The sequence below is a fragment of the Tachysurus fulvidraco genome, chromosome 25 (assembly GCF_022655615.1).
Source record: "Tachysurus fulvidraco isolate hzauxx_2018 chromosome 25, HZAU_PFXX_2.0, whole genome shotgun sequence".
NCBI classification, from domain to species: Eukaryota; Metazoa; Chordata; class Actinopteri; order Siluriformes; family Bagridae; genus Tachysurus; species Tachysurus fulvidraco.
The window spans coordinates 6282071-6426249 of NC_062542.1; the positions used below are offsets into that span (position 1 = coordinate 6282071).

The window sequence follows — 144179 nt, forward strand, 5'->3', positions numbered from 1 at the left end:
GGGCGTGATGAAACCTATCCGATTTTAACTGCAATTTACATATAAACCGCATATAAAGTCATGAACACATTTGAGTCTTATCATAAAGGTATTCATTTTGTATGTTACTTTTTATGGTAAAAAATCTGATGCTGACTCATTTTCTAGTACTGAAACTGCAGTGTCAAGTGACATGTATTGGCTTTTGGTCCCCCTTTAACAACACACACACACACACACACACACACACACACACACACACACACACACACACACACACACACACACACAGAGAGAGAGAGAGAGAGAGAGAGAGAGAGAGAGAGAGAGAGAGAGAGAGAGAGAGAGAGAGAGAGAGAGAGAGAGAGACGCATGGCGGTTGCCATTGAAAATTATTGGAGGAAAAAGCGAAAATGAGCAAGACACCCTGCATTTCATTTTGCGCACGACGGAACTTCCTGCGGTGTTAGGTAACGACACATCATCCTATGAAAACTGCAAATGCTCGAGCGAACTGCACACTGGAATCTGCATTTTCTTTTCATTTCTTTTTCTTTTTCAGTCATAAATACAAATGAATTCCGGTCTCCCGTAGTTAACGCTTGGATCTGGTCAGAATCAAGATCCAAGAGTTCCCTGCGTCATCAGTTTTGTGAATAAATTTAATCCCAAATTTGCAGCCTGACAAACATTGACTGGTACATCTGGAGAGAGAGAGAGAGAGAGAGAGAGAGAGAGAGAGAGAGAGAGAGAGAGAGAGAGAGAGAGAGAGAGAGAGAAAGAGAGTGAGAGATACAGAGAGAGAGAGAGAGAGAGAGAGAGAGAGAGAGAGAGAGAGAGAGAGAGAGAGAGAGAGAGTTTGTGTGCACCTCAGGGAGGAAGAGGAGACAGAAGCAGAAAAAGAGGAGGAGGAGCAGGAAGAGGAGGAGGAGGAAAAACAAGAGTTCGAGCTCGCATTTGAAATAAAAGTCGCTTCTGTCCCTGCATCACCGAACTCATCTTGGTCTCGTGGACGATACAGTCCTCTAACTGCCCCGTACTATCTAACACTGTTGCTCTGAAGCTCATGGGCGAGAGAGCGGATGGCGTGCTACTACCTGGTGATTAGCTCCACGCACCTCAGCAACGGACACCTCCGGAGTATCAAGGGAGTTTTCCGCGGTCCGCTGTGCGCGAACGGCGGCGCAGAATCTCCGGTAATACTGACCTTACTTCCACACTTAGACACTTACTGCACGCGCGCCTTGCGGTTGCACCTTTATGACTTTCAAGAAAGAGACAACAAACTGTGCATGTAGAGGCACGTGGTATTGTTGGGATCTCATTAGTATTTTTTTCTACTATTTAAGCTTCCTTATGCAAGGTGATTTCTAATAAATATAATTATCCCTAAGCTCCAAATGTGATTATGGGCATAACGGTACCTTTAATGATCAGCAAGTGGCGCATGCCTCCTTCTCTTATTTTACTTTCTCAGCTGTTCTGTGCTGCATTTGTGTAGGTGCTTTGTAGTAAGTAAATCCTCTGAGCGCTTTGATATACAAATCGTTTTCTCTCTGTTTAGACTAAACACAACAACGAAAGGTTCCTAGAAGATCATTTACAAGGTTTATAACCCTTAAACACACACACACACACACACACACACACACACACACACACACACACACACACACACACACACACACACACACACAATGCTTCATAAGTAAACCCTTCCTTGGGGAAGATGCCTAATCAAAGAAGCAATCAAAGACTTCAATAAAACAACCAAAGCATACTAAAAAAACTTATTACTACCCTTTTAGCATTTCTTATTCATTATATAGCTTCATTATATTGTATTATACACAAACAATGAACACTGTGAAATAACTAACAACTGTCTATTTATTGTGTTCTAGCAAATGTTAAATTATATGAATCTTAAAAGTGTCTCTAGGATCTTGGCATGGATTCTTGAAACCCAAATGAATCTTAAATTCTCTGTTAATCATTTCAGTGTGAAATCGCAATATTTTTTGGAGCAGACTGAATTTACGGAGAGTTTTGATACTGTACCTTGTGATGTAATTACCTTGTAATTAATAAGTCATGTCAAGTCTCACACACACATTGATATATGGTGCATGTAATATGAATAGTGTAGCTTGTGTAATATTATGTAGAGGAAGGAATTTAAAAGGAAAAGAAGCAACGGCACAGAGGTACACGGATGATCAATATACAACATATTAAATAATTTACTCCCTGCTGATCCATGCAGGTTAACACTGGTTATCAGTTATACTGCCGTTTTTTCAGTAGTGCAAAATAGATTAGTATCAACACACACAGAAGATGATTTGCTTTGGCTTTAGACTGAAAAGTAAGTGGCAAAGTGCTTGGCTGGAAAATGTAATTGTTAGCAAGGATTGTAACACCAAATGCTGGTGTGTGCAGTCTAAATGTAATAAACAGCAAAAATCGAATGGACCGACATGAACACGGTTTAAAATGTGTTTGTTCTGTATCGATCAAAACTCAATTTTCTGTCTGGGATTAATAAAAAAAAAAAGTAAAATCTGGGATCTAAAATAAGAGGAATGCATTTTGGTAATGACATTTAGAAGCAGTCAGTTCACTGGAAAATATTTTAATAATGAATAAACAAGCACACAAACATTTCTGTGTGTAGTACATCGTTTCCACAATTTCATTATATCTTTGTTTATCCTGATGGTTCGAGGCTGGTTTTTATATCAGCACTGATAACATTAATATGCCACTCTGGTTGAGTCACACTTTACTAGTCTCACTAATTGCACAGATTTTTTGAATATGTCTTAAAGAGTTTTTAAAAAAGTATAATATTTTTATTTTACAGAAGAAATGTTCTTATACCTTTATACGGCATCAGACATTTTTCTATGCATTGCACTCGAACTGTTTAGATCTGGATTATATTCAGTTAGAAACAAACTGAAACCTGACCCCGGTGTAGCTCTTTGTCAATGTGTTGTCTTTGTCATGGACTTGCAAACATCACGAGAGCTAGAAGTAACAGAAAGTGAAGGAATTGTGACAAATCAGGGCTGTGCAGAGACCTGTAGAGGGTTAAGTGCTCAAATATATAAAACATCTTAAAAATCTTTAAAAAAAGGCTCCATTAGATTCATCCTGGGTCTTAAGATTTCCATTACATGATTTCCCAATATAGTGTAACATTAGAGGTGTAAATAAAGCACAGCAACAACAAACAGGTGAAAGGAGAGACGATCAAACAGCTTCGAAATCCGCCACTTAAACTTGCCGTCTCAGACCAGGTATTATCACGGTTAAGATTTCTATTGAACTAGCAGTTAAGGAGAACAAGAAATGATTGACTTATTGTTGCTTCTGTCAATCTGTGACACACACAATTTGTCGGTTGTTGACTTCGTTTTATTTTAGTCATAGATTCATTCAGAGGTAGAAGGGCACAAACAAACAGATAACAAGGCAACAGCTAGCAGCTACTTCACACTTTGGCTTATGGGTGGTAATTTTTTGACTGAGAAATAAATAAATAAATAAACAAATAAATAAATACATATGATGATGATGAGTAATAATAAGGTTGTAAATGACTCATCTACAATTACAGCATTTGGCACGTGTGTGTGTGTGTGTGTGTGTGTGTGTGTGTGTGTGTGTGTGTGTGTGTGTGTGTGTGTGTGTGTGTGTGTGTGTGTGTGTGTGTGTGTGTCTGAGCCATAGAGACCTTCCACAAGGTCCTGCATGGTCCAGGTCTCGCTGTGTGTCTCTGTTTGACTGTCTGCTTTTGTCCCATATTATAAAGTAGGGCATGACCACAGTCACTTGCCATGTCATTGTCTCAGAGGAGAAAAGCATAAAGCAGGAAGAAAAGAGGAGTAAAATATGAAGAGGGTCTACTTTACTCTCTTTTCTTCTTCTAGTACGGGTAGGATATAATTAGCACAATATATCAGTAAACAAACCTCTCCAAAATGTCACGGTTTGAGATTTCGGTGAGACGGAAAAACATTAATAACAGAACGAAGCCGACATGCCATCACCTTGGAGTCGTTACTTGTGAAAGCCTGTAATAGACAGTTGAGAGTCAACAAGACGTAAATCAGCAAGACGTAAATCAGCTTGAATAGTAAAAAAAAAAAAACCACCCCAGAGGGCACCTGTTATAGCACTAAGAGCAATAATAACTGTATAGAGCTAAATGGGGCAAGTGATCAGTTTCTATCTGTTAAACAGCAACGTTAGTCTTTAGTAAGTTAGATAAATAATATTTTAATTGAATTGAAAAGATATGGAGATCAGATTGAAGACTTGATCAAGACATTGTAAATTTTCGATCTATTTTTTATTCTTTAACCAGACATGACCTTATAACGCTAAGGTAGCGATATATACATGAAATTTCTGACATTTAGCTGAATGCTTTTTCTCCTGGCAAATTAAGTATCTCTTGTTCTATATCCTGTACAGTATGTGTGTGTGCGCGTGTGTTTGCCCGTGTACGTGCCTATTACTGAGCAAGTCATTCAGTTCTCACACTGGCGCCGTTTTCGCTTCAGTGGACGCCTTCATCTCTCTCAAATTATACTGTAGCATGTGCTCAGACCGTGCAAATTGCGTTTGTACCTCTCTGCATGTGTGTGAGCATGTGCACTGCTGGCATTTTTTATGTGTATGTGTGTGTGTGTGTTAGTCCCATAGGATTGACAGTCGTAACAGGTTGACTGGGGCGGAGCTGGCCCATCTACTGACAAGTTTGATGGGTAATTTGAGAGCAGCTGTTCTGAAATGTGGGTTTTGCCGCATCCTAAATCAGGGTGTCATGTTCTCTTTGACTCAAACTAACATGAATACACACACACACACACACACACACACACACACACACACACACACACACACACACACACACACACACACACACACACACACACACACACACACACATTAACACCAGCTCTAAGTACTTCCTAAGCAGCTCTGGATTCTAAGTGACATTTTACACACACTCATCTCCTTCCTTCATTAATATTTTTGCATGTTTCTCTGCAGACACTATATCACAAAAAGCCAAGCTAAATCTTTATAAACAGCACTTCAGAAATATCAAGTCATGATATTAAGTTTTCAGTGTGTTATTGTGATGTACTGAAAGCACATGATGAATAAATTGCACATGAGGATATTACTCGAGTGCTGCAAAACTGTTCGTATTGATCCGAAGGCATAATACACACAATAGACCCAGAGGAGCTGATTGTAATATAGACATAGTGCTCTTGGAATTTTCATAGCTTTGTAATTCCTATTGCTGCTCTTTATTCTGTGTCTCTTTATCCACTACATGCATGGATCATGGATCATCAGGTGCTGAACTTCCTCATATGTGCAACAGAGGGTGCACTTTTCAGTATACACTTTATATGTATATGTTGTACAGTATATACACACTCATACATGTGTGTGTGTGTGTGTGTGTGTGTGTGTGTGTGTGTGTGTGTGTGTGTGTGTGTGTGTGTGTGTGTGTGTGCCTGGGTGATAAAAAAGAAACAATGCCATATGTGATAAAAGAACATAATGTGTGAATTTCATGTGTGGAATAAATCGAAACTTTCCTAACATGGGAAACAAACAAGTAAACAAAATAATCAAATAATATTAAAAAAAAATTTATTCAGGTGAAAATTTCCTAATCCTGAATGACGAAGTCGAAATAAGAACATTTTGAAAAATTGTTAAAGTCAAAATCTCATAAACGGTTGAGTTATTAGGTCAAAATAAGGATAAAGTTTCCTATAACAACATATTTATAATGACGAAAATAATAAATAAATAATAAATAATATAATTTAAGTAAAAAAAAAAAAAAAAAACACTTAAATTCACAACCAAAATGCCAGCATGGTGTCGTCTGTGGTCTTGAGCTATTATTTAGGTTCATTCTTTTTTAATGAGCTGGAGATTGAGAGTCTGACTGGCTCACTCTCTTCACATTGTGCTAATTGACGCTAATTGATAAGACTCATCTCCTTGTTTTCAAAAAGTGTCTTAGCAGTAACAGCCTCGCTGAGATCAGCTGTTTTGTATCTGCACTAGAACTGAGCATGAAGCGTTTAATATTCCACTCCAGGCCACGGCTGTCCTCTAAGGTCGCCTGTCTGAAAGTCTTTGTGCTGAGGACCTGACGTTAACATGGTGTCAGAACGCTAAACGTACAAGTAGGCTAATGAATCCCTCTATCTTTTTTTTTTAGATGTACTAATAAATAATAATAAGAAATAACCTAAGCTTTTACTCTGAATTTTGTAATACATTTTAGAAAGAACTAGGAGAGAAAAGGAAAGAAGAGAAAAGAAAAGGAAAGGAAAGGAAAGGAAAAAAGAATAAAGGAAGGGAGAGGAAAAGAAAGTAAGGGAGAGGAAAGGAAAGGAAAGGAAAGGAAAAAAGAATAAAGGAATGGAAAGGAAAGGAAAGGAAAGGAAAGGAAAGGAAAGGGAAGGAAAGGAAAAAGAAAGGAAAGGAAAGAAAAGGAAAAAAGGAAAGGGGAGGAAAGGGCATAACAGGAAAGGAAAGGAAAGAAAAGGAAAGGAAAAGAACAGATATTAAAAAACAGGACAGGTCTGTAAAAATAAATGTGGTTTTCAAAGCTTTTTAGAGAGAGTGGACACCAGTAATTGCCCCCACTTATGCTAATTATGCACTCAGAGAGAGAAAGAATGGGAAAGACAGAATGGCACTGAGTGGAAGAGAGAGTGAAGAGGAAGCTTAGTCAATCTGTTTGTGCCAGTGAACATGAGAAGGTTTTCTTTCTCAGATGTTTAAAAGCAGTTTGTCTGAACTTTCCAAAGCCATTATTATTACGGGAAATGATTGCTAATGGCATCAAAGTGCTGCCAAATGGCACAGAAGAAGAGGATGAGGGTTAAATGGAGTTTAGGTCACTCGCTTATAGTGGGCCAACTTAATTTAGAATGGTCCGAGTGTATGTATCTAAATGCACTATTACTCGTGTGATGTCTCAATCCACACCATGACCTCTGAGGAAATCAGTGAATTTGTGTGTGGAGGACAGTTAAGTGCAGAACATCTACAAAACCAGCATCTACGCTCCCAAACCAGCTAAATTAAGTCAGATCATTTACAGTCCATACTGTCCATAGTGACTTACATGTTGTACAACTGTGCAAATGACAGTTAAGGGCCTTATCTCAGGGGCCCAGCAGTGGCAGCTTGGCAGATATGGGACTCAAATTCACAACCTTCTGAGCAGTGGCCTTAACCACTAGGCTACAACATCCCACAACCGTGGTGGTCACTATGGAAAACGAAGCAGGTCAAAAACTCCACAAAGTCTAATATCCATCCATCCATCTTCTACCGCTTATCCGGGGCCGGGTCATGACCATAGGTGAGGGTAGGAACGTAGATCGACTGGTAAATAGAGAGCTTCGCCTTGCATCTCAGCTCTTTCTTTACCACAACAGACCAGTAAGTCTGATATAGAAACTTACCTAGACTTACAAAAGTCTAATATTTCAACTCAAAATGTAAAATCATTTGCTCCAAGTTTCCTACAAATACACACACACTGATTTAGGACATCTCTGAAACAACATCTGACAGCCAAATAAACTACAATAAATGGGCAGAGCAAAGTTAATGACCTGAAAGTTATAACATCTGAGGTATGGAGAAAAGCATCGCAGAACACACAACATTTTAAACGTCAAGGCAGACGGGCTAAAAAAGAAAGAAGGAAGACAACATCTGACTAGATGAAGAGGAGGAGGTTAAACCTTACCCGGTCTTTGTTCTTATTTCATTTTATGAGCCGAGGTCTGGCTTGCCATTTTTGCTGAAATCAGATCTCCGCATTGTGCATGTACCCAGAAGATGAACGGTCATCTATCATTTTGTCGCACACTTTTTGTGAACGTAGACTAAAGCACATTTTCATTTTCTAATTCCAGTCACAGCAGAGCCATTCCGACAGTTCATAACGGAATAAATATAAAACTAAGCATTCAATTCTCTTGGAAATGACCTGATGTGCTGCTACACAGGATATTCACAAGGCAGATGATTTTATTACTGCCCCTACCACCAACCCCCACCACCCTCACCACCTCAACCCTTTGACCAGACTGATGGGGAAATTCTACAATGTTCTGCTGTCATGTTTAGTTCGTTTCAGGCACACAGACAAAACCCAGGTAAAACATATGATATGTAGCGATGATGTAAGTGCCAGGTTTGATCAGATGATCTGGAAAGTAAGCTTTAAAGGCAGGGCTATGAATAGAAAAGGGAATGCTATGAACATCCAGAAATAGTATAGACTAAAATTGATGAATCTGTATGGACTGGGGAACAGTTATGCAAATTTTATGAACGATGATACGTCCCAAATTACAAACTTATGCACTATAAATACTTCGACTGTGCTCAACGTTCGCAGCTTTGCTTACGTAGCCGCGAGTGAAGTGGGGTGGGGATTCCAGATTCTGACGCCGAATGAGCCACTCCATCTTTCATATGTCTTTTAAACGAACAAACATTGTGTGATGTGTTTTTTTCATCATTATAAAACATTTACCGTATTCTATTAAAGCTAGCGTAGAATTACGTACGGTTGACGGCTTATACGTGCAGAAAGCGTTGCATTTGAGACCAATCTATACACTAGATCAGGGGTATTCAATTAAAATTCAAAAAGGTCCAGTTACTAAAATTTCCTCCCAGCAAAGGTCAGAATCTTATATTGTCACTTAAAATAGTGTACCCTCATGTTAATCAAATCAATAACGCACACATTTCTATATAATTTATTGTTACATTTCAAGTGTTTTCCAAGTCAGAACTTGTATGGCACTTGAATGGAAAACAATCCTGTAGTTGTCTTTACTACATGTCAAGTAACAGACAAAAGACACTGAATTTCTTCTGAATAAAATAAATAAAAAGTGCAAACACAGATTTGAGCAGCCTGAACTTAGGGCCTATATTTCATGTAATGTAAAACATTCAGAATCTTTTGAATAAAATAAAAGTGCTTTTAATCTTAAAGAAAAAAATGAAACAAAAGACTTTTGAGCTGCCCGTTTTTTAAACATTAACTCCATTAATAACACAGGAATCTTAGGTAAAAAAATTTCTCAAGTAAAATAGAACAGGGCAGAATTGAGCTTTGAGCAGCTCCCTTTTTCCTCTCTCCTTTCCACCTCTCCTTCCTCCCTTTCCATCTTCCGCTCCTAGTGAGAGAAATGGACATGTAACTGTCCTTTCAGCAGATTGAATCTTAATTGTCCTGCCAGTGTAATTAGGTGCTTTACTGCCACCTTCTGCTCTGGAGTATGGAACAGAAACAGTCTGTTTTTGGCTTGGCTTTTGATGACGCTCCTGTCGTAACTAGATTAACTGCGCATGGACGAAAGATTTATCTTTTTATTAATATCAAAGAGCTTATAATCTTATAATATTAGATTATAATAAGGAGATGCTTAATATGATAATATTAGAATTTTAACGGGTCTGGATCTGGACCGCGGTCCTCCATTTGGTGATGCCCGCACTAGATGGTAGGGTGCATAGTGCATAGTGTAAGTGGATAGTGGCTAGTATTTGGGACACTGCTTATGAAAATCTATTCTCACAACATGGGAATTGTTTTTGTTAAGTATATACAGTATATTTGTACATGTCTTATCTTGTCTTGACTTGTCACTTTTTTGAAGAAAAATGGGATGGAAATATTCTTTTAGGAGATACAGGCAGCAAAAATTGCCTGTTTTGCAAAGAGAACCGGCGGTACAAGTTATAAAAAAAAATGATCTACTGTTATACTGTACACTGGAAGAAATCATGTTGTGTTTAGTTTTCAAATATTTAAGTATGACAAATAAGTTCTTACAGAAGCATGATTATATTTTGTTGCATACACCCCCCCCCCTCCCTTCCTCCCACACAAGTACAGTAGACTGAAATGGCTTCAGGGATCTGCTGTGCATGACAAACATGAGGAATTAAATTTCCTCTTCCTCTCTTCTCTGCTTCTCAGCACTGTTCTCGAAACTGGTGCCTGAAAGTGTTCACACTACATGATGAATTTCTGAAAATATCAAGCAGGCTAGAAAATATCAGAGCCTCTGGTTTGACATACAAGAGAGAGCGCAGCGAGTAGTTGCCATCCGGAAGCGGGAAATTAGCCGGCGAGTGGGAATTCACATCTTAACATCTTACTCATGCTTGATTTTGGATCGTACTGTTGAGAAGAAAATATCTCTGTGACTGTGGGTTCATTATCAGTCCACAGATGGCAAGGGTTTCAGTCTCCAAGACTGCTCAACAGGCTGTGTTTAAAAGGAACAGTGACTAAAACGACATCTGAATTTAGATCTTTGGGAAAGCCAGGAGTAAATATGGTGTTAGCATGTAAGGAAACAAAAACAGAAGAGCGACTGTTCTTCGGGTGGTTGAGAATACGAATGCAGGACGTGATCAGACTGTAGGAAAGCGAAAGCACAGGTTGTCCACAAACTACATAGAGAGGGATGTTATAGGGTAGGAGTGCATAAAGTGCAGATTTGAGAGTTCGGTCAAGCAAAAATCTGTAAGTCCAAGTTCTGCTGAGATGTGGGAAAATATGTGCGATGTTGATCCTGAGTCATGATGACTCACCTTTCATCATATTTCTAAAAAGTGGGCGAGTGCATGTGTGGCGTAGATCAAAAGAACAGCACAGGGCTCGGTGCTTGACCCACTGAGTGAGAAAGCCCATCGAATTTTGTATGCTGTAGGAGGCATTGATTTTGCTGACGTGATTTGGATACAGTATATGGTTCTCATGGTTTAAAGTCATAGACAAAGCTCGCAACCAGGGTGTGAGTCGAGATTGTTTGACAACGTGTTTAGTGCCATTGCAACCAAACACTACTGACATGACAGCAAAATGTCTTAAAATATCACAAATATGTTGACGGCAATGGCAAATCAAAGGAAAGCTGCAAATGGACTAGCTGAAAAACATTTCAGGATAGGTTACATTACATTTATAGCATTTGACAGACACCTTTATCCAGAGCAACTTACACTTTATCTTATTCAACTGAGCAGTTGAGGGTTAAGGGCCTTGCCCAGGGGTGGCAGTTTGGTTGACCTTGGATTCAAGCTTACAACCTTACATTTGGCAATCCACAACCTTAACTATGAGACTACCATATCATAATCTAACACCTTTGTCTGTATGAGCCTGGCTCAAGCTGTTTGATGAGTACAAAGTTCTCACTAATCAGTACAAAGTTATCAGGATGACTCTGTGCCAATTACTTTGCACAACAGCTCACTGAAAAGCGTGAAAATTATAGCAATTATATATTATGTTCTTCCCAGCCACCAACTCTGCTTTTGTGTATTGTCTTTTGTGTATTGTCTTGTGGTGTTTTGTATCATGTGGTGTTTTTAGTCTAGCACTTGTTGCACCAGGCTGCACAGATGCACTTTATGTGGCTAGGACTAACTCACTTAAGCTCTGTCTTTGTTTTATGTTGCACCGTGGTCCTGGAGATACGTTGTCTCAAATCACTATGTACTGTACTGCGTCGGCTATATATGGTTGAAATTCCAATAAAAACTTCTTGACTTGACATGATTTGATCTCCCAACCTCATGCAGAGTTTAAAGCATCAACGTTCAACACTACCAACATCATCAGCCAAACACCAACTTATGGATTGTTCCATCCGATCAGTACAATTTCGGCTGGTACGTAGCTGTCCAACATCTTACTAAGATGTTGAACTTCTCTTTTAATTGCTCCCCTGTCATCAAGAGCAGGCTTCAGCAGTCCTTAATGAGTGCAGAACACTTTAAATTCACCTAATAAGAAGCAGATGGATCATCAGTGCAGTTAATCAAACACCATTCTGCCTCTGATTTTTGGATGTATTTTCATTTGCTGGTCTCTGTGTAGAGATTTTATGAGCATCAAGGATGGAAACAAGGGCATATCGACTTCTATCTTTGTTGGGGTATGGTTTGTGTCCATGCATGCTCTTTTGTATTAAAGTACTCAAACGGTTTATGGTGGAAAAGCTGCAGATCATCTTTGTGTACGAAGATATATATATATGGAAAAGCTCACAAGCTAATGTGAATCTCCTCCTCAAACATATTTCTGGTGCTTTTAGTGATACTGATGCTAATTTGTTTAGGGCTGTGTATTGCTCCTGATGTTTCTATTGAACATCATCAAAATAAAAATTCCCAATACTCTAGTAGTGCAGATAGTAAATGTAGGACTCAAAAATTTCAGAGTGCATTGAGTTACAGGCTTGGCTAATTAGCACGCTACAAAGTGGTGTAGATAGTGTCAAATCTTATCTAAAGGTTTTTATTCCAATCAAGCCAAGGTCACACTTGATTTCCCTTGTTTTAATCAGTTGACTGTGGCTTTCTCAAGCTTCTGCTTGGTTGGAATGAAAACCTGCACCCACAGCTGTTCTTTCAGGATAAGACTGGACACCCCTGTAGGTATGTACTGTAGACGATGACATCAGGATAAAAGTTGATCTGTGCACATTTGCAATTTAGCAAATGCCCTTATCCTGACAGACTTACAGAAGTGCTTTGATACTGGTTTACTAGGTCACAGATTATGAATATGTTCAGTCACCAAATAAGTTAATTTAGACAACTGGTTTTGGCTATGTTTGGTTTGGGAAGAGATTTAGGCATTTAGACAGTGTATGAATCAGCTGTTCATGCATCTTGGGTCACCAACAAAATGCCAGAACAAAGAAGGCTCAAGATTACAGTATTCTACCCTCAAAAATGATGGAACCAAATGAGAAGCTTGGAGAGAGCGTGGTGCAGAGCGGGATGTGATACGTTCTTTGAGGTTTGAATGGACAGATGAAGAAGTGAGAAAGAAGAAGTAAAACTTTTAAGTTTTAGGACAGATTAAAGAAATAAAGCACTGTTGCATTGCACTCGTTAGATAGAGCTACATTTACAGAGTGACATATTTATTTTGCTTTTACACCTGAGCTAGATATATACATACCCCACATTGGCAGATCAGTAGTGCTGGAATTTGACCTAACATCCTTCCAATTACAATTCCAATGTCTTAACCAGTGATATAACTAGAACTGAATCCATCTGGCATCAGTATAATGATTAGTCTCCTAATTGACGGACTGTATCTGACTGTAGAAAGGACAATATTCATAATAACACTCCAGTATAACAACTTCAGTCACTTCAGTCACCTCAGGCTTGCACATTAGGGATAGATAACACACACACAAACAAAATTTAAATATAAGTGTAATATTAATCTTGAACTTTTGCATAATACTAATCTTTCTATAATATTAAACTTTTTGTATTATGTTTCTGATCTGTAAAGCTGCTTTGAGATAATGCCCTTTGTTAAAAGTGCTACAAATAAAATTGAATTGAACTGAATTGAATTAAGGGGGGGGGGCACGGTGGCTTAGTGGTTAGCACGTTTGCCTCACACCTCTAGGGTTGGGGGTTCAATTCCTGCCTCCGCCTTGTGTGTGTGGAGTTTGCATGTTCTCCGCATGCCTCGGGGGTTTCCTCCGGGTACTCCGGTTTCCTCCCTCGGTCCAAAGACATGCATGGTAGGTTGATTGGCATCTCTGGAAAATTGTCCGTAGTGTGTGAGTGTGTGAGTGAATGAATGTGTGTGTGTGCCCTGCGATGGGTTGGCACTCTGTCCAGGGTGTATCCTGCCTTGATGCCCGATGACGCCTGAGATAGGCACAGGCTCCCCGTGACCCGAGAATAGTTCGGATAAGCGGTAGAAAATGAATGAATGAATGAATTAATTGAATTGAATTGAATTAATGACACTGAGCAAGTTAACAAAACTCAAAAAGGAGTTGGTCCCCAAAAGCAGCTAAATACTGAAAAGGAAGAAGAGGATGAAGGGAAATATATATATATATATATATATATATATATATATATATATATATATATATATATATATATATATATAGTTTAAAATAATCTAATAAAATGAGTTACTTAATATTTCACTTTTAATAAACACCAGGAACAAATGACAAGCTTTGTTTACCTTGACTAAGTTTTGACATTATAGCATATTCGCATGGTTTCTACAAGTGAAGCCTGCCATATCTTTAATATTAAATTCTGTTTACTCAACGGTATTCATCCTGAAGCTGACAAGCAGAACGAGAGATATATGATGAGAAGATAGCAAAAAATAATTACCTGCTTTTTTTTTATGTACTCCTCTCATTATGCTGATCAGATTGGACCCTGAGCGCATACACTCACCCACACGTACACAATCTTTAAACTGTATTCCTGAAAAACAGTTGATGTGTACTGTAATTATAGCCTGCGTAGGTGTGTGTGAGACTGATGAGAGCACACACACACGTGTAAGAGAGTTTGTGAAATGTGCACCGACGGCATCGTCACCTATTATTATAACCATTATCAGTGTAACGGATTTTATTGATTAAACTGAGTTAAAGACATATAATTACATAGCATGACACCAAATGAACGCTGGCATTAGGAGAACGACGCTTTGTATTTGTTTAAAACCACATCCGATAAATATCGATTGACTTTTTTCGTCTGTTTATAAGCTCCGGTTGCTAATTTGACGGGTCACTTAGGGGTAGATCAAGATCAAACTCTTGTTTATGGCTTGTCATACATTCACATTTCCCAATAGGATAATACACAACATTGGCATGGCAGGTAATCATATGAATGAGATGAGGTTTGAATTTTTTACGTATCCTAATTCAGGAAAAAATGCTAATTTTTTTTTTAATTGCAGTTGAATTTCTTTCAAGTCGATTCTTTGTTTTGGTGGTAATTACATCAGACAGCGTGGGTCACACCAACATGAGTGTTCAGTATCAGGCTCTTGCTTTTTAAACACTGTGTATACATTCATATCTTTGATGCTTTATTGGAGCCAACAAAATTTCTCATGCGTTAGTTAATATAGCTCTTTTTTCCCCCATAAACAATTTGTGGTAAGTGATCTTTACCCCCTCGTCACCATAGTAACAGATGGGGTAACGTGTAAATAGACATCCGTATGGTAGGAACCTAATAAGATACCTCACTCTCACTCTCTCACTTATTTTCTACCTCTTTATCCGAACTACCTCGGGTCACGGGGAGCCTGTGCCTATCCCAAGCGTCATCGGGCATCAAGGCAGGATACACCCTGGACGGAGTGCCAACTCATCGCAGGGCACACACACACTCTCATTCACTCACAGACTCACACACTACGGACAATTTTCTAATAAGCTACCTTTTAAATAATAATTGCACATACATAGAAAATGATGCAGGACTTGTGTATAATGTAAAATACTAGGTTTAACCTAACTGATGAGGTGATGTCTTGGAATGGAAGGTGTGTGGTGTTCAGTGTTGTATAAAGTACTAGAAAGCAATACTAAAAGTACAAGTATCGTACTAAAATAAGACTTTGGTAGAAGTGAAAGTTACCTTTTAGAATATTACTCAAGTAAAAGTCTTAAAGTATCTGATATTTACTGTACTTAAGTATCAAAAGTCATTGTCTGATATTTAATGTACTTAAGTATTTGAAGTAAAAGAAAAAAGTAAAATTTCAGTCATTTTCGGAAGGTATAAGAGCTGGGGCGGTTCTAGGGTTTCATCTTTAGGAGTTTTAGCCCTCAGTGAGAATTTAAAACAAGAAGAGTTTTATATTATATATTATATGACTACATAGTAAGCCAAAAGTTATGGTATTATTAAATGGCAAAAGTGGACACCAACATTTTATGCATGATGTAATGATGCCAGTCTTGAATCAAATCAGTTCATGTACGTGTGCATTCTCTACAAACAGTGTGTCCAATGAATGCAGTCATTAATAAACAAATATTCACAAGACAAAGACCAAATCAATAAATGTTATTTTATTTAGTATTGAATGGATTGTTTGCATTAATATTTTGTTTGTGCTGTAACTCTGGTAATAAAAATAGTGACATTTCACCGCTTTTGGTTGCCGTCTTTGCGGCTTTCCGCCGATTAACGTTATAGATAAACACCCCCAGCTCTGACTGCGCGTGTACGCTGTGCGTACCTGAGCTTCTCCGTAGAGCGTGCGGAGCGTAATACAATCTAGGAGCAGTGATACACCAAACCTCCCTTATTGCAGTCGCACACATTTCTTCTGATTTTATTTTTGCAGTAACGAGTAACGAAGATGCTTAGTGGAAATATAACGGAGTAAAAGTATACATTTTATCTAGGAAATGTAGTGGAGTAAAAGTGAAAGTTGACAGAAATTTAAATAGCGAAGTAAAGTACAGATACGTGAAATTTCTACTTAAGTACAGTAACTAAGTATTTGTACTCCGTTACATTACAACCCTGGTGATGGTGTATGGGTTAGCTTGTTTTCATTACACCTCCAGGGATGGAGTTCTGAATGTTTTTTTTCTGGGCTTCAAGGGTTTCTTAGGGGTTCTCCAGTTTCCTTCCCCAGTTCAAAGACATGTGTTGCAGGATGATTGGCATCTCTGAATTGTCTGGAGTGTTGATAATGGATAGATAGATTGATTGGGGGTTCATACAATAAGGAGAAAGATAAGGGATAAGATAAGGGAAAGACACACACACACACACACACACACACACACACACACACACACACACACACACACACACACACACACACACAGAATGAACGTGTATGTGTTTAAATTGTATCACTGAACAAACATGGCACAGGTCTCAGATTTAAGATCTTTGTTGCAAAAGCCAAAAAGATTACACTGAGCAAACTCCTCAAGTCTCCAGTGAGTGGTGTGTGTGTGTGTGTGTCTGTGTACGTGTGTTTGTGTGTTGTTGTATATTATGTGACCAAAGTCTGAAAATCTTCACTTGTGTTCTTCAGCTATTGTTTTGCCTCAGGCAAACTGTTGAACCCAAACCATACAAAGCATATTTTTTATCACAAGGATAACACACACACACACACACACACACACACACACACACACACACACACACACACACACACACACACACACACACACACACACACACACAGTGGACACAGGGTCAGTATTTGTGATTCAGTTTGGATGTGTGGTCAGATTTAGCATTCAGAGTGGACATTATAATTAATAAATTAATTATAAATTGATTTTCTCTTGTTTACAGCCTCGGGCATCTTCTGATGACATCGTCTGAGTGCAAGTGCCTTATCATTTGTGTGTCTGTCCTAATGTTGTTACTTCTGTGAAGTTATCAACTGCTAAACACTTGACTAAACATAAACATGCACAGATTTTCCCAAAGTCCTCATCAAACGAGTCTATCTGGATAAGTACACTGTCATTCTCGAAGCCGCTTTTCCTCAGAAAAGATCACTATGCATGCGTCCCATAGTAACGATGAAGAGATTTTGTCATTTGTTAATGATTCAATCTTTAATAGAAGAGAATGTTTTGATTCATATCGTAGCTTTAAAATGTACTTGTTATCACATTTGAATATCTTAGATTGGGTGGTTGTGGTGTGTGTGTGTGTGTGTGTGTGTGTGTGTGTGTGTGTGTGTGTGTGTGTGTGTGTGTGTGTGTGTGTGTGTGTGTGTGTGTGTGTGTGTGTTTGGTGTGTGTGTGTACTGATTGCATCTCTTCATTCTGAATGCTGAAAATTGGATGGAAAGTTGGTTGTCTGTGCATTACGGTGATCTGTACTTCCAAGAACAATGCTGTTAATTAACTCCTGCAGTATGATCAATGCTAAGAACATGTTTGTGTGTGTAAATGTGACACGAGGTAAGATGAGATAATAAGCGATTGATGACAAAGTACACATTGTTTCACGCTGTCGTCAGAAATATCGGCCCATGTACTGTATACACATCTATACAATTAGCATGATTTAAAGGGTAAAAATAATATAAGTTTGTGATTATAAGTCACCGAACCAGACCACCAGAGGGCGAGCTGGTGGGTGTTTCTGTATCGTATGCTTTGCTTTGTGTTTATTTGGGTGGTGCTACATGACACATGTTTCCCACCCTTGGACCTGATCCTTGTAGACTTTAATTAAATGCCTTATATATGTTCATGCCATTGTTATTGTATTTGTGAGTTATTGTTTGTAGCTGTTACCTTTGTTGTTAGCATGCTTCTATTTTATCTCAGTATGTTTCATGCTATTCATGATATTATAGATAGATTGCCAAAGAATCAGGTTATAGATTACTAAGCTATGTTTATGTCTCTGCTATGTTATGGCAAGTCATTGATTGTCAAGTTATGTCTATGCCTCATTGTAAGCGTGTATTGTTCTGTAGGTTCAGACTTTGTTTAATTAAAAGGTGCTTGCACTGGAATCCCTGCATCTGGGTTTAATTACCTCGGATACCACATTATATTGCTTATGCAGGTAGACAGGATTTAGGGTTAAAACCTTTTAAACGGGTCACTGGAGTTTCAAGTGCTTAAGCCTCTGGGTTGTTGAGGTTTAAGCCCCAGCATGGCCAAGCTGCCAACTCTCTCTGTGCCAAGGGTTCTGTATCATGACTGACCCTGTTCTATCTACCTATTTTGGTCGGTGGGACAATATTGGACACTAAGACATAAATCTGTATATAGATATAATTCTATATTCTACATATTAACATTAACTTATTTTTTTACACACTTTCATTACTTTGTACTTGTTGGCTGGTTGTGATGTTATATGGTCTCACACTTATCTATCATTGTCACTGCCCTTATCCACAAACTTTTGTGTCTGTAACTACATGGATATTTTGATTAATTGGTTAAATACCTAATGGATTGGTTCTATCATGCAATTCAAAATCAATTTATCCATCAAATCAACAATCCATCGATGCATCAATTTGTTTTCTCTTCCTTTTATCCCACACAGAGTCACAGGGAACCTGGAGACTATCACAGAGAACATGACACTCCGAAGTTAATTCAAATATTATTTGGATCTCTACATGAAAAATGACTCGACTATTTTATTTTTACATCTTGTCTCTTGCAAAACCGCTAGCTAAGCTACTGATTCTCACTTTTCAATAGCTTGTACCACTCTAAACTTATGCCTATTCACTTACTCCCATCTGAGCCATTCGTACCATTCTGCCATTCCATCCATTAGCAATGCCACAGCATCTGGCCTGATGAATCACCAAGCAGCCGAACCTGACAGGTCTGGGATTTCTCTAAGCATGGTGAGCCACTGTCATTACCGAGGCTGAAACTACTGAACGTTGTAAATTACATTTTTTTGGTACTTTGTATTAAATTGCATTTCAACTACTTGAGATTTCTGCGAGGAGATGTATATCTCCAAAACATTAATTGAATTATTTAATAAAGGAATCTTAAAGAAGGTGAAAAGGAAAGCAAAATAAATTTTTTTTTTATTAAAAAAAGACACGTTTTTCTAAAATCTAAAATTTAACAACATCGGTTACACCAAATTCAATCAGATTTTTATTTTGTTGTAAGAAAAAATATTTCTGAGTATGCTACTGTACAAACATGTACAAAAGGTAAAGGACATATTTTTAAAACCTGAAAAACTTTTTTAAAAAAAAAAACAGATTTTCACGGGGCTTTGCTGATTTATATCTTATGCTTAGTGGGATGTACCCAGGAAAGTTAGAACAAAATCATTCGTAAATGAAAACCTTCTAACACTACATGTTGTACACGTATTGATGTGGGAGTTCAGTTGATGAACTACAGATCAGAAGGTTGTGAGTTCAAATCCAACACCATCAAGCTGGGCCCTTGGGCACGGCCCTTAACCCTCATGCACACAGATGTATAAATGTGATCAATTTAAGTCACTTTAAATAACGACATCTGCCAAATGCTGTAAATGTAATATACATAATGTAAATGCAGGAATAGCAATGAGGTATTAATATTTCAAGCCCTCGTAAGTTGTATTGGTTTTCTAGATGTGATGAAAACATGATAAATTATTAAACATGAATTATTTTATATTAGGGATAGGTACAGCCAACTAAGTGTGTGTGTGTGTGTGTGTGTGTGTGTGTGTGTGTGTGTGTGTGTGTGTGTGTGTGTGTGTGTGTGTGTGTGTGTGTGTGTGTGTTGATTTGTTTTGATTTGCAACAGTGGATCAATGTGAATAATGAGGACTTTTGTGAGAACTAACTGTGCCAAATGTTCTATTCTTGATATCTGCATTCATTTAAAACAAAAAAATATTAAAATATTCCAACAAGATCACAAAACAGTAAGAGAAGCTGCTGACTCTAAATAAGAAATCTATACATTACTAAAATTGGTCATTAGAAACCACTGTTGGCAAGTAACATGTGTTGGATTTCATTAGTAGGATACATACATTCATTCATTTTCTACCGCTTATCTGAACTTCTCGGGTCACGGGGAGCCTGTGCCTATCTCAGGCGTCTTTGGGCATCAAGGCAGGATACACCCTGGACGGAGTGCCAACCCATCACAGGGCACAAACACACACACACACACACACACACACTCATTTAATCACACACTCAAACACTACGGACAATTTTCCAGAGATGGCAATCAACCCACCATGCATGTCTTTGGACCGGGGGAGGAAACCGGAGTACCCGGAGGAAACCCCCGAGGCACGGGGAGAACATGCAAACTCCGCACACACAAGGCGGAGGCAGGAATCGAACCCCCAACCCTGGAGATGTGAGGAAAACATGCTAACCAATAAGCCACCGTGCCCCCAGTAGGATACATATAAAACTACATTATAACCATCCAGCTACATATGATTAAAAACTATTGCTGTATAATTCATATTTTACTCTCTGTGCTGTTAATCAGTTAGGGCAAAGATCAGAGATAGCATCAATTCTTTATGCAGTTATTGTAAAAAAAAATTGTTAATGAGACTTTTAGCTCAACAGATAACTAAATAAATGCCTAAACCAACAGTGCAAGATGTCATATCCAGACCTCTAAAGGGAAAAATATTGTGCCATCTTTGAGAAAGAAGCTTGACCCAGAAGCATCGTTAAGACAAAGAAATTGCTCGTTTATTGGCAAACACGCATCTCACGCCAACGCAGGCTTGGTGATTAGCCACAGAAGTGTTAGAACTGGTAAAAAGAGACAGAGGGTAAAAAAATCAACTGATATAATCACAGAAAACCTGTGAAGACATCTCATCGTTTACAGCTGACACTCATGCTTATAAAACATTCGGAAGGAATTCAAAATGAAAATAAAATATCATGAGGATGCTAATTAGCACTCGGTTTATAAACGATATAATTGGAAAATAACTAGGAAACGCTACAAAACTAAAAAAGTGAAAGTAGTAATAAATAGAATATTAAAATTAGTCAGTGAAGTGGACTTTTATTTTGTAAATCAGTACAAGACTATTCTACACTAAAGAGAATGAATAGGATATGAGTGGGACATTATTTATACTTATGAATACTTATTTATATTTTTTACACTATTTATAAGCATATTGAGTTAGAAAAAAAAATCTTTTTGATGGTTAACATAAAGGTTTTATACAGGTTTTATTACAGTAAGTCCAGAAAAAATGGCTAATACAACCCCAGATATGCACAGATTATGTTAGAAGAAATAAACATTGATAATCTAGTCATAATGTTATTATCCTTGAGTCGGACATGACGTTTACATATAAGTAAGTGTGAGAACATTTTGTGGCCATGTGGGACTGAAGAAAACAGGAAGTGTCTTTGACAAGACTGTGGAAATAATGATGTCACAGTGTGCCGTGATGAGACATTTTAATCCTATTTGTTGGTCATCTCTGTCAAAGCAAGCACTACCGGTTGCCAAGACATGCTTCGCTCTAATCTGTTCTCCTTCCTTTTCCTGCCACGTTCATGTTCCTGCTGCAGTTGGCATTTCACAGAAGGTTGAATTTTACTTCACTTGATTTCACATTTTTTGGTGTCATGTTGATTTTGCAAGCCAAGATGAATATGTTTAGAAAGGAAACTCGATCTGATGGTGTAAACAAGACCACATACTGTACCAGGAGAGACTTGCTGTTCCAATTGATTTGCTTAAGTTTGATATTTCTCCATAAATCAAAGCCGATATCCATATTAAACCAATTTGTACGATATTTGAAAAACATTATCAGTAAAACCATTTTCATAAATCATAATTCTCTGTAAGTTGGGAATAATTCCTTGGAAGCGTTTTAAGGAACTCGATATACAGTAGAATGATCCTAAAGCTTTGAGGCATTTTTTTTTTTTTTTTTTTACATATGTATAAATAATTATTATCAACTTACAAAGAATTATGAACAGGAAACAGAGATTGTTTCCATTAGCAATTTAGTCTAAAAAACGATCTGTCGGCTGAACCCAAAGGTAGATATTGAGTTGTATAGATTTCCCGGTAAGGATGAAGAAGTCTAATTGTCCGAGTGAAGGCAGCTTTGCTATTTCTTGCTGCCCTTCTGCAAATTTTGAGCAATGCACCACTTCCTGAAGTACTGGATTCTAAACTCATCTTATCATCTCATACAGTACAGTACATCCTCTCAGCTAATTATTGTCAATCAGGTGAATTCGTAAAGCTGGGGAAAATTTTGAGGCATGAAACAGATTGGTGTTGCTTTATACGATACGATGCAGAAAGCCATAAAACTCGTGAAGATGGCAGTGGAAGAGTTTATCTAATCGCTCACATTGGCTATTGAGCTTGCTAGCATATATTCCTTGCTTTAAGGAGGTGCCAGTCAATGGTAATTGTCAATAAATATATACACCGCAGGCTCAAGAGACCCAATTAAGACAACTACACAAATATAGACACACAAGGATTCCAATCAGTGGTGCAGCTACTGGTTTAGATCAAAACTATATATTCAAGGATATTCATATCCTTGTGAAGACAATTGGGTGGTCCCCAAAAAACTCCCTTTCTGAAATTAATTACATCTTTATTTATTTATTTATTTATTTATTTATTTATTTGTAACATTAGATTTCATTCATTCATTCATTCATTTTCTACCACTTATCCGAACTATCTCAGGCGTCATCGGGCATCAAGGCAGGATACACCCTGGACGGAGTGGCAACCCATCACAGAGCACACACACACTCATTCACTCACACACACACACTACGGACAATTTCCAGAGATGCCAAACAACCTACCATACATGTCTTTGGACTGGGGGAGGAAACCGGAGTACCCGGAGGAAACCCCCGAGGCACGGGGAGAACATGCAAACTCCACACACACAAGGTGGAGTTGGGTATCGAACCCCCAACCCTGGAGGTGTGAGGCAAATGTGCTAACCACTAAGCCACCGTGCTCCCCAACATTAGATTTTATTTTACAAAAGTTTTTTATGACTGCTGATGTTAAGGTTCTATCTAGAATTAAGTTTAGCTTAGCATTAATTATCTGCATAAATATTCATCTTTAATGGATAGCCCTTATGCCTGGGAATAACATCCACGTGGTCATTGACATTTTCTCAATCAGACAAACGCAACCTCACACAGACACATACACATCAATAAAGGGCTTTACATCTTCTATCGATTCACGACAGTCAAGTCACAGATACATTTAAACAAGCCAGAAATTTGGCATTTTGCAAAGGACTTTATAATTTTAAAGAAAAAAGTAAAATCCAAAGATTTTTAACAGATTTTTCTTTAGAGAAGCATGTACTGTATAAACAGAGCAAAAGAGAGTCAAAGACAATGCAGAATACACCAGAAAAAGAGATCGAGACTGAGAGCATGAGAAATGTGTCTTTAGTGTGTTTGGTATGAGATGTTCATGACTTTTTTGCATTGTGCTGTGTAATGAGGCGTGATACAACTGTTTGTATTCAGCGTGGGCTTCCAAAAACAAAAAAAAAGTCATAGTTCAATGCCGGAGTCAGTAAACATGCAGGCACTATCGCCATGAGAGGCCGTAATCAAAATAACACATGCAAGACATGAAAAATTTAAAAATAGAACAAGGGAAAAAGAGGCTCAATGAGAATACAATCAATGAGGCTTTGCCATGAGGCAGACACAAGATTATATATAAAAAGAGAGAGAGCTTCAACTCCTACCCCTGTGTGTGGTGTTTGTATTTTCTCCTTGTGCTTCAGGGGTTTCCTGTGGGTACTCTGGTTTCCTAACCCAGAACTAAACCTCTAAAAATGTCTGTAGTGTGTGAGGGGGTGTTTTGAAAATGTGTGCTGTTGTGGACTGATTTAGAACCCCACCCAGTGTGTTTCCAGCCTGGTGCCTTAAATCCCCATGGATAAGCTCCAGGATCTCTAGGATATGAATGTATGGAAAATGAATGGAGAGATGGATAGATGTATGGATGGATGTTTGGATGGATGGATGGATAAAACACACACAAATTATTTATACATGCCATAATATTTAAACCACCTGCATAATATTCTATATGTCCCCCTTGTGCTACCAAGAATACAATGACTGGCCCCTAGTCTGAGATATGGTCTAGATTCACCACTACCTTTTAGTACCTGAGTTAAATCTGTGAACTAATTCAATATCTACTGTATAGTCTCTTGGATTCCTGATAAATTTGCTAGAAATAATATAAACACCAAATTATTCTGTGTTCTACATTAACCTCATACCTCATGAACATGAACATCAGGTCTAAGCTTACAATAAAAAACTTTTCAGCGATTCTGACACTTTTGGTGTCTATTCAATAAAATATACTTTGTGTAGATTCCTGCAAATTGATTCTGAAAGCATGCTGGCTGCCCCATCACTGTGACAGCTACTTGGCATAACCATAAAGATGGGGAAAAATGAAGGGAATGGAAAGAAGCAGAAATCCAGCTATATAAGAATGAAAAATTGACACCCAAGGATTAAAAAAAAAAGACTATAAGACCGTGTTGACATTTTGCCAATCATTCCTCATGGCTATTTGATAAATGTATTTGGGGGCCATTGTCAGGAAGGCTGTTTGTCAGTGATTAGATCTGTTGTTGACTGTCACTTGATTGGTCGAATGGCTTCTTCCAGTGTGCCAAGAAGACAAACATGGCCATGAATCTGGCGTGTCTGTCAGTGTAAAATGGGCTGGTATGGTAACTAGATAAAATTTGTTGATTGTATTTACACACACATACACCCATATACAGACACACACATACATATACATACACATCCATCCACCCATCCATCCCCATCCATGTATATGTATCTATATTTTTTCATTCATTCATTCATTTTCTACCTCTTATCCAAACTACCTCGGGTTACGGGTCAGGCGTCATCGGGCATCGAGGCAGGATACACCCTGGACGGAGTGCCAACCCATCGCAGGGCACACACACTCTCATTCACTCACGCAATCACACACTATAGAGAATTGTTTTCCAGAGATGCCAATCAACCTACCATGCATGTCTTTGGACCGGGGGAGGAAACCGCAGTACCCGGAGGAAACCGCCGAGCATGGGGAGAACATGCAAACTCCACACACACAAGGCGGAGGCGGGAATCGAACCCCCAACCCTGGAGGTGTGAGGCGAAGTCATGATTAATGGTATTATATATCATGAATAAAGACTGAAAATAATTGTGCCTTATCAAGCCCAGATCTTTTGGTAAATAAATATATATACTACATGTATGAACATCATGAAGATCAGTACTCTGTTAGCTCACAAACAAATCTGCACCATGTCACATCGTATCACTGTTTCATTTACCAGTATGATTTTAGAGGATTAATAGATGTAAGGGCAGCTTTCTTATTAACTTAACTTCCTCCAGCTCTGTATGCAAGGATTGCATAATAGAGATCAGTACTGACCCAGATGGCTTGTAAGCGTACAACAACGTAAGATGGTTGAGCAATGTCAAGTCTTGCACTATAAGAAAGAAAACCAAAACTTTTTAGCTGACATCACATTTTAAAACTTGCTGCCTTCATTGTTAAGCTACAGCCAAAGGATCACACAGTCTGTGGTCTGATAACAAGTGTCCATGCTTTTCGGGGGAAAAAAAAACTTATAGAGAAGTTTTTAAAATGAATCTTTTTCTCAAAGCTTTGGAATATCCAAGCAAAGAAAGATAGCTTTGCCACATCAGTTGTATACAGAAGAAAACTAAAAATTCCCTGGCATGATTTGACATCTTCACCCACACTCCTTTTTTTCATTTAGGATTTATTCCTCACATCAAGAATGTGACGGTTTTCAGATGAACCCAAGCAGGACTTCTAATGTGAAAACGCTATTTTTCTAAAGATTTGTTGATTGATCGGCAGGGAAATGTGTCACTTACTGTACTGAGAAAGGCTGAAGATTATGACACATTCAACTTCTGGATAAAAGCTGTGCCTGGAACAGATTTCCCCATGCAAAGTTGGCAGCCTACATCCTGACTGGCTCCTTAGTAGGAAACAGTCCCATCGTCGAAAGACTGTGATTTCACATCTCAAGGATGCCATAGCCATCTGTGGCCAGGAGTCCAAGGGAGCAAAGCTGGCTGTGCTCTATGGGTGGGAATAATGGCATTTCTTCTCTATTCCATAACTCTCATAGAACAGCTCTAACCAGCCATGGCTGATTGCAAGCTTATGTACAGTATGCAGAAAATAGTGTTCTTCTTACTGTCTATATTTTAAGAGGTGGCAATATAGTGATCCAATATAAAGTGTACCTTTTTTAGTAGTTTTAAACATACCTTTGTTTAAGTCTTACTGTTACACTAACTGTCTATGTAGTATCTAAAAATTGTTTCCCATCACCAGCGGGGGCCCGAAGAAGAGCAGCAGGTTTTCTAGTTTTCAGCAAATTTTCCATGTCAAAAACCTGACAAAAGATCTTAAACTATCCGAGAATATTTGTGCTCTGGAAAAAGGAGACATGTTTTCACTCTATTTCTCAGACTTTGCATAAGAAAGGAGTTTGTTACAGTGTATTTGCACTGCACAATCCCTCTGTACATCATAGAAAATCCCTCAATTTAATTTTATTTCTTTGTTATAAAATCGGGGGCATGGTGGCTTAGTAGTTAGCACGTTCGCCTCACACCTCCAGGGTCGGGGTTCGATTCCTGCCTCCGCCCTTGTGTGTGTGGAGTTTGCATGTTCTCCCCGTGCCTTGGGGGTTTCCCCTCTGGAGTACCTTAGAGCATGGTAGGTTGACTGGCATCTCTGGCATCTCTGGAAAATTGTCCGTAGCGTGTGAATGAGAGTGTGTGTGTGTGCCCTGCGATGGGTTGGGACTCCGTCCAGGGTGTATCCTTCCTTGATGCCCAATGACGCCTGAGATAGGCACAGGCTCACCGTTACTCGAGAAGTTCAGATAAGTGGTAGAAAATGAGTGAGTGAGAGAGTGAGTGAGTGTTATAAAATCAGATCTCATTGGCTGCTGAGTATTTTTTTAATCTAACCATTTTTTGGATAAAAAAACACTCCCTTGGCAACCTAATTGTTAACTGTCTTTTTCACTCCTCTTAAGCCACTGAAAATGTTTATAAAGTGTGAGCATGAGTCCGTGTGCTTCCTGCCTCAGAATGCCTCTATTATGGCTCGTTGTGGTCTGGCCACTAGGTACAATAATGACTCTGTGGTACTTTGTCTGATTGTGATTTAAAAAGATGAGGAAATTAGTTAGAGTGTAATACAGTATATGTCTCAAATGAGTGGATTGTTAAATGAATGGATTGTTTAAACACACCACTTGAGACTTTATTTGTGGTGGTGTTTCTCTACGAAGGACATGACCAACTATGATACATGGTTGAGTTAGTCATTGGTGGGTAAACCTGTGCAGCAATGGGAGTTATATTTGTATTAATACTGGATATATGATCTAGGAATTTCTTTCCAAACACATCATTTGCTCACGAGAGAAACGATTCTAGATGACACCAATAATAAAAGACTACCATCATGCAAGCCCCTGGTGAACCCTTTCATGATACCCCTACTATATCTTATTCCATCCTACTGAAATGGAATCTAATTCATCTTTTTCATTAAACCGAGTTTCATATACTTCATGAAAACCTGCCTAAAAGCCCATCTAAGATTTGATTATGACTCTGCCATATCTAATGGCTACCTAGACACAAAATTTTATCTTGGCAAGCATCCAGTATAATTTTCCTGCAATAATCTGAATTCACTAAATGTAATGCTTGAGTGGAAGACTGAAGGTTAAACTGTAGCTAGCATTCTGCGCATCAGAGCTAATCTGAGTTTAATTTGAGGTGGTGCACTGACGGGTTTGGAATAGATTAGTGTCATTATGTATATAAGCATATCATTTCCCACTGATTTTTTAGTCTTTCCTTATTTCCCGAATTTTGGCTCGTGAATTATTTCATAGCTCATAATCATAATGAACGGTTTTTCTCCAGATATGTGTTTTGACTACAGTTTTTCAGGCCTATTGATTCCTGGAATGAAATAGGTTTCTGTCTGACATGTATATTAATCAGACGTGCTTTTCCAGGATTGCTACACATTAAGTAAAAAGTGAGAAAATTGTTTTTAAAGATTTCAGTTTTGACTGAAGCGCAAGAGCATCACAGAAATTTTGACCGTCTTCATCCGATTATAAACGGAATTGATTCGGCTTCTTTATCGTGACAATCGATCGATATATGAATCCACATTTAGCTAGCAAGGGTTTAGCAGACTGTTTTTAACCACAGAATCTAACTGGCTTCTTACCCTGTATAAGTTTGGCTGGAAGACAGCTGAGAGAAGAAAAAAAAAATCCATAATGTTGTGTTGAAATATATCTATCGTTTCTTGGTAATCAAAGAATTTTTTAAGTAGCATGACTCGAGAATTTTGATGACTCAATTTTTTTTACCTTTTTCGGCTAGATTTCAACTCCAGTGACACATGAATGTCTTTACCCAGACACACATTTTTTTGAATTCCATAAAACTTACAAGATCTATTATGTTGGAAAAAAAAGAAAGAAAAAAAAAGATAAAAATAGACTGTCTGTTTGACAGACTTGAAAGGTTTGTTGCAAATATATTCCAATCTCTCAAAAAAATGACGAAAGTCATGTGTGAGTAAATTGACAAAAGAGAAAAAAAGTTTAAACCCCACCCCAGTCTTGGTGATTAATGAAAGGTTTACAAAAGTTGGCTGTTGAATCTTTATCTCTCCCGAATGTGCGAACCCCTCCTGACTTTTTCATTTCCGCTTTGTTCTTGTTTCTTGGAAGCGATAAGAGTTTTAAATTACACACTCAGCCAACCCCACGCAGCCAGATATAAAAGCAACAGGAGGTCTTTTAAAATGCAAACACACACACACACACACACACACACACAAAGTATTGTCAGGTTGAGTTAAGTGATCCAATCTGCTCAGATTGTATGAAGGCAGAGGGTAGTGTTTTTAGGCTATGAAGCATCGTGGGTGTCTGTGCCCGTGTTTCTGTGTAATCTAGTGGACCAGTACATGTAATGGCATAGAAGTAGAATTTGAGAATACAAAATACAGGGAGGTGGTAAAAAAAATTTCCAAAAAAATAACAGTCACGAAGGTATACAGGCAGGATGTTTTAACATATACAGTATATGTCATTTACATCTTTAACCAGTAGTCTATAGATCGGTACATTTTGTTGAAACAATTCGCATAATTTTCTAATCCAAAAAATCCCGGAAATTTAAAATTGCATGAATGAAATGCATCAAATACTAAAAAAGCTAGAAAAGGGCGATAAACAAAGTGGTAAATTTAAAGTATTTTGTCGAAAACATACTCGCTGTTAAAGGGATAAATGACAAGATCATAATACCTTAATTTTGTACTTTAATAAATACTCAAATCTGATTGGTCAGAAGATTTGATTTCTATAACAGCAGCGCTGAAAGTACTCAAAGGAAAAAGTGAGAGTTTCTTTTTATAAATGCACTGCATAATTAAAGACCAAAAAAATTGATCCATTTATGCAGAATAAACCACACCAACACCTGCCACATTATCATATATATATTAACAGCTAATTCACAAAGACTTGTAGGGTGATGAATACAGATATTACAGGTATAAATGTGTTATTTACTCTTTAATCAAGAAAATCATCCTTACATCGTATTAAATGATCATAACATCATTATAAGGATTGAATTTTGTCATTTAGACAAAATGTATTTAGGCAAACAACTGTTTATAGCTGCATAAATAGAATTTAATATAATAGAAGTAGATGTTAAGTAATGAATTCTACATTGTATTGTAATCATTAACATATGAAAGGGATTATTTTGAGGACTTTGCCATTGATGTGTTTTCTCTAACACACATACACACACACACACACACACACACACACACACACACACACACACACACACACACACACACACACACACACACACACACACACCTAATTTTAATCTTTACATATTGCTTCACCTCTAATATGAAACTCTAGTATGATGGATAATAACACAGAAAAAAATGAACGAATTAGGGAAAAGTTTGAAGATGGTGTTAAAGAGATGTTGAAATGGGATCAATTTTAACAAGATTAACCATTTTATGAGTGAGGATATACTGTAAGGAAGCGCGGTGCAGTGAGTGAACATTCACATAGAAATGAGCTTTAAAGCAGGAGTGCAGAGAGGAACATGTATAATGCCTGCAATGGATTCAGGTTAATGGCTAATAAAAGACTCACACATATACAGTAGTTACACACTAGCTTTGAGAAGTTGAGTGTGATGTAAAAGAAAGACATCATTTAACCTGCCAGTATCCATCCATTCATCCATTTCCTTTACAACTTACGTAATGCTACATGGGGTCATCGGGTACCTTGAGGCTATTCCGTGAGACTTGGGGCATAAAGCAGGGCAAAACCGCTCCCACACTTTCCACCTAGTCAACTTTACAACCCATGTCTTTAGACTGAAGAAGGACACCAGAGTAGACGAAGGAACCTCCTGAAGCACTGGGAGAGCAAGCAAGCTCTGATCACACAGGGTGGAGGCAGGAATTACACCCCAAGTGCTGGAGGTACAAGGTAGAGCATTGAGCCAGTATTTAGCCAAGAAGACTTTTCTGTTGATTTCTGTTCTCTTCCTTTTGCATTCAAATTCTAATATGTGAATCACTGAATCATTGTATGTACTGAATTGAGTCTAAGTGAAGAATAGTGGATTGTGAATCAGCAGCTTAACAACATTTGATTTCACCAACATTAATTGGACTTCAAAAAGTATTGGCACTCTATCTATCTATCTATCTATCTATCTATCTATCTATCTATCTATCTATCTATCTATCTATCTATCTATCTATCTATCTATCTATCTATCTATCTATCTATCTATCTAGTTTATTATGACTATGAGACTAAAACTAGAACATGAACTTATTTTAGTGTGTACTTCTTTAGATCTAAAGATTTTTATTCTGCCACTTTACTCGAATTCATAATTTAAGTGCATGATGGTTGTCTAACAAAATCTTACATGTTTAAATTATTATTATTATTATTATTATTATTATTATTATTATTGTTATTATTGTTATTATTGTTATTATTGTTATTATTGTTATTATTATTAGAACTTTTTCTAACTTCCGTAATTGAAAACAGCAGGAGAAATTGCACATAGTAGGTGCTCAATAACTACAATAGCAGTCCTCCATTCATTATGAAAAAAATAACATAAAAAAAAACACATCCTGCTGAATTCTGTGAAATTATTACATATTAAAAGCAAGACGTTGTTCGGAATCGTCACTACTCACATAAAATACATTCTCAGCTGGAACACTACAAATGAGAAGGCTTCTGGGGAAAAAACAGGCCAAGTTGTATTAAACTCCTTTGTTCTATGCTGAGGTGTGTTTTAATTATGACACATCTACTGGACTTTCCACTAGCTGGCAAGAAACTCCAAACTTTCTATCCTAACAAGTTATTAATGAGGCACTCAGAGTAAAACCTTTGCTGTGAGTGGCTCATTCAACTGTTGTAATAGACTTGGGAGACACATGATAATGATAGGTCTAACTGTGTTTTTTTTTTTTTTTTTTTAAAGGACAGTAATTAAATGGAGCTGACTGACTTTTGTGGATTAAATCCCAATTACAGTGTGCACTTTGAGAGAGTAATAAAGGCAGCTCGAGAAAATAATATGCAGCCTTTACACTAAGTGAAATATTGTACAGGAAATTCCCAGGTGTATTAATATCAGAGTTTCATGGTTATGATCTCACAGATGGTGATAACGCATCTGTGAGAAATGTGACTATTCCATTCTGATGGTTTCAGATGGTTGATTTATTTTCTATAACAGCAGCTCCGCCAATAGTTCTGGCTCCAAGTCCGAGGACTTTTTGCGGTCACGTGGTAACAAAACAAGTTGTCTTTTTTCTGTCTTGATTACTTTCAGAGATATGTGGAAAATAAAGTGTTTAGAGATGCTATAACATAAGCGATACAGAATATTAAACACAACCGTAAATGAATTTTTTAAAAAAATTACCCGCATTTATTAAATGAATAAAAACTAAAGTTGTTTTTTGTTAATTTTTTGTAGCATAAGAAGAGACTTTGGGTTGTGCTGTTACTGGAAAGTCGTAATATTTCTCAAGAAGCTTGAATCATAGAATTGAATCACTTAAGTCTATTTAATTGACTCACTGAATCAAATTGATAATAATTAAACAATTACTCCAGTGAATCATGTGAACTGAATCAGTGAATCCTGATTCATATTTATAAGTCAGGACAAAGATTTACCCCTATGCTCTACAAGAAGTAAAAAACACTAAATTAATCAGGGTTTCTTTTTTTCCCACCATTTGATCTGTTTAAATGTTAAGGTTTTAATTTAAATGGTACAAACATACTATGAACACAAAAGCAAAGCATGTTTTCTAAAATCACAACAAGGTTATAGAGCCTCTGTTCCTCTTCTTTTTTTATTCACGATAGAGGTAATTTATAGGCATGCGACCTTCCCTGGTTGCTGTTTATTATTCAGGACTGGTGATAAATACTCCACTGCTCATTGTTTTTTATATAGAAAAGGTGCCCGACATTCTCTCAGAGCTACCAATACCACTAGTTTCAGGTCATTTGTCATACCTTTTCCTCCATATATCATCAAGCTTACATCTTGAAGTGTCATCAAAACAAAGTCTCTAGTACTGACCTGGAAAAGATTCAGTCATCAGATACAAAGTAATTTTCAAATGATGAACTTGTAAACTATATATATACATTTTAACAAAATATTTCATTCATTCATTCATTCATTCATTCATTCATTCATTCATTCATCTATACGTCAAGTCAATTTGGAGGCAGAAAAATGATCAAAATAAAGATAAAAGAGCAGTTCAAATGCATGCAAATAAAAATAGTAAAATAATAATAACAATAACAATAATGACATTTGATTTGAGCAGATAAAGGCTTCACTGTGAACATTAGGCTTTTTTGAAAGCTAGAGAGCAACAATAAGCTTTTAAAGTGGTAATAGGTGAGACATCTATCATCTAAGCTTTCTCCTTAGACTTTAAGTCTACTATCTACTTTAAGTAACTGGCTTGATGACCTGATTCACTTGGGTGCAAAATATGGATGGAGAAGATTAGAGGTATATTCTGCAGCATGATCATTCATTCATTCATTCATTCATTTTCTACCACTTATCCGAACAGCCTCGGGTCTCAGGCGTCACCGGGCATCAAGGCAGGATACATCCTGGACGGAGTGCCAACCCATCGCAGGGCACACACTCTCATTCACTCAGGCAATCACACACTATGGACAATTTTCCGATTGCATTCAGAGATGCCAATCAACCTACCATGCATATCTTTGGACCTGGGGAGGAAACCCCCGAGGCACGGGGAGAACATGCAAACTCCACACACACAAGGCGGAGGCGGGAATCAAACCCCCAACCCTGGAGGTGTAAGGTGAACATGCTAACCACTAAGCCACCATGCCCCCCCTGCAGCATGACCAGTCAATCCTAATTTTCACTGTTAACCACCGGAGAGAAGTAATACATCTACCTGCTTCATACTAAGCCATCTAGAGTTGGGAGAGGATGGACTGAGTCAGTCCGATATATATTAGGGGTTGCAGTAGTCTGAATGTAAACCGATTAAGGCATGAATGACAGTTCCAGGGTCTCTCTGAGACAGGAAATTTTTCACTTTCACAATTTACCTATGCTGAAAGAAACTGGCTTTTACACCTGCACTAATTTGCTTGTCATACTTTCAAGATAATGTAAAAAACCTGGGGTCATATTAGATAGTTTACTGACAGCTACTCAAAATGACCCCACCATGATGTGTAAATTATCTTGGATGCTCGCTGACAAGGGACTCAGCTTTAGTAATGTCACGAAGGATTTACACGGACGGATGCAAGTGCAGGTGGAGAATCTCTAATATCAATAATAATTGCAAACAGTCAGGCAAAATCGTAATCTGAGAACAGACAGAGGTCAAGCAATCAGCAAACAAGGGATATGACAGCAGGCGAGATCAAAGACAGAAAACATGGACTAAAGACTTGATATCGGCAGACCGCATCTATAACTGAACAAATACTTTGCAGAGATTACAAGATACACAAGGACAAAAAGGTTAAATAGACAAACTAATGGAAGCCAACATTCAAAATAAGTGAGAATAATCCTGACACATTAAAGCGTGGTATTTAAAAGGATGTGGTGCTTAAGGTGCTGGATTATCAATCGAAAGGTTGTGAGTTTGATTCCCAAGTCCACCAGGCTGCCAATGCTGGGCCCCTGAGCAAGGCCCTTAACCCTCAGTTGCTCAGTTGTATAAAAAATGAGACGGAATGTAAGTCGCTCTGGATAAGAGCGTCTGCTAAATGCTGGAAATGTAAATATAAAGCAACAGTTAGTGACAAAATGCACTAGACGATTGCCTTTGCTGTATTCATTCAATCATCTTTATAACTGTTTTATCCCAATCAAGGTCAAAGTCATTTAAATGTAAAGTTGTTACAATTCTTCAATAAATAGTTCATCAAAAATATAACAAGCATAAATTATTTTACTGAAGGCAGGCATCGTTCATTGAGTATCTACAGAATACTTGGCTAGGGAAAAGGCAGGAATAAGATTTATTAATACCCATTAAAATATAAGGTTTTTTTATTGGCAAGAAAAGTACTCAAGCAAGAATAAATTTGTCATGTGGTGAAAAACAATACAACGATCTGTTTCAGGTGAATGTGGAGGCTATAGTAGAGATGTCTGGGCACAAAGTCGGATGGAGTGCTAACAATCGCAGGGCACAATCACACGTGCTAACGCGTTACAGCCAATTTAGTGATGCCAATAATGCTACAGTATTTGTTGTTGGACTGGGGGAATAAACAGGAATACCCCGATGAAGAGGTGGGAAATCAAACCCCCCGAACACGAAAGGTTGTGCATTTGTACAATTGAGACATTTGGTGGGTGGAGAAATTGTAGCTAACAGGATTAATAATTAATGAAATTAATTAGGATGAAGAATTAATGAAATATAAAAATAGTACAGATTTAAACTGCAACCAGTCGGTGAAGCAGTGATTGAAGTAGATGTGTCGCAAAAACAATGACTATACATTAGTGCAGGTTTAACAGAGTGAAAAATCTATTCTGTTCCAACGTCATGACAGTTCAGACTGCAAGAACCAGGGCTTTGAGCAGCAACCTAGGAAAAGCTGTAACGAGCCGAGTTCCTTGATGACTAATGAAACGTTTCTAAAGCAGCTTGTTTTTGTCTGTCTTTTGCTAGAGGGAAGGGGTAGAAATACGAGGTGTACTGGGAAAGACGGGCCAGAGGACATGTTTAAAGCTCCTTTCTGGATATTTTTGTTGTATCGGAATTGAAAGGAGATGCACATCAGATTATTTTTGCACACAATCCATCCGAGTTCTGTTCAGTGTGAGAGTCAGTATCGCTGTAACAGACCGTGATGGAGAATTTCAGGATAAAAACCAGGCAGGATTGCTACTTAATACCCTAGGGTGGCATCTGTCCTCAATTCATAACCTGAAACTGAAATCATTCACCACACATTTGGAAATTTGCATCAAATTTACATTTTTCATGCATTTATACAGTAATGGTTTCAGACAAGGCCACATGCTGTGCATATACAGAAGCAAGATGATAACTGAGTGACAGCAAAATATCCCTCTTTTTCACCATCATCTTTCTTTTCTTTACATATTCTGTACTCTTCCTTTGCCTGCTCACCAAAATGTACTTTGAGCTTGTGTCTTTTTCCCCCCTTTGTGGCCACAGGGAAGTAGAGGAACTGGTCCAGAATACAGATCAGTTGGACCTCTGATGTCCCTCTTCTATTTTTTACCCTCTGACACTGTTTACGTTTTCCTACATTCTTATGTTTTATTATTAATCTCATCCATGCAATATTTCTTACCTACACATATTCTGCCATTGATCTTTATCTTTCATGCTCTGTTCTTTACCAAGCTAAACCTGAAATACTGATTTGCTTGGATTTTATTTTTTTTTTTTTTGGCTTCATTAGACAATGTTTTTGCCTAATTTACAAGCTGAAGCATGTATTAAACTCTGAAAGTCACAGCACTGCAGTTTATCATTCTTCTTCCTGCAACACACCTTCTTCAACCGAATTCAATCAGCTAATCCGATAATGAGGTCTTATAAATAAGCTCTAGCCCGCAAGGACTGAAGTTTGTTACCTGTGCTTTAGTGCTTTCGGCGTCTAGCAGTCGAGGGATGCACTGCTTTTCATTAAATTTTATTTCATTATAAATTCATCCTCTCATACCCCTAGTTTGGAGTTGTTAATAATAATAATAATAATAATAATAATAATAATAATAATAATAATAATAATAATAATAATAATAATAATAATAATAATAATGATAAGAAGAAGAAGAAGAAGAAGAAGAATTATAAGAATAATAATAATACCTAGATAAGTAATATTTGTCATGAATAAAATTTGATGTTGATTTCACTATTCCAGTCTGAAACTGTAGTTTTCAGAAAACTGAGTATAGAGATGGGGGTGCCAAATCTTTTAAAGTTCAGTGAATAGACAGCATGTCAATACGTTTTAGAGTTGAGTAGATAGGTAGAACGCCTAAACTTTGATGGTCAGCAGATAAACAGGGTGTCAATACTTTCAGACTGAGCAGATACACAGGGTGCCAACACTTAAAGTCGAATAGATTGATAGGGTGTCTAAGCTTTTAGAGGTAAGCAGATTGACAGGGTGCCAATAGTTTTAGAGTTGTGTAGATTGAAATGGTGCCTAAACTTTTAAAGTTCAGCGTTTAGGCATGCTCAGTACTTTGAGAGTTGAGCAGATAGACAGGGTGCCATTACTTTTAGAGTTGCATAGAGAGATAGTGCTTAAGCCTTTAAAGTTCAGCAGATAGAAAGGGTGGCAATACTTTTAGAGTTGAGCAGATAGAAAGGGTGCCAATAAACAAGGATTTATGCGGTTTCAGTCATGGTTGGCGCACTAGGTGCTGCTTAACTAAGTCTCTCCAGAAATACCTTGAAAAACTCTCAGGCTACGCAAATGCATTACAAGTGCAAAAGTTCTCACTCCTCGCTACCGCCCACATTCTCCAAAATGTTCTTACTAATGGAAAATAAAAAGCGATGGAGTCTACTGAACTGGTATAAATCTACCAGCACAAGCTTCATATATCCTTCAATATGAAGGATAATAACAATAATAATTAAGGATATATTGATAATACTGATATCTAATACTGATCATACAAAATTCTCCAATGCCAAAGACTAATCCCACGTGGTACTTTGCATACATTATCACGCTTGATGCTGCCGATCATGCAAGATAAGTCTGTGAAAAATTCAATCAGAGCATAGCATCCTGCTTGAATAAAACTAACAGGGGAAAAATGTAATGCAGTTGAAGCAGTGTCTTTAACAGAGAATGTGGGGAACACCGGTCTGAGCTTGCAGAGCAGTATTAAAGTTCATAGTCACTAAAATGCCAAAGGCAAAGATTTAGAGCACAGAGAAACTGTGGAACATATGAGCATTTCACATCAGCAAGCACTGAGCAATCCACGTGTTTGGTTATTGCTTGTTTACGGTCTATGCTCACCCAGTGAAGGTGGAATTACTAGCAACGTACAGTCATTTTTTCATCACAATGCTTGTTTAAGTAGGGGTAACATCTTGGATATTGGACCTAGCTCAGAATAAATAAGTCATATCTAATTGGTTAATAAGATGTAGGTTACTATTTTTGGTATCAGTGTCAGGATTGATGAGGACCATATTCACGAGTAACATATTAGTGAGTCTGCTTTGAGCCAAACACAGGTGTAGCTTTGTTACTGTACATATGCTTGTTTATTCCGAATATACAGAACTTCTCCAACATGGAAAATGACATGGTCTTCAACGTAAATCATACTGAATAATAATTGCCATATTAACATACTTGTTTCCATGTTTACGGCATTTAGCAGATGCCCTTATCCATTGTTATATAACTGAGCAATTGAGGGTTAAAGGCCTTGCTCATGGTCCCAGCAGTGGCAGCTTGCTGGACCTGGGATTCAAGCCCACAACCAATTGGAGGTTAACCATTAAACTGCCATGCCTCAAATCACATGTTTTGTAAGGCAGGGGCACATTGAGGCAAGAGTCCACACCCAATATAGGTAAGCTCGTTCACCAAATTCACCACACAGCCTACAGCAGGATTTGAACTTTGGTCACTAGAGTCAGAATCCATTGTGCTAATCATTACACCATGAAAGCTCCCAACATACCGCACTCCCTCATTCTATTTTTAAAGACAAATCTAAGACTAGTTGATGCCAATGGCCCTCTTTTCTTAAGAAAAACCTCAATCGCTTTATATACTGCAATATTAAATACTCATGTGTTTTTTAAATCTTGTACAGTGGAGGTTTGGTGATATGAGAAATATAAAAGATATGATTTCTATGAACATTGGAGTTTTCGGCACTTACCTTCCTCTATCACAGAAACCTCAGTTTCAGTTCCAGGCACATGAGTATTAGAGGCAGGTTCAAAGCTGAAACACCACATGAGCTTCTTCCACCATCTATTATTTCTACATACATTGTTGTACATACATTTGTTAGCATTCACTAAAGAAACCTCTTCTTCATCCAGTTGTATGACTTTGTGTATCATAAACTTATACAATTCCAAGTTCATGAACGTTCTCAAAAATTATAAATATTTATTGCGAACAATTTGTTCTTAGTACATTACTATTTGTTTAATTTGCTGTTTTGCTACGTCCTCTCTAATGTTGTTTTCATCGGGCATTATTACGAACATCTGTCTTTGATGGAGACAACCAAAAACATCTGGAAAGGGGCATACGGCAAATGCTGTAAAAGTATAAAAACATTGTTTCATTTATTTTCACAGTCAAATTGTTGTGTCATACACTTTAATTCACATGATAATCCATAAACAATTAATTATACTTAACTATAAATGTCTGTGTGCTTTGCATAGCTGATGCTACTGCTTATAAAAATAAGGAACTAAGATTTTAGTTCCTTATTTTTAGAAACCAGGATGTTAACAGACATTTGTGCCCTTATTATATTTCTCTCTGAATTACAGCACGGTCCTCACACTGTCCCTTATCCCTTCTGTGCCTTATACTTTCCTTTGAGACCGTATTCTTGGACTTGTTACTAGCTTATGCATTGCAATACTCATACTTTACAAGCTGGTCTATTTTGCAGCACAGCTCATAAACACACAGTGGACAGCTGTTAAACACTTCTGCTCAATTTCCCTCCCTCCTTGTCTGTTTATACAAGTGCCGCATTTGGTAAAGCTGCCTGTTGTGTTGTGGGATTCGCCTCCTCACACTTGCACATGTCCTTCATAATTATCTTTAACACCAGCGTACCTGTCAGTCTCTTTCTCTAAAGCACTCCATCTGCACTATAATAGGCACAGCTTCTGTTGCTTCTCTTCTCTTTTGCTTCTGGGGGAAAAAGCCAACAAAGGCATTTTAAAAAGAACACATGTATTGATAAAATTTTAACCATGATTAGGAGTTGCTGTGCCTACCTTGGTCTGTATTTCAGGAGCAGGAGCAGTATAGCTGTGCACCGAACTCTAGCTGGTACCGTAACTCTGTATTGCCAGTTTGTGTGTTTGGTGATGAAACGCTAGGCATATTATCAGATATGGTGCCAAAATATCTTTGCCAATTTCATCACATCATATCCTGGAAGCCTTTCTACCACCTAGTCATGGATTCATTTTAGTGTTGATGGTTTGCACACTGACACCAACATGACCTACAGTGCAGCCTGTGATTTGTGTGGGAATATATACACACCGATCAGCAATAACGTTAGAGCCACTGACTGGTGAAGTAAATAACATTGATTATCTCATTACCCTGACACCTGTCTATGGGTTAAAAGATATATTAGACAGAAAGTAAACACTCTCAAAGTTGATCTGTTGGAAGCAGGAAAATGGGCAAGTGTAAAGATCTGAGAGACATTGACAAAGGTGAAATTGTGCTGTCTAGAGGACTTGGTCAGAGCATCTCCAAATCACCAGAGACCGTATTCCTGAAAATTCTACTGTAAGAGCAAAGAGTTGCTCCTTGCTCCATGTTTCTAGAAATTTTGAGAAGATTAAAGAGAAGATCACAGTAAAGATCAAAATTATTCACAAAGCATCATAACCCTTAAAAGGGCTCTTAAGGTGAAAAAGTGTAAGGAGTAGACAGGAGGACATTTAAGAGGCTTAATAGTTTTTTTAGCAGAGGAGAAAATGGCCAAAATGTAAAAAGAGAGAGAAGAAATATATTTTATACAACATTTAATAATGATAGTGACTACTGTATATAAGATGCTACAGTTTAGATGGTTTAGGGATTATTTTGTGACCAATCATATTAGAGATAACATCTCAGACACAACATTTATATATATTTTCTGTATATTTAAGGATATATTGAGTTACGTTTTAGAGATTTTTTATAAATGTAATAAATTACACCAACATATGTCACTAAATGACACTACACAACATATCCTTAAATATATATATATATATATATATAATATTTTTTACTTAGACAACAACAGTCTTCAAAAGAATATGTCATAGCTAGTAAGCCCCGCCTTCTCTCTAAGATAAAAATGGTTGTAATTCACTCAGAGTTGCTCTGAGATTGGTCCTGAATCACTCTTTAGCTAATATTACTAGGGAGAAATTTTGAAGCTAAATTAGGCACTTTCTGAGATCATTTTAGAATCTTTATGAATATGGACCCTGGTCTTTTGGGGTGTTCTTGGTTTTTATTGGTTAGTTTCTACCAAAATGCGCCAAGAAAGATCAAGCTGTGAACTGGTAACAGGGTCATGAGCATCCATGGCTCATTAATGCGCATGGTAAATGAAAGCTAGCCCATCTGTTCCGATCCCAAAAAGAGCTGCTTTAGCACAAATCGCTGAAAAAATTAAAAGCTAACTATGACTGAAAGGTTTCAGAAGCTTGCTCTGTATGAAGCTGCATAACCACAGACCAGTCAGAGTGACCATTCTGGCCCCTGTCCACCACCCAAAGCATAAAGGGGAACTACATGATTATAAGACACGTGATTTCAATAGGCTTTTAATCAGCGATCAGTCGCAAATGTATAGTCATCACTTTTTTGCCAACAACTGGTCTCAGTTCTTAATTTGAATAATCAACAACCAGTCAGAAAATCTACCTCAGCACCCGATCAAGCCTTTTCTGAATACACAAAACCTTGCTTATTTAAATATTGACATATCTTTTGAACTTAATAACAGACTCAGACATGATTGATGAATACTAATGATCTCATTTGCATGTGTAATGTATTCAAAACGAATCCATTATTAGATGTTATGCAAATCATCTTAAAAGGTAATCATCTGGAAATCATCTCACTCTCTCTGTCTCTTTCACTCCATCTCTTCCTTTCATTTTCAAATTAATTTACAAAAAGTACAGTACAGTATGTATAAAATAAGTGCTTATATCTTGCCCAGAGACACAAAAGAACAGAATTACCCACATACAATATATGTATCAGGGCCAAATCACATTGTTTCATCAAATATTATCACAAGCCGTAAGCTTTTATTCGTATAGACGTCCCAAGTAGTCAACTTAGTCTTAATAACAAACTAAGTGTGTTTTAAAAGCAAATGCAAGCCATAGGTTGCAAAATTTAAGCTTGATTTTTTTTTATTTAATAGAAAGCGAAGGCAGCTGCATCTTTGGAAATGTGCTGGCTGAGTCTGTAAGATATGATACTGAATACATATTGAATCCTGTCAGAGATTCAACAAATGGAAATCTATTTACTGAAAACACCAGAAAGAGCACATGTACACAGAAGTGAATGTGTGTGTGTGTGTGTGTGTGTGTGTGTGTGTGTGTGTGTGTGTGTGTGTGTGTGTGTGTGTGTGTGTGTGTGGGCGGTAAAGAAGTAAATTAACAATAGGGCTAATAAATAATGTTATAATCACAAAATGAACCATAAAGGCTCTCAGTATATAGAAATGAATAAGTTGGTGCCATAAGCTTAGAAAATATATCAATATTTGCAGACTGTGCTACTTGCTGGTGCTTACATTGATATTCGTTGTCGTCTTTTTATATTAGTAAAATGACCTTCATGGTTGCCAGATTTTTCTTAAGTGGAGCTGTAAGAGTTGAGGTCTTTAAGTGTCTAGATTCAGTGCCAAATTAGATTAGATTAGAATGCCAAATGCTAGATTAGAAGGCAAAGACTTGAGAAAAAATAAGCAAAAGAAAATACAAACTGACAAAGCAGGACAATTTATTCAAATATGGTGAAAATAAATCTTAAAAATAAACTGATATTTTGCCTGAACCTTAATGAATAAAATGAATTAGTAGTCTGATATGAACAGTATGTATTTTGTATAGTCTGTGTGTGTGTGTGTGTGTGTGTGTGTGTGTGTGTGTGTGTGTGTGTGTGTGTGTGTGTGTGTGTGTGTGTGTGTGTGTGTGTGTGTGTGTGTGTTCAGTTTGACATATTGTGGTTTAATCAAACTGTCAGACGGTGACACAGGACTTAATTCTCCTCCTGGCTCAAGCTAATATCTCACAATAAAATGTTTTAAGTCCAAGGGCAGAATCATACATTATGGAGACACATGTCTCACGCACGGTATTTGGAAAACTCCGCCCACTAGACAACTATCTCTACACAGCATCCGAGGAATGAATACCAGTGTAAAAAGAATGAGATTGAGGTTATTGAGGGAATTATAAATAACTTGATGGCAATGTGATTTGAAAGCTCATTCCTTTAGGGATAGTAAGAAGCATTTATGATTTAGATCCATCATGCTTATATGCTGATCCTATCTGTGATTAATACGGATTATTCTTGTGAAGTGCTATTTTAAATAATTAGGATCGGGACTGAAACACAGCTTGTTAAACATTTAAACTTATATATCTACTACTGTGTCTGCTATGTTAAACCTGTATATCTCCTACTGTGTCTGTCTGCTATGTCGATTAGGGATTTCTGGTTATTTTCCTACAAGCATGAGCGAGACTCAGGAAACTTTCATTAAGGTATATTTGTACATTTTAGCGATCACATAAATAAATAAAAAACGATTTGAAAGCAGCTTCCAGAGTCTTTCAATAATTCCACTTTGTAGAAGCTGTTTCCATAGCAACACCGTCCATTTCATTTATCGTCCATGCGTTCATTTGTTTCTGGTTTAAATTCTTTTTTAAATTTTTAATTCGTTTTTACAACCAATTTCATGGAATATAAATCAAATTAAGATTTTAGTAAGTGAAAGGTAAAAAGAGTGCCATTTTCTTGCTTTTAAATTCAAATTAATTATTTAAAATAAATACAATTGAAATTTACTTACAATTTCGCTTCAAACTATTTAGAAATTAAAGTCAATACTATAAATACATTTAAATTTAAAATGTATAATTTGTATACTAAATTAATATAGTATTAGTATAGCAGGTTTCTTACACCGCTATACAAATAAAACTGAGCTGTACTGAACTTTGTAAACTAAACCCAACTTACACAGACCCAGCAGACACAAATTCAACAATGTCCTCATTCATCTAACTTTGAAATTCAGATGTATTCTTGTCTTGACTGGTAGCAAAACACTGCTGTTGTCCCGCACAAGCACAGGCTGTAACAGAATTCATAATGAGAGCGGATGATGCACAGACAGAATGATGTGTGTGTTTGTGTGTGTGTGTGTGTGTGGTATTGCTCGACTGTGTGAACGCGTATAAACAGCATATGGTTGAGAGGCAGAGCGTAAGTCCGAGGAGTAAACTGGCTTGTAATGATTTCCACAGAGGAAGAGCGCTCGAGACGAATGATCTGTCAGCCGTCCTCCTCTTTCAGTCTGCCAAATTAAATGGAACCAAGGGATTGGAGTAGCATGGCCATATTTCCTGTCAACCACTTTCCACTCCATTACAAAAAACGGGTGGGGATAAAAAGAGAGAGAGAGAGAGAGAGAGAGAGAGAGAGAGAGAGAGAGAGAGAGAGAGAGAGAGAGAGAGAGAGAGAGACAGAGTGAAATCACAAATGAGAGAGATGTCTGCAGTGAAGGTTATGTGAGGTAAATCGATGTGTTCTTTCTACATTTCTGAGTGCTCACTGAAACATGGCCAATCCTCTCCCAATCCTGAAGTGTACCATCTGCTGCCACTTAAGAGGAATGACGTCCTACAAATCACATTTACATTTGAAGACTAAGATGGATTATAATGTTGGTGTTAGCGATATTATTTGTTGCTGCAAGCAGGAATCTTCGACTGGTTGGGAATCCTATTGCAACATGAATAAGCTTTATGAATTCCATCAACATGCTCAAGTGCTTGCTGTAATCACAACAGTGTGATTCAAACAGCAGTAAAACATAGAACTCTATGAGAAATCCATATGTGCACTATTCTCTAGAATTTAATTTTGTGGGCATGAAAAGATGCAGAATAAATCGAGGACAATAAAAGGGTTACTGGTGTGGACAGACGGCAGAAGATCTCGACTCCATAAAAGCTTTTACTGGCCTCCCAAAAGGGCATCTGATTGACATGTATAGCAACCAATCACACTTCGTTCTGTTCAGCTAAATGTTTAGGGGAGTAATAATGAAAAAAAAACAACAAACGTTTATTTAAGTCGTGCAAAATAAACATAGTATACCTGAATGTATGGCAACCTCAATTTATACAGTGAACTTCTCATCATTTGGAAAATCCAGACTTTAGCTGATCCTCTTATTGTCTTATTGATAAGCGCTTATTGTCACAGTAAACATAAAGGACGGCCGACCGCTAAAAAAAACAACACACCACACACCACTACAGCAAATCCTGTAGAATCCAACCAATCAGACGACAGCTTCAACATTCGGGAAGGGTTCAGATGTTTCTTGACATATGCACCAGATGCTCAGCCAACAGGTCGTCAGTTTAACGTCTGAGGCTGAGATGACATTCACATTGGTTTGCAAGAAGTTGTTTGTATTAATCGTACTTTATACTGTATGTAGCAACTGCTAATGTTGTCTGTTGTCGTTTTGCACTGTTTATCGTTGAATTTTTTATGTAACCCAGTAGTAGACTAAAATGTAAATGCTTCAAACACAAACTAAATAAGAACAAATAAAACTATGACCTAACAATAGTGAAAATCGATTGTTTTCCGTTTAAAATGTTACATCCGTACTAGCTTTGTTAGCAGATTTGCAAAGTAATCTATGAAAATTGACCTGAAGCACCAATGAACACTGTTATACACAAAAATAGGAACTAATTGCATGTGAAAGTCAAACTAAGTTTGGAGTTGAAGAAACATTTGCATTATATGACCGACTGTGGAATCATCCTTTCATTTATTTGCCTTTGAGTTATCATATCATATCATACCTAATTTTCAGTTAATTCAATAAAAATGTCACAGCATTTCTGTAATAGAGGGATATATAGAAGCTCTTTTCAAAGAAAAACAACCTTGCATGTAGACTGTATAATTTATATGCGCATAAATACATGCAACACATATTTTAAAGGTAATGGAGGTTTTACGTTCAGAGTGTTTTTGTGTTTTTTTCCCAGTAAATCAGCTCAGAACTTTCAAACTAAACCACAAGCATTTTATACAAAATGCTTCCTGTTATGTTTTATTGCAGTTAAACACTGTTATTTACTTTTAACCACATATATTGAAGTTACACTGAAAAATATTTTGTAACATTATTCTGTGTTGATTGCTGTAGGAAAGGGTTCGATGTTGCATCATTTGCATCTATTTCTTTACTCATTTTCGCCACATATTTGATCCTGATGCTGCTTCAGCTATCTTGCTGTCTAGATTATGTGTACTGTGTTATTACCTGCACTCTTTTTATTCTATCGGGCTGGGATTGTCCGTTTTTACTGGAGCTATAATTTTGCAAACACATTCGCAGACAATATGCATAACCTTATCGTTCTGTAGCAGTTTATATCCTTTTGTATGGAGGCTTTGTTTTCTGTTGGTTTGTACAACATCCCATTTTATATGCTAACATGAGTAGAATAATAAATAATACCTATTTTTCATTTGATTCTTTTTCTTCTTGGCATCAAATTGGCAAGAGACTGCGAAGGTCGTTCCTTACGTCTCAATCCCAAGCTACACAATTCAGCTCCTTGTAGGGAATCTTACTAAACCAGCTGTGAAATATAATCCCCAGGGTCCCAAGGTCTTTAAATGGTAGAGAGCATGCCTGATAGCTCTATGGGATCCGACCCAATATCCTTGTTGCTGTGGAAATTAAACTATAATATAATTGGTAAGAAGTGAAATGAAGAAATTATGAAGTTTTTAATGTTTTAGTTTATTTCAACTGAAAGGACAGAGCGCATGAATCGAACTTTGGTTCAGAGGTGTGACACAAATAGACGTTTAAACTGTTGTTTTTTTTGTAGTTTAGATCTCTGTGCTGTTTGTCTCATACTGTATGCCAGAATGAGCTAGCGATTACTAGCGATTGTGTCTCATTGCTATCACCTCAGACAGAAGACTGGGTTCCGAAACCATTATACAGTATGTAGCTGATGGAGAAGTTGTCATCAGGTCATATTCACGTCACATTCTGAATCACCTATACTAAAATATATGGTAATGTTAGTAGTAAATTGAATGAAATAGAAACAAGAAGTACCAATTAGAAATAGTACCATTAAGAACCTTCTGGTCACAACCAACGTCTCTAGTATATAAAGAGCTTCATCTATCAATGCAAATCGAACACTTGATTCAACAGCACAGTACAGCTGTAACACTCCCTCCGTTGTCCTGATCCATTTGTCAATTTCATGCTCTCTTTCTCCATCTCATTCATGAGTAATGCATACTTCAAATGGAATCATAAAGTCATTTTGTTTCTACTGGTGTTTGCATAGTGCTCTGTGGTTTGGATCCCATGGGTGCTGAAGGGGGCTGGATGCCGAAACAAGGCTGTCATTCATATGATTTATTCTCTCACCTGATGGAAATGGCACCCTTTTATACAACACATTGGCTCTTGTGTGCATCATGACAGTATTCTATGGTATCAGATAGGACCGGTTTTGCTTTTCTCTCACTCTCTTTAAAGAGCATGTTTTTCTTTGCCTGCTCTGGATCAATACCCATCCATCTGTTTCCTTAACTTCACTCTCCCGCGTCCCTGGCCATGAAATGATAGACATTTAGGTTGACCCTTCTCTCTTGTGTAACGTCAATTATAAATAGAGTCCCAACCCTGTCTAGTATTGGAAAAAGTCAAAGAAATGATGGATTATGGTATGTACCATCTGGGAAAAGCTAAGGAAGGGGGGCAGTAATAGGACTGAGGCACATGTGCACAAATGTACACAGTTAAGGGCACAGGGCTAGAGTCTTCATAAAATAAAGAACTACTAAGAGTGCTCTATCTCATGCATTTTCCCAAGGCTCAGGGTTTGCATTTTTTTGCATACATTACCTAGATTCTTAGAAATGAAGGTTTAAACTCTAACTTTTTTTTTTTTACATTTGACTATCTCCCTCTGATGGTGCTTTTAAGTAGAGTCCTTGTATTAGAAAAAACCTTGCATCTTCAGCAAGTTAAAGCAAGCAGTTCTTTCACTGAGACAAGGACATGTCTCTGGTTGTGGCATCTGGAAACTAGCCATGGGCAGATAACCCACTTCTCAAAAAGCTTGTCATACTTGCAAGCCAAAGAGAATCAGTGCTGCACCTTCTGCCAACAATACTATCATCCTCTACAGGAACTAATGTTGCACACAGTGATCAGGCTGAATCTGAATGGGACGGATAATTTGTTATGCTGGAGTGAACTGTAGGGTCGGTGTGTCCCAAATGGCCTGCTCATTGGTGGGGCAACGTAGGAGTTAATCATCAAAGTAGCAAAGATCTTTTGAAAACATACTGAAAGCTTCTATGGAATTACAGAGAGGCCAAAGGGTATCAATCAGAATACCAGTTCTTGAAAAGCTACGAAGGATATGATGAGGATATGAAGATGGCTACTCAGGTCCACTGTGAACTAGTCTTGTGGAATTGGGAAGGAAGGTTCTGATTAAACCAGTTCAACCCCACAAATCCATCCATTCTGTAAACAAGTATGTATTTGAGTTGACACATTTATCACTTTTTCAAATTCTTCACTGTTTAGAAGAGAACAAACTTCTTTGTTGGAGTTTTATATCAGTGACACTTTGAGCCCCTAGACGTTTTGGGCTGTTGCAGTGTAATTGGAGTCAAGGGAACAATATTTCCAGGTGTAGAAAGTCTCATTCACTGACCCTTTACAGGTATTGATGATGCAACTTTTGCATATTGAGCCAAATGTTCCAGTGCTAACACTGAAATGTCTAATGTATTGTCAGTGCAATACGTTACTCACGACTAGACTGGGCAACAGTTTCTTCTCTCAAACCATCAGGCTTTTTAACACCCAGAACTCAACTGCACCAAACACACACAAACTTACTCTCAACTGTGCAAACTGCCCTGAACTGTACCATACTGAATTGCTGTTTTGCACACCACATGTCAATAGATCTAAATGCTGCTATTACATAAGTGTAAATATGTTTACAAGAACCCACTTTTGTTCAGAATTCTCTATTTTTGCAAATTGTGCTGTATAACATACAGAATGCACGCCGATCGGTGCTATTTCGTGTATTTGTCCTGCCGGGTTTTGTATTGTCTGTTTGCATTGTCTTTTGTCTCGTACTGTTTGCAATAGGTTGCACATACGATGCACTTTATGTGGCTAGGACAACTTACTTTAAGTCCTTAGCTCTGTGTTGTTTTATGTAGCACCATGGTCCTGGAGAGACTGCGTTTCATTTCAGCATGTACTGTGTCAGTTATATATGGTTGAAATAACAATAAAAGCTTCTTGACTTTACTTGACCTGACCTGCATGCCCAATGCAATGCAATATGAGAAGTCCTAACCAGTGTGTCTGCATTTGGTGTACATCTGGACACGCTCTGGTGAGAGCAGGTGTCAATGGCAGGCATGTGATCCAGTCTGACCTGCTGGTGATCCATCATTTGAGGTAGAACATGTACCACTGAGTGTGGCATGGTTGAGCTCTCAATAATAGTCCTTGCACTGAGCCACAGTGAATTACATTATGGCTGTCACTGTGTGAAACTGAGCATTCAATGTTCCAGGTTGTATCTCACTACAAACTTGTACACATTGCAATCAGCATCGTTTCTCTTATTTATCTGAGACATGCTGTCAATATGATAATCATTGCCTGTTAGTATACTACTAATTAGACTTCATATTTAATAGAAAACTTGACTGGCTATCCAGTGTGAAAGAATTATTTTCCAATAACTGCATGTTGCTCTTATAATCTAGGATCCCAACTACTGCAATTAGTTATTGTACTTTTATTCATTCATACAGTAGCCCACAAAATAATTCAGTATTCTGTTACACTTGAATTATAGCGTCTATAAACATGGTGTTGAAAGTGATGTTGCTGTTCCATCAGACGGGCTCGAATTTGGTTATGAAGGTTATAAGAAAAAGCTTGTCATGGGACAGACAAACCTCAAAGCCCACATCACACCATTATGAAAGGTTTGTCAGAGTTTCTGACCTTCTGACCAATCAGAATTGTGAATTCAACAACACTGTGGTATACATATAAACTTTCATAGCCATGTCCAAACCATTCTATTAATTCCAGTGAAGGAAATTCCCAATGACTATAAACATTATGAACACATTCACAGCATGTTGCTATTTTAAGATGTGTTGCTATAAGCCTTCCGGTTGTTGCTCTGGGGAATTTACCAGATCTCAAAGATGGAGATTGTTAGTGATTTTACACTCAGATGGCGCTCTAAACTGGCCATAAATGCAAATGCGTCTTCTAAGCACTTTATGAAGCACATGGTGACACTTTATTACTATATAACAGTGCTTGTAAAAGACAATTTGCACAAGTGTAAAAACCCAGTTTATTGTTTCAGAAAGGATGCTTGAAACTTGGAAAAAAAACCAAAAAAAAAAAACCACAACGTATATTTTGTTTTTAGTCCTGTTACTCCATGTCCTTTAACTAGTTTGTTACTCTATCGTGTTCACCTATTCCGTGTTAGCTATTTGTCAATATATAAATTGTTTTGTACATTTATGTGCTTTGCTTCTCTGTGTCTTGTGTTTTTTTTTCTTAGCTGTATTCTAGTTTTGATTACGGGTTTTTCTTAGCCTTTATTGCATGCGTGTTCGACATGCCGAGGTTATACACTTGCGTCCTACCTCATTCTTTACTTTATTACAGGAATAATAATATTAAGTCTTACATGAATATTCGCTTGTGTCCTTTATCAGGGGAACGTTATTCCCTGTTTTTCAATATGAATAATATACAGAGATTAATAGCTGCTTTATTAGACACACAGTTATGCACACATTAGCTTGAGGATATTTGTGCCATCCAGATGAATATTCTTTATTACAGTGATCCTTTCTCTTTTTTTTTTCAATTATGCAATCGTTTTTAATCACCGGTCTCTAATGGACTGGCATTTTTAAAAGGATCACATGGTGAATGAGATTGGAATTTTTAAGTGGATAATCGTGACGCTTTGAGCATTAGCCCTCTCTCTATGACTTAATATGTTATTATCACAGCTTGTCGTGAAATCCACCCAATCTGCTCGAGCTATGATCATTTCAAACCAATATACAGCAGGAAATTATTTCACACATAATTACAAATTAAAATCGGTCATTAGAACGTAGCAGTTTTTATTCACATTCATCTTGGCACGAGGAATGTATTCCTGTTGAGACTGCATTGGTTTGAGTTATTTATTTGTGGGTATTTTTGCTGCACACACACACACACACACACACACACACACACACACACACACACACACACACACACACACACACACACACACACACACACACACTTTGATCATCTTGCTTCCTTTTACATTTTCACCTGGGACCAGTCCTGGTTTCGAAAACTTACAACAGCACTACTGAGTTCTGAAATCTGATTGGTCAGACCGTGTTTGTCCCAAGTAGAAGGTAAGAAGGTATGAGCGATAAAAGCTTTTTAACGTAGATCAAGAAAAAAACTAATTGAAATATTGTACAGTAATAGTATAAAACACAATGAGGCAAATAAACTCCACCGACGACTCCTAAGTTACTTGAAATATTTTAGCAAGACTTTGCAATGAATAGGTACACATGGGTTTCCTAAACAGTCCATAAAACAGGAAATGAACTGGAAGTGATGTAATTACTTTGTCGATTCATTTTCCAGCAACCACCAACACTCCCACATTCTCAATCTCCAGACTTTTAATTATGTTCACATGTTTCCCATGATGGTTGTTTCAGGGCTCTCAAGTTTTGAAGACAGGCAAGTGTGACATCTCCAGTACCCACCCACCCCCACACACACACACACACAAACAAACAAACAAACAAACAGACAGACAGACAGATAGATAGATAGATAGATAGATAGATAGATAGATAGATAGATAGATAGATAGATAGATAGATAGATAGATAGATAGATAGATAGATAGATAGATAGATAGATAGATAAATAAATAAATAAATAAACAAACAAATAAATGGGGGAGTAAGGATGACTGACCACAATTTAACCAAATACAAAGTATTTGTTTAGTTTCCATGTATTAATTTCTGTGTGTGTGTGTGTGTGTGTGTGTGTGTGTGTGTGTGTGTGTGTGTGTGTGTGTGTGTGTGTGTGTGTGTGTGTGTGTGTGTGTGTGTGTGTGTGTGTGTGTGTGTGAGAGAGAGAGAGAGAGAGAGAGAGAGAGAGAGAGAGAGAGAAAGAGGGAGAGAGAGAGAGAGAGAGAGAGAGAGAGAGATATTATGACTGGTGGTGTTTATTGTAAGTGTTTGTTGCCTTTTTGGACTCCTTTATCATTAATAATGTTGCTCCCATTTAAAACAGTTCAGCTCAAGTCCAGCCATGCTTAGGGTCATGATTGAGGACAATGTCTCGGCCAGAGACAAGCTGTTTCGTGTTGAGGTTTTGTTCAAACCGACCATTGAAAATGCCCTCTTTAATGAATATGTTTTTTTTTTTTTCATTGCTTGTTGCATTAAATCTTACCCAGACAGTGCTATTTTCTGATTGGCTATTGTGTATCATCATGTATCACAAGTATTTTAAATAAAAAAATAAAATATTATACAGCTTTTTTTGCTAAATGTCTTTTAACACAAAAAGTTCCAAACTAAAAATTTTTTTTTAGCTTGGAACTAACAATTAGAGACTAAAATGAGCACAAAAACTCCACACATCATCATTCATGTATGGAAAAAAGCAGCTTGTGATAATAATGATACACTTTATTGAGACTGCACACATTAGTCGTTCACATCCTCAGCCACTTCCCGAATAACAAGAATTTAAATCCCGAGACAGTGGGTGGCTCAAAACTTTATTGTAAAACAAACAATGATGGCAGGAAACAATTGAAACACAATGGATAAAATCTGTTCAGCAACAATTCAGCACCTTAATAGAATACTTGTGATAAATCAAATCCAATACAGCATTCAGAGATATTTCCAGTAGCCTGTGTGCACAACAAAAAGTCAGGGATTGCTTCAGAAGTGCAAATACTTTCAAAACCATTTCAATGATGAATGATGCATCTTAGATTTAAAAATGCACTCGGTATTTCTTCCGAAAATTACGTTTTGGGAATCGTACAGGAGCTGTTTAATAAGTGGAATGCTTAAAATATTCTTAGGTACGCGCTTTAAAATTTAAAGACTTTGGCCTAATTCATGTGGTCTTTTATCTTTTTCGCTTTTACATCAGAACATTTCAGAATTATTTTGATTTATTTGATGTAGAATTGGGGGGAACGGTGGTTTAGTGTTTAGCACGTTTGCCTCACACCTCCAGGGTTGGGGGTTCGATTACCGCCTCCGCCTTGTGTGTGTGGAGTTTGCATGTTCTCCCCATGCCTCGGGGGTTTCCTCCGGGTACTCCGGTTTCCTCCCCCGATCCAAAGACATGCATGGTAGGTTGATTGGCAGCTCTGGAAAATTGCCCGTAGTGTGTGAGTGTGTGAGTGAATGAGAGAGTGTGTGTGTGCCCTGCGATGGGTTGGCACTCCGTCCGGGTGTATCCTGCCTTGATGCCCGATGACGCCTGAGATAGGCACAGGCTCCCCGTGACCCGAGAATAGTTCAGATAAGCGGTAGAACTAGGGGGCTGTGGGTTCGATTCCCACCTTCACCCTGTGTGCCTGGAGTTTACATGTCCTCCCTGTAACTTGTATTAATGGTTTTATAGTATTTGCAATATATCTTATATCTTAATTATATATATATCTCAATTCCACTAACATATAGAGTTAAATTAAACTCCTAACTAGAAACAAGAACTTAGTTTGTTTAAATAATAACCCCATTTACAGCATTTGGTAGACACGCTCATCAAGAGTGACTTACATTTATACAGCTGCCCGAAAGAGAGTCAAGGGCCTTGCCAGTGAGGCAGCTTGGTGGAACTGGGATTCAAACTCACCACCTTCTGATTAGAGATCCAACACCTTAATCTCTGAGCTACTACTACTACTTCCAAACACAAGCAAAGTTCTATGAAAATCCCTTACAGCATAAAACATAGTTTAATAAAGAAACATGGCACTTTAACCTTCCTCACAATGAAGTCCAAGATAATGCAGCTGGGTGCAGGGGAGATGTAGACCAAACAACACCAGGGGAAGTTATATAAGAAAAAGGCTCCTCAACACCCACCCGGTGCATGAACACCAAAATATTACACCACTTTAGAGAACCATTAAACACCGTTAGAAAATAAACTCCCAAAATCTAACTCTGATCCAAGTTTATATCTGACTCCAGAATATTCAGCTCCTGAAACTTGCTGTGTAGAAGAGCTGATATGTTAGATTGTAAAGAAGACAAGTTTCGATGGCTCTTACTGTATGCCATTGTGTGAACCTGGTAAAAACACGCTGCGCCAGCTGCTACCTGAAGAGGTCTTTGATGCAAAGCCCCAGGAAGATTTAATGATTGCTTTCTTCTGTCGGAGATGAGAGCAAAGCATGTGATGCAACAGATTGCCCTTAAGCACTAGTCTGTACTGCCTCATTATTCTTGTCGATTCGGTTTTCGGGTCTCTGTGGTCTCTGTGACAAGTTTGAGCGTGTGTCTTGTATATTCCTTGTCTTGTTTTGTTTTTCATGTAACTTGTACCTGCTGTGTCTCTTGTTGAGTCTGGTGTCAAGGACTGTTTCCTATTATGAATTATAGGCCAATAACCTTGTCTTGCCTTTACCTTGACCTTGACATTGATTCTTGGATAGCTCTAAATTTATCCAAATTAATATACTTGCATGTTGTTAATCCATCACACCACCAAGAGTTATTTATTTAAACAAAAAAATTCATTAATTTTGTTCTAAGGTATGAAAAACATATTCATTAAAAATAACAAGGGCAATCCGAGACAATATGCTTCAGGATGAGAAATTATACTTATATGATGTCATGTGACCATTCTCTTTGGATGTAGGATGTTTGTTAAGCTCTATAACAATTGTGACTATTATTATATGTTAATATTAAAACATATTATATATTGTATACATGTTGTACAACAACAATGACACATTGTTATTATAATTATAATTACTGTGTAATGAAATAAAAACAATTATTTTAAATAACTTCCTCTGCTTGTTGTTGATGATGATGATAATAATAATAATAATAATAATAATAATAATAATAATAATAATAATAATAATAATAACAATAACAATAACAATAACAATAACAATAATAATAATAATAATAATAATAATAATAATAATAATAATAATAACAATAACAATAACAATAACAATAATAATAATAATAATAATAATACTTAGTTATATTTACCTTTCATAGTCATAGTAGTAATTTAATGATATTAACATTTTCAAATTTTTTTTAGTAATAAATGAGTCATTAGGTGTGAAGGTGAGGAGTTTTTAGCAGAGTAATAAAATGTTGAATGGAGGTGGAGACACAGAGAAGGGGTGGGAAAATTCTCCATTTTTTGTGGCAGCTAAACTAATGTCCCAGTTTCCTCCTACAATGTACAGTAGAGGCTAGAGGACGGGATAGTAAGCAGATGAATGTCCGAGGATTTGGGCATGCATTGCAGGTGTATATAAAGAGAAGGAGGTTATATAAGTAGATGGGACAATGAGTATTTTGGAGTATACCTGTAGGTGCCCAAGTAAGACATCCCTATGGTCTTGTGTAGCTGAAAATCCTAACAGCTGAGTTGTTTCTATACAGTAACTTGTTAAGACCCTGCACACAATCTGTAAAGAGATCCTAAAGCCGTGGATGAGCAGCTCAGCTGAAGAGGGGCTAAGGGAGGGATGAAGAGGGGTTAAGGGAGGGATGAAGCCTGGCAATGTTCCTAAGGTGAAATAAAGCTGTCTTTGTTAGACTTTTAACGACACGTGATTGATATGAGAGTGTGGAGGCCAACCGGAGGCCAAGACATGAGCTAAGCTGGATGTAATAAAACAAAACAGATAGATAGATAGATAGATAGATAGATAGATAGATAGATAGATAGATAGATAGATAGATAGATAGATAGATAGATAGATAGATAGATAAATAAATAAATAAATAAATAAATAAATAAATAAATAAAGCAATAGTAATTATTTCCCAAATCGATGATAACATTAAGCATTATTAATGGATTACTGGAAGTGTTAGGAATGTGATTGAAATAAAGAACTCTTTACATGACCCACACACTCTTCACCTACACACACACACACACACACACAAGCTATAAAACCGCGTAGCCCTGTAGTGTTATGTTTAGCTGTATACTGCCTACTTAATTGGACACCTGGATTTCCAGCAGGAATAATATACACCTAATAACAATGAGCATTGATTATTTATGCTGACAGTAATACTCTACTGAAGCACACTGGAGGGATTCATCTCCCACTGAGGCCATCGTCATCACACCTGCTGTGATAATCACCGTCTTTAAAGTACCGACAGGTGCTGAATCCTAACACGGCTAATCCCACCTGTGCCTGTCTCTGTGTGTTTTCCTCATCTTAATGGAGCAAATCTAATCTGACCTTATACATTCAAATCACATTATACTCATTTGTCAAAGACTGCTGAATTGTGTGAGAGATGAATCGTCTCTGTATATCATATAGCAGTCAGCCAGAGAGCTCGTATATAACGGACGCACTGTACGTACAGTAATATTGCTGGATGTATCATGTATGTTTGTGTTTGAAATTCTGAAGCCCAATGTTGGTGTTGTCAAACAACTGGTGGGTTTTAAAATAGCTAAAGTACAGGTGTTTTCTCATTTTCTTCAGTACAAACTTTCCAGATCTACTGATTGGAAGGGTTTTGAGTTTAAATCCCAGATCTCCCAAGCTGCTTGTAATGATTGAGTTGCATGATCCATACAGTATGTATTCAATTCAATTTATTTGTATAGTGCTTTTTACAGTGGGCTTCGTCTCAAAGCAGCTTTACAGAACATAAACATAGAACAGAAGGCAAACATAAAGAGAAATATAGAGAATTATTATAGTAAAAATTCAAGATACACAGTATATAGTTCAGTGTGTACATATGTATGTATATGTATTAATCCCCAATGAGCAAGTCTGAGGTGACTCAGGCAGCAGTGGCAACGAAAAACTCCCTTAAATTGGTAAAGGAAGAAACCTTGAGAGGAACCAGACTCAAAGGGGAACCCATCCTCATATGGGTGACACTAAATGTAGTAAGCAACAGTTTAATAACGAAGAAAGGAGTAAATCCAAACAATGTCAAAACCAAGGCAAAACAGAGGGAGAATATTTAATATCCAGAATAGACAATCTATGAAGGCAAAATCCAAAGTCAGAAAACAACGGTTTGGTAACACAGGGATAAGCTGATGATACTTCGCAACGTGGCGTTCTTTGTTAGTTGTATATACTGTATCAAAAGGAACCTGGAAGTTAACCAGAAGTGCACCGTAAGCAACCCAGAAGTGCTAGGTTCCCTCTGGCGAGTAGAGAGGGGATTGGTGGCCGTGGTTGTTACACTGTCTTTGCTGGACCCTTGAGCAAAGCATTTAACCCTCAACTGCTCAGTTGCATAAGTGAGATAAAATGTAAGTCAATCTGGAAAAGGGTGTCTTCCAAATCCCATAACTAACTAACTCAATTTAAATAAAGTTAGACGAGTAGATATCTAAACCTACAGAATGAATAACCAAAAAGCATATATATTAATTTGTACTTAGGGGGCATGGTGGCTTAGTGGTTAGCACGTTCGCCTCACACCTCCAGGGTTGGGGGTTCGATTCCCGCCTCCGCCTTGTGTGTGTGGAGTTTGCATGTTCTCCCCGTGCCTCGGGGGTTTCCTCCGGGTACTCCGGTTTCCTCCCCCGGTCCAAAGACATGCATGGTAGGTTGATTGGCATCTCTGGAAAATTGTCCGTAGTGTGTGAGTGAATGAGAGTGTGTGTGTGCCCTGCGATGGGTTGGCACTCCGTCCAGGGTGTATCCTGCCTTGATGCCCAATGATGCCTGAGATAGGCACAGGCTCCCCGTGACCCGAGAAGTTCGGATAAAGTGACAGAAAATGAATGAATGAATGAATGAATGAATGAATGAATGAAATTTGTACTTAACCCTTGTATGTTGTTCGGGTCTGTGGGACCCATATTCAAAAACATCAATAAGTTTTGAAAAAACTCGCTTCCTTGTAAATTTGTTGATTTTTTTTTTCCACTCATAACTTAATTAAATTTGATTTTCTTTTTTTTTTTATTACATTTTAGGAAAAAAAAAAAAAAAAAAAAAAGAGTAGCACTTTAATTAATGTGATGTAATAAAGTTAAAGGGCAAATATTAACGCTATATGCTCTTTATATTGCTTGTAATTGGGATGAAGTAAACATCTGTAATGTATTTTAACAAAAAAATTTTATTGTGTTGAATTAAAAACCCAATAATGCAGCAGGTCACCAGACCCACGAACACTGGCTGAGTAACAAAAATACGAACAACATACAAGGGTTAAGTAGGTCAGTAAGCATGTAGTATGTAAGTCAGTAACTAAGTATTGAGCAAGTAAGTTTAGTAAGCAAGTAAGTTGGTCAGTGAGTAAGAAAGCCAGTAATTTTGGAAACCTCAAATGATACAGACAATCCACGTACAATCCATTTAGTCACATACTTGGCCCATATCCAGACCGATTGTTACCTTCAGGACATTAATTAATCAGTTAGTTGACAGACTTGGACTGGGACCGATTTGAATGATTGTCTGGCTCTGGTTTTGAATCAACCGGACTGACTGAATCTATCACGAATCATCAAATCAAAAAGCTCAATCTGGTCCATTTTTTTAACATTTCGGGTCCAGAACTGGCATAATTTCTGCATTCAACAAACATTTTGACGTCAAGCATTCCTTCAACAAAATTCATTATTATTTATATGTAGCAATTACTAAAAGCAATATTTTATTATAGTTATTGCAAACTTGAAAACTGGTTATTAAATTAAAAAAAAATTGATCTATTGAGAACAGGTACCATATTAGTTCCAATTATTCATATTAGTTAAGTAATTAATTCATTTTTGGGCTTATTAGGTACATTTAGTAATACGGCTACATTCAGCTGATGTTGACTTTCACAGTCGATGACGATCGTTGACATTTTACATTTATAGCATTTGGCAGACGCGATTGGCCAGAACGACTTACATTTATCACATTTATACAGCTAATCACTAGAGGGTTGTAAGGGCCCTGATCAAGAGCCCATCAGCCGCAGCTTGGTGTCCTGGTATTTGAACTCACAACCTTCCAATCAGTAGTCCAACACCTTAACAACTTTCCACAAATCGAATTACAGCTCAAAAATGATATTGATGATCCAAGCAGAGATATTCAAAATATCAGGGAAAGTCAAAGTCAAAGCACAGACAAGGATCATGCGATGAGCAAATGGGCAAAGTTGTAACACGTAAGTCTGGAAACCGACAATCGGAAGCCAAAAAACACAAGTGGGAGTGCAGAATTTTTCAATAAAATAAATCTCGACCTAATATCTGGTGATTATAAGCTAGTGAACTGCTGTGCTTTCTGGGAATTGTAGCCTGGATTGGATGTTTCTGGGCCATGGTGTGTTTTGGGAAGTGCAGTTTGTCATCCTGACACATATAGCATAAGTCAAATATTTATCCCTCATGTCAAAGCCATCTGCTTTTCTAGTTAAATATACAAACCGGTGACAAATTAAAGTAAAAACCAATGACTCTTATGCTTTCGTGGCTTTTTGCCTCTATAGTCAAAGTCCACTTATATCTATAGAGCGAAGAGGAACTGCAAATCAATACAACGTTCTTCTTACTGAAAATCATTTCTATTCTGGTGGCAGTGGTTCATACTTTGAAAAATTTGAAACACTCTGATTGATTTCATCACGTTGCCTGATTTTGATCATCACTCTGTAGCATTGTTCTGATTCCGTCATATAAAAGTACACAAAGCTAATTCACTCATGCAGCCCGGTATAAACCAAAGACCAAATGATTAATATAAATGAATTCCTTTCATTTGTAAGAAGTCGGAGAAGAAGTCAGACCGGATGTTGCCATGGTAACTCTATATTCCTTCGAGATAGGTGACAGATAGTGTGAATCAAAGCAAACAACCCAGTGCATATTGGGTATTTCATGGACACTAGTGAACACTGTAGCAATGCATTAGATATTGTTCACTATGAACTGGGACTGAAATAGCAAATGACAGATTCAGAAATAGTGCATTATATAGTAAATTGTGGCATAGTATCGTAAACAGCTCTAAGTTCAGTATGATCGATCATCTGAAAATGTAACATCTGCTCGTTGATTAGCGATCGATCGGTATTTAGTGGTGCTAGGTTCTTTATCGATTTCTTCAGTTGGGATGGTTGTATTTGCATAAGCAAATCTTTTCACATATATTTTAATTTACTAGCTGTTGGTGTGCATGGTATGAATTTGTCATGTTTATGTCCTCGCTCAGGTTTGGTGACGTTAAGGGGGAAATTTTACTGTGGTTAATGATATATTATATCAGGCTTTCAGGTCAGCTGTGGCTTTGAGGAAATAAGGAATTTTGGTTGTTGATTAGAAGGTAGCGGTTCAAGACCCAGCACTGCCAAGCTGCCACTGTTGGGCCCTTAAGGAAGGCCCTTATTTCTTGTGATTTTAATTGATAGTTGCCAGAAACTTTTAAAAGGCCTAATGAATAACAGCAATAGCATTATTGTGCACACTCAAGTCCTTCCTACACTATGGTTTTTAGCCACAGGCATATTTCAACCAGGCATTGGAGACAAGTGTGGCATTTCCCAACCAGCTATGTGCCGAATAATGACATGTCTAACATCCATTCACGTCACTCAGGCCACAATACATTAGATTTCCAGCAGTGGAAAAGATTATAATGAGATATTTTCACACCATCACAGGTTTTCCTAATGTAACGGGCTGTTATTGTGGATTACACATAGCCATAAACTGACCATTTTTAACCATATGTATGTCAAATTGGAGGCTTTTATATTTTTATTTGTATAAATGAATTTGGACAATATATTATAAATAATTATAAATTAATAAATAACACTCCATGTGTCTAGTACTGTATTTCATTGTTCCATGTAGATGAGGTGAAGAAGCACCATCTGTTTGGAGCATAAAGTTCACTCAGAAGCTTTTCTTTCAAAAATCCTAGCAAAAAAAAAAAAAAAAATCTAATTCATGCACCTTTTTATCAGTTATTCCATTTGATCTAAAGAAACTGTAAAGTTGGATGCCATATTTTTTATTCTGTTGTAGATGTTTTATATTTATCTCCATGTTTATAGAGAGGTGACAAAGCACTGATATATTCACAGGGATTAGTCTATGAACAAGCTGTTGTATGAACTCTACAAACTGTTTCAAGTCTCTAAAAAGACGTTAGCGTGAGGTCTACCGTGCCAGTAGGAAGCGAAGGACATATCATAAATTAACAAGATCAGACACCAGATTTGTCATTTTGATTTGCACTTGGTTGTAAAATAACTAATATATTAATTATGAAGACTAATCAGATTTTTAAAAAAGTATATCTTTCCCATTTTGAACAATAAAATATCATCCCATAATTCATCCCAAATAAAAAGAGAATGATTCTCAAATGAAAAGGCATCTCTACAGTGACTGAGCACAATAATCTGGAAATTTATGAATCTGGAATAAAGCTATTAGAATACAGTATACATTGCAAGTACAGACATTGGCCTAATTGTATTATACAAATCTCAAAGACTAGCATACAGCTAGCAGAGTATGAACAATGTATAAAAGTACTGTACAGCTGGAATAAAAATGGTGCTGGCTGTCGACTGGGACTCGGACACTGATCCGGATGTGCCACCATTCATGCTGTGTCTTCCTTTATACTCTTTATATGTGATTTTGTCATTCCCAAATAGCCCGTCCCTGTATTGGGTCTCTTCTGGAATATCCTGAATGCAATGTTAAAAGTGAGAGTGTGTGTGTGTGTGTGTGTGTGTGTGTGTGTGTGTGTGTGTGTGTGTGTGTGTGTGTGTGTGTGTGTGTGTGTGTGTGTGTGAGAGAGAGAGAGAGAGAGAGAGAGAGAGAGAGAGAGAGAGAGAGAGAGAGAGAGATATTGCTTGTGTCCTACCTGAACTTACAGAGACTTTTATCTGTTTATAGCCATCAGGCTTTTTTGACTGGTTTTGAATTTTTGCTGCAGTTCGCCAATCTCCTGACTTTGATTCAGCCTTGCATTTTGGAACCGTCCTATTGGTTTAATAAACTGTTGGATTAATAAATCGCATCTGTCTCTGTCTGTGTATAGTGACAATCAGTATTCTACCATTAGCAGCACTGTTCACTGAGTATATTCTGTTTTTATTTTAGATATCAGATCTCTAGCATGACATTCAGAGCTATATAATATTTTTCATGGTTGCAGGTTTTGGTTGTTTTTTTCCTGGATTGTGATTGTTATTCTGGATTTGAACTACTTATGTTCAGTGAGGTTTTATTACCTAAAATGCATGCATCTTTATTCAGACCACAGACGTAGCTGGATATAAGAGTTATTTGCGCACATGGGAGAAAACTCATCTTAATCACAGGCATTCCTTATTTCAAGGAATTAATTTTTGGAGTGGATAAATTTCTGAGTTCAATTAAAGTGGGATGTACAGTAAGCATAGTAGATAAGTACTTTCTCAGTTGCATATTGTAAAATACTTACTTTGAGAGCATATTGAAGTAAGAACGCTGGAAAATTACCAGTATGATAGAATTATACAGAATTATACATTCAGTGCCTCCTGGAGGTCCAGAGGCAGGATCCCGTGCCCTTGTTAGCCGGAATAGGTTCGATTCCCGGTCAGGGTGCTAACCCAGCCACTGAAGAACTACGTCCTAAGCATAGAAACAGAAGGGTTGCATCAGAAAGGGCATGCTGCGTAAAACCTGAGCCAAATCATATACGCAGACCAGATTTGGCAATAAGTGAACAGCTGAAAGAACAACAGCAACATATGGAACTATTTTATTTATATACTGCTTATAACTGGGCATTATCTTAAAACAGCTTTATAGAAATATACAAAAATCAGAACATACAATTAATATTCATGAAATGTCCGTCGTGAGTATGACAGGGAAAGGAACAATAGCGAGGAAAAACTCCCTGAGACACAATTAGGAAGGAACCTTGAGAGGAACCAGACATAAAATGTAACCTATCCTCATTGGACTCCAGATTTTAAATAATTTCCCATCTATAACTTCACTATATGGTAAAAAAAAAAAAAAAAAAAAAAAAAAAGTGCAGTTGTGTAACCAGGAAATTCATTGTTGTTCTCACATGAAGTCTTACTTGAGACCAAAGCCTGATTGTAGGTGGCACCATCTAGAATAATCTCATGTATCTCCAGGATCTTCGTGTGGGGTTCATTCTCAGCAGCAGCAGGTGGGTTCTATGTGATGAGACTTCTGAACAGAAGTAGGGCATCAGGGTGGATCAGGCAGGTCTGGAGAGCATAAAATGAGAGAGAGAGAGAGAGAGAGAGAGAGAGAGAGAGAGAGAGAGAGAGAGAGAGATTACTGTAGGTATGCTGATTCTCACATAACGGTTGAAGAGGTTAAGAACAATGTACATTATTATTACAAAGTATTTATCATAGCATTTTTTCCCCACTGTTGAGTACTGCATGTTATTTTGGATGTTATGTATGAACTCTGGGAGGGTAAACAAATTCAGACTTGGCTACAGGGCTCTGGTCAGCATGTGTGTCGGGTTATTCACCTCACCTCATGATGCCAAAATCTATTCTCACTGGAGCTGATCTACTTTTTAAAGACCTCAAACATCAGCTCAATACTTTGCAAGATCATTATTCATAACACCCAGTCTGTTTTTTTTTTTGTCTGATTTATTTTCTCACCTCTGCTGTAGTTACATTCTGTTCATGGCCCAGATCACTGTTTACACTTTGTCCTTTGTAATTAGTCTCAATATGTCTCATTAACCTGTGTATATTTACTCCTACATTTTGTCTCCATTTGTTGGAAATTCTTCTCAAGCTATGTTTCTGTTAATTCTAGGCCACTTTGTTCTGATGTTATGTAGTAATTGCCATAATTGCCAAAAAAATTAAATTGCGTGGACGGTCTCTCGAAACAACGGCATTAAAAAAGTTACAATTTTCAGCTTATAGAATTAAAAAAATTACACATAACAATATAATAATATTAATTATTACAGGTCCTACATTATAGAGAACAACACAGATATCACATTTATGCCTGTTCACTGAGAGATATTGTATGTTATCTCCAGTTTTTATCACACATTATGAATTGTATCAACCTGAGCGTTATGTTGTTGAGTTGTGTCCTTTCTTCATCTCTTAGTTCAGCAGTAAATTGGCCATCATGATGAAGTGGAGGCTGTTGGTGAGGGTGTGAATGGCTCTATAACGCCTGCCAGATGGTAGAAGTGTGAACAGACCACTGTTGGGGTGGGTTGAATTCCTGATTTGTTGCTTGCTGCTGCACCAGGAAACTTTGGGAGCAAAATCACAATGGTGTTTAATAGGAGAAAAATATTCAATGTGTTTTTAAAACATAAGAAACAATAACCAGGTTTTGCTGTTAGCTCCTAATAAAAACACACAAAAAAAACAATAATTATATTCACTCGTTGGTTTTCCATCAATGTTTAATTTCATAGTAATGAAAATGTTCAAGATAAATCAGCCAGAAAACAAAAACAAAAAACAACCAGCATCACACAATCCAGCTAAAATACATTCATCACATTTTTGAAGAAAAAAAAACAAAACATCGATAACAATATTCCGTAAAGTCTGAAATACACGCATAACATTGTTTATAAGACATAATCTCAAAATTAAACATATTGAGCTAAAATCCACTGCACTGGCACACGTTTAATAATATTTTGATTACGTTTGTTCACTACGTTCACTAACCATTCGCCTACACAAACTACATTTTCTAGCCTTTACGATATCAAGCTAAATGCAACCTTGGCTAATCTCCTCTTTAAGCTTTTATGCTAGCTAAGCCTAGTTATGTCTCAACTAGCTCCCTGGGTCTCTAAATAAAGAATCAGTATATCCTGTACATTCATTTGGACTGTGGTAAACACCCTGGTCACTATACAATGGGACACTGAAGACATTTTCTGTACAATTTACAATGTAGAATCAATCACTGCAAAAACCCAAACATATAACATATTTAAATACATCATATAAATGTGTTAGCTTAATCTCATACGTTTCTGTCATGGCACTTCAAGTAGGATGGTAGACTATAGCTTGTAAAATATTTACAATAAAACACCTAATAGTCATTAGACTCGAACAAACTGTATAAAGAATGTCAAATAAAAAATCACTAATATAATTAATAATTTGAGAGCTTCGAGAACAATAAAAAGCTACTTACTGGTAGCTCTCCCTTCTTATCAGTGCATTATGGGAACTTTTTAAGGACACACCTTTAACCACTAATTTCTCTAGTTTCCATGCTTCCATGTCAATTGCTAATCCTAGCTAGCTTCCCTATATATTCTGCGACTCTTTTAACAGCCTGCAAACTGAGAAGCTAGCCACAAACTTTTGCTAACTTATGCTAGAGCAACCGAAACCTAAACAATGTTATAAAATTGTGAATTTGAATGCTAAAAAAATTACAGATTATTTTATTTTAGGAAAATTGTTTAAATGTCTTTTAGAAAGTGTGGATTTGTGCTGATGATGTCGTACACATTTGGTGCTTTTGATTGGCTAGGGCTGGTTGTTGCCCCTGTGGCTTCTTCAAAGGAGTCCACAGGTGGGGCTGTGAGAGAGCTAGACAGACTAAAGATCTAAAATGTTGGTTATGTGGTTTTAAACCTGGGACTAAATCCCGTTGAGACCTCTATCAGTAGTCAGAGTGCATTGTGGGTAACATACCCCGGTCACTGTTACCCAATAGACCAACATGTGGATGGAAGTAAATATTGGATGCCGGTGAAGATCACATTGAAGTTAAATATAAAGGTTAATATACAGTGTGGATTTTTTTTTCTTGAATGTTCTCTTGTCACATGCTTTCTGGTTCTGACCTCTGCATAAATGTGCATTCGACTTTGAATATCAACATGCCTCTGACCGCTGAGTCTGCTAGAAATGCCTCTGACCCCTGTAACGCTTAATACATACCATCTGGTGTGCAAGAGTGTACAGCACGAACTAAATGACCCCATATTTAACTAAATGATTTAAAAAAAAAAAAGTTCTTAGACCCAAGGAGTATTTTACTCCAAAATTATTTAGAGTGCATTTTTCTCCTCTCAGTTTCACAGCTTGTATGATCTGGCCCTTATTACTGTCAGGCTAAATAAAAAGACATCCACTTCTAAATTTTAATTTCCTCCGATCTCACATAATCCTTTTCATTAAATTTAAAAGAAAAAAGATAATATTATTATAGACTCTTTCCACTTGATTAATTATTTTCCCATTGATGCCAGAAGCAGCTGTTATCCTAATAATAAGTATGAAAAATGGCCAAAGAAAGCAAATAGGGCCTACAGTAGCTCATAATATTTGAAAGGAGTAACCTTGTATTAGTCCTTTGTGACTACTGTATAGATCTAAAATAAAAGTGAGGGGCAAAAAAATCTTTGAACATAAAGATTCAATTTCTTCACCCACTAAAATAATCAGCATGAAAGCTTTGTTTAGCTTTTTCCCTGCCTTTATTCTTAGCATAAGGATGTACCCAAAGTGAATATGTTACTTTAGTGCACTATATGCAATATATATATATATATATTTTTTTTTTTTCAGAAAGCTTGTCAGCAAGGTTTCTTTTAGAGACTAGAGCTGTGTCCAAATATCCCAACTACCCAACTATACACTAGACCAAAGTGTACAATATGTCCACATTTTTTTAACAGTGGACAAAAAATACCTCTATGACTTCCTGCTTCTCTTAAGATACTGTGGTGTAGAACCATGTGTTAGCTTGGTGGTTAAGGTGCTGGGCTACCAATCATATGGTTGTGAGCTTGAATCCCAGGTCCACCAAGTTACCCCTGCTGGGCCCTTCAGGAAGGACCATAACCTTCAGTTGATCTGGATAAGGGTGTCTGCCAAATGCTGGAATGGAGCTCTAACTTTTTTGCTTGGGCTTAAACCATATTTGTTGAATGATACCCTAGTAGTGGTTAGTGGTTTTTATGGAAAAACATGTTTTTGAGGTTAATCTGATGTTGTAGGTCACATGACTATGCCAACATTGCAACACATCCAGATATTTATTCTGTTCACACATGCTGATCAGTATGTACTCTCTCCATAGCCGTGCAGTAGGTACTGAATCGAATGCGCTATACGGTCACAGCATGCGATTTTGGGTGCAGCTTAGGATTCTATGAGATACAATAAAAAGGTTGTTTTGTATGCTAGCTTGTGTAAAATAAAAAACATGTTCAGTACGTGTGGAGGTTCTTGGTGATTGGCTGGTGAGGTTGTTGGGCACTCACACTACCCTGTGTTTGGGAAGAAGCAGCATACAGGAAAGCTATTAGGGTTGCCAGATTGAGCTATATTTTAAAAATACTCTGCTGCCACCAAGATCTTGTTTTCCATTCAGTCTTCCATTTACCGGGAGTTACAGTACAGGGAACCCGGTGGCTATCGCAGAGGACTCAGGGTAAAAGGCAAGTCAAGTCAAGTCAAGTCAAGTCAAGTCAAGTCAAGTCAAGTCAAGTCAAGAAGCTTTTATTGTCATTTCAACCATATATAGCTGTTGCAGTACACAGTGAAATGAGACATGACCTTACACACACACACACACACACACACACACACACACACACACACACACACACACACACACACACACACACACACAAACATACACACAATGTACCTTTTTTGGAGATGCTAATCAGGCTGCAATATATATTTTTGGACTAGGGAGGAAAAACCAGGAAGCACAAGGAGAACATGCATGCTATGTACACACAGGACAGAGTCAGGAATCCACCCCAACCCTGGAGGTACGAAGCAAACATACTAATCCGCTAAGCCATCATGATGCTCAAGGACTTGTTTTCAGGAATATAATTGGAATTAATTTTAGTAACGTGCAGACAGTGTGTCAGATATATTACAAGATAATAAGAATGTGAGAAGACAAGGGGAAGAGAGTATTTTCGACTGGATAGTGTCTGTATATGGCAAATGCATGTGCAATACAATGACCTTTTTCCCCACGCAAGGGGAACTTGGAAAACAAAAAGAAAATGTATCATCTTTTTTCAATAGTGAAATATTTTGGACTAGTTTCAAGCTTTTAGTGTGGATTTAGATTTGAGATGCACTTGGGCTGGGAATTGAATTCGTTATTGAACGCATTTGAAGAAAAGTACGTCTAAAACTGCTCAGACCGGCCGCTAGTCCGTTCGCAGGAGGACTGTATGGTGTCGACTCTCACCTGCCTGTTAGAAGGTTACTCTAAAAATTCACTGGTTAGTAGTTTGTAGTCAAGTGGGTTAGAGTCTCCTAGGCAAGGTTAGAAAGGAAAAAAAACAGAAACTGCATTGTTGAATATTTATCATGAAAAATATTTCCTCAGTGTCAAAGTGTTATAGGAAGTTTTGGTCAAATCCAGAGATGTGTTTTTTCTGCTTTATTTTTATTTTTTTCAGTGACATATTACACGCAAAATAAATTCTTATAAATAATCTGCATGATTTTTATAATAGGCTTCTCACAAATAAATAAATAATTACAAAATAAATAAATAAAATACATCAAAAAAATACATGTATGCCATGATTTTTTTTTTTAATTCACTTCAATTCTATTAGGACGCATTGTTAATTATAAACAGATACCATAATATACCGAAAACTTTTTTATACTCTGATTATGCAATGAATCATTTATAACATTCCACACCAGTACAGATACATGTGGGTGTTAATGGTGAGTAGAAAGTGTTATAGCTTTATTGTACATGCCCACACACACACACACACACACACACACACACACACACACACACACACACACACACACACACACACACACACACACAACACACACACACAGGTGCAGTAAAGTAGATCTATCATCATAGAAACATTCATACTGAATTTGTTAGTCATGCAGATCAGTGTTATGCATTTCAGTTTCATTTTGCAGCAAATCTGAAGCGAAACTCATTTGTATAATTTTGATATTTGTTTTTACCATTTATTGGATATTCCTCAGCTTACCTTCAAAGGTCTTGTGGAGTATATATATATGTACACACACACACACACACGCACACACACACACACACACACACACACACACACACACACACACACACACACACACACACACACACACACACACACACACACACACACACACACATCATCCGGGTGTGTTATTCTGCCCTGATGCTGTCGGCTGGCTTCACATGTCTCGGAGGAAGCACATGCCAACCTTCACCCTACCTGTTTGGTAGCTGTAATATAACAGGGAAGAGCTGCCTTATGGGTGGGAATCCACAAAACCTCTTTGTGGCCAAATACAGATACAGATATAAATATTTTAAGCAGAAGGGGCATTTTGTTCCACCTTTAAATCACATCAGCAAAATGTTCCCTAAAGCAATTCTTCCTTTTTAATCGTAAAGAAAGGATCGACTTTGTAGAGCATATTTGGATGAATTTCATATTAAACCTTCACAATGATCATGACTCAAATACTGAAATAACTGCACAACAACAACAACAACAACAACAACAACAACAACAACAATAGTGCTAATGTCTGCATAATGCACAGTGCATTCACCAATAAGCTTACTTGGCTAATATAGAATGCACAGGTTCTGTGACATTTGTTTGCTGTTACTTTTGTTGTGACATGATCTGTGAAGGTAAAGGTCACAGTCTAGCATTATGCTATACACAAACACCCCAAACGCACAACGTATTCCTAGGAGACAGCTTAAGCTGGTGGATAACTGCCTCATTCCCTGTGTCTTGTGCTTCCTGCAGTGATCGATTGGCCTTCAAAACCAAGACAATGAGCAAATCCAGCTGTAGTTCCACAGCACATAGACTCAGCCACCCACCCACCCACACACACACACACACACACACACACACACACACACACACACACAGAAAGATTAAAAAGATCAGCTGCAGTAGAAAAAGCAATAAGAGATCAGTTTTATAAAAAGAAAGAAAGATAGAAAGAAACAATGAAAGAAAGAAAGAAAGATCTATATAAATTTTACAAAGCACAGATGTTGGAGCAGCTAAAAGATTTCCTCTCGAAAATACTATAGTTGTAAGGAGGAAATAGTCATCTTGAAATTTTATAGATAAGGCTTTAAAGATTTGTGGAGAATGAAGCAAAGTTTCTCACCTACATGGTGATGGGTGTGTGTGTGTGTGTGTGTGTGTGTGTGTGTGTGTGTGTGTGTGTGTGTGTGTGTGTGTGTGTGTGTGTGTGTGCGCGTGTGCGCGAGCATGTTTGTTTCTTTTTGTGTGTTTTCATGTCCTGAAAGAAAATCCGATCAAATCAGATCAAAACAGCAGCCCTTGGAGCTACTCGTTCTCACACCTTGTGTTACTGCATCATTTGACATAAACATGTCTAATTTGATCAGTTTACTTTTGACTGCTTCTGCATGCAGGAGTCATGGTGGCTTAGTGGTTTGCATGATTGCCTCACAGCTTTGGGGTTGAGGCTTTTGATTCCAACCCTGCGTGTAAGACTTTGCACATCCTCCTCATGCCTTGTGGGTTTCTTCTCCTAATCCAAAGACATGTATGCTTGATAGGCATCTCTAAATAATCTGCAGTGTGTGATTATGTGCTGTGATGAACTGGCATCCTGTCCATGGAAGTCCCCTGGGATAGGCTCAAGGTTCCCTGTGTCCCTGTGCACGATACGTGGCCATATAGATGCTTACGGGCATGTGTAGCTTAGTGGTTAAGGTGTTGGGCTACCAAAACGGAAGATCCCAAGTCACCCAAGCTGCCACTGTTGGGCCCCTGAGCAAGGCCCTTAATCCTCAATTGCTCAGTTGTTTAAAAATAAGATAAAGTAATTAGCTCTGGATAAGGCCGTCTGCCAAATGATGTAAATGTATGCTTGCTTGTGTGTACACTTAATTAATCACTATTTAGTTTTCCACACTACTGCATCCCAGTGAAGAGGCTGTTTATTTAAATTTATTTTAACACGAAGATGCATAAAATCTTGTACTTCTTAGAGACTGGGATAATTACCAGACAAGTAATGTTTAAAAAATATGTTCACAATAATTATGAGTTGAAATGAAATCTCTTCAGATAAGAACTCTTATCTTCAATCTCTTCCATCTGGGGAAATTTTAATCTTACCATTAAAGGGTCTCCTAAGGAGAGAGAAGGTTCCTAGAGTATAAAGACTTCTTCAAACATATTCACAGAGCTGCTAAGAAGTTAAAGGGGAAGGTGATGTTAAGACTGTTGCTACAGATTACGAGAGAAAAAGGAGAAAACGGTGGCTTAGTGTTTAGCACGTTCGCCTCACACCTCCAGGTTTGGGGGTTCGATTCCCGCCTCCGCCTTGTGTGTGTGGAGTTTGCATGTTCTCCCCGTGCCTCGGGGGTTTCCTCCGGGTACTCCGGTTTCCTCCCCCGGTCCAGAGACATGCATGGTAGGTTGATTGGCATCTCTGGAAAATTGTCTGTAGTGTGTGAGTGAATGAGAGTGTGTGTGTGAGTGTGTGTGTCCTGTGATGGGTTGGCACTCCGTCCAGGGTGTATCCTGCCTCGATGCCCGATGACGCCTGAGATAGGCACAGGCTCCCCGTGACCCGAGAAGTTCGGATAAGCGGTAGAAAATGAATGAATGAATGAATGAATGAATTATACAAAGATTAATATTATACAAAAGTTCAAGATTAATATTAGACTTAACACATAACATATTTAAATGTGTTTGTATTTATTCCCAATGAACAAGCCTGAGGTGACCGAGGCAACTGCGGTGAGGAAAAACCTCCCTTAGATGGAGGAGGAAGAAACCTTGAGAGGAATCCGACTCAAAAGGGAACAACAATTGTGAAACAATGAAGAGGTTGTTGTCCTCAAAGACCACATGTAGTTGGCATCTCCTCATCTTCTTCTTCCTCTACAGCAGCCAGTGACTGTCAATATTTATTCCTAAACTGTTTTAAAATTGAAATTCATTCTGTCATATCATTTCACTTGTTATAAGATTTCTATTTCGATCTCAAACATAATAACATGATTTTGTAGCTGACTGAAATACCGCAGTGAACTGACAGGAAGCTCGGTTTTATTTGATATATTAAACATATTTACTCACACCTCCAGGGTTGGGGGTTCAATTTCCACCTCCGCCTTGTGTTTGTGGAGTTTGCAAGTTCTCCCCGTGCCTCGGGGGTTTCCTCCGGGTACTCCGGTTTCCTCCCCCGGTCCAAAGACATGCATGGTAGGTTGATTGGCATCTCTGGAAAATTGTCCATAGTGTATGATTGCACTATGAGAGTGAATGAGTGTGTGTGTGTGTGCCCTGCGATGGGTTGGCACTCCATCCAGGGTGTATCCTGCCTTGATGCCCGGAGTTCGGATAAGTGGTAGAAAATGAATGAATGAATCCCGTTAAATTAGTATTTCCTGTGAGTATGCACAGGTTGAGCAACTGCTTTTAGTGCTGAAATAATTAGCAAATTACTCTAAAACCTTTGCCTAATTGCAGAATTATTGAGTTAATTTTATCTTTGGTATTCTTCGTGAGTAACACCCCGGGTATTTGTTTGTTGGTGGAGGAATATGTGGAGGTAAAGGTTACAGACTTCCACCGTGCACTCCTGGGAGACAACTTAAGCTGAGGGAATTAATTGGTTCGTTTCTTGTATATCGCGCCTTTTTCTGTGATCGACTGGCTCTCGAAGTCTGAGACAGTCATCATCCAGCTGCAGATACAATTCTATACAATTTATTTTTGTAGAGCGGTTTAAACAATCGACATTGTCACAAAACATCTTTACAAATCTCCAGACAAAGGGTTAGGCGCTTAATGAGCAAGTCAGAGCAGACCGTCATGTTGAAAAACCAACACGAGGAAGAAACCTTGAGAGAAATCAGACCGAATAGTGCAGGGTTAATAAATCATTATGTGTGGAAGGTTAAATGTATTTAGAGTCAGGTCACACAGCTGTAGTTCACACCTCTGTGGTTGCCAGAGTTTTTATTTTTAAGTGCCAGAGATGAGGGACGATTTTCAGCACTTGTCTTTTTTTTTTTTTTCATTATTACCACATAATAAAAAGTGAGAGACAAACGGTGTCACTTTAGTGCTTGTTTTTGATAAGTGCAGATGTGGGACCAACCAGAGCAGAAGAAAGCTTTGAACTGAAGAATCTCCAAAGAGAAAGACGAACCAGATTGAGAGGAACCGCAGCAGAAGGAAAAGTCTGTCAGGTTTTAAAAGAGAACATATTATTAGGTTTGTTCCTATCCTACAGTGTTCACCATGTGAGTTTCCTCTCTGGTTAATAGATTATGTAGAGCAGAATCAGAATCACTCCACTTTCACTCCACGTGTCTCGCTCTGTGTTCAATAGACTAAGTGTGTGTTTGTATCTAACAGGTGTTGCCCCATCTGGGTGTGTGTTAATGCTGTAGTCATCAGCTTGTCCATAGCTGAGAGCAGATGGCTTGGCTCTTCAACCCAGTGAGAAAGATAAACAACATCATAGAGGACACATATGGGCCAAACACACCACCGTGCCATACTTATACTTTCTTGGACTAACTCAAAACTCAGTGTGAAAGTTTTAGAAGCAAACTCTGCGTCAACGACGTGCGATAAAGCACGTACTACTAATAAACTTAATTATAATGTGTTTATGTTAAGAATTCTAATATGCTAGGTGCTGGATTGTCTTTACATCAATTTATACTGTGTTAATTCATGTAGGAGGCATAAATACAGTTTGGCAGCACATAAATGTCAATCAAATTGTGTAAGGAAAGATATAAGGCAGAAAAAAAAACTGTGAAATAACACAAACACACACAGAGGCATCAGAAAGTCTAAGGCATTAATAGTGTAAACTAAGTAAACATTGTATTATGGAGGCATAGATTAATATGTTCTAATCAATGATTTAGGCTCTCAGCAATTGCAGCAGCCGTGTGAGAAACAGAGCAGAAGAAATTACAGCGATGTGGGTGGGATTAATGCTGGCAAGCTAATCAAGCAAAGCAGAATACAAAGTGCACTCTGGGAATACATCATACTACCATACAGCCATTCTTGCATTAAAAATGTATGATGTCATAAGATGGTATGGAGTAGTAAATTGAGCATGCAGAAAGACAGTTATACATGAGATCACATCATTTCTGGAAGACCTGAGCTTCCCCTGGCACAAGAAAATGTAGCACCCTGATTGCTGAACACTAAGCGTTAGCAATCCCAAAAAATCTAAGTGATCCTACTTGCACTCATTCTGCAAAAAAATGTTTCTGATGCAAAGAATAAGCTCCACAAAAACGTTTGGTGTTGTATTTTTTTTTGTTAGATATCACTATCACACCAAGAAACACAAATATTACAACGTTTTAATTTGCACTGTTAAAAAAAAAATACAAAAATGAATTGAAATAATAACCAAATTTGTTCCATCGAGCAGTAATATTTAATTGGCCGATTTCTTGCAATGTTTGCTGAGGTCCGAATCTGGTTCTGGACTTAGTCGATTATATTGAACCCTGGTGAGTTTGTGTTCGACTTACATCATAGCAAACACACGTGGAGAACACAACTGCATGTGTCAGGAGACATATATATATATATATATATATATATATATATATATATATATATATATATATATATATATATATATATATATATATAAACATAAAACAGAGAATACCAGCTAACAAATGATGAGGAGTACAAACAAAACAACAGGTATATATGGGGGGGGGGGGGGGGTAATTGGACATGAGGAACAGCTGGGCAGACGTTAACACCAAAATTTAAACAAAAGACAAGTCCCCTGCCACTCATGGTACGAGTGTGTTCGGAAAACTCAGCTACACATCGGCTAGTCTAACACCATCTCTTACAAAATGAACGAATTGAGGCATAGAAGCCTTTATTATCGCTACATATACATTACAGCACAGTGCAATTCTTTTCTTTACATTTCCCAGCTGAGGAGGTTGGGGTCAGAGGGCAAGGGCAGCTATGATACAGTGCCCCTGGAGCAGGGAGTGTTAAGGTCCTTGTTCAAAGGCACAACGGTGGCAGCTTGGCAGTGCTGGGGCGCTTAGACCATGATCCTCCGATCAACAACCCAGAGCCTTAACCACTTGAGCCACCACTGCCCCAAAGCAGACTTAGGTTCAGTACCGCATTGTGCTTCCTGGTCCTCATAACAGCTTTCACTTTAATGGAATTCAATTCAAATCAAATTTATTTGGACAACTTAATTATTTATTTAACAATGGACATTGTCTCAAAGAAGCAAAAAATTGCAAAAAGTTTAACATTAAACATTACGCTGGTTGGGCGCTCTTTGTTAAACATTCAAAGATTATTATAATACAAAAGTTCAAGATTAATATTAGACTTATATTTAAATGTGTTTGTATTCATCACCAATGAACAAGGTGACTGAGGTACAGTAACTGTGGTGAGGAAAAACTGCCTTAGATGGAAGAGGAAGAAACCTTGAGAGGAACCAGACCCAAAAGTGAACCTCATCGTCATTTGGGTGACACTGGAGGGTGTGATTATAAACTGTTATAAACACCAGCGAGTGTTATTATGAATGTCCTTTCTACAGTCAGATACAGTCTGACATTTGTGTATCGATGAAGAAATTGTTGTCCTCAAAGACCACAATGTAGTTAGCATCTTCTCTTTGAATGTTCGAGATCCTCATAAAGCGGAACACACCTGGATCTGGTACATCTTTGGATGCCTTGGAATCCTCACAGGTTTGGGTTCTTCTCACTGAAGGTCTGGAATCTTCATGAAGTGGGATACAACCGGAGCTGGTACAGTACAAATACCATTTCTTCTTGTGAACCCGTTCTCTGTTTCAGACCAAACTGCCAGTGTAAAAGCCTCCTAGAATACATTCTCATTTGAAGGAGAACTTCACATATGCCATGCACACTGTGCCAAAGAAAGAATGGCTGTTTTTTTGTACATAAAATACAAGGTTTATCTCACAGAAGGAGGCCTAATTATACCAACACACTCAAACAACGTTGTACACCACTTTCAATGAGTCTAAAAGTGGATCATGTAGTGATTTATATACACCGTACAGAACGAAACACGACAAGCAAATATCATAAATATAAATGCTAACACATTCTCAGAATAAAAATAAACCTTTGGTAAGTAAAGAAATCCTTAAACTCCACCTGGACATGGAGAACAAGGTACTGGGAAAAGCTGGCACAAAAAATAAGCAAATAGAAGTTATTGATGTAAGTATGCTGAACGTTTTAAGTTCAAATCTGAGAATAGTAGAAAGACTCAACCTTAGGTTTGGATTATATTTAGTCATCACAAAGCAAATTAGAAGCAATGGAGTGTGTTTAACAGGTCAATAATAATAATAGTAAAAAAAAAGAAAACTGAATACAGGGGAAAAAGGGAAAAGTAAAAGGAAATAGAACAGGAAATGAAACAGGCCAGGGAAATTTGATTTCTCTCTGGTTGGGGAATGCCAATAAGCACCACTGAATCCTGTTCCTGCACTGACAAGATGGGAATTTAATTTAAGTGCCACAGGGATCTCTCTCTCTCTCTCTCTCTCTCTCTCTCTCTCTCTCTCTCTCTCTCTCTCTCTCTCTCTCTCTCTCTCTCTCTCTCTCTCTCCCTCTCTCTCTCTCCCTCCTCTAGTGGAATGGTGCCCCATTTCATTTGTGAAAGTTTGCAGCAGTGAAAAGCATGCTTCACTCAATAAATAAAAAAACTTACCATGACATTATGGTATCACTGTACTGTACATCACAGTTCCTTTGCTTAGTTGTTTTTTAAGCTTTTTTCCTTTATACCAATTCTCTACACCGCTTATCTGACTGAGTTGTGGGGAACCTTGAGTCTATCACAGGAGACTCTGGGAACAAGGCAGGGAACACCTCGGTTGTTGTCTATTGCAGGGAACAATTGCACATACACTCACACACTCATTCACACACTACGGGCAATTTACAGATGGCAATCACAGGTGAGGAAACTGGAGTACCCAAAGAAAACCCCCCCAGGAATGTGGATAACATGAAAAACTACAGTATATACACACACCCAGGAGGAGGCAGGAATTGAACACTCAACCCTAGAAGTGTGAGGCAAACATGCCATAGAAATCTGAAGAAAGAAAGAAAGAAAGAAAGAAAGAAAGAAAGAAAGAAAGAAAGAAAGAAAGAAAGAAAGAAAGAAAGAAAGAAGTTTTCCCTCAAAGCTGTCAGATATTCATCTTAGTGTTCCTACCAGGATATAAAAACATGTCCACACACATTATAATTGGGCTGTTGGGATTTTTTGGTGATGTATTGAACCATGTTGAAATGTTTGTGATGTGTGTACATGGATGGAGAGACTTGTGTTGAGTAGTGTGCATGAAATCAAGCCTATAGCTGAATATTAGCCTATAGCTCAATTTAGGATAAATTAAATTGAATTAAATAAATAAATAAATAAATAAATAAATAAACCACAGTTGCACAGTAAAACGTGATAGTCCGATTCTGATTAAGCTTTGTGAACTTAGGTCTTATCTTTTACTGTTTGTCATGGCATCTTTTGGATATTGAACCCTAGTTTATAAGTTTCATGATACATAAAGTAATGCATTGTCTTCATTACTCATGAGTTGAAGAAAAACCTGTAACCGGTTCTTCAGTCGGTGCTCAAGTAAACAGAGGCTCAAGGTTTGTCAATTTCTTTCTTTAAAAACAAAAAAGTATGCATGAATATCGCATCAGCGTTTCAATCTGTGTTCAAGCGTTCACTATATGTGTGCATAATATAACGTAATATACTGTGCTAATTAACGCAGCTACGGAAACTACTGTACGTGTATTGCCGAACCAGTCTCCTAACTACGAACATACCTTAAAATAAACGTATAGTGGGGCGCATTGGCTTCGTGGTTAGCACATTCTAGCGATCTCTACCTTGTGTTTGTGGAGATTGCATGTTGTCCCTGGGTACTCTGGGTACCTCCACCAGTCCTAATACATATCTTTCAGGCTGATACAGATCTCAAAATTGTGAACGGGTGTGTGTGCGATTGTATCCTGCGACAAGTTGGCACCCTATCCGGGATGTCGTTCGGTTTGTGCCCTGGGAGAGACTCCTGGCCTGTGTAGGATAAGTGCTACAGAAAATGGATAAGTAGATGGATGAATGGATGGATCAGTTTAAGCCTCAGCACTGCCAGGGTGCCACTTTTGGGCCCTTGATCAAGGCCTTTAATCCTCTCTGCTCCAGGGGAAGCTGTATCATGGCTGACCCTGCACTCTGACCCCCACTTACTAATCTGGTATACGTGAAGAAAATATTTTTTCTGTGCTGTAATGTATATGTGATTAAAAAAAAAGACTTCTACTAAGGTAGACATGTATTACATCTAAAGTACACTTCAAATAGTCTGGATGCACTCATACAATCAAAACTACACCAAATGCAAGGCTAAAAGCTACAATATTAGAGTTATTTAAACATTCAGGGGTAAAATATCTGTCACGCTTCCTTTCCTCCTTCGTTAAATTATAAATCAGTCACAGAGAAGACAGTGATGGAGCATCGCAACATTATTAAATAACCCTGGCAACGTGTCTGTTGGTCATCTACTTTCAAGAAGCCAATGGTGAGATGCTAAGAGCTAACAGCTGTTGTTTTGAGCCATGGGAATGTGTTAAAGTGACAAATAGACCTCCAGATTCACCCTCTCTCATACATCTGCAAGGCTAAATTTAGATTTGTGATCAAGTGGAAGAGAGCAGTGGATAGCAGGAGGAAGCAGCTGACATGCTTCATGAAAAGAGAATAAGTGATGAAGCTCTTAGGTGTGTGTGTGTGCGTGTGTGTGTGTGTGTGTGTGTGTGTGTGTGTGTGTGTGTGTGTGTGTGTGTGTGTGTGTGTGTGTGTGTTGGTATATGCATTACATCACTCAGGTTAACGGTTCAGAGGCATGAATGAAGATGTATTTGCTCATGGACATAAAATCTGCTCACACAGGCCAGCCCTTTCAGTCAGAAAGATAACCATCAGTTTTGTGTTTCTTATCTATTAAGTGTTTCTTTCTATCGCATAAACTGAAACGACTTTAAAATATCCATAATTTAGCCTGTATGATTATAAATGACTTTTTCCAAGCCATCATTCCTATAGTTAGTTAGCGTTCCATTCCGCATAACACCAGCCGAATGGATGTCGACTTATTTGACATTTTCGATTAGTATAAACAAAGGAATAAATTTATCACCCCAAGTCTGATATAAAATTGACTTTTTCAGGACTTTTTGGCTTTCATTGTGAGATGTGTGTATTCCCCATGTTGGATAACTGAATATTAGTGGCTGAAATAAATAACAGCTTATAATTTTAGATTATTATGAATTATGAATATGAACAAGCACTAGGGACATCTCAGAGATTAGAAATGGGTTTGATACCATTTAAAATTAGAAACATTTGTGTGAAAAATATATATATTTTGGAAGGTTTTGGGAAGTTTTCTATAAAAACGTTGCTCCAAGTAGGCTATGGAAAAAACCCATAAACACTGAACGTACAAATTCTTAAAGCCCCCAGTGTCTGTTTTATATGAACCATTAATCATCACTGTGGAGTTCAACATGTTAAAGACAGTCAATGCTGAATATGAGCACAACAAAACACAATTCCATTACAGTTAATATACAAAAAGGACATCACAATTTTAGCCATTTTTACCACAGTTCACTAGCATTGAATCTACACTTCAATTAACAGTCAATACAAACATGATACTAACTACATTTCCAGCTATAGTGTTTAAGCGACACTCATAAAACCGGACAGAAATAAATCAATGCGATAAATTGGATGAAATTCGGAAATGAGTGCATGCAGCATTGATCCTTATGTCCATAAACAGAACCTGTCTAAAGCTCAATAACCAGCTTAGTGACCTAATAACCAGAGCAGAATCATAGCCATGTCCACAGCAGCATCTGGGAGATTTTTCCTCCATTTTTTCATCTCCATCCACAGGTGTGTATGGATTGGTTTCTGTCAGCTGACACGCACCACTTGTTATAGGGCTCTGTGCAGGATGCAGGTATAGGCACTGTATAGGGCCTGTCTGTCGCTGAAAGGATGATATAGGATTAACGAAACTGACTGTGAGAGTGGGGCAGATGAAAGTGACGTGACATACGGCTAAATACGGTGAGCCATAGTCAGAATTCGTTCTCTGCATTTAACCCATCCAAAGTGCACACACACAGCAGTGAACATACACACACCGTGAACACACACCCGGAGCAGTGGGCAGCCATTTAGGCTGCGGCGCCCGGGGAGCAGTTGGAGGGTTCGGTGCCTTGCTCGTGGCCGGCCCGAGACTCGAACCCACAACCTTAGGATTACGAGTCAGACTCTCTAACCATTAGACCACGACTTGCCCAAATGTGGAAGTGCACATCAGCCATCAACCAGCTCGGTAAAACCAGTGTGTTTTGGCCGAGGTGCAAACTAAGTAGTTTTCGGATGCAGCTCAGCAGTATGTCACATCAGTTATTTCTCTTTTCTCCTGAGCTTATTTTTCTTTTCCATAGCCTTTCTTCTTTACTCTTAAGCTTCCTTTCTTTTCCTCTTTCTTTTCAATTTACTCCTGTGCTCCTTTTCTTTTGATCCCTCAATGTTTAAGTTCCTTTTATCTGGCTACCTGGTGCAGAGCTACGTATACACACACACACACACACACACACACACACACACACACACACACACACACACACACACACACACACACACACACACACACACACACACACACACACACACACACACACACACACACACACACACACACTCAGTAAGTCATTCAGGGGATTACAAAGTAGTGTGTCCAGATGTAGTCAGTTTAGGTTGATTACTGTATCTGCATAACAACATTGTGTAGCCACCAGTGACAGGTCTGCTGGTGCATCCATGTCATGTCAGAAAGTACGTACAAGCTGAACCCACATGAACGACGTAACCACAAAGTCATTAAATAAAGAGAAACTTTCTTTGACATCTGCTTTCCCAAGTAATAAAACACGGAGGAATCAATGTATGCGGCATTGTACTTGACAGTAAATTTGATGAATTCGAATATTCATTGAATTGAATTCATTGAAACTGAATTCAGCTATATGTTTGAGGTTACAGCAATTTATTGAAATACAAAGCAAATCGATTAACATTTAAGCAACTGTAGGTGAATAAGGTTTGATTTGTGACATTTCATAGGCATTTTGTTTATAGATTTTTTTTATTAACCTGTATTCGTAATTCAAAGTGACCTGCTCTCGTAATTACGACTTTCCAACGACTTCTAACACTAAAAATGAGAAACAACGAGGTAGAACGATCGCTTTAGACTGGGTCTAATACAGAATTTCTTTTCCCAGTGAGGTTTGTACTGCGAGAGTGAATGATACATATTGTATGGTCGGACCACTGCATGAAGATATAATAAGAAAACACAGTGGAATTTCATACCACAAAGTAAAAACCTTTTCAGCAGTCATGCTAAGAAGACTTCTAGCACCTTCATATGCTATCCATTGATGCTGTGACTGTTTAGGTGTTGACAGGAGACCAAAATGCAAAGAAAATAAAATATTTTAAGTGTAAGTAAGGCCAAATATTAGCATTTTAAAAATATATTTGTGTGGAAATTACAGTATGAGCGCTCATATCTATTTAATTCTAAATTCCTCTCTTGTTGATAAAACACAGCATCGTCTGGGTTTACAGTATATGCGCTAAATTGAATCAGGCGTAACTGCAAAGGCTCAATTAATCTTAAAGAGAAAAAAAATCTATTAACCTCACTTCTTGGAGGTTTTCCTTCGACACGTGTATATCAAGCCTTTTTATGTGTAGTGAACACAGTTGTATCTTGGCTTTCCTCAACCTTCCGTCCTCAATTCCTCTCTCTGACCTTGTTGTCATAGGAACCGTCTCGAAGTGGTCCGGGGTGAAAAAGGAGCTGGGATGTGTTTAACTGCTGAGTTGATAATAACAGACTTTGACCTGTTGACTTTGAGAGCCTTTCTATTCCCTTATATAAGTGTAAAGCATACTATTCAATAAATTTAGTGACTTATTGAAACTATTAGCAATGCACTGAATGTTGAATATAAGCATGTTAAATATGACCTAAACATTAAACTGTTTTACCAGAGAACAATAAATGGTATTCGTGCCTGTTTTGGTGGTTTGTGTGTTTATCGTTGAGTTTCTTTGTCATGTCACACAACACAGTGGTGGTTAATAGATCATATATAATTAGACACTTTGGGATTTATAGTGAATTTATAGTGTTTCATAAGTATTTATGTTTGTTTTTTTTACCTAGCCTACTATGGACAATACTTGATGGTTAGAAAAGTAAAAAAAAAACAAAAACAAACAAACAAACAAACAAATAGTGACATCAGACTCATTTCTGCTCCCTGAGATGCACCAAGGGTCCAATTTGAAGCCATTATCTTCAACCACTAAAATTCTGTCTGAGGTTTTTCCAATTCCATGAAAAACACAAATCTTACTGAAAACCAACAAAGTCCTGACTTGTTTTATATCAGACCTGCAGTCATAAATTAATTCAATTGTTAATGCTGATTGAAAATGTCAAATAAGTCCATTTAAATTCTGCCTACTGGGAAAAAGTGTTAAAGAAACATACAGTACGTGGTTTAGCAAAAGTTGTAACCGTTTTATTCTCTCTCTCTCTCTCTCTCTCTCTCTCTCTCTCTCTCTCTCTCTCTCTCTCTCTCTCTCTCTCTCTCTCTCTCTCTCTATCCTCAGCAGGATTATGCTGGAAAGGAGAAAGCCATAACTAAAACTCTAGAGAACTTGAAGGCCAACTTCTATTGTGAGCTTTGTGACAAACAGTACAACAAGCATCAAGAGTTTGACAACCATATCAACTCATATGACCATGCACACAAGCAGGTAAGACCAACTTGAGTAAGGAATTTAAAGCAAAACTCCATCCTGAAACACATTAAATACAACATATGGCAAAAAGTATTACAACCATATGAGCATTCCTAAAACGTTCCACAAAATTCCATTCACTGTAAAAAACAAAAAAAAACAAAAAAAATAAAACCCTGTTGCTATAAAGGGTCTCTGTGTCTTGCCAAGAATGTGGAAGAAGTCAAGTGAACTGAAAACCACTGAAGACATGGATGAATTTCACCTCTCTTCCAGGGGTTCTAACTTGATATCAGCACCCAATTTTACTAACGATCTTGTGCTACTAAGGAGTGAGTGAGTGAGTGAGTGAGTAAGTGAGTGTGTGTGTGAGTATATGAGTAAGTGAGTGAGTGAGTGAGTGAGTGAGTAAGTGAGTGAGTAAGTGAGTGAGTGTGTGAGTGAGTAAGTGAGTGTGTGTGTGAGTATATGAGTAAGTGAGTGAGTGAGTGAGTGAGTGAGTAAGTGAGTGAGTGTGTGAGTGAGTATGTGAGTGTGTGTGTGAGTATATGAGTAAGTGAGTGAGTGAGTGAGTGAGTGAGTATATGAGTGAGTGAGTGAGTGAGTATATGAGTGAGTGAGTGAGTGAGTGAGTATATGAGTGAGTGAGTGAGTGAGTGAGTGAGTATATGAGTGAGTGAGTGAGTGAGTATATGAGTGAATGAGTGAGTGAGTGAGTATATGAGTAAGTGAGTGAGTGAGTATATGAGTGAGTGAGTGAGTGAGTGCGTATGTGAGTGAGTAAGTAAGTATATGAGTGAGTGAGTGAGTGAGTGAGTGCGTATGTGAGTGAGTGAGTATATAAATGAGTGAGTGAGTGAGTGAGTGAGTGAGTGAGAATGTGAGTGAGTGAGTATATAAATGAGTGAGTGAGTGAGTGAGTGAGAATGTGAGTATATGAGCGAGTGAGTGAGTGAGTGAGTGAATGAGTGGTTGAGTGAGTGATTAAGTATATGAGTGAGTGTGTGAGTGAGTGAGGATGTGAGTGAGTATGTGAGTAAGTGAGTGAGTGAGTATGTGAGTAAGTGAGTGAGTGAGTGAGTGAGTGAGGATGTGAGTGAGTATGTGAGTGAGTGAGTGAGTGAGTGAGTGAGTATGTGAGTAAGTGAGTGAGTGAGTGAGTGAGTATGTGAGTGAGTGAGTGAGTGAGTGAGTATGTGAGTGAGTGAGGATGTGAGTGAGTATGTGAGTGAGTGAGTGAGTGAGTGAGTGAGTAAGTGAGTGAGTGAGTGAGTGAGTAAGTGAGTGTGTGTGTGAGTATATGAGTAAGTGAGTGAGTGAGTGAGTGAGTGAGTAAGTGAGTGAGTGTGTGAGTGTGTATTTGAGTGAGTGTGTGAGTATATGAGTAAGTGAGTGAGTGAGTGAGTGAGTGAGTATATGAGTGAGTGAGTGAGTGAGTGAGTGAGTGAGTGAGTGAGTGAGTGAGTATATGAGTGAGTGAGTGAGTGAGTGAGTGAGTATATGAGTGAGTGAGTGAGTGAGTATATGAGTGAATGAGTGAGTGAGTGAGTATATGAGTAAGTGAGTGAGTGAGTATATGAGTGAGTGAGTGAGTGAGTGCGTATGTGAGTGAGTAAGTAAGTATATGAGTGAGTGAGTGAGTGAGTGAGTGCGTATGTGAGTGAGTGAGTATATAAATGAGTGAGTGAGTGAGTGAGTGAGTGAGTGAGAATGTGAGTGAGTGAGTATATAAATGAGTGAGTGAGTGAGTGAGTGAGAATGTGAGTATATGAGCGAGTGAGTGAGTGAGTGAGTGAATGAGTGGTTGAGTGAGTGATTAAGTATATGAGTGAGTGTGTGAGTGAGTGAGGATGTGAGTGAGTATGTGAGTAAGTGAGTGAGTGAGTATGTGAGTGAGTGAGTGAGTGTGTGAGTGAGTGAGGATGTGAGTGAGTATGTGAGTGAGTGAGTGAGTGAGTGAGTGAGTATGTGAGTGAGTGAGTGAGTGAGTGAGTGTGTGAGTATGTGAGTGAGTGAGTGAGTGAGTGAGTGTGTGAGTGAGTGAGGATGTGAGTGAGTATGTGAGTGAGTGAGTGAGTGAGTGAGTGAGTGAGTGAGTGAGTATGTGAGTGAGTGAGTGAGTGAGTGAGTGAGTATGTGAGTGAGTGAGTGAGTGAGTGAGTGAGTGAGTGAGTATGTGAGTGAGTGAGTGAGTGAGTATGTGAGTGAGTGAGTGAGTGAGTGAGTGAGTGAGTGAGTATGTGAGTGAGTGAGTGAGTGAGTATGTGAGTGAGTGAGTGAGTGAGTGAGTGAGTGAGTATGTGAGTGAGTGAGTGAGTATGTGAGTGAGTGAGTGAGTGAGTGAGTATGTGAGTGAGTGAGTGAGTGAGTATGTGAGTGAGTGAGTGAGTGAGTATGTGAGTGAGTGAGTGAGTGAGTGAGTGAGTATGTGAGTGAGTGAGTATGTGAGTGAGTGAGTGAGTGAGTGAGTATGTGAGTGAGTGAGTGAGTGAGTGAGTGAGTGAGTGAGTATGTGAGTGAGTGAGTGAGTGAGTGAGTATGTGAGTGAGTGAGTGAGTGAGTGAGTGAGTATGTGAGTGAGTGAGTGAGTGAGTGAGTATGTGAGTGAGTGAGTGAGTGAGTGAGTGAGTGAGTGAGTGAGTGAGTATGTGAGTGAGTGAGTGAGTGAGTGAGTGAGTATGTGAGTGAGTGAGTGAGTGAGTGAGTATGTGAGTGAGTGAGTGAGTGAGTAAGTGAGTGAGTGAGTGAGTGAGTGAGTGAGTGAGTATGTGAGTGAGTGAGTGAGTGAGTGAGTATGTGAGTGAGTGAGTGAGTGAGTAAGTGAGTGAGTGAGTATGTGAGTGAGTAAGTGAGTGAGTGAGTGAGTGAGTGAGTGAGTGAGTGAGTGAGTGAGTGAGTGAGTATGTGAGTGAGTGAGTAAGTGAGTGAGTATGTGAGTGAGTGAGTGAGTGAGTGAGTGAGTGAGTGAGTAAGTGAGTGAGTGAGTAAGTGAGTGAGTAAGTGAGTGAGTGAGTGAGTAAGTGAGTGAGTATGTGAGTGAGTGAGTGAGTAAGTGAGTGAGTGAGTGAGTGAGTGAGTGAGTGAGTGAGTGAGTGAGTGAGTGAGTGAGTGAGTGAGTGAGTGAGTAAGTAAGTTAAACAAATAATTACATGTCCATGGAACAGATTGGTGTAACAAATGCTCAGGTATGGAGCTAAATAAGGAAATACTAATAGCTCTAATAGCTACTAATTACTGATTCTGTGCATAAATGGCAGGTTTTTGTAACTTAACTCCTAAATACCAAAGAGCTTTTCTTAATTACTGTTTGAGAAAAAAGAAAGCTCAGAAGGCAATAATGCAAATTCTTAGGATTTTACGACCAACAATCAAACACCTTGTTGAAGATAGAGGTCACGATAGAATTTACAGATTGTCTTGAGCTGACAGGAAGGTCTCCCAATGGTCCCTCAAATTACCACTGTTTGCAATCGTGGTGAGCAGAAAAGCATCACAACATGCACAAAATAACACCTAGATATAAGCTGCATAAGGAAGTTTCTTTGAGTTACATCAGATACAATGGTTTTAATAGCCAGTGATCTACAAGTTGAGTGTAAAGATGGTTAAAGCTCTGGAAGCTGATCTCTTTGAGTGGACAGACTAAAGGACTAAAACCCTAAAGCTCTGCTGTATCGCTCTCATTAGGTAGAGATAAAATACCAGTGTATTGCAGAAAATCATTAGCTAAAATGTAATCCTAAAAACATAACTCTGAATTTAATCATAAAATAAATATGTGGCAGTCCATTGATCATGATTTGTTAATGATAAAGCTTAGTATGAAAGAGAATATTTCCTTTAAAGTTTAAAGAACATGGTTTATTAAAATCATAAAGGACTGACAGCAATTCTAACAGAATCGGTCATGCCTTTAAATAATTTTCTTTATGAATCAAATCCAGGATATTGTTGTTGTATAACAGGTTTAACAGAAGGTGTGAATGTGTGGCCTTTCAACACAGCAGGAGTATTTTTTCTTGGTTATATTTAGACAGAATATGCAAGTGTGCTCAGACACACAGTGAGGTTGTGTTCTTTATCACAGGACTAGTCCTCGGTTTCCAGCAGCGGCAGCATGAATATTACCGGAGTTTGCGTCAAAACGAAACTTGTTTTTATTTTTATAGTTATTGCTTTATAAGTAGCAATAGGAGCTTTTCCGGGCGAGCGAGTTTGTGTTTGTGTTGCTTTGTGGTTGTTTCTGGGCAATGGGAAAAAGCTTCATGTGCACTTCTGTGAAATAGTAAATGAAGGCAACACACAGAGCCAGAAGACAGGTGAATTGTATATACAGTATAAAATCCCATGTTTCAGAGTGTTAGTCAAGCTGTTGTTGCTCCTTTTGCCTCTGTGTCGTCACACATAGTCTTTAACTTTATCCTTTTATTCATATTTTCTGGTTTGGACTTTTTTATAGTTAGTGTTGGTGTTGTACTTAATAAACAACCTGGACTTGCATTTGCCTTCGTCTCCTAATCGTGACAGCTACGAGTTCAAATTCTAATTAAATTCAAGGTTTAAATTCCCATAAAAATGCTATAAAGAATCCAACGAAATGGGAAATGTGCTCAGGATCATTAACGTTAGAAATATGAATTGCTTCACACTGCTGTGTCACGTTCCTTATCTCTAACAGGAAGTGCATGTGCTGAGTCACTGTGGTAGGAATTAAATGTTATATAAGCACAATGTTAATGTGACATGGTATTTTAGCTACTGGTGGCTAAATCAAACACACACACACACACACACGCACACACACACACGGTACGTGGGGAGAGAAAAAGTGGAAGAGATATTGAAAGTTTGAGAGGAGAGAAAGAGGAGGAGAGAGCTCATTACAGATGGCTGCCTTTACTTGTCAGACACATACAGTACTGTAGATGTGCGTTGTCCTAAAAAATAACTTCTTTTTAAAATGGTCAGCACCCCAAATGAACATTTGCCGAAGCCTTCTTTGAAGTGAATTAATGCTTCCTGTGCCTTATTGCATAATGTATAACAAGGTTGTAGGATGATGCTATAGCGTTACGGCAAGCACCGAGCTCCTCGGTTGTATGTTCAGAAGCTACAGACTCGATAAGTTTCAAATCTGTTGGCTGAAACATTGATTTTTGCCTTCCTGAAAAGTTCTATGTTGATTTCAGTGTATTGAAAGCATCGCTGTATTGACTTGTCTATTTATACCCAAGCCGTAACCTCCTGTCACGTTCTAGGCTGAAATATTATTAAATACAGGACTACAAAAGTCTTTAGATTTTACAACATAGTGGATCTTAATTTTTGCTAAGAATTAAACATGCCAGGAATATGGGGATAATATCTATGGATCTTGTTTGATAGCAAAATATTGAATTAGTAATCAAATTACGCACGTTTGGTGGTAAAAAGGTCAAACTATTGGGGTTCTTCAGGTTGTCTTTTTTTGGCAACATCTAAGTCAGTGGGTCTAAAGTGTCTCACCTCTAAACCATCGGTCCGTGGGTCATTTTGTAGCTGGCAGCACAGAAAGAGTAAATAATTAATTTTATTTCTGTTTTATTGACAATCACACTGAAAGACGTTAAACGCATTCTCTTTTAATACGCTTGACACGTACCTGTTTTAGTCACGTGATACCAAAAATTAACGTCACAAAGTGGCTGAAATGAATAAAAAACAAACGACTGAAAAGAAATCGAAAGCTACTGTACATTTAATAGAAAGTATCAGGAGTCGTACTTAAAATACAGGTTTATTCTGATGCACAGAGCCCTCGATGCATAATATGTAGCGAGAGAATGTAAAATGAGGCAATGAAGTAATTATTGAAGGTCTTCAACGGTTCGTGAAATTATGTCTTACATGAAACCGGTCCCTGGCGCACAAAAGGTTGGGGATCGTAGCTCTAAGGTTACTTTGTAGAACATGACACCTCGGTGCTACTCAGTATTATTACAGGAATAGGGAGTAGAATCTGTTTTAAAAATGAAGCAATGTTCATACACCATTTTTTAATACTGTATACTATGCTAGGTGCTGAATTACCCAGACACAGAGAGAATATCTCTCAGCACTGTTCACAAGCCCAGATAAAATGGAAAGGTTGCATCAGATGATCAGATTTTGACCCTGAACCCTCACTCACCCTGATCAGGAAAACAATGACAACAACAGCAACATGCTAGTTCCTGAACTTGGATGGTTTAACTACACTATATAATTCACACATCATAGCCGCGTCCCGTATGAAATGCCACACACGGTGCACTTACACTCTTCTCTATAATGTAATGCGACCTAATGCAATGTCACTAGCTGTAACAGAATACAGTGAACTAATGTGGACTAATTTAAAGCATATTCATATATGTATATATTCTTATCCACCAGAGTGTCGTCGCCCGTCTTCGAATAATTTTCCACGTTAATATTCAGTGAGTCGTAGCCCCGGGTATCTTCCTCTACGAGAGCAAAGCTGCGAGGGTCGAGTGCATGAAGTGTCCAACATTCCACACTCACACTATTTATATAACAAACCGGCATAGAATAGCGCATAAGTATTTGGCGATTTGGGACGTACTTTACTGTATGCTATCACTACAGAAGAGGAAAAAAAAAACAACAACTGGAAATTAAAATATAAATAAATAAATAAATAAATAAATAAATAAATAAATAAATAACCTATATGAAACCTATATTCCAGAGGCTACCAGGTCTTGGACTGTGTCCTAGCAATACATTTGCATGAACCATACTGAGCACTGAGCGTCTTTCTGTAGTTCAGGGACTCTCGTTTTCTATAAATGAACCAACCCAGCTTCTGTAGCAGATGTTGTGGTTATCAAATCTCATGCATTTACATAAATTATTTAGCAGAAGGCAGCTCATCGGACCGGAGACTAACTGCATTGCTAGAGACATTAGTTCATAAGGGGCAAGAGTTTCGTAGATAAAGTGACTTGTTTTATTAAAATGTGTTTAAATGATGTAACTGATGGTGTTTAAATGATGAAAGTGAAGAGGAATGAAGAGATTGCGTTTATTCCTGCGATTTCGAAATCAATATAAATGGCTTAATATATATTTTTTATTTTATTTCATCTTTTTTTGGAGCAATGGGACGAGTCAAAATTTGCAACATGAAGCTCCACTAATTTGTCTTATTTACCGTATACTTACAAATACCGGTTAATGGTTAAGTAGTAAAAGAATGGGTTATCATCTGCACTAGTACAAACGATGTGTTGGATATACTTAAAATATGTATGCACCATTTTTGCATCACAATTTTTAAGTAAACCCAACTTGGAAAAAAATTACTTAAAATTAACAAGAAAACCGTTGTTATATGTACTTAAATTTTTGGGTACACACAACATTGTTTATTTAAAAATATATGTAACATGATCGAATCTACTAAGTAATTGCAAGTTAAGTTAACTTAAAATTTAAGCTCATTTATGTTAAAAAAGACAATTAATTGAGTTGAACCAATGTAAAATTTTAACTTATTGTAGATTATCAGCTATTGGTCTGCATACTGCACTGCTGCTTGGATGGGTTAAACACAAATTTCTAGTATGGGTCACCATATGTCACTTCACTAAAATAAATTACACATGCAAATCACACAAAATAAAGCATTTCAATTTATTTTTTGAAACAGGCTGCAATGCAATGGTGAAGCCTAAAACCACACATCATGAATGTACAACAAATGTGTCAAATTGACAAATGAAAGTTCACTTCCAACAGGACACTTCCTTCATGCTGCCCCCTTTGCAACACTTTCTTGCTCTGAACTAGAAGGACAAAAAAAAAACAGTTTTATATTTAGTATGAATAGGCAAGACATTGCAGTGTCTTACTAACATAGACCTTTTCAGTAAAAGATTGTATATACTAAAATGACCTAATATTACACGGACCAGGGCGGGAACAGCTTCGTCCGAATTATCTTAAAGCAAACATACCAACGCGATGCATGGTCATTTTCCTCTGAAACAAACAAATTAACCACTAGAACATTCATTCGATGGAGACACACTGCGTTTAGCAGTTGCACAATCGCGTACACACTCGTTCCTCCTTTCATACAATAACTTACTTGTACAAACTAGACTTTCATAAGTATTTAAGTAACACTTTTTTAATTGTTGAAGCTAAATTTGTAGCAATTCAGAAAATCAATTTAAAAAGTCAAATTTCTTTCTTTACCACAAACACATTAACACAAATAAACGAATGTACGTTAAAACGACAAATTTTACCTCTTTTTAGCGTCTTCGCCTCTTTGCGTTTCAGAAAATATCTTCACCTAACACTACAAACAAGTGTTTATTAATGTTAAAACCTCAAAATCAAATATTTTGCTTAGTTTATAGAAAGTTAAGCTTAAGTCTTTCCACCGTCTTCACATCACAAAATGGATCCAGTTTTTTCCAGATGTGGAAATCACGTGGCTCATCATATACTTAAAATATTATGTTAATAATGATAATAATAATAATAATAATAATAATAATAATAATAATAATAATAATAATAATAATAATAATATTACTTAGATTTGATGCATTTTTAATACTAATTGATGTGACTTATGTTATTTCATTATATTTAGGCATACACTTAGGTTCACCTTGTAACTTATATATTTATGTTACAGACACTATATATGCTAAGTAGAGGTTGGAAAGTTAAAATTACTTTGTTATTTGTGTTTAGTTTATTTATTTTTTATAAGTAATGGTTGTTCAGACAACACATTTTTTTACAGTGTGTATCTTGTTATTTGCTGACCTTAGCAAATGAAAACTGAACTTTCAACAATTCCAGTTACTTCTACGTCTGCTTCTACCTCGTCCTTGGATGAATAAAATCCAAATTGTTCAAAACGAACGATAGATTTCAATTCCTATAACAGCTAATGAGAACATTTTAGTAAAGAGCAAAGTGAAAAGCTGCTTGTGTTAACTGGTCCCCAGTGAGTAGTGTAGGATTCCTGCATCTTGTTGGAGTTAGTCCAGAAAACCTACTCCAGATGGTTAGGTGTGTGTGTGTGTGTGTGTGTGTGTGTGTGTGTGTGTGTGTGTGTGTGTGTGTGTGTGTGTGTGTGTGTGTGTGTGATCTAAAGCTGATTGTTTCTGTCCATCACTTCCTTTAAGTGTTTTACCAAAGCAAACACACATCTCTCAGGTTCAACAGTACACGGTACTCATTGGCCACTTTAATAGGAACATGTGTACACCTGCTTCATACATTCATGCTGTTATCCAATCAGCCAATCATGTGGCAGCAGGGAAATGTGTAAAATGTCAGGCTCAGATGACCATGTTCACATTAGCTCTTAGAATTTCAGACACAGCAATAAAATTCATTGTTCATAAAGAGAGGTTAGAAGAGAAAGGTCAGATCGGCTTGAGCTGATAGGAGGGCTAGAATACGTAAAATAAAAACAAACACTCTTTACTACCGCGGTGAGCAGAAAAGCATCACAGAATGCACACTTTAAGACCCAGGTTTGAGTTAACAGATTGGATAATATGATGATGTACAGGTTTTCTTTATAAAGTGTCCTGTGAGTGTATTTATATGTTAAAAATGGTTCAGTTTTTCATTTATATTGTTTAGCATTGGAGCTTTTTGGAGAGATGATGAGAAGCTCCTAGAGCAGGAAGAAAAAAATGAAAGTCATTCATTTTCTACACAGAACAGCACAAACCATCTTGAGGCTATTTCTTGTCCCTGTGTCAGGAAACACAAGTTAAGAAATGTGTGATAATGTGCTCGATAATGTTGTTATATTTTACAAAGCTGTGTAACATCTGTAAATTCCAGACCTCTATTGTTAAAACTGTCTTGCTTGTCGGGAACAGCTCCAGATTTAACATGTGACTTGCTGATCTTATCACAAAGCATCTGGTTTGTGTGAGTAGAACAAAATAATACAGGTTTTAGTTAGTGGCACATCGCAACAGCACACCCGAACACACACACAGTCTACATTAAGTCATATGTCATATGTACTAATCACCCAAACCTGTACAAGTTTCTGTTTCTGTGTGTTTCCTTGCCAAGCTTTTGTTGTTCTTGTGTTGTTGTGTGTGCCATACCATCACCCATAGTCTTTATGTTTGCTTGTATCTGTAGTTTACACTGATTTTGTCACAGTATTTGGTGGGTGGTTTTGGCCTTAAATTTTTCCTTTTTTTTTTTTTTTCCCATTTTCTACCACTTATCTGAACTACCTCGGGTCACAGGGAGCCTGTGCCTATCTCGGGCTCATCGGGCATCAAGGCAGGATACACCCTGGACGGAGTGCCAACCCATCGCAGGGCACACACACACTCTCATTCACTCACACAATCACACACTACGGACAATTTTCCAGAGATACCATGCATGTCTTTGGACCGTGGGAGGAAACCGGAGTACCCGGAGGAAACCCCCGAGGCTCGGGGAGAACATACACACACACAAGGCGGAGGCAGGAATCGAACCCCCAACCCTGGAGGTGTGAGGCGAATGTGCTAAACACTAAGCCACTGTGCCCCCCTTTAAGTTTTTCCTAATTTTCAAAAATCTGCATTGACTTTGGACACAAGTTTATGTAATAAGATAGTTAACTAAGTGATAACTCATAATACGTCGGTTATGTCTATTATATCAAAAGCTATTAAAATGCATTTCCAGCTCTCATCAATGGTACAATAAGAAACTAGAAACTACACTCAGAATTAAAGGTATCTGAATACATGATTTCTCTTTTTTCAAGTGTTTCAAGTCGGCGTCGCTCTACCCAATACACTCTGTGTTTCCTCCAAATACAAACCTCAGCCATCAAATCACGCCAAATAGAAATTAATTCTAGACATCGATATGACAATGATAGGATGCACAAATCTACAGTCTGATCTAGAGAGAAATCGGCTTAAATCCTCGCTTCTCTTCATATTTCTTTTACAACCGTTCATAGTGCTCAGTATGTTCAGACCTTTTCAACAGACAAATGATATCACCACAAGTCAGGAGTCTGTAGGATTTCAGTGCGAGATGTGTGTTTTTCCGTCCGTTGGGATAAACTTACACACAATCTTTGCGGTCGAAGAGAACACCTTCAAATTGTAGATGCTTATGAACAAGCATTCGAGGCATCTCACAAAGCAGAATTGGGTTCTATAGCATCATTTACTGTGAAGTTAGAAACATTTGCACTTTTGGTTGTTCATTTTTTGGAACTTTTCTATGAACATATTGCCCCAGTAGGCCATGATTGGCTCTAGTAGACTAGATAAAAATAGATCATTTTTGGAACTACAAATACAAATTCTTAAAGCCCCGAGTGTCTATTTTCATATGATCCAATAACCACCACTGTGGTCACGACAAAGAAATCCAGTGCTTAAAATCTAGGCAATCCCAAAATAGGCACAAACTGCATATCTTGGCCTTTAAAAAAAATATAATAATAAGCTAATAAAATAATAAAATAATCTCAAGCCATTATATTAACAAACTAGGAGCCAAAAATAAAACTTTTAAAATTATTAAAAAATCTTTTCTATGGTTAGTGCTATCCTTGTAGCATATTTATTTATGTATGTACAAAATTTAGCCTTCCGCCACTAAAAAGCATAATAAACTAGCGTATACTTTTTGATAACTATAAGCCTTTTTCTACCAAGCTGGATAGTTACACACTTTTTTTGTCTCGTTCTCATCACCTGAAGGATGAACGGAAAAAAAAAAAGTCCATAGACGGGTGAATTATCATTTGATCTGCAGACAGATTTAACTACGTTAGGCAAAACTCAATAAAGAGTCTGACAGAGTTAATACCGGAAAAGCATGTACACAAACAAAAGGCTCAGTAATATTGTTAATGAAACGTTAGAAGCGAGATTTTACAAAGATTTAATTAACGTCTGGGTTATTTATGGGGAGCGTGCTAATTGGGAACAGGTGGTTGTGATTAGTCTGGAGAAGTAGAACGAGGTAGCGGATCATGTGACGGGTCACGTGACTGGGTCTGTTACGCGTCGCTGGTTTCGGGATTTCTAGAAAATTGAGTTTTTGTGTGTATATTTAAGTCTCGTGGCTTCCCTGGGATTCGAAGGAACTTAAAATATCTCAGACTGTTTTAGAATAAAATTGGTATTTTTGATGTTGTTGAAAATGCTGTTTATTATGTACACTATGCATGGGGTTGACACAGATTTGCAAACACCAACACCCCCCACATTCTCTTTCTCTCTCTCTCTCTCTCTCTCTCTCTCTCTCTCTCTCTCTCTCTCTCTCTCTCTCTCTCTCTCTCTCTCTCTCTCTCTCTCTCTTTGTCTATCAAACCCGATCTATCTTCTAGCCTAAAGCTTGCAGATCCTCAATCTGCAGAACAGGAGATAGCACGGAGGTTAACAAACATCTCTGGGTGACACAGTGCATACAGCAGAGGGCCTCAATCCTAAATTATTCAGCCTGTCAACATCACTGAGCACGATTGATGCTTCTCTGGCGCTAGCTGTCCTCCTGGATCAAAGCCGTGGAGAAAAGCTGCTCGGTGCACCTTGCTGCAATCTCTAAATCTCCTCCAAACACACACACACACACACACACACATCTCTCTCTCTCTCTCTCTCTCTCTCTCTCTCTCTCTCTCTCTCTCTCTCTCTCTCTCTCTCTCTCTCTCTTTCACCTGCTTCAAATATTCTCACGTCATTATCCTCTCAGGCCCTAACGCACAAATTCATTAAAGCACAAACAGGCCTCCCACCAGCAGGAAAAAGCAGTGAAACACTTAACCTGACAGCCTGTCATTTTCCAACATGAGAACTCTATAGACATGCGAGTCTGTGTTCCTTTAGCAAGAGGCAGAGGTGGGATAGAGAAGTGTTTCATGTGGATGTACCTATCTTTGCAGCAGCAGATTGGGTTTAGGATAATCCTCATGTTGGCGTTTTGCTTCAGGAGGAAGAAGAAAAGTGACAGTGGCAGCTTTAGTGTACAATCAGCATTAAAGTAGAATGCAGGATGGGAAATCCGGGTTGAGGATCGAATGAAATGGATTTTTAACCACCCATTTCACTAAAAGCTTTTGAGAATCGCATTTAGTTCAAAGTGCCTGGTACTTGGTAATCTTTGTGTTAATCCCAGAATGTAGGCTCCTGTTGTGAAGTAATGTGTAAATCCATCATGTATGTGGATACGTCTCTGTTAAGCTGTAATGCTGGCTTTAATCTGTCTGGCAGTGTGTGCATCTTGTAGGAGTGTAAAGCAAAAATTTCTACAATATATGATACTTATTCAAAAGATTTTTTGATTCCTGAGGCAGCGATACGATTCGATACGACGATACCGATGACTCTGCTATAGCGCGATACGATACGATTTTGATTCCTAAGGAAATGATTCAATATTTAAAATAACAAAAAAAAAATCAACTATCACAGAATATGATGTGATTGACACGTGTAGCCTCTTAACAATATGACCGACAAATAAGTCATGATATTCGTGTCATAATTACAACACACATTAAGCCAAAGCTCTTTTCTGTTCACGTGAGTCTATCATGAATACAGCTCTAATAGAAAGTAAAGGCAGAGGTAGGAATTTAAAAGAAGTATCATGTGTTGCACAAAAAAGCTCCACAAATCTCCAAACAATGACAAACAAAAGTTACAAAATCCTGACAAAGACAAATAGACAAATCGTTTTAAAGTATCAGAGTTACTGGCGAATCACCATACAGCCTAATTACACATCAGTCTAAACTTATTTCAACACCAATCCTGTCTGTCCTTCTTTTAGTATATTATAATTATAATTAATAATCAGTTTACGGTTTTGTCTTAATTGTTATTTCCATTGTTGCCCTTTAAATCAATGCATTGTTCGAAATCATGAGATCGTTTTTTTTTGTTGTGTTTACAGTTACCCGTTCATTCGCAGCACTCTTGGTTCATTTGCTCAGGAATAATTTTCTAGAAAAAAGAAAAACAAACAAACAAACAAGCAAATCCGAGAAGCAGCTCTGAGATCCAAGATCCACTAAACATTTAAAGAGCTTAAAGGGAATTATATCCTCGATGTTTTCGTTCATGCTCAAAACTCAATATCGCTGATGGCAGATAGGAAGAAACTTGGTATTGGATGCAAAGGCAGGACTTTCACAAAAAACATTGAAAAGTCCAAAATAATAGAAACTCGTTATTCAAAAATATAGGAACGAAGCAGAAATTAGGCTTCGATCCAAGAAATGTCAGTTTCAGGTACAAAACTGGCATAGGACAAACAAACTAGGAACAAGATGTCAAGATCAGAGAAAGTGCTAAAAACCAGGCTTACAAAAACAACTAACAGACTTGGTAACATTTACAGCATGCTGGCATTTTTATTTCAATTTATACAACTGAGGCTTAAGGGCCATGCTCAGGGGCCCAGCAGTGGCAGCTTGGTGGACCTGGGATTCAAACACATACCCTTCTGATCAACCACTGAGCTACCACATCAGCGATGTAGCATTCACAACAACACCTCAGATTTCATTAGTTGAATATTCTGGAGTCAGAGTTGGATCAGAGTTAGATTTTGGGAGTTTATTTTCTAACGGTGTTTAACGGTTCTCTAAAGTGGTGTAATATTTTGGTGTTCATGCACCGTTTGGGTGTTGAGGAGCCTTATTCTTACAGTATATAACTTCCCCTGGTGTTGTTTGGTCAGCTGCATTATCTTGGACTACTTTGTGAGGAAAGTAAAAGTGCCCTTTTTCTTTATTAAACTGTTATATGCTGTGAGGGATTTTCAGAGAGTGTTGATTGTGTTTGGAAATAGTAGCTCAGTGCTTAAAGTGTTGGATTCTTAATCAGAAGGTGATGAGTTTGAATCCCAGGTTCACTAAGCTGCTTCTCCTTGGCCCGTAAGCAAGGCCTTTAACCCTCAACTGGTCACTTGCGTAAATGTTTGTACGTTGTTGACATGTTATCTACTCTAACTAAGGAATATGACATTGTGGAATCTGCCGTTAGAGGAAAATAATCAATAACAGGATGGTGTGATGTGGCCTTGTAGTGTCTTATACCACAGCATGCGGGGTTTTTTTGTTTGTTTGTTGGGTAATTATTCTTTAAAAATGACACTTGTACATTTTTATCTGTTTATATCACTTTCACTATAAACAGCTATAAATACAGTCATTCTCTAACCTGCTGTTATTCCTCTTAGGAATTTAATCAAACAACAACAAAAAAATACAGCTTTTAATGTTACCAAGAAACTGCAAAGCCCTCAAGATTCTGTCCACAAGGCTTTATCATGTCTAAAAAAACCCTTCTGACTGTTACAAAGTGTTTACACTGGAGACATCTTCCAAAATAATCCAAATACAAACCTCCTAGAAACCTTCACTATGTACCGTTACACACTTCTGAAAGCTGGATATGTGGAGCAGCCAAATTAATAGAAATCTGCAATATGCCTTAATTATTGCCTTAACAACTTGCATTAACTGATTCATTTGATTCATACATTTCTAATCTTTGGTTTTAAGTCTTCATTGTTAAAAAAAAAAAAAACATTGAATGTACTTTTTTTTTGCTTGTTTAATTTGCCTTATAATGATTCTGTTCAACTATTTTAAAATTTTCCTGCTATCGAGAGAGCTGAACATGGCTGTGTTTTCAGGTCTAGTGTTTGTGTGTGTGTGTGTGTGTGTGTGTGTGTGTGTGTGTGTGTGTGTGTGTGTGTGTGTGTGTGTGTGTGTGTGTGTGTGTGTGTGTGTGAGTGAGTGTGTGTGAGTGAGTGTGTGTGTGAGTGTGTGTGAGTGAGTGAGTGAGAAAGAGTATGCTGGCAAAATTAAAATACAAAACTTTTGGCTTGTGTTTACTTGCCTGCTGTGAGATGTAAATTAGTGCATTTTGCTTGCAATTTTTGAAGTTTCTGCCCAAGGCTTCAATCTAAAACGGGTGACAGGAATGAGTAGACATAACTGTAGGCCTTATCTACATGATCATTACTCAAAAACGGTGGTCGAGTGAAACATTTTTCAGTCACTGACTGAGAGACAGATTTGTGAGTTCAGAGAGCGATTAATGGTAATTTTGCATGCAAGAAAAAAAATGCAGGAACTTGGGAAAGTGAACGAAGGAAAAAGGCCAAATATTAAAACACAGTCATTTACATGCCTAACGTTTGCATCTAAACAAATATAAAATTTAATTCTGTAAAATCTACCCTGCTGTGCAGCTTCTGTTAGCTCCTATATGTCAAAATGATAAAGGATTGTGTACGCTGCATTAATTACCGCCTCTTAGAGGATAGAAGATGAACTTCCCTTGTGTTATGAAGAAAGAACAATGACGTGTATCGATGCAAAACCTATTCAAGCCACATTAATCGTTAAGGAATCAAGGACAGACGCTGTGCACTGTATAAGCCTGAATTTACAGAAATCTTTCCGTTACAGAGAAAAATAAACAACATAACTGCATAAATAAACGTACGTTCGTTCTGTCTCAGGAGGAGATAGAACAAGTTATATCATTTAAAAAATGGTCACGTAGTGGAAAAATAGGACATGTCATTGCAGTGAAATTGTGCATGCTGGTCTCAAAGTAAGAAAATTATGACTTGCAGTACATCAATCAGCCATAACATTAAAACCCTCGGCAGGTGACATAAATAACGTTGATTGACTCGTTAGACGGCACCTGTGGAATATATTATGGAATTAAATTTGTGGCAAATTTTGTATTGAACGTAGCTTTGCAAGAAACGAACAAACGTACACAATTATAAGGAACTAAAAACTGAAAACAATTCAATTCCATACAAACCCAAGGCTCATAGATGTGTGTTGGGAACATAGATAGATTTTACATGAAAGCTTCTAGTTGACAGATGACACTGAAGTTGCCTCCCCCATCTCTGAGCTCAGATTGCTACTGTAGCTATCTGGGCATGTGCTGGACAAATAATCCACCTCGCAACTCACTGGACTAAAAGGATCTGCTGTTAATGTCTTGGTGCCAGATACCAGAGCACACCTTCAGAGCTTTTGTGGAGTCCACGGGCGCTATTTTGGTGGCAGAATGGGAACCTACACCATATTAGGCAGGAGGTTTTAATGTTATGGCTGATTGGTGTAGATACACTAATTCTTGGATGGATGGATGGATGGATGGATGGATGGATGGATAGATAGATAGATAGATAGATAGATAGATAGATAGATAGATAGATAGATAGATAGATAGATAGATAGATAGATAGATAGATTTTACATTGAAAGCTTCTATAAAACTCTCAGTTGTGATGTTGTACACTGTGCACCGGTGTGCAACCAGTTGACAGATGCCACTGAAATTGCCTCCCCATCTCCGAGCTCAGATCACATCTCTGAGAGATTTATTACTCCTGTACACTGCATGCAGACTTCATGAATCATATTTAGCTCAGGGGTTGTATTTGAATGCAACTCAGCATTAGGATGAACAGCTGCACTTTTCATCATCTTTTTTATTTGAACTATCAGGATGTGCTTAATCAGTAAAGGTAGAAATATATATTCTTATGGTCTACAGAATAACATAATGGCAAAAAATGAATTAAAAAGTATAAAACCTGGACAAAGGTTACAAATAAATGAGGTAATAATAATAATAATAATAATAATAATATTAATAATAATAATAATAATAATAATAATAATAATAATAATAATAATAATAATAATTGCGAGGAAATGGCTGCTGAAATCTGATTGGCTAATGGCAGCCATGTTTTTTTACACAAGCCGCTTTTAATTAGACATCCACTTACAGATCTGTGTTATACAGAGCGATGTATCACAGCAATTTTTTTAGAAATCTCATTTCCTGTGAAATTACAAAATTATTTGCATTACATTTCTAACGTTTGTAACATACAGATGTTAGCTCGTCTCTAATACAATGGGTCACAAACGTGATCCCTACAGTACATACAGCCTCAAATATCTTAACATAGAGAAAAAGTAAAGGCTTATAATAGACTAGATTTTAAAATCACTTCTTTTTTATTGGACAACCAATCACAGTCTTCAAAAGAACGTGTCATACCTAGTAACAGCTTTAGCCCCGCCTCCTATCTAAGATAAAAGTAGCTGTATTTTCCATGCTCAGAGTTGCTCTGAGATAAGCTTCCTAGGTAGAAATGTTTAAGCTAAATTAGGAGCTCTCTGAGATCATTCTTAGGATCTTTATGAATATGGGCCATAATATTTTTGAACTTATGAGTGATATTGTGATATAATGTGAAGATATTGTTGTAGCACACAATCTAGTTCGCAAAGAATATTAGCCAATAATTAAGAAGAGATATATCTAGACCAATACAAAAAACAAAAAAACAATAATATTCCCACACTCCCTGATTGGACCAGTAATAACATATCAAATGGATCGGTAAGATTATTTACACTGGAATGATTAGCCTCTAGTCATTTTGAGGTAAAACCACAAAGCAAGGTCCAAATGTACAAAAACAGGTTGCTTTACTCATTGAATTAAATACCATCTTAGTGCTGAAGGTTTTCTGGAAATGTTTGTTGATTAAGTAAAAGAAAAAAAAGAACTTTTTTTTTTTTTACTATTTAGTTATCACTGATCTCATGAAGCACTGAACCCCGTTTCAGACTCTTTGCTCAGCCAAGGCAGACCTACTGCTAATCCCAAGTATCATTTTTCAGGATTATTTTACATGGCTTCTAAGCTCTGGCACAGTGTTGAGAGAAGATTAAGAAAGCTACCTTTTAGCATAGTCTAAGGTGTTTTTAGTGTTTTTACATAAGGCCAAAAAGTGGAATTTGTGCCTGTTTTGGTGTGCCCATGTTCAGCACTGAATTTCTTTGTCATATCAAACTGTACAGTGATGATTATTTTTGAATTTGTAGTAATATCTGTTTTTACTTAACCTACAAGAAGCAAAATATTTAGTTAATTTTTTAAAGGAAATGATGATATCAAACCCATTTCTGCTCTCTGAGATGCCCAAAGTGCTTGCTCATACTGTAAGCATCTAAAATTCATTTGAAGGTGTTCTCTTCAACCACTAAAATTAGGTGTACATTTATCCCAACAGAGGGAACAACAAACGTCTCGCACTGAAAGCCACGAGTCCTGACTCGTTTTATATCAGACTTGCGGCGATGAAATTCTTTATTTGTTTATACTGATTGAAAATGTCCCATAAGTCCATTTCCTTTCTGCTTTTCCTTTTTTTTGCTTTTTGCTTTCTCCATTTCCTTTCTTCTTTTTACCGATGTCCTGGTAAAAAGAATTAATGAAGATTCTCAAACTCTAGGGGGCTAAAAATTGTAAATACCTCCTCAGTATGTTTTCAAATATTAGACTTATTCTTCAAAAGAAATCGATTCAATTTAAGGAGCTAAATATTTTAATAACTTTGATGAAAAGGTAACTTTTTTTTATCTTTAATCATGGAAGGAGTCCCTAAATTTCTGTAAATACTACTACTACTACTACCAATAATAATAACAATGATAATAACAATTATTATTATCATTGTTATTATTATTGTTATTATTATTATTAGTAGTAGTATTTTGATGGTTATAATAATAATAATAATAATAATAATAATAATAATAATAATAATAATAATAATAATAATAATAATAATAATAATAATAATAATCTGTCAGAGCATCCATTATATATTGATTTATTAATATGGACCCTGTTTCTCAGGACCAAGTCTAGGCATCTTGTTCAAAACACAAAGTCGAAATATTCATTACATCTGATGATTACGGATTAAACTAATAACTGGCATTGAAGAGATCATGTCGTCATATACAGTAGTTCATGCTTGTAGCAACTGAATAATGAGTCTTTCAAAAGAATCACTCAACAGTAGCAGCTCGTTTGTTCCATCTGTCTTTGCATGTCTCATTCTTATTCTATTTTAAGATATCTATCTATCTATCTATCTATCTATCTATCTATCTATCTATCTATCTATCTATCTATCTATCTATCTATCTATCTATCTATCTATCTATCTATCTATCTATCTATCTATTTATTTATTTATTGAATAATTTATTTCAGATATTTCATTATTGAATCCCCAAAAAGCCAGTACAGTTTTTTTTTTACACATAGATATGTGCCGCAGTCCTCAAAGGTACTGTTTATAGTGACCAGGGATTTGTTAAAGCTTTTAATTTTGCTTTGCAAGTAAGAGCCCGAGGCTTCTTGCTGCCTCCCACATCCAAGAATATCATTCCGTGGTGAAATCTGGTCCAAACCTGGTTCAACCAGATTACAAGTGTAGTTACAGCAGTGTCTTTAGGATGTGTAATGAATTTGTGAGGAAGCGATGGGAGATGAACGAACCTGCTGACATCCTGCTTGCATCGTCAGTAAGTGCTGCAGAACAGGGGTGTCGCTGCAGCCAGTAAGCACCATTTGTCAAAATGATCCCATAAGAATAGTCAGAAAGAGCTGCAGTCAGCACAGTGTGTTTCTTTTTTCTTTTTCTTTCTTTTTTTTTTACATTTTCTCATTGCAATCTTTTACTGCAGTTTCAAATGTGTACAAGTGTTCGAACACCTCTAAACAAATACTCGCATTACCAAACCCTTATGGAAACCTGAAGGTCACCCCAAGACCCCCTTGTACAATTCTCAAGCCTCACACTCACAAATAAACAAATGGTGCATTCACATAAATCTTTGCAGCCACATTTTGTGTGGTTTCTTTATAGTCGCATAGCCTGCAGCGGTTGTATACTGTAGGCCTGTTATTTTGGCTGCTAAGGTTGAAAGAGCATTGTCAATGTTAGTGTTCAGATGTTTCCTTTACACCACCTCTGTGCTCGGTGGCAGTATATCTGATAAACCCATGCTTTCACAGAGTCTTACCTTTCTCTGAACTTCTTTCTCTCTTACTTACATGAGAATTTGAATGTGTTCAAGCATAGCAATGAGGCATTCTCTGGTAAAAGATGCTAATATCATTACTCTGATTGAAATATCTATTTTTGCATACATTATATTCTACAATGGATCATTCCAGATTTATTATAAGCTCGATGCATTAGAGTGATTGCATGTTTGAAGTGCCATTTGTGTCCCATTGATTTGTTTACAAATACACTCACAGTTCATTCATGAAATGATCCAGTCAGCAAATTTTTAAGGTCTAGAGGTTCAGGTAATATACACGTCACCAAGCTTGACCTTCACCATGTTCTCAGAAGAGCTTACACTCAAGTCTCTGTCAGTGAACACTGAGTGGGTTGAGTTTCATTTAAAGCTCAAATGTACATACGTACATTCCTGTTAAAACAAATAGCTTACTATATGAATACAGTTACAGAAGAAAAATTACTTAATAATCACAGTATCTGGTGTTATACAGGGTGTAAGCTCTTCTCAAAGAGTATGTTTTCTTCCTGTTGTCGTCTCAGTGGAGGTTTTTTTGCCGTTGTTGCCTCTGGTTTGGTAATTTGAAGTAAGATAAAAAAAATATATGTAAATGATATATCTGGATTTTTGTAAAGCTGCTTTTTGAATTGAAATGCAAACATCAAAGAAGAAATATAAATCTCATTGATTTTGACCAAGCAGGCTGGTTTAGATATTTCAGCAGCTGCCGATCTACTGGGATTTTCATACAGAATGAAAGCATTTACACAATATGAAGTAGAAAAAAATAAATAAATAAAACAACCAGTATGTAGCAGGTCTGAGAGTGGAAATGCCTTTTAATGTTCATACTGGTTTGAACTGTCAGAAAGTATAAATTAATCACACTTTACAATCATAGTAAGCAGAAAAGCAGCTTAGAATGCACAATACACTGAACCGTTTGTCAGAACTGGGTCCCATTACTCTCCATTCAACCATGGAGACGAATATGAGGTCACGGTGGGCACGGACTCACCCAAGCCTTTTTCCAGTCTTCAAAAAAGATCTTCAGCACTAAGAAACCTTTAAAAAGCTATTCTTACATTCTATCCTATACAGTAGCACTGGAGTGGTTCAGAAGCAGGAAAAATTTGGTTTCACTGTCTTTGCTTTAAACTGCCTCCATTCACACTGATTGAACCCCAAGGGTATTTAAGCAGAGATTTTCACAGGATCACCACAGAAGATCATTGATTCACATATATGTTTTGGCACAGGTTTTACGCTGGATGCTCTTCCTGATGGAAAATAATCCTATACTGTATATTTTTTTCTTTTGAATTGGGACCGTTTCTGAGAGAGCACTGACTTGTGCAACCCCCAGTCATGCTGGTCCACCAACTTTGTATCAAAACTTTGTATCAAAATAGGAATAGGAAAAAGTTTTAGGGGAGATTTTAGGGGAGAGAGAAAGAGAGATAGACGGAGAGAGACGATAGAGTCTCCTACTATGCAAGCTCTGATTCTGAAGAGCTTCTTATTGTCTTAAACGGCGCGAGTTCTCCAGAGCATCAGTAGCCCAGCTGAGTCTAATCATTTATTTGCACCTGCCACAGCCTGGCAAAAGGACAAGAGAATGTGGAGTTTAAAAAAAAGAAAAGCAGACAGCGAAATAGAGAAAGAGACGACTCATTGCGAGACTCTCAAAGGATCAGCCGTACCTAGGGGAAGAGCCGTGTTAGGACACCTAGCACACAAACATACATACTCACTCTCTCTTTCTCTCTATACACAACAGATGTATTTGGTCTATCGGGTAAAGCGATCTTTCAATGGCACTTTGAGTTTATGTTTGAAATTATTTTCTTGAATAGGGGAAGATTTATTGAATCCATTAAATATGTGAATTTTGAACCAGATTTAAAGAGGCATGTGACCTCTTCTGGGTTACACTAAAGTGTAATAAATATAATATGTGATTTAAAAGGAACTGATTTTGTACACTACATGTTGGTAGTGTTGTGAAGTATAAAACTGCATTACTTGGCCTATTTAAGTGATTCGTCACATTTGATATTTTGCAGTACGGATATTTCTGGAATGTGCTTTTAGAACATGACTACAAATTGCTGCCCGAAATAGTGCACTATATAATAAATAGGGCGTAATTTCAAAAATAGAACAGGGTCGAGGAAGACCGCATTAGAAGTCCCATCTGTTGATTGAGTGAAGCTGGGTCTAGGAGGTCAGCCTGGTGAATTTCTACACCTGAGCTTTTGTGGCTTAGATTTAAAGCAGCCTGTCACAGTGGAGTATGATAAAACAGAAGAACTAGAGCATGTGTAATTAAACTCACACACACACACACACACACACACACACACACACACACACACACACACACACACACACACACACACACACACACACACACACGCACACACACACGCACACACACAGGATATAACCGAAAATCAATACATTATTCATTCATTCATTCATTCATTCATTTTCTACCGCTTATCCGAACTTCTCGGGTCACGGGGAGCCTGTGCCTATCTCGGGCATCATACATTATTCAGAATAAATGAATACATTATTCAGCTAATGTGTTCCAAACAGATAAATACATATACTAATATGAAAGGCACTTTTTTCTGTTTTGTTTTGTTCCGTTTATTTCGAAAGGTTCTCTGGTGAAGACTAAAGATATGCATCGGGACTGGGATCCGGCAGAGTGCATTTAATTATTCTCCTGAGTCGGATGTTTTTTACTTTCATGTGGACTTTCAAACTATGAATACATTCATTAACATGCAAGGATTTACAGTGTTCAGTCATCCTTAGTAACTGCCTGGTCAGGATTGTGTTGGATCATTTTGGCTCGGTGGTGTAGCTTAGTCATTTGTTTCAAATTTGGGAAAGTAAAATTGTTAGAAAAGGCACTAAAGGACAAACACAAATAGTAATTGTGTGAGTAGGATTATAAAACAGTCCAGTAAGTACCAGTCTCTCAGTCTAAATGAGGTTGAGGCCTGAAAAACACACAAACAACACAAAATAACACCTTATTACTTAGGCACACCTATTTAACGTTCAAAATAGGAATACACTACAGATACAGATATTTGGTGCACTACACAGACACAGAAAATGTCATTGTGTTACATTTCTAACACACCCACAAAAACACAAAAACATACACATACATATGCTGTTTAGAGCAACAAGAGTTTATTTTATCTCTAACATTCTGTAAATACAAGCTAAGCTAAGCTAAGCGATGCACAGACCTTGACTAAGAGGTGTGTATGTGTCGGTGACATTATCTATCCTGAATCATTTTAGCTGATTAGGATGTTGCCTGTTCTCATCCTGGAGCTAATGCTTTAGAAAAAACCCTAATGTCTCCTGAAAGGCAGAGGTCATGGGTATTTTGTGCTGTCAGATGACATTTCACACTGATCTGCCCTTACGCGTGGGCGCAAGTAGAATGAGATACCTCTGTGCTGATTACTAACAATATGGGGCTTAGCATTAGCCATACATTCATAATGCACTCATGTAATTGTTTAAAATTAATAGACTGAATTAGAACTATACCTAGAATTGCAGTGACTATACCTACGTAATACTACGACACCATACAATTCAAATTGTAACAAATTTAAAGACACGATTCTAGTCGTACAGTATGACAATAACCAGCACTGGCTATCATCCTTATGGTGCTACACCAAACACAGAGCTACTGAACATAAAATACAGACCGTACAATACACTAGAATACAATTGTGTACACAGAGCAGCGATCAGGACACAGGTCTGTAGTTGTGTAAAGTGCAAATAAGATGCAATGGTTCTATATACTGTATAAGACATTTAGCAGCATATTTTAGCATTAACGTGCAAAGATTTCTGTAGGAGTGCAAGGGTATATAGGGGTATGTGTGTGTGTGTGTGTGTGTGTGTGTGTGTGTGTGTGTGTGTGTGTGTGTGTGTGTGTGTGTGTGTGTGTGTGTTTGTCTGTGAATGGTGATCAGTGATTGGTTCTTAGTAAACAATAGTGACTGAGGGATTGGTTGTTTGAAACTATAGTGATCAGCAATTGGTTGTTGGGAAACAAAAGCGGCCACTGATTGGTTGGGCATGTGGTAGCTCAGTGGTTAAGGTTTTGGGCTACTGAAGGTAATGAGTTTGAACCCCAGGTCCACCAAACTGCCACTGCTGGGCCCCTGAGCAAGTTGCTCAGTTGTAAGTCACTCTGGATAAGGGTGTCTGCTAAATGTTATAAATGTAAATTTGGTAACAATAGTAAACAGTGATTGGTTGTATAGAAACAATAGCGATCAGTGATTGGCTGTTAGGAAACAATGGTGATCGGTAATTGTTAGGAGACAATGATGATTACTTCAGTCAGACATTACATAAAGGTAGTGACGTAAATATAATTTGCAATGTGAGTTTGAGAGTTATATGAAATGCTGGGCAATCTGATGATTTCTTGCATAAGTGGAATTGCATTATACTCTGTATACTGATTTCCCATTCCAATTCATCATCCACTTTTTAAAATGTAGGCTGAGGGTAAATAAATGAAAATGTACTAAAAATGAAAATTTACAAAAAAAATCTGCAATTAATATCTATCACAAACAGAACTGGCAGACTCGGTGTCATTCAGAAGTGAATAGTGAGTGTAATAGACATGAGTATGAAATATAAAAGTGGATTACTTTCTCAGATATTTCTCAAAAACAGAGTTTCATATACCAACCTTAGAAAAAGCACATTCATTGCTGTGGGTTGCACATAATCATCCAGTTGCACACATTTAATGTGGCATATGACAGCTGACAGAGACTGATCCAGATTTGTTTTTGGGCACTTCTGAGCCTGGAACTGAAGATAGCGGTTTATCTCCCAAGTCATTATCAGCCTTGACGCTCCTCTCAGACGATTCTTTGCTATTAATAAATAATTTGGTGTTTTTTTTTATATTTGTTTATACGGAATTTTCCGACTTTGTGGCTTTATACTGTTTTTCCGATATATTTGGTCTGATCCCATCTCAATAGAAATATCATGTCGGTCTTTTAAACAATGCATCTCACATGGACATAAAACTTTATACTCATTTTGGTATTCTGCCCAAAATAGGACCTCCTATAAAGACAAACATACTGTAGACAACAAGGCAAAGTCGACGCGCGACACAACAGCAAGTGTGCTTTTTAACATCGCTCAGTAAGTGTTTACGTACTTAATGTATATCAGAGCTTATTCAACCTGTATAGAAGAGAACGAAATAGACAGATATTGTCTGTAAGTAGAGATGATTGAGATTTAGGACATTCTTGAGGTCCTAAACACCATTTTAAGTCTTATTCAGATTCGGTATCAGCAAATTAGTGGTGTTTGACTTTTTTTTTAATCAAAGGCTTCATGGTTTCCTGTTCCACTTCCATTATCAGTTTCTTTTGTTTTGTCAGAAATAAAAAAAGAGTGAAAAAGCACGTGGTAAATCAGTGCCTTTGAGTTTTCCAGACTTTCTGCTGAACCATTCTGTAAATCTGTCAATTATTCATGAGGCAGCTGTTTCAATGACATTTCAAATTGTCTTCCAAGGGCAAAATCCAAAATCATGAATATGACAGTGTTCTGAGATAATTAAACATATTGCTTTTATGTTTGCTCATCAGAAACAGAAATGGAAGGACTAAAGTTATGTCAAGCATCAGTGAGAGAAAAGTGGAATTAATTTGACTTTAGATCAAAACTGCGAAAAAGAGAAGCAGGAAAAAAGTGGTACAGCTGGGAAAGAGAGAGAAATGGCATGAGTACCATTTGCTTATCATTCACTTCATTTAAAAGAGTTTTTAATGGCTGTGGTGGAAATTTCTAATCTAAAGATGTTTATAAGGCTTCTATGCTTTTACCTTGTATCTGTAGTGACCGGAGACTGACATTGTCATCGGCTGTACTCTTAAGATTATGACAGGGGCAGTAGGGACTGGAGATGAGTTGTCGGGAATTAGGCATAAACAACGTCCAGTAAATCTTTTAGTAGGCCTTGTAGCAGACCTTGGCCCGGTCCAGATTAGCTTGATCAGGAGATAAGCATGCAGTGATTTTGAGCCAATGATTGATGATGTTTTGCTTTTACATATCTTCTTTACTTGCGTTCTGTCTATAAAATCTTGATGTAATCAATGATCGTAGCCGTTCATCTCTCATGCTATATGTGAAGTGTTGGATCCTGCTGCGCAGCTGAGCACAATAAATTGTGAAACCTTTTTTTTACTCTTGCCCGTGTCTACCAGTGTGAAACTTTATACTTTAAATCTCTCAAACCTCAGAACTTCCACGACATGGGGAAATTTTAATGATGACAATACATAAAAAAATAAACCATAAAAAAAAGATAAAAAAAAACACACACTGGTTTTAAGTAAAGTATGTTGTGTCAGAACACATATATGACCTTTATCAATAGAAATAAATCAAAGTAAATGCTATATGGAATTCTTTGTTATGCCTTTTACATAAGAAATGGAATAGGTTGCAATGGAATAACGGTGTTGGTTGTGATTTTTTTAAGGGAGAGCCAATGCAAAATACATATTAAAAGCTCAACATTTATTAGGGTTGCGCAATCCATTGGTACATTAATACATTACATTGCATTATGATGGCTGTTACAGCTGTAACTGTTACAATAAAAGGAGCTGCATTCATGAGTTTTCATTTTATAAAGCACTTTAAATCTAAACTGCTGGGTTCCAGTTTAGTATAAGCAATTATTATAATTATCATGGTTTAATGAGAACCTTTGGATTTTTATGTAAACTATACATAATACTTTTATTTTATTTTAATCAGATAATTGGACAGTGTTAGCTTGTCCAAGTCTATTCTATTTGTCTAAAAGAATAATAGCATATTCTCTTTCTATCTCTGTCAATCACTGCAATGCTAGCCATTCATGGATGTGTGTGTGAGCTCAAGTATATAAAATAAGCTAGATGATGTTTTACTATTACATAAAATGAGCAGCAGTCCGCGAGGAAGTACATGTTACCTTTCACCCTCACCTGCTGGTGTCTTTTGGTGGGAGCTAGCTAGCAGGTGGGGGATAACAAACAATAAAAAGCGTGGATAAGAATGTAGTGCAGATTTTATGTCATTGGAGGTCTTTTAGCCTAGTGTATAAGGTGTTGGACCACAGAAGGTTGCTGGGCCCTTGAGCAAGGCTCTTAACCCTCAGTGTAAAATGAGATAAATGTCTGCCAAATGCCATGAATGTAAATGTACATATTCTGAATTGTTCCTATAGACTGATTGTGAGTTTGCATGAAAAGCAAGCCCAAAGGGTGTCATTAATGAAAATGGCATTTAATCACTGAAAATGGCATTCATTAATCCTATCAAAACATTAGTAAGAAGTACAATCTATTGCAAGGAAGAATGCTATTTTTTCTGCATTTCCCAAGTCTAATTAAATAATCAAATGTCTTTATTTCCCTGCTGTATGAAGCCACTGGATTTGACATGTCCCCAGTGCTGACTTCATAGCTGCCAGTTGCTGTTGACATTTTTATTGGTTTCTGATTGGAGGTGGGCTTTGTTGATATCTTGTTTATTTCGTTTTGATTAATTTTCCCCTTCTTCCCAGAAAAAGACATTAATAACCAGACAGACACCCAACAAAAAGAAAATTTAAACAATAAATTCTTTACGTTTTTTTTTTTTGGACTTGCCTTTTTCAGACGTTGCTTACTGTCTATGTATGTAATTTGTCCCTCTTGTGTCTGTCTTGGCAGAGACTTAAGGAGCTTAAGCAAAGAGAATTTGCACGCAATGTCTCATCTAAGAGCTGGAAGGATGAAAGGAAGCAAGAGAAAGCACTGAAACGGCTCCATCAAATTGCCCTGCTCAAGCAGCAAAGGGATGGGTGAGACACCATGTTTGTTATATAGTAGGTTCTCAAAGCCCTTAAAGAACAAAGCTTTATAATACGATACTTCAGTTTATTTTGCTTTGTCCTTTTTTTGACCACTGAGTCATCATTGTATTATTGTATCATACATCATTGTATATCATTATATTTCTATAGAGTATAATACAAATACAGTAATGTAGAGTAATATGTTATGAATATTACAAATAGTGACTGCAACTTTACAGGATTTAATAATACACTGAGATGGCAGACTCGAGTCATATGACTTGACTCGAGTCAGACTTAAGTCGCAAATTAGAGACTTGAGACTTGCTTGATAAGTATTAAAAAAAAGGCCTCGACTTGACTTTGACTTGACATTCATGACTTGAGACTTGACTCAGACTTGAGTTAAATGACTCAGAGATGGGGGACTCGACATGACTCGAGTCAGACTTAAGTTGCAAATTTGAGACTTGAGACTTGCTTGACAAATATTAAAAAAAGACTCGACTTGACTTTGACTGGACATTCATGACTTGAGACCTACTTGTGATTTGCACATGGGAGACTTACTCCCACCTATATAAAGAATCCAGAAAAATAACAGTTGTGTACTTGAGCTGTATTAGCAATTAAGTGTAGTACACAGAGGACAAAAGAGGATAGAGGATTAAAAAAAAGTCCTTCATCAGCCCTGCAAGCAACTGCCTCTGAGACTGTAGGAGGTGAAACAGGTATATAAACATGTGAAGAAAAAATACATAAAGTTCAGTAATTGCTTTGTGTATGTTCTTTTTTGTTTTTGTTTTTTTCAGTGACCAGGAAAAGAAGATAGACTTGATAGCTGCAGGCCAGGACAAGCAGCAAGAGAAAATAAGACTCAATAGCAGTGACAAATCAGGAGAAAAGAACATTCTATGCCACAATCAGAATCACAGCTCTCCCTCCCCAGACTTAACCACCAAAATCGCTCAATCTGCACCAGTGCTTACAAATCAGTGCTCTCTTCGGGTTAAGTGTTCCTCACTGCTAGCTCAGAGCCCAAAAGGTCACCGGGATGCCAAGGCAGGCGTCTCATTCTGTTTTTCCAAAAGGGCTCACTTGAAGCTGGACTCCTGTGCATCAGTGTTCACTGATGGCTTGGATGAAACTAGTGACCAAAAGGAATTTCAGAGACATCAGCAGAAGCTGGCCTTGCAGGGTCTCTTGTCCCAATCTCCCTCACACACACAGGATGACCAGCATGTCCATCTGGATCCAATGCCCCTGAACAATTCCCCACAGAGGGATCTACAGACAGATCAGCCGAATGAGGAAGGTAGTCTGGAGATGCAGGTAATGTACTGCACCATCGAACCACAGAGCCAAAGTTGTCCTGATTCACAGGGTCAAGAAGTTGGGAAACAGCCACCCAGATCAAAAGATAAAGCAGCTAATAATGGCCAAACACCCAGACAAGAAATGACATTTGATGGATTGATGGAGAGAAACAGCCTGAATAACACAAGCCTAGATGGAAATAACAATATGGCTCTTGGCCAACTCAATGCACAATACTCAAAACAAGACTTGTTAAAAAGCAGCAAAAAGGATGATTTAACGACTGAAGACTGTTTAGCTGCGAGTGACCTAGGCAACAAAACTTTCTTAAATGTCCTTGGAAAAGATGGGACAAAGTTAAAATGGCCTTGTGAACTTGTTCAGTACACCTCGGATGAACCCCGTGTGTCCTACAGTTGCAATCCACTCTTCTTGAATTTCAAATGCCCAGAAGGCAAAGAAAAAGGCACAGGGGCAGAGAAGACAGATGTGTGCACTATCTCAGATCAACCCAGCAGAGCCAAGGAGCAGAGCCCAAATGTTTCTAAAGTTAACTTAGGCATTTTAAAACCAAAGAAACACAAACATCGGCGAAGAGGAAGAATTCGGGTGTGTAAAATAGATGCTGTTAGGGGACACAGAGTGACCTGTGCACTCAGCAATGTTTCCCAGTCACCTGCTGAAAGACAATTGGAATTCAACAGCATGCCGGCCAGCAAACTGCGAATCAAGCAGAAATGCGCTGAGAAGAGGAAAAAACTCAGGACTAGAAAGGCATTGAAGGATGAGCCACAACTAAACCTAAAAAGTATAATTGTAAATCCTTTTTCTGCCCCACGATGCCGTAGACGGAGGCGTCAAAGGTTGCCTCCGGCTCTACGCCTGGCAAAGCGCAAGGCTCTTTTGCATGCTACCATAGAGTCTTCTGTTGGGAGTAGAGAAAATTACCAGTGGTGTGACAACTTCTGCAAATCTAAACGGGATGCTAACGTGACCCCACTCAAGCCGAGCTCATGGGGTGTCTTGTCGGAATTGAGGTCTGATGGGGAATGGCCTGCTTGTCAATGGGACAGACAATGTACTTCTTCTGCATCAGCTTCTTACTATCCCAGGAGGAGAGGATATAACCAGCCTTGCTCTTACATCAGAAAATCTAGTTACAGTTTCCCATGCTATGGTTACGGGCACATGTTAGACAGCCAAGACAAAGATACTGAACCCAGACAGGAATACTGCAATTACAGAGACTCAGAACTCTACAAGGAGAGGAATTACTATGGGGTATGTGACAGTATCATAAAGCAGCGATACAGCATAAGAAGGCATAAAAGACACCTCAGGGAGAACAGATATAGAGACTGCCGTAACCCTTCTACAAAAAGATTTTGTTTTTATAGAGTCTTTGAGGATGGTGATGATCCACATGACACAGAACGAAACTGGTGGTGCGAGAGACCAAACCCTTATCTTAAAAGGCATAAACGAAGAAACAGGTTCTGGTTAAGATCAGTGGTGAGACATGACAGGGGGAATGAGCAATCCAGTCCTATTCTCAGACATAGTCCTGCTTCATCTAGTATCACCAGCATTTCAGACATTAGTGGAGATTGCCGCACTTATATTAAGCTATCCAATTCTGGGCAGAGAGACTTAAAGTGGCCAACAGAAAGATCTGCCAGGACAAAGCATTCTCATTCAAGAGAACACACACCGAAAGAAAAGAGTCAATCACCAACCTCAACATCTATTGATCAATCAGAGGCAGTGCAATCAGACACCCAAACTGATTTCAGAGGAAAGCTGGAACCTGTTGCACAAAACACCAAATGCAGTGATTTGACAAAGCAGAGCACAACACCTGACAAAAAATGGGCAAACACGAGAATATGTACTCTTTCACTTCCCTTGATTGGTAAACTCCCCTCGATAAAGAAAGGAATAAAACAGGCAGGAACTCATAAAGACAAAGGTAGCAGTAGCACTTGTTCTGACCAAGTAAATTCATATCCAAATGATCATTCAAAATCTGAAAGCCAAGCAGTTTTTGAAAGTTCACATATAGCTACACAAAATTCAACCTCGTCCCAATTATGTCCATCTTTAACTGATCAAAAAACAGTGGAATCTTGTTCAAGCTCAGACGCACAGAAAGATAAGTCCATGGCTCGTGAAAACTTCAGAGTTCCGGAAAAGACATCAGACAAATCACCAGATAATCCACCACAGAGTTGCTTGATACCTCCCTTGACTGAGAAACCTATAACATTCACTGAAGAAGAGATGGACAAGTACAGACTTCTTCAACTTCAAGCCCAGCAGCATATGCAGCAGAAACATCTCCAAGAGCAACATGACATGCCAAGAAGTTCATTTGTTCCTCAGATGGACCAACTACCTATTCCTGGTCCAGAGCCTTCAAATCAGACTGTCCCAGCCCCCTGTCTCTCGTACACCATACATCAGAATGGATCACTATCAGCTTTCTCTTCCTTCATCTCCTGTCCTTCAGCCTGTTTGGCATCCCGCAATTCCCCATCTGCCCAGCCTCCTCTCCGTCCCACTCTCTCACAGTCCCACTTCACCCCTCTTCCATTTCCTACTGTGTTCTACCCAGCTTCTCCTGCAGTAATGCTGGCAACACACCCTCTCCACCTTATTTCAGCAGCACCCCTTCATCCTCATTCTCACATTGCTGGCCTAACACTTCACCCCTCACCACATGCCTCATTGCTCCCCTCTATGCTTACCCCAGCAGCCATGGTAGCTGGCAGGAGTCTGCAAATTCACCCTACACCACAGACTCTGTTCCCTCATCAGGATCTTCAGCATCACCCTGGTATTGCTAGCTAGGTGTTGTGAAGAAAACAACAAATCTAAAAGGGAAATGTGACAAATATGTGAGAAATTAAGAGGTCTATCCTTGGTACTTTTAAGTGCTATTGGACTAGCACTTTTTGATGTTTGTTTTTGACTTGGCCAAAGGTTTTAGTGTATTGCTTGTCTTCTCATTTATTTCATACTATAATTGTTTGAATGTCAATCTGCTATGTATGTAAATGGCAGTGCAGCGAAGCACTGGTCTCCCTCTAAAATCATAACTTCTTTAAGTTCAATTGATGGGATTTTTTTACTTGGCTTAATCCTTGATATTAATTTTTGTCAAATAGCAATTTGACCCAAGTCCCTTTCGATTAGTGCACTGCAAACATTATTTGCATGTCATAAAGCAGGATTGAGAGGTTATTTTCATCGATATCTGAGCACCAGAGGTAATGTCAGAGTGCAAAAACGTATAGATTTGGGCATGTATGGAAATGAAATGGAGGGATATACAGTATAATGAAGTGTAAACAGAAAGTGATTTGTTGTGTCCTTAAACTAAAGCATACTCTATTCTATCTTTCAGTACAGTTAGGTGAGGTGAAAGACTGACTTATTAGACTATAATACAGAGTTGTAATAATGCAATAATACAGTTTTCAATCTATTCAAAGGTCTAAAACCTTCAATAGTATTTATGTACTGTACTTTCTAATGGAAAATGCATTTAAAAAAATACATTTTAACAACATAAGTTGTGTATAAACTGCACTTGTCTGAATTATCTATGTTCCAGAGACTTTGTATTTACTCTTATTTTGTTAGAGCCAAACATTTTGTGACCTGTAAGATAATGTCATGATAATAAATTTAATGTAATCTTGTAAACTCTGTATCTTGTCATTGCTGCTGTTTGATCTAAAAAATAAGACAGAATTACTGTATCATATGATTTCCAGTGTACACCGTAATAAATAAATAGTTTAAGCAAATGTTTGTTATGATGGTCCGACATGTCATTTGGCCAAATGCCACAGGCATGAAATGAATTTGTTTACTGGTTGGGTGCAGCCATGAGTAATTTTATGTGCAAACTTATTATATTAATCAGATATCAGCAGTCAATGGGGCATTCAAGGATAGTTTCTTAAACTGCAACAAACTGAGAGGTGTCCTTCTCGAAAGTCAGTGAATAAATCCATACATCATTGGAAGGCACTTTACCTTGGTCAAGGTCGTGATGATTATGGAAACACACCAGTCTATCACAGGGTGTGATGCATACACTCTTTCATGCCAAGGGGCATTAGAGTAATCTTAATGTAGCCAGTTGATGACCTACTGGCATGTTTTTGAAAGGTAAGAGAAAAAACATTCCGATATAGAAAGAACATGTACTGTAAAACTCCACACAGACAGTAAGGAGACCTTCGGACTGAACCAGAGACCAGTAAACGGCGAGGCAGCAAAGCTAACCATATTTTCCCCTCACTTAGCCTTTTGTAGATGTCACCAGGTGGCACTGCTTTAGAGAATTTTGTCAGCACTCTTTTACTAAATCCATAATCTAGTCACACAGAACTCCAGCTCTTTGGAACAGCTACTGGGGCTGCAATTTCCCTAAGGTACTTGTTTTTTTTGCCAGATTCTTTTTTTCACCAGTCTAAATAAGAGTCACACAGCTCTTTGTCTCCATAGAGCAGGCACTCAGGTTGCTATGCCTTAGAGCTTTCTGACAGTACTTCTGAGCAAATCCATAATCTAAAGAATAGTCATATATTTTAGAAAAATGAAAATATATTCCATAGATGGAGAAGTACTCAACACTAAGAAGCACATCTACTGTATGCATAAGAGAAGGTGCAGTGCGAATGTGTTTCGGTGTCTGAAATGAATGTTCAGTTTACTGTGAATGAGTGTGAAGTAAAAGAAATGGTCGAGCGTAGCACCATAAGAAAGTCTAGGAGGAAAAGTAAGAAAAAAAGTAAAAATTTAGTAAGAAGGAAAATGTGATAATTTAAGAAGTTTTATCATAAAATGACTTTTATTTAGTCAGAACAATTAAACAACCTGAGGTGCATTCATATATCTGACATATAGTTCGATTTAAAATTGGATTTACCATAATAGAGTAGATTAGAGTAGAGTAGAATAGTGTAGTGTAGAGTAAACTAGAATAGAATAGAGTAGAACAGAGTAGAGTAGAATAGAGTAGAATAGAGTAGAGTAGAACAGAGTAGAGTAGAATAGAGTAGTGTAGAGTGAACTAGAATAGAATAGAGTAGAATAGAGTAGAGTAGAATAGTGTAGTGTAGAGTAAACTAGAATAGAATAGAGTAGAACAGAGTAGAGTAGAATAGAGTAGAATAGAGTAGAGTAGAACAGAGTAGAGTAGAATAGAGTAGTGTAGAGTAGAGTACAGTAGAATAGAGTAGTGTAGAGTAGAGAAGAACAAAGTAGAGTAGAATAGAGTACAGTAGAATAGAGTAGAGTAGAATAGAGTAGAGTAGAATAGAGTAGAGAAGAATAGTGTAGTGTAGAGTAAACTAGAATAGAATAGAGTAGAACAGAGTAGAGTAGAATAGAGTAGAGTAGAGTAGAATAGTGTAGTGTAGAGTAAACTAGAATAGAATAGAGTAGAACAGAGTAGAGTAGAATAGAGTAGAGTAGAACAGAGTAGAGTAGAATAGAGTAGTGTAGAGTAGAGTACAGTAGAATAGAGTAGAGTAGAATAGTGTAGAGTAGAGAAGAACAAAGTAGAGTAGAATAGAGTACAGTAGAATAGAGTAGAGTAGAATAGAACAGAACAGAATAGAGTAGAGTAGAATAGAGTAGAGAAGAATAGTGTAGTGTAGAGTAAACAAGAATAGAATAGAGTAGAACAGAGTAGAGTAGAATAGAGTAGAGTAGAATAGTGTAGTGTAGAGTAAACTAGAATAGAATAGAGTAGAACAGAGTAGAGTAGAATAGAGTAGAATAGAGTAGAGTAGAATAGTGTAGTGTAGAGTAAACTAGAATAGAATAGAGTAGAACAGAGTAGAGTAGAGTAGAGTAGAATAGAGTAGTGTAGAGTAGAGTACAGTAGAATAGAGTAGAGTAGAATAGTGTAGAGTAGAGAAGAACAAAGTAGAGTAGAATAGAGTACAGTAGAATAGAGTAGAATAGAGTAGAACAGAGTAGAGTAGAGTAGAATAGAGTAGAGTAGAATAGAGTAGTGTAGAGTAGAGAAGAACAAAGTAGTGTAGAGTACAGTAGAATAGAGTAGAGTAGAATAGAGTAGTGTAGAGTAGAGAAGAACAAAGTAGAGTAGAAAAGAGTACAGTAGAATAGAGTAGAATAGAGTAGAGTAGAGTAGAGTAGAGTAGAGTAGAGTAGTGTAGAGTAGAGAAGAACAAAGTAGTGTAGAGTACAGTAGAATAGAGTAGAGTAGAATAGAGTAGAATAGAGTAGAGAAGAACAAAGTAGAGTAGAATAGAGTAGAGTAGAATACAATAGAGTAGAATAGAGTAGAGTAGAGTAGAGTAGAGTAGACATGTCTGGTAAAACATTAATTTAGACAAATTCTGACATTTTAGTACATAGTTCTAAATAGTGCTCTTGCTTTTACCAACAAATGTGAAAGGGAAACCAATCAGGTTTGAACAATTCATTGTAATTTCACAGAAAAACATCCCACCTACCTCTACGCATACAATTATCTGTACAATAAGAAATGAGCTAACTTTTTGATTATCTTTTATCACCCAGAGCTGTCTTGTGTCATGATCTGAGATAAAAGTCTATCACTCTGCTCTTTTATCTCTGTTCATTCTAACAGTATTATAAAGATGCCAACGTATTATATTGTAATATTACGCAATGCCAGAATTTAGCTGCGTTTAAGTTATATACATCATATAAACAAATGTATATGGGCATCTGACCATGACAGGCATGATACTGTATGTAGTTCATTCTCAAACAGTTGCCACAGAGCTAAGAGCATAGAATCATCTACAATGTTTGCACCATGGAACACAAGAAGCACGTACGTGTTTCAGCGTGACAATGCACAAGGGAGCCCTGACCTCAACCCCACTGAATGCCGATTGCACCCCAGACCTTCTCGTCTCACATCAGTGCTTGACCTTGCTATTAGTTCTGTGACTGGATGTGCACACAGCCATGTATCACAATCTAGTGGAAAGCCATCCCAGAAGAGTGAAGGTTATTATAACTGCGAAGGGGAACTAAATCTGGAATGGGATTTTCAGCAAGAAAATGTAGGTGTGATTGATCAGGTGTTCATACTTTTAGTTATATAGGCTTAGCGTCAGGGATTTCTTCTGTTGAATTTGTTTGTTAGAGGACATTGATGCATCTACTGTGACCAGGTGCCAGATGACAGATACAGTATAAACACAACACACGGATAAGCTGTATTGAAACATTAATTTGTCATGAATTTACACATGATATTATTAAGAAGTGCTCGTGACATTTCTGAGAGCTTATGTGGGTTTGATATACATCAGTATCAGTCAGGTTTGTGCTATTACTGCATTTTCTGCTTCTCAGTTCAGTCAATGCCAAATGTTGCAATTTCCAGTTTTGCTTCGGTCTTCAGTCCTAGGGTTATACCACATGACAGTTTGAGTGGCAGCTTGTTCAATATCGCAACAGCCTTTTTAGTGCTGCGCTTTCTTCTGCAGCTCAAGTGGGGGGCTTGAGCTACTTTTTTTTTTCTGCTGCTTTGTAATTCTATAAAGAATTTATGTAATGAAAAGTTTGGAAAAGTCAACAAAAGTGCATTAAAGTGCATTTTCCAACGTACATTAAAAGTATTTTTTCTTAGGGATATTGTCAGGCAGCGTATTTGGACAAAGTATCTCAGAAAAACGTGCAATGATTCTTTCACAGAGTTCATCCAGGTCATTTAATTCTGCAGATCCCAGAAATGACAGATTAAGATTTAAATAAAACATAAAATAATATAAAATTAGCTAACATATATTAGAATGATGAACCTTTCTGTACCTTTTTCTCTACGTAAATTACCTTCTTAAAACGCAGTAAAAAGTATCGTTTTTATTTGTTGTGTTTTACATGTTGACCAACAGAAATGGACAGCAAGGTTTTATTTCAAAAGGTTACAACAAATCCAAATTTTATTGCTTAAATTCATATACGGTCTTACACAATACGGCATCAATCAAAAACCAGAATAAGGATCAAAACCTGATAATGAACCAAAGTGAAATAGTGTCTAAAATGTGAAATCTAAAGTCAAGTCAAGAAGCTTTTATTGTCATTTCAACCATACATAGCTGTTGCAGTACTTAGATAACGTTTCTCCAGGATTGTGGTGCTACTGTACATAAAATAACGACAGAGCTAAGGACTTAGTAAGTAGTCTTAGCCACATAAAGTCAGGGCTCTCGTGTTTTGAAGACAGGCAAGCGTGACATCTCCAACATCACCCCTCAAAAAAACAACAACAATCAAATTAATTAATTAATTAATTTAAAAAAAAAATTTGTAATGGCTCAAGCCTAGCCATTTTCAGGGTCATGATTGAGGACAATGTCCTGTCCAGAGACAAGCTGTTTCGTGTTGAGGTTTTGTTCAAACCGACCATCGAAAATACCCTTTCTAATGAATGTATTTTTTAATTGGTTGTTGCGTTAAATCTTACCCAGATAGTGCTATTTTCTGATTGACTTTTGTGTAGCCTCTTTTTTTGATTGGCTGACAAGTGTCAGGCTCAACTAAGAACTACAGGGGAGACGCGCTTGATTCCTGACCGGTTCCATAGAGACAGCGGTGCAGACAGATACATTTTGGGCGCTGCGGCTTATCAAATATATGATAAATAGTCAAAAAGTTTTTCTGCGTGAGAAATACGATGTGTGGCAGGAGAGCGTGACAAAAGACCCAAATGCATCGACTGTCACTGTCAATGCGTGACACTTGACAGCCCTGTAAAATGTATCTGTGCAACCTGGTGCAAACAGTGCAGGACAAGATAAACAAGACAGTGCAGATGAAAAGTTACAATACAAAAAAAGACAATACACAAAACACAATAAACAGAAACAGTGTAATGTACTATATGTACTGTACTGTATGTACTGTAAATACTGTATGTTCAGACAATATTGCGTGCAGTGATAATAGAATGAACACAGTTTCTTTTCAGTTTCAGGAACACAGTCCCTGAGATAATGCAATAGGATTTGGGCAAAAAAAGCAAACGACTGGAATATTGTACAGTATGTGCAAAACGACTGAAAAGATTAGACAGTGTGTGCAAAGAGCAAAAAAAGTAAAAAAAAGTGGGCAAAACAGCATGTAAACAGTTTGATGGTATCATCTGGTCATATAAACACAGAGTGTATCCTTCACAGTGATGTAGCTGTGAAGAAGTCCTTAAATACTGTGGCTGTGATCAGTTTAATGATGGCCTTGAATGTTTGTGGTTGAATAAATATTCTGGCATTGATGTGACTACTAATCCAGCAAACATAAATATCTAAGAATTGAAATGTTTGTACTTCAGGCTTTTTTCCACAGCTTTTTCCAAATTATGGTTAAAGGCACGAATGAATGAATACTTTGATTATTTAAATCATCCAGATCAGTCTCTGGCTTTTTACCTGACATAAAATTACTCATATTATTTAAACATAAACCTCACCATAGTTGTCACATCTACTAACATCACAGACTGTAAGCATGACCGCACCAGACTCACTAAGCCTGCTACGTGTTATAGATTACCTGATTCTTGACTTTCTGCCTAATGGTTTTTGACCTTGTCCTAGCCTAGCCCTTGAAACTCTAACATCAGTGGGGAAATAGGTTTAATGAGTATAATAGAGATGCCAAAGTATGTTGTTGTCCTTCAGCTGCTCCCTGTTCAGGGATGCCACAAAAGATCATCCAATCCACACATTTTGGCATTGGTTTTATCCCAGATGAGCTTCCTGACTTGGGACCGGCATTGAGAGTTAACCCCTCGGTGGCTTGGTTGGTTCCCTGCTTGACATCTATACAGTTCAATTTATGTGTCCTGCTTCTCAAACAACATGACGTTCCTTAACCTGTGGTATGATGGTCATCTATCTCTGATGCTTGTCTATTCAATTCTATTTGCTTAAACCAATACCAGTATTATCTCTTCTCTAATATTTCTTCTAAGGAATTTTACAAAAAGTAGCAGTGACAAAGATAAATCTCTTGAATTATCAAAGCGCAACCTTTCTGCAGTAAAGTCCTTCTCCGGGTTGCTTTGATGATGCGTCCGTCTTTGAATGGGTATAACTGGGAAACAATACAGACATGCAGTATTGATTGTGCAAACTTATATAAGCTTTAGATAATATCTTTCGTCATTCTACATTTTCTGAAATGCATCATATTTCAGGAGTATTATTGTATGGGACACATTATGTTCTTGTAGATAAGACATTCTCCTATGTTCTACAGTACATTATAGTTCATTCATTCATTTTCTAACACTTTATCCGAACTACCTCGGGTCATGGGAAGCCTGTGCCTATCTCAGGCGTTTTTGGGCATCAAGGCAGGATACACCCTGGATGGAGTGCCAACACATTGCAGGGCACACACACACTCTCATTCACTCACACCCTCACGACAATTTTCCAGAGATGCCAATCAATGTCTTTGGACCAGGGGAGGAAACCAGAGTACCCGGAGGAAACCCCCAAGGCATGGGGGGAACATGCAAACTCCACACACACAAGGCGGAGGCAGGAATCGAACCCTGACCCTGGAGGTTTGAGGCAAACGTGCTAACCATTAAGCCACCGTGCCCCCATAGTAGAATATTTCAGTGTTTAATTAACAGGCCATTCATTTAGTGAACATGGCATATTAGCTATTAAAAGATGTAGAAGTGGGTCTCACAGGGCCATGATTAAGAGCTGTGAAAATACTGCTATGTGTTTACTCAGTTTCTGATTATGACAGGAGTAAATTAGAAATGAAAGTAAAAGTCCATACTCCAAAGCTTCCATCAACATATTAGTCACCACATTAGTTTCCACATTGCTGGTTGACTACATGCTGATTGACTGCATGCTAATGGTGGCACCAGTGGGAATTCATCTCTGAGTAAAAAAAAAGTGATGCAGTAGTGTTTTTGTCAGTTAGACAGTCCAGCTAGCACACCTCCTCAAACTCATAATATTCCAAACTTTAAAATTTCAGACCTGAATATGTGCATATCATATTGTATCATAGCTTGCTAACTAGCTAATCTGATTCTCTTTGTTCTCTACACTACTTCCATGTTTTGGGGCAGTAGTTATATCCCATGGTGATGTCAACGTAGCACACAAGCAACTTTCTCAAGTTAATATGCAACACGCTAATCAATAAATTGGCATCACGAATATGATAAAAATATCACAAATATTTGTATATATTTATATGTTCTTTCCTTAAACATTACTAAATATCTTTCTTGTCTGGTCATGTTTTTCTAATGATAACACATTTAAATCCTCATACTGGTCAATTAACTCAGTCCTTGCCTCCCCACCAAAACCCCCAACGCACATACGGACCTTAATTTACCTAATTTGTCAAATCAGATTTACCCCACAGCCATTTGGTTGAAATCCGTTTGTAGCATCAGAAATATTCTTTATACAGTTTAAATTTCAATCTGGCAAGACACAATGGTGCAAACCCCAGCATTTTTCTGCCGAAAGAATGGCAGGAAATGCTATTAGGCACCAATGCTCTTTTTCTTGACTCTTTTTTGACAAAGTGCCACATACCCAACTTCAGTTCTGCATCATTAAATCTCAGAAGCAATTTACTGCCAAAAGTGCCTAATCACAGGAATGGGCCTTTCACTGCGACATAAATCACATCGTGTAGGCACTTCCATTTCTCACTAGTCCCGCTTTCATCTTCTTTCCTCCTCTTTTTGACCCCCCCCCCATGCATTTCTTACTGAGGATTGAGTCTGTTTTGTTGTTGTTCTTCTTTTTCTTCTTCATGCATTTTGCCCTGTACTAAAAGTTATTATTATTATCATTCCCATTTTGTTGCTTGTCGCTTTACAGTCTCTTTACTCTTTGCTACTGTGTTTCCTGTCATGTTTGGTTGACTTGCTGTCAGTCTTTGCACTTTCAGCTGCGATGCTTGTCTTATTCACCAGCTGATATGCTTGCTTGCTCATTGTTTTTTTGTCTGGCAGACAGAAAAACAAGCGTTGAAAGAAAAAGACCAGGACAAAGACTCCTGGAACATTAAAGTGCTAGTGGGATAAAGAAATGAGAGGGAGGAAAGTAGGATAGGTGGAGGGGTAGGCAAGTAAGGGGCAGAGGGAGAGATAAATTATGCTGTCACTGTCTTTCCTGCTGTCTGCAGATGACTGATTAAATCATATTTGGAAACACCACAATAGGCCCCTCAGCACAAGTGCTGCCTTTTTACTGCATGCTTATGATCCTCTGCATAACGTCTTGTGCTTTTCATGTGTGTGATTGGGTGGATTTGATCCTTTGCACCTAAATCGATTTTTTCCACTCATCACAAAGCCTGAGAAAATAAAAGATGAGGTCCGGAATGATATTAGCTTTGTTCACCTTCTGGATGATCAACCTTAGAAAAAAAGCCTTAGGCACCTCTATCTTTCTCTCCTTTTATTCAAAGAACAAAAAAAAAAAACTTTATGAAAAAAGTGCTATTACTTTTGGGTTTATTCTGAGTCTGGGCTTATGTGAATGGCCTTGTCATTAAATGCTTTGAAATGCATGCACCAATATGTAACTGAATCAAATGTAGAATCGAACACTATTTTACTTAGGTTTAGTAGCATGACGTCCTTGTAATAAATAATGCTTAAATGTTTCAAAGGTGCCAACATTGCTAAAAAGTACTACACCCCACAACCTCCGATCTACCAGCACTGCTCGACTGGTTCCACCATCTCTCAGGGTAAGAGGCAAGTATACTACAAGACTCTTCTCTGTTCTGGCACCAAGGTGGTGGAATGAACTTCCCCTAGAGGTCCGGACAGCTGAGTCACTGGCTATTTTCAAGCGGCGGTTGAAGACCTACTTATTCAGGAAACACTTCAACTAGCACTTCTTTCCTTATATTTTGTGTTAAAAAAAAAAAAACATGGTTGAACTCATGGTATCTTAAGTATGTAACCTTGTGAGCCGGCATTAATGTATTCAATGCTAGAGATTTAAAGCATTTATGTACATTGCCCTGGATAAGGGCGTCTGCCAAATGCTGTAAATGTAAATGTAAGCAAATTATAAAAAGCGAAGAGAAACAAAACAAAACAAAACAAAAAAAAAGAGTTTATTGTCATAAGTACAAAAGAAAGTCTTCTACAAAATGAAATTCTGGATCAGTGAATTCTTCCAGCAGTTTATGATATAAGTTAATAAAGCCATAAGTTGAAGCCATAAATTAGAAATTTCTAAAATTACTATAATACACAGCACATTCCACCAAATCTTCACCCTTTTGCTTTGTAAAATTTAACAAAACAGAGATTTTGCAAATTCGCAATCACAGATAAAGTGACTGCAATGAGAACGTAACCGCTACCAGAAACGTATGTGTGTCTTTCATATCGACGTCCTTTCCCCTTCAGTTAACTGAGTGTTAGTCTGAGAAACAGGAACATACAGGAAATTGTTTTGAAAATGTCAGCCTAATAAATTCTTCCATAAGACCAGATTCTACTGTATGTTTTACACACAGAAACATGGACAGATGGGCAAAAATAAACACACACACACACACACACACACACACACACACACACACACACACACACACACACACACACACACACACACACACACACACAGAGCACTTTTCACTCTTGGCAGATGATCAGGAAAACTCTAACAGAGAACTGATTCAGTGTGTCTACTGCCATCAGTGTCATGAAATTGACGTGATTACATGACCTGTTACACCTTCCTCTAAAGAAAATGCGAGTGTTTAGCCCTTGTAATTTGAGTGCTCTGTGTGTTACTAATGGCTACGAGTTATTTTGGACTTGTCTGACATGTAGCAAAAAGCTCTGACAAGTGTCCAAGGAACAGTTGGATGCAGGAGTGTTGTTTCAAGAAATCATCTGCCAGCTCTGATAGTGCTGCCATACATCCACAGAATTAGGAAACCTTATTGTATCTATATTATGGAAGCTATATTATGATATAGAATGATAATTACATATGTAATTGCAATCAGGGATGATAGAATCACCTGGAATCCTTACTGTTTTGCAGAAAATTTCAAGCAATGTTATAAAGTGACATATAACATGGTATTTGGCCAAGTCTGCACTGGTTTGGATTGATAAGGAACTCATTACTCAGATACACAATGTCAAGAGGAACTGACATCCCTTAGGACTCCCTGCAAAGTTTGTCACACCAGTGGGAGAGGAGATGTAACGAAGTTAAAAAGTACATATAGGTGTGCTTTTTGAACACCCATTCCAATCTCTGTTATAATAACCTCCACTCAGCTGGAAAGGCTTTCCACAGAGGGATTTGGGGGATTTGCCCATTCAGCCGCAAGAGTATTAGTGAGGTCAGATGAAAGTTTGAGGAAGGCCCACATATGGGTTCTGATGGTATAAATCGCTGCTCATATAGTGTATGAATTTTGGAAGAAAACCTGAGTGTAGTCACAAGATCACACCAGAGTCATCTGGAAAACCTCTTTTTCAGAGTAAAAATTCTCCCTTTCATTTCAGCTGAAGTGATCAATAGCAAAAAGGAAGCTTTTAGAGACATCCATTTCAGCTTGGCATCTTGTATGGGCTTTTACAGAGAGTCCTCATGAGAGTTCTGCACAAAGGGGAAGATCCCACGCTTGGGGACTTTTTGAAAATTGAGGCATATTGCCCCATTCAGAACAGTCAGAATAAGTTTACGAGCCCACAGAGAGTTACAGTCCATGGTGCTGTAATATGCTGCAAGAGCTGGCACATGCACATTTATTGTGTATGGAAACTGGCTGCTATCCAGCAGTCCCGGATGAAAATTTAGTATTTTGGGAATTGGACAGTGTACTGATTTAGTTCATGAGTCAAAGCCCATTCACAGAACAGCTTCCACTTAAGGTCATACAAGGCCGTTGTACTTGTGCGTAGGAGTTTTTCCTGAACTTCCTCAATTGTCTTCATTCAGAGGTACCAAACCCATGGACATAGGTTATCTGGCTTGGGATGCTAAATCTTTATACTCATCTGTTTGGGAAGGAAACTGCCCAAAGAGGAACTGCCACTAAGGCTTAGCTTTCCATTTTTCCACTTTTTGACCATGTTTTGTGCCTCAACCAGACAGAATCATAAGCGGTAATGTGTTGACCTGGCATAGGCAGTCCAACTTTAAAATCCAATAGTTTCTCGTGTAAGGTGAGCGATTTAATCCTGTCAGGTTTTGTAAGACAGAACCTCCAATAGGTGATGAACTATTTAATCTACACAGTGCCAAGTAACAGTTCCCTTATCACAGCTTTCCTCCAATAAAGCATTAACAAAATCTGCCTTCTGGTAACAACCAAGTGACTACATTCGACTGAATAAATTTTCCAATTTGTATAAAGCTATTTCATGGGCTATTCAAACCTACAGTACTAGAGACTGGAAATGTTGAATAGCATTTAAATAGTTATATAAATTCTCAAGGTTATAAATGTATGCTGTATAATACAGATTGTATGTGTAGTGCACATATTTGTATGATATTTATTATATGCTAGTGGTAAGATTCTATCTAAGAGTGTAATATGTAGAATATAAAATATATATATATATATATATATATATATATATATATATATATATATATATATATATATATATATATATATATAAAACAGACTTGCAGTACACTTGTATATCTTAGCATAAGGGCAGCATCAAGCTGCAAATCCAATTGGTAACAGGTTTACATTACAGAGATCACTGTAATGCTGTAAGAGCTCTGGCTCAAGGTCAGTCTTCATGGCACATGTCTGATGCATCTTCTTTGAGATCCTCGGTTCTAGTACTTGGCACGACCACATCGTAAATCTCATTGTATATTGATTACTAGTATTCAATGGTCTATTTGTTCTCACACTGGACTCATTGGCTGCCTCCGCCCACTCTGCCCACCCACTTGTTCTCCTTTCAGTAAAAGTGACTGTTCACTTGTAACCTGTAATCTGTAATCTGTCTGAATTAGGAAAAACGATGACATCTCATATGGGCTAACATCACTAGTGGGAGCGATGCTGATACAGAACAAGGTCCTAAAACCATTGGAAATAGAGAAACTGTTATAGCGATTGAATAACAAATACGTCCAGATTACGGTAAATTAGTTAGATTTTGTTATTTATATAGAATATGCTGAACAATTTAATTGTTTAAAAACAAAGTTCTACTGAATATTTAATCATGACTGGTATCATGAAACACTTGTAGAATCAGATGCAGTTAGAGTCGGCCTATCGTGATCTTTTATAAGAAACTTATAGCAGAATTGAAAAAACCTGCCGTCAAAAGATCAGCAAACAATACTGCAAAGACAAGGCAAAGTCAGGCAACAAGTGAACAGAAACAATGGCCAAGCCATAAAATCAGTATAAATAACAAGCTAGGTAAAGTTAGAGAACTGGTATGAACTGAGCAAACACTTTGCTCAATGAAAGTCATTTTAAACATTTCAGTTTTTTCAGTAATCGGTAGCTTGGTGACTAAGAGCGGGTCAGCGTGCATGTGTTGTGGGGAAGGTGGTCCAGGCTGGTTATATTTGTAAGCAGTGGTGTGTGCTGGGACTTATGGGAGCATGGGAATGTGACAAAGTTATGATTATTTTGATTAATTTTCTAATATCGCATGCCCTGAACAGTTTCATGAACATGAATTTGCTATATAATATACATATTATATATAATGTTATCATACATCTTCATGGCCTTGGATATATGTGTAGATGTTGGTCTAAACTACATGGCTTTAATATTATTCTGCTATAACAGCAAAACTTTTCATGTGTTATTTTCTTGTTATTTTATAAATGTCCTTCTTTTGGGTGTTAACCCACTGAATCAGGTCTAATACAACAATGCTACAGGTATAACTTCTAAGTTTTCTATCCAAATATTAGTTTTAAAAATGTAATGTGTTTAAAGAGTCGATTAATTCATTAGCAACAACTTTATCTCATCACTGATTCAAATAAAAATCATTGAAATAATTTAATATTCATAAAAATGCAGTTCCAAATATTTGACATTAATATTTGAGCCCCTGAAATTTATTTTGTAGAACTGAAATTGTGCATGACCTCCTGACTATTAAAGAGCCCTTTGAATTTCCTGAAAATATTAGCCACCTGAGATCATTAGACAGCAGTTTTCCTTTTTATATGCAGACTAAATTAAAAGCAGGCAGTACTGTAACTTCAAAAATCGTAGCTGTTGGCTCCAACCTTAATTTACTCTCTCTTTTTAAGTTGTTAGTTAACCTCATGCATCCTTTAAGTTGTTAATGATGGTCTTATTACTTTTTTTTTTTTTTTTGAGTATATATAAATCACACCTTAAGCCTCAGGCAAACTCACTCCAAATATGTTGTGTAAAGCAATCAAGCAATAATAAGGAGAAAAAAAAAAAGCTTCAGTTTCTACACGGCAATCCGGCAACATTTATAAAATGACCGGCGCCGGACATTCCATTTCAATTATTTTAGTTATTGCAATCAATTGAGCTCATCTAAGCTTCACTCAAAACCACAAAACTCATTTAACTTTCTCGCGATTGCCTGAATGTCAGCAAGAAGTACACTCTGACCTCCTACCAGCAGCTTTGTTCTTGATCTAAATGGCTTATAGCAAAGCATTTAAAGGATTAAAATACTAGCCTTCAGGCAATGACATTAAAAATCCAACACGTGATGGAAAAATGATTGTGTTCGCTAAAGAATTGACGATCGTTTAAAAGATTTGGCCTCTTTTAGAGTGGGCATATTGTCAGAACATGTCATTGTTTATTATAGTAATTTAGTAATAATTCATTCAAATTGCTTTGCTTTAGTCATTTAGCATGGACAGACTGGAAGACTTTTGCTGTAGCATTCCGGAATGTCTTTAATTAAAGTTATTGCTCTGACTAGCAATCATTTTCCATGGTTTCCTAAGACTGCCAGCATTGGAAGTGCTCAGCACAATCACTTTCCTGAAGTGAACTGCTTGAAGGAATTTAGAATTTAAATAAGTAGGAATATGAAAAGAATTATGGCACAACCACAACTTCTGTCTACAGGACGCTGTCCAAAAGTAAGTGTAAGGAAGTCATTAGTCAAAGAAGCAACCAAAAGTCCAAGGATAACACTTGTGACAAAATTGAAATGGTTCCCTACTCTCAGGAGACCAAAACTGAACTCGTTAGCCACGGAAACCCAGCAGTTCCATACTCAGAGAGAAGCATGGTGGTGGTTGAGTCGTTATTAAAATTCTCTTCATCAGCTGCCTTTCAAAGTATAACACCAGCAACATTACGATCTAAGATGACAAACACACAATAAGAAACAAATAGACTGGCTCACGTAATAATGATCGCTGATTGCCTCAGTATGAATCTCACTGAATATTTATATAATAAATATACTTTGGTGATATTTTCAAGGCCAGGCTTTTTACATTGTTTTTCAGATTCAGTACATTTCTGCAAAAATCTAAGCAATAAATAAACTTTTGGAAACTTTTGGAGAAGTTCATCAGAAAATGGAGAACATTTGTACTGTATATTGTATGGATATTATATGGTCCTAAATCCTCATGTCTTTGCCTTGGCAGACTGGACTCTGCAGAAATCCCAGGTACTAGAACAATGCAGGGCATTAAGTCCAGACATAATTCTGTACATTTTGTATTGATATCAATATCAGTGCATACATAAACAAGACCATCATTACATTACTGTAGATCAATAATTTAGACCATATGAGATCCTTTTTGTCACGAATAGTCACAGGCGAATGCGGATCCAAATGCAGTAAATCCTTTTAATAGACAAAACAGGAAACAAGAAACAAACAAGCAGGTGCAGGGACAGGGCGCAGGGACAGGGCGCAGGGGCAGGGACAGGGCAAAGGGACAGGGCACATACTAACAACGACTCACAACAGGGAAATGAACAGAGTAGATATAGGGAACAAGAACCAATCACAAGACGGAGGCAATCACAGACTAAGACAAAACACCTGGGGAAGAGAATGAGTGCAGTTAATGTCCATGGTAACAAATAGGTGGGTCGGGGTCAACAATTAACAGCAGGGAATGACAGCAGACAGAAACAAGGGAAAACACAGACAGACTCGTTACACTTTTAAAGCCCATTCTACAAACTACAGTCATTAGATCTTATCAAACAAAATGTACAAATATCACACAAGCTTTTAAATACAAAACTGTACTACTATATATTCCAATAGCCATTGACAGCACACCACCTGCACAAACTATCCTTTCTTTTTTTAAGATCAAGCTGAAAACCCCAATCTACGCAATCATCTCTTATCCTTCTAATATTTCTTCCTCATTTCATCTGCAAAAGCGATTAGTGTTATTTATAATAAGTATTCATTTTATCGACTGCATTAAGATCGAGAGTGATTTCTATATAATCTGCGGTTGTGTGTGAGGAGGAGAGATAAAGAAAGAGAGATAAAAGAAGAGAGATACAAAGACAGACAGTGAGCGTGTGTACTTAGTGTCACTTCTAAACTCCAATTTCCAGGTCCTTACGAAGCTAATAATTGCATGGAGGAGAGCAGATTTCTCCTCTCCGCTCTTCATTTAGCAGGTATTGGGTTTTCATTTCGATGGAGATTTGCGATCCAGGTTTCTAATCCCTGCAGGAGCTGCAGTGATTAGCTTGGTAATTAACTCTTTGATTTTATTTCCACCATGAGCTAGCATTAACACAGTTTGGAATCCAGATTTAGTTATCTGAATGTTGTGATAGTGTGTTAGTCCCTGATGTATTCATTCATGTTACTATTTTAATTGGTAATTTAATTTAATTTTAATACTGCTAAAAAACCTTACTGCATAAATAAATTCTGTTCTGAATTATGTGTGTGTGAGTGTGTGGGTTTGGATACCGAAGCAGGTCATGTGTCATGTGAAGAGACTAGTCACTTAATTCAGTACTCTTTACTGGTGAAAAGTTGTAGAATAATTTGTGTGTGTGTGTGTGTGTGTGTGTGTGTGTGTGTGTGTGTGTGTGTGTGTGTGTGTGTGTGGATACCGAAGCAGGTCACATGAAGAGCTTATTTACTTAATTCAGTACTCTTCACTGGTTAGGTGAAAAGATGTAGAATAATCGTGTGTGTGTGTGTGTGTTTGGATACCGAAGCAGGTCACATGAGAGCTTATTTACTTAATTCAGTATTCTTCACTGGTTAGGTGAAAAGATGTAGAATAATCGTGTGGTGTGTGTGTGTGTGTGTGTGTGTGTGTATGTTTGTGTGTTCGGATACCGAAGCAGGTCACGTTAAGAGCTTATTCACATAATTCAGAACTCTTTACTGATTAGGTGAAAAGATGTGGATTAATTGTGTGTGTGTGTGTGTGTGTGTGTGTGTGTGTGTGTGTGTGTGTGTGTGTGTGTGTGTGTGTGTGAGAGAGAGAGAGAGAGAGAGAGAGAGAGAGAGAGAGAGAGAGAGAGAGAGAGAGAGAGAGTTTGGATACCGAAGCGGATCACATGAAGACCTTATTCACTTAATTCAGAGTTATTTGCTAAGCAGCTTTATTGTTGAACATTCTGTTTATTGTTGAACATTCTGTTTATTGTTGAACATTCTGTGAATGTGTCTGTCCTTATATGAAAGACTTTCTGAGAAGAAGGTTACATGTAGAAATCCTGTCTGAAACAAGCAGCCCTGTATTGTTCAGTATGAAGAAAAGCCACTCATTCTGTGTTGTGACCTTCTTGCCTGTCTCTGTTGCTGTAACAAAGACTGGGGACACTTTATGATTGAGTCAAAGCAAAGTAAATCTAACATTTCTGACATAAAAGAATCTCTCACTTTCTGGTAGGTCGAGGTACATTTAAAAGCATACTTATGCAATCAGAGCTTGCTAATCGTATTTGTTCGGCCTGTAGCATGTGCAACATACAGTAGATCATGTTACTTTTTAACCAATTTGATTTGAATAGAGCTTCAAATAAGGGGTTTTGTGACAAAGCAGCTTTTCAGAAATGCAGATAGGAACCTGCCTTTATTAAAGGCAACAGCTAAAATGGGTTAATCTATAAGCCGGAGTAAAGCATCAGGATAAATCAGGCAGGTCTTGAACGTGAGGTGAGCCGAAGCAGCAGAAATGTCAGGAGGATGCACATAAGGTTCTGCAGAGAGTAAGAATAGATTATTAGCTCTGTTTCTTTCCTTTATTTATCAGTTATTCACTAGATACTGATATATCAAAGGGGTTGGTTTGTATGTACAAATACAGTATATAAATAATGCTGTATTCCTGGTGTCTAAATTATGGTACGTTGCAAGTTTGATGTGCAAAGTGGAAAAAAAAAATGTATGGCATTTGGCATTCACTCTTATCCATTGTGAAGTTTATGAAGTCTCTATCTATGAATGCATCAATACATTTACAGCATTTAGTAGACGCCCTTATCCAGAGCGACTTACATTTTTTCAAAATTTTTTTTTAATACAACTGAGCAAGTGAGGGTTAAGGGCCTTGCTCAGGGGCTCAGTAGTGGCAGCTTGGTGGATGTAGGAATCAAACTCACAAACTTCCGATTGGTAGCCCGACATCTTAACCACTAGGCTACCACAACCCCTCAATTTTGGTTCACTAGGTCACAGTGTAAGCATACCATCAGTCTAAAAAAAACTCTTATGGGGAAATAGAGCAAGAGATGCACACAGACAACAAGCGATTTTTGTTTTAAAGTAGGTACTGTAGTTTAAGTCATTCAGGAAGAGGTAGATCGTTAGGGACCGTTTGAAGGCGGCCAGTGACAAAGCTTAGGTGCTAGAATAGAGAAGAGTCTTGATGCTTCCTTGTACACTGAGGTTTGATAAGAGCTTTGAGGTAAATGGGTGATGGACCGATTTTGGCTTTGTAGGCAAGCATCAGTGTTCTACCAGATGTCAGTGGGGTGATGTGGGAGAACTCAGGAAGATTGAAAACATGTCACACAGCTACATTCTGGATCTGTTGCAGAGAGCTGAATGGTGCTCAGATGCAGACTCACCAGGAGAGATTCAGCAGTCAAGAATCAAAATGACAAGGAAGACCACCTGAGTGACTTGTATGGAAAGAAACAGACAAATCTTTTTAAATAGTCACCCTGGTTAATGAAAAAAATAAAATGAAATCAAATAAATAAATAGTAATAATAATAATAATAATAATAATAATAATAAGAATAAGAAGAAGAAGAAGAAGAAGAAGAAGAAGAAGAAGAAGAAGAAGAAGAATTAATAAGTATCATCATGAATTTGGTTGGATCTATTATTTTATTAATTTTCCCGATATATTTTTTAGATTTTGAATTGTTTATTACATACAATGCTTTAGTTCTAAAAATAGTAAGAACAGACTCTCAAATTTGGATTGCAGCTAAATTATCGCTAACAGCCAGTCCTTTTTTTTTTTATCACACTTTCATCCTGTACAACTTCATAAAAATAGAAAATGTTCATTTATACCTTGTTAAGAACCTCACATAAAAAATGATGAATAATGACTGAAAGACCAGGCTAGACTATATAAATCTATATTTTTTTTACTTACATTTATCCTTTAAATAGGCTTTAAATTGGTAGGAGGCATTTTTAGGTCATAATGGTCTAACTGAGATTTCTAAAGCTAAAGTTTCTGGCACCAGTTACTAAATTTTCAATAGACCTTCTCTAAGTGCTACGTTAATGGTACGTTAACAGCTCTTCTAAACTTTTCCTATAAATCATTTTAAGGCCTTTCTTTTTCACACTCTCTTTCCAATGGTTGCAAAAGTGGTGTCTGAGAAGTTTATCCAAAGGTCTAGTTACGGAATATCATGCCAATCTATTGGCTAACGAGGTCATGTGACAAAGCGGAGTGCTATAAAGACCATATAAAGGCATCTACTGTATATCACATTAATCCAGTTTCTTTGTCTCGAAGAAGTGCTCGTGTATGTTATGTATGTTGACATGTGTTTTGTCAGTTCTGAAAGAGAAAGTTATATAGTGCTAATAAATATACAAAATATTATCAAATAATGTTCTCAAAAAATAAATCTGCAAATCTGAAGGCATTGTATTGTATATGAATGTAATATTATATGGAGACTATATTAGGATAAGGTGATCATGAGGTAATCCAGAACGCACACACACACAGACACACACACAGACACACACACACACACACACACACACACACACACACACACACACACACACACACACACACACTTTAAAACAGACCTTCATTCAAGTTACACATTAGTTATACAAGTTTCCGAATATCATGTTTGTTCTTGCCTGCCCTTATTGTAGCTGCTTGCCGATCACCTGAGTCGAGCCTGTCCTAGATATTTGAATATTGCCTTACCATTTGGATCTGTCTGTCATTGTGTTTAATAAACTGCCATACCTGCATTAAAAGGATGCAAGTCAATAAAATCAGCACATATTTTATTAGAGGGCAAATCGGTGTCTATATTCCAGACAGGGGTTAGAACACAATTAGGTGGACACAATTCCACCAAGAGAACAGGTGAGTTGGGATTGGGAGGAACACCAATGACAGGTCAAGAATTACAATAAAACACATATTAGTGTAAGCATATGAGCAGATAGATGGAAATTGTTAGTAGCCAATGACCACTTTAACTGTAAAAAACAAACAAACAAACAAACAAATAAATAAATAGAAATGTATACTTGGGAGTGTGCCACATGCAGAGAGGGGTAATTCATATAAATATACATTTATTATTATTATTAGTGTTATTATTATTATTATTATTATTATTATTATTATTATTATTATTAGTATTGTTTGTTTGTTTGTTTGTTTGTTTGTTTGTTTGTTTGGAAGAAATCTTTTCAGCCAGGTTCACAAGAAATGGAATTGAGGCCAGAGGTGTGCACAGGGCACAATAAAAGTCTTTCACCTGGCAGGTTTTTACTTTTATGTTCTTTTTTTACTTTTAGTTTTTTACATTTATTTGTTCCCAGATATGAAAATTGCATAAAACAGAAACATTAGCACAAACATGAAGTGTTATGCAATGCATTTGCAGCATCCTTAGTAACTACCTGATTCAAATTAAGCTGCTGAATTGTTTGAACTTGTGATGTAGCATCATGTAGAAAAACTGTAAGTGACGGATTAGTGTCTTGACAATTCTGCAGATTCTATTGTGATAAACCCGTCCTAGCTACGAAACCCAGATGTAAGAAATCTCCACGAAGACAAAATATGAGCTGGTGCCAAATGTAATCCCAAAACTGTAATGTATCAGTTCAAATCTCTCAGTTCTTCTCTTGTCCAAATGGTCCACTCTGGAAAAGTGGTGGTAGGGGCACTTAATCTCCTGTTTGTTCAGTCTATTGGCAGATGTTTCTGGTGTCCCTACGACAGTGAGTAACCTTCCAGCTATCTCTTTAGTTCTCTTCACGCACCAAGAGGTTCTTCTAATCCAAACTCTGCTGTGCACAGGGTATTTCCTTGTCACTATTTTCCATCAACCAGTACAGCAAGCCATACATGTCCAGAGCATCCAGAAACGTCCAAAAAAAAAAACAAATAAAAAACACCAATACTCTTATTAGTGCAGATATAAATTCACAGTTTATTTCAAACAATTAAACACAGTTCCTTCTTCTCCCCCTCCATTCCCCTCCCCAACTAATTTCCATTTCTAAATATATTCATACATCTCCTTTGGACTAATTAATAATGAAACGCCTTCAGAGACAGCTGTGTAAATTAAAAATGACACCTGTCTCCACATTTTTACAATTTACTGCTCGACAATCACGTCCCGCAGCAAATCCCCAGAAGTGAGCAGTATGTTTTACAGAAATCATCACAAAAAATTATTTTGTACACTAGACGCAAAGCAACGACTGAAAACGTTTCCTTAAGTTTATCGTCATATTCTGGAGATATTTGTTGTTATAAATGATGAACCATGCATGATGGATTTGAGATTTGAACTGCTGAGTATTTCTTTAAACATGTATATAACCCAGAGAATATAAAAACAATCCAATACTGCCATGAAGGACATATATAGTGAACGGGGCAGAAGATATGAGTGCTGTATTAGATGCACCAGGTGATAGCCAGAGTTGATTTGCCTTCTGTTCAGATCCCAACATCGTGATCAATATGAGGCTCAGGAAATGAAATGATCATATCAGGTTTCAGAGAAGCAGAGAAGCATTTTGAATTTAAGAAAAAAAAATTACTTTTATATCAAAACAACATTTGGAGTGTCAATAGGCTCAAGCTTAATGTTTATCTACATGTCAGGGTTGGATCCGAGGCATCTGCTTTCACCTGGTTTACATGTTTCATCTGATATACATGAATTCTATATAATTGAGTATTCATTCATTCATTCATTCATTCATTCATTCATTCATTCATTCATTCATTCATTCATTTTATACCGCTTATCCGAACTACCTCGGGTCACGGGGAGCCTGTGCCTATCTCAGACGTCATCGGGCATCAAGGCAGGATACACCCTGGACGGAGTGCCAACCCATCACAGGGCATACACACTCTCATTCACTCACACACTCACACACTACGGACAATTTTTCCCGAAATGTCAATCAACCTACCATGCATGTCTTTGGACCGGGGGAGGAAACCGGAGTACCCAGAGGAAACCCCCGAGACACAGGGAGAACATGCAAACTCCACACACACAAGGCGGAGGCGGGAATCGAACCCCCAACCCTGGAGGTGTGAGGCGAACGTGCTAACCACTAAGCCACCGTGCCCCCCATATAATTGAGTATATTTCCTATATTGTGATGTATGGTATTATTGTACATGTCGGTATTCAGACCTCAGATCTAACTATAGATGTACATGTTGATCTGATGCTGAAGTGTCATACACGTGAAAGTGGCCTGTTTCAGTAATGCATGGTTCCGACCCTGCTTTTTTCTGCAGTTCATTTTACCCATTAATAATATTTTTACATAATATTTTAATTTTTTCATGATTTAGCCAACGTAAATACACTGTAAAACTTACATAAGGCAATTCATGGAAAATCTCAAATTAATACATATGACCTTGTGTGTGAGTTCACATAACAGAGCTGCTTTGCGGAAAACAATTTTATCTTTATTTGAATATGATAGTTATCTAATGGGTGAACTGTTTTTGGATAAAATTCTGAGTAACGAATTCTGAGCACAAACAGTGAATAGTGGATTCATAACACTAAAAAGTAACCTACTATTACACAATTTTCTGATTCGTGTGATTTCTCATCGTCACATTAGATGGAGTGGCTTTTTAAAAGGTTAAGGCTGTTGGTTGTTGAACGGAAGGTCAGGATTTGAGCTGCTGAGCTCCTGAACAAGGCCCTTAACCTTCTCATACTGTACCTGACCCCATTCTTTGATCCCAACATCCTAACAAGCTGGGATATGCAAATAAAATAATTTCACCCTTCTCTAATGTATAATAAATAAAGGATTATTTTTCTCTGGCCAAATTCTATTCTTTATGTCACTGTCTAAACCAAACAGTAGATATTACTAGCTTATGTAGTCCATTCAGTGATGAAAGTCTTATACAATAAGACTGTTAACATACCAAGGATATTGCTAATACATGTATATAATATCTAACCAGGATTTTAACTCCCAGTTATCATTATTAGTCCTTGGAGTTCATGTAGAAGTTTTTAGAAGTATCAGCACAACATCATTTGAAAAATTCAGTAAAATTTAATCAGCAATATTGCTTACAAAGACTACAGTAAAACAAAAGCCAAAAGAAATAATAGAGATTGCACAAATATTTCCAGTTTATTATTTACCTGATATCTGATATCATCTCTCTTGTAAGTTTATAACTTTTCTATTAGTTTCACAGTAGTTAAGGAAAAATACTACACATTGAAATGAATAACTGAAGAAGCTCCTCAGTGTTGTTCCCTGTAGTACCGTCAACATGGAATCTCAGCCTCTCGGTGGCGTAATACGGCTTGTAAAACATGAAAAGTAAAGGTTAAAGAACACAATGAAGAGATTAGTATCAGCTCTTATCTCGTGGGATCCTTAAGGCACAACTCACTTTGTTTACTCAGAGGCTGTATCAGATAATTGCAAAGTTCTGCTCTGTTGGAACACATTTAGCCCCTAGTAATGGCGGTCACGTATGTTATCCAGGCTGCATAGTGGTGAAATGAGAACTTCACGTTGAAACACTTTATTTATGCGTATGTTAAAATATCAGTGGTGTCTTTAGCAATTCTGGAGCTGCTAGCTTTTTGTTTTTTTGGTTGAATTTTGTTGTTCTTGTGAGAAAGCATCTGAAACAAGGGATTATCGTTAGGTTTCGTTGATAGTAGTACAGACAGTAAATGCTGGATTTCAGTTCCCACAATGCAATGCAGCTACAGTATATGATACAGACGGTGGACCCTAAATCATATACATGCACTATTCTATGCTTCAGACACAGCTTTGCTTAGCAGAAGTGCGGTGGAGTTAACAGGCACTGAAATTGCATAAGAAAAAAATTGGCTAAAGATACTCTGGTGGACAAAACAACTTACAAATGACTTTTAAATTGTGTGCTTTGTTTTTCAACATTTTAAAAACTCACTGTATTCTGTTAAAGCTAGCGGCATCACATTATGTTTTGTTTGACGTCATTTGCCATTTATTAGGTACTGTAGCGACTTAGGGCCTTTTTACACCTGGTCACTTCATGTGTTTTCTCTGATCCGATAACTATCTGATTTGTTAAAACTGTTCCATTTACATTAGGCCACATAAATACATCTTGGCAGATCGGATATCGATCCGATCTTTCTACTCCCGCCAAAAATGCAAATATATTTTACCTCATTTCCGGGGTAATTGAAATGGAACATGCTTTGGTGTATGCATTTGCTACAAAAAACAGCAAATACTGTTTGCTGCATTTTTGCTGGCGGCAGCAGTGCATTTTAAGACCCAACGAGACACCTGGATGAAAGATCGGAGCCAGCATTGGTAGGGAAACATATTTGTTTGTGGCGCAATGCACAACTCGCGAGTCACCTGCGAGTGACGTACTTCCGTTTGGGAGGAGTATAGCGCTGATGTATGTGGCTTGAACAACCACATGCATTTACACCTGTCCAGTTTCATCTGAAATGCGTCCCAGACCTCCTCCTGATGTGGTTTGAACGATCGGACTTATATCCGTCTCGAAACCGTTTCGGAGGGCATTTAGACCTGGTCTTTTTACGATCGGATAGCTATATAGTATGATCACAGAAAACGCATGAAGTGACCAGGTGAAAAAACGCCTTATACTTGTGCTTAGTAGAAAAATGTTAGTGTTCCTGACAATAAAACCCTTGCAAAAATGTATATTCTCAAAGGTAGAGTGTATAGTGCACAGCGTATAATACATAGCTAGAGACTAGTTGGCTATTTACCAGATAACAAGCATAATGCTGTTGACAGGAGCATTAGCATAAGTGTTTGAAAAGAAGCTTTGAAAGCCGATTTGTTTGGGCAGATTCACTGCAACCATGAGGAGCTGATAAAGCTGTACAGACTACAGTAATAAAGACTTTAGGCACACATGAAGCAAAGGCTAAATCCCACTGGAACCAGTAGCTTGGAGCTTTAATTAATGCATGCATCATTCCAGTCAAGGATCATTTTCAAGCGTATACATTTTTTTTAGACTTAAATCAGTTCTTTTCACCATATTATTCAGTAAGAAGCTCAGCAATGCCTGAGTTCAAATTCTGCCTCTAATTCGAGTAAGTTAGCTCTTATCTGTTGACTCTCTGGAGAGTAGTTAGTATACCAGCAGCTGTACAATTTGTAGGATCAGTGGCTGAAAATTAGATTAAAGTTTGATTGTGCTCCAATTTAACCGTCAGAAAGTCTGAACACTTAATTGTATCATGTGGGCTGAGAATCGAAAGCGTGTTCCCTAAGCAACCTTTTTAAATTCACAAATCTATGGACTTAAGTGAAGTCAATGAATAAATGATGAATCAATTACAGCAAGCAGTTAAAGATACAGTATAATGTCTGTGTTTCTAACGAAAAAGAAAAAGCAAATGCATGAATTGTTGAAATCAAAGTCAAAGACAAATGAAATCTTTTCGCAAGATGTGATAACAATGATTCAATTCAATTCAAGTTTATTTGTATAGCCCTTTTTACAATGGACATTGTCTCAAAGCTGCTTTACAGAACATAGAAAAGAAGGTAAACATAAGGAGAAATATAAATAAATGAATATAATAAAAATTCAAGATATATATAGTTCACAGTGTGTATGTATGTATGTACGTATGTATGTACGTATGGACGTATGTATGTACGTATGTACGTATGTACGTATGTATGTATGTGTATTTATCCCCAATGAGCAAGTCTGAGTTGACTCAGGCAGCAGTGGCAGGGAAAAACTCCCTTGAATTGGTAAAGGAAGAAACCTTGAGAGGAACCAGACTCAAAAGGGGAACCCATCCTCATATGGGTGACACTGGGGGTGTGATTATAAATATACAGTCAAACAAATGTTGTATTGGTGTAAGGATCACATGGAGTTCAGATCTCCTCTTAGCATCACAGAGTCCAACTGGAGCTGGTAGATCTGTAGATGTCTCAGGAGGTCCAAAATCTTCATCGCACGGAAGACGATCGGAGCTGGTACAATGTCTGGATGCCTCGGGATGGGTAGAAAGAGAGAAGGAGTGGAGAGGGATTAACATATCTGCTGTTGTATTATGTCTAACTGACTAAAGAGGTGAGATTTTAATCTACATTCGAACTGGAAAAGTTTGTCTGAGCTCCGAACACTATCAGGAAGACTATTCCAGAGTTTGGGAGCTAAATAAGAAAACGCTCTACCACCTTTAGTAGACTTATATATTCTGGGAACTACCAGAAGTCCTGAGTTTTGTGATCTCAGAGAGTGTGAAGGACTGTAACGTGTTAGAAGGCTCTTAATGGTTTAGCTCCCATGTATCTAACTAGTCTTCCATGTAAAAGCATATAATAATCAGTACTTTTCTAAATATTATGTACAAATATTTACACCTACATTTTATATATCAAAAAGTGTCTAATACCAGATATGACATCATCTTAGTATGCTCTGTGTTCTTTTACACTACACCTTTTATCCTCTACGTTAATACTCACTGACCACACTGATATTAGGTCGGAGCTCCTTTACCCATACACTCTGTAGAAAAGAGGTCGCTTGCGGTTCTATATTTGGCCAATAGATCATTTTCTTACAAAAAAAAAAAGGTCTATGCAGAACGAGCATTT

General features: G+C 37.6%; 1 protein-coding gene and 1 long non-coding RNA gene across 3 annotated transcripts; one reads left to right on the plus strand and one right to left on the minus strand.

The window, feature by feature from the left end:
- The first annotated feature begins 955 nt into the window (after positions 1–955).
- LOC113659192 (G patch domain-containing protein 8) lies at positions 956–117582 on the plus strand. Of its 2 annotated transcripts, none has more exons than XM_027171843.2 (4): positions 956–1175; positions 83466–83612; positions 112359–112489; positions 113296–117582. In XM_027171843.2, the coding sequence occupies exons 1-4, from the start codon at positions 1062–1064 to the stop codon at positions 116648–116650; spliced, it is 3747 nt and encodes a 1248-aa protein (XP_027027644.2). In that variant the 5' UTR covers positions 956–1061; the 3' UTR covers positions 116651–117582. The 2 variants fall into 2 exon arrangements, with proteins under 2 accessions (XP_027027644.2, XP_027027654.2); XM_027171853.2 differs by having other exon boundaries at positions 83469–83612.
- LOC125140199 lies at positions 63686–65926 on the minus strand. The gene is made up of 3 exons (XR_007139439.1): positions 65789–65926; positions 64683–64877; positions 63686–63843 (listed from the first exon to the last, which is right to left on the minus strand). It is a non-coding gene; the product is annotated as an uncharacterized LOC125140199 (long non-coding RNA).
- Positions 117583–144179: the final 26597 nt, after the last annotated feature.

Excerpts from the sequence above, each read along its gene's own strand:
- LOC113659192 (XM_027171843.2), top strand. The coding sequence starts at position 1,062 with ATGGCGTGCTACTACCTGGTGATTAGCTCCACGCACCTCAGCAACGGA. Across the intron at positions 1,176-83,465 it reads ACGGCGGCGCAGAATCTCCG|CAGGATTATGCTGGAAAGGA; the intron begins GTAATACTGACC and ends CTCTATCCTCAG. Across the intron at positions 83,613-112,358 it reads ATGACCATGCACACAAGCAG|AGACTTAAGGAGCTTAAGCA; the intron begins GTAAGACCAACT and ends CTGTCTTGGCAG.